At 38.7% G+C, this 144,179-nt stretch overlaps 11 protein-coding genes and 5 pseudogenes across 12 annotated transcripts; 8 read left to right on the forward strand and 8 right to left on the reverse strand.

The window, feature by feature from the left end:
- Positions 1 to 6,191: 6,191 nt before the first annotated feature.
- LOC110768569 (uncharacterized) lies at positions 6,192 to 7,211 on the forward strand. Its single transcript, XM_021972342.2, has one exon. The coding sequence runs from the start codon at positions 6,303 to 6,305 to the stop codon at positions 7,011 to 7,013; it is 711 nt and encodes a 236-aa protein (XP_021828034.2). The 5' UTR covers positions 6,192 to 6,302; the 3' UTR covers positions 7,014 to 7,211.
- An 8,878-nt stretch (positions 7,212 to 16,089) lies between these two features.
- Positions 16,090 to 16,938, forward strand: LOC148294396 (uncharacterized). Its single transcript, XM_088253738.1, has 2 exons — positions 16,090 to 16,386; positions 16,507 to 16,938. The coding sequence occupies exons 1-2, from the start codon at positions 16,090 to 16,092 to the stop codon at positions 16,936 to 16,938; spliced, it is 729 nt and encodes a 242-aa protein (XP_088109864.1).
- Positions 16,939 to 19,373: 2,435 nt separating this feature from the next.
- LOC110768577 (uncharacterized) lies at positions 19,374 to 19,916 on the reverse strand. Its single transcript, XM_021972351.2, has one exon. It carries the CDS (start codon positions 19,914 to 19,916, stop codon positions 19,374 to 19,376), a length of 543 nt encoding a protein of 180 aa, XP_021828043.2.
- Positions 19,917 to 42,158: 22,242 nt separating this feature from the next.
- LOC148294397 (uncharacterized) lies at positions 42,159 to 45,216 on the forward strand. The gene is made up of 2 exons (XM_088253739.1): positions 42,159 to 44,815; positions 45,022 to 45,216. The coding sequence occupies exons 1-2, from the start codon at positions 42,374 to 42,376 to the stop codon at positions 45,214 to 45,216; spliced, it is 2,637 nt and encodes an 878-aa protein (XP_088109865.1). The 5' UTR covers positions 42,159 to 42,373.
- Positions 45,217 to 47,206: 1,990 nt separating this feature from the next.
- On the forward strand, positions 47,207 to 49,511 carry LOC110768571 (putative gamma-glutamylcyclotransferase At3g02910 pseudogene; annotated as a pseudogene). Its single transcript, XR_015835766.1, has 2 exons — positions 47,207 to 47,815; positions 49,257 to 49,511. The product of XR_015835766.1 is annotated as a putative gamma-glutamylcyclotransferase At3g02910 pseudogene (transcript).
- Positions 49,512 to 50,160: 649 nt separating this feature from the next.
- LOC148294398 (uncharacterized) lies at positions 50,161 to 51,816 on the reverse strand (annotated as a pseudogene).
- A 2,856-nt stretch (positions 51,817 to 54,672) lies between these two features.
- LOC148294399 (uncharacterized) lies at positions 54,673 to 60,332 on the reverse strand (annotated as a pseudogene).
- Positions 60,333 to 67,880: 7,548 nt separating this feature from the next.
- LOC110768575 (glycine-rich protein) lies at positions 67,881 to 69,124 on the forward strand. Its single transcript, XM_021972348.2, has one exon. It carries the CDS (start codon positions 67,929 to 67,931, stop codon positions 68,913 to 68,915), a length of 987 nt encoding a protein of 328 aa, XP_021828040.1. The 5' UTR covers positions 67,881 to 67,928; the 3' UTR covers positions 68,916 to 69,124.
- Positions 69,125 to 73,401: 4,277 nt separating this feature from the next.
- LOC110768574 (uncharacterized) lies at positions 73,402 to 76,120 on the forward strand. Its single transcript, XM_021972347.2, has one exon. The coding sequence runs from the start codon at positions 73,425 to 73,427 to the stop codon at positions 75,906 to 75,908; it is 2,484 nt and encodes an 827-aa protein (XP_021828039.1). The 5' UTR covers positions 73,402 to 73,424; the 3' UTR covers positions 75,909 to 76,120.
- Positions 76,121 to 85,155: 9,035 nt separating this feature from the next.
- Positions 85,156 to 86,191, forward strand: LOC110768576 (uncharacterized). The gene has a single exon (XM_021972350.2). It carries the CDS (start codon positions 85,210 to 85,212, stop codon positions 85,921 to 85,923), a length of 714 nt encoding a protein of 237 aa, XP_021828042.2. The 5' UTR covers positions 85,156 to 85,209; the 3' UTR covers positions 85,924 to 86,191.
- Positions 86,191 to 88,335, reverse strand: LOC148294400 (uncharacterized). Its single transcript, XM_088253443.1, has 4 exons — positions 88,006 to 88,335; positions 87,397 to 87,533; positions 87,132 to 87,229; positions 86,191 to 86,757 (listed from the first exon to the last, which is right to left on the reverse strand). The coding sequence occupies exons 1-4, from the start codon at positions 88,256 to 88,258 to the stop codon at positions 86,508 to 86,510; spliced, it is 738 nt and encodes a 245-aa protein (XP_088109569.1). The 5' UTR covers positions 88,259 to 88,335; the 3' UTR covers positions 86,191 to 86,507.
- Positions 88,336 to 90,526: 2,191 nt separating this feature from the next.
- LOC110768583 (uncharacterized) lies at positions 90,527 to 94,369 on the reverse strand. The gene is made up of 8 exons (XM_021972369.2): positions 93,941 to 94,369; positions 93,671 to 93,791; positions 93,417 to 93,527; positions 93,007 to 93,176; positions 92,559 to 92,894; positions 92,021 to 92,143; positions 91,197 to 91,731; positions 90,527 to 91,102 (listed from the first exon to the last, which is right to left on the reverse strand). The coding sequence occupies exons 1-8, from the start codon at positions 94,352 to 94,354 to the stop codon at positions 90,744 to 90,746; spliced, it is 2,169 nt and encodes a 722-aa protein (XP_021828061.1). The 5' UTR covers positions 94,355 to 94,369; the 3' UTR covers positions 90,527 to 90,743.
- A 1,229-nt stretch (positions 94,370 to 95,598) lies between these two features.
- LOC110768579 (putative ADP-ribosylation factor GTPase-activating protein AGD8) lies at positions 95,599 to 101,442 on the reverse strand. Its single transcript, XM_021972354.2, has 7 exons — positions 101,214 to 101,442; positions 100,918 to 101,036; positions 99,116 to 99,548; positions 98,722 to 98,985; positions 96,721 to 96,846; positions 96,189 to 96,290; positions 95,599 to 96,010 (listed from the first exon to the last, which is right to left on the reverse strand). The coding sequence occupies exons 1-7, from the start codon at positions 101,280 to 101,282 to the stop codon at positions 95,903 to 95,905; spliced, it is 1,221 nt and encodes a 406-aa protein (XP_021828046.1). The 5' UTR covers positions 101,283 to 101,442; the 3' UTR covers positions 95,599 to 95,902.
- A 10,387-nt stretch (positions 101,443 to 111,829) lies between these two features.
- Positions 111,830 to 113,203, reverse strand: LOC148294401 (uncharacterized). Its single transcript, XM_088253350.1, has 2 exons — positions 112,661 to 113,203; positions 111,830 to 112,590 (listed from the first exon to the last, which is right to left on the reverse strand). The coding sequence occupies exons 1-2, from the start codon at positions 113,123 to 113,125 to the stop codon at positions 111,940 to 111,942; spliced, it is 1,116 nt and encodes a 371-aa protein (XP_088109476.1). The 5' UTR covers positions 113,126 to 113,203; the 3' UTR covers positions 111,830 to 111,939.
- Positions 113,204 to 137,853: 24,650 nt separating this feature from the next.
- On the forward strand, positions 137,854 to 138,513 carry LOC148294402 (secreted RxLR effector protein 161 pseudogene; annotated as a pseudogene).
- Positions 138,514 to 139,692: 1,179 nt separating this feature from the next.
- LOC110766549 (phospholipase A1-IIgamma pseudogene) lies at positions 139,693 to 141,085 on the reverse strand (annotated as a pseudogene).
- Positions 141,086 to 144,179: the final 3,094 nt, after the last annotated feature.

Genomic DNA, 144,179 nt, shown 5'->3' on the forward strand with positions numbered 1-144,179 from the left:
ATTGTGTAACTTTCACTCGGAGATTTTAACCGGATATTTATTGAGTCTCATAGATATTCAAGGCAATATCAAGTTACTTGCCTATACGGAGCCGCACAAGTATGAAATTGCTTACGCATGAAGGCGGGAGAATGTTGGATCTTGCAAATCTGATTGGGGAATCTACATACCCAAAAGATGAATAATATCTTGAATGATACATGGTTTAAGCTACACCTCCTACATGTGACAAGCACATATCTACAGTGCATCGTGAAGTGGGCTAATTTATAGACAAAGAAATTTTGGCGAATTAAAATTCCACTAAATAAGAAAATAAATAAGGTTTTGTGCATTAAATTGTGGGCCTCATGATTCACTCACATGGCATACGACTCATCAAAATTGGATTAGTTGTCAAAGGTGACATGTGTCGACATCCAGCGAAGTGCATCAAATGGTTCAAATTGAAGACAAAATTAAAGGGAAGAATCTTCTGTGATTGACTTTGATTTAAATCAAATATTAATCAAGTCAATCAATTGAAGATAATTTGGTTAAATTTCCAATATCCAAATTATCGGAATTGATTTTAAATCAAATCAAAATCCCCCAAAGCAAGGTCCTTAAGAAGGAAAGACATTTAGATCAAGAATCCTGCATGAGCCTATAAATAGGAGGCCTCAAGACAAAGGAAAGGGGCTTAGAAAGACAAAGCACTCAGAAGAATAAAAAAACTCTCTGTATTCTTCACCCCACTTTGGAAGAGCCACCAAGCACAACAAATAGGTGTCGGTTCCTCCACCCTAGAAAATTCAATCACTAAACAAGCCTTGTGCTACCCATTTGATCAAGATCAAGTCTCTACGACCCTTGTATCAATCACAAATTTTCTCTAAACACTTTGGAGATCGAATCAAAGGATTTTATACATAGATTGTAACCCTAAATTTCATTAATATAAATACTACTTTGTACACGTGTTCTAGTCTCATTTGTCGTAGGATTTTCGTGTTTACACCCTAATATCTCAATATACCTTCACTCTTTGAGTTAGAGGAAGAAGACTAAAGGTGCTTCCTAAAAAAATAAAAATAAAAACTGCACTTAACGGAGATAACATAATGTCTATAAATTGTAAACTTTGGGAAACATAGTAACCAATTTAGCTAAATTTTTTTCTCAGTGACTAAATTGAATTTTCGTATAAAACCTAGTGACCAAAAGATTATTTAACCCATTTTTTTTATGCTTAAATATATCGCAAGAACATTATAAGAACTAAGAAGTTATTAGTTCTTTTTTTTAAGAAGAAGATTTCATTTATAAGCCAAAACGGCATACAAAGACTGGCATGAATACAATAGCCTCATTAAAACATTCCTAGGAAGACCACTTGGGACAAACCCCATGCCACAAAAGACCGTTACAAGAACATAAAAAAAAACAAAAAAAAAACAACTAAGCACCAACACAATAGACTCATAAAGACAACTGCATCGCATCCCAATTATCAAAAGAAGCCTTCAATGAGAAAAACTCATAGTCCTTTGACAGCCCACGAACTACAAAAACACACTAAGGATAGAAACCTAGGAGACCACATGGAGGAAGAGCACAAAAATAATAACAAGAATGGCCCTTGAAAAGCACCCTAACTCAACTTAGAACCTGACAAAGAAAACTCCTATGACCAAACATAGGTCTTCGAGCGGCGTATAGCAGAGACGAGCTGCAAAGGAGCAAAATAACAACGAAAAAGGACAACAAAATAGGTGCTAGAACTGAAGACAAAACCCTCAGGGCACACCACCACATCCCAACAACTACCACTAGCGTTGCTGTTTCTGTCACCGTTGAAGCAGAGATAAAACATCAACCACCAGGTATCACAACTCTCCTAAAGAAAGACCCAATCCAGCATCACTACTGTCACAGACACTGAGACAGAGACAACACCAGCCACCTAGAACACTGCAAAAATAACCAAACAAAACAAACGTACAAACAAACCTAGATCCAATTAGATCGAGGCTAAAAACCCAAGATCTAAGTAGATCTGGGGAGGAGAAGAGGAAGGGGAGAAATAGGCCAACAAAAGCCCCCAATAAAGTGGAAAGAGAGGGTAGAGAGGATGAGAGGGAGGGAAATGGATTAGAGAAGAGGATAGGAAGGGAGAAGATGGGTGGAGGGGAGGAGAGGCACTGGCCACCTCCGTTAGCTTAGGAAAGGTTGGTTGTCGGCAAGGAGAAAGAGGGAGGGTTTCTGTCGCAACCCTAGAAGAGACTAATAGTTCACAAGAGTATTTATTAGTTCTTAAATATATAAAAACGTCATAAGAACTAATTTTTTTATGCTTAAATATATGGCAAGAACTTTATAAGAACTAATAGCATCTCCAAGGGAGATGTTAAATGCAACATGGCACTTTTAGCATGTAGAAAAAAATAGTTGAGACTCACTCCAACCTAAAATGTTAAATGCGTGGAATAACATTTCTCTCTACTCCTGTGATTTTTGGTTGTTTGACTTTGTGATTATTTTAGTATTTTATTATTATTTCCCAATTATTGTGCCTATAAAGTAATAAACCAATAAACACTATATAATAAAATAATATTTTAATTTGATAAGTCGGGTGGAATGTGTCAAACAAAGTAGGGTAAATATTTAGTTATGCTCAGATACGCTCATATTTTTATTCTTCTCCAATATGGAGGTATTTATATAAGTACAACCCTAAATAAAATAGGAAATAAATCTAAATTATAATAGAAAATAAATCTAAATTACAATATGAAATAAATCTTAATTATAATTAGACTAGACAAATAGGTAAGTAACTAAAATCCTAACATAGTAAGGAACCGAAATCCTAACTAAGTAAGGACTCGCCAACACTCCCCCTCAAGTTGGGCAAAGATATTTCGCATGCCCAACTTGACAAGCAAGTCATAGAACACCATACTTGAGAAGCACCAATTGTAGAGAAGGTCTTTTTGTCAACCACGAGTGAAACAAGTGACAACATAAAGCAAAGTTCGCAGCGGAAACACAAGAGCAAACCCTAAAAAATAGGGCACATAGCATAACACAGAAACCTGTGAGCACGACAGCAGATAAGGCAGAACACAGAAGCCATGTGAGCACGACAATAGATAAGGCAAAACACAGAAGCCCTGTGAGCACGGCAGAAGATAAGGCAGATAGAAAAACACAGAAACCCTGTGAGCACGGCAGCAGATAAGGCAGAACACAGAAGCTCTGTGAGCACGACAATAGATAAGGCAGAACACAGAAGCCCTGTGAGCACGGCAGAAGATAAGGCAGATAACAGAACACAGAAACCCTGTGAGCACGGCAGTAGATAAGACAGAACACAAAAGCCCTGTGAGCACGGCAGAAGATAAGGCAGAAACCAAACCCTAAAAAATAGGGTAAGGCAAGGCAAACACACCAGCAAAGGCATGAGCAACAATACTGGCACCATAACAGGCAGGAGCAACAAGGCAGAGACATAACAGGCATCATCAACAGCGATACAAGGCATTGGCACCAGAAACAACAGAGACAACTTCTCTTCACTCCCTTTCTCCCCCTGAGGAGAAGGGGTCGATGGAGCCTATGATCAATGGTACTTGAGAAACATGCACTGACTAACACTGAGATGTAGCAGAATCAGCCATGGCAGATAGGTGGTTAAATTGCAGCGGAATAGATGAGCAGCGGTGACAATAGCAAGGTAGGCAACGATGACGGTAGCAAGGTAGACAGCAGCGGCGGCAGACTAGGATTATAAGCTAGATGTATAGTGCAACGAAAATAGGTAGTCTCTAGGGTTAGGGTAGAGATAGATCAAAACACATCAACATCATCGGCAATGACCATAGCAACGGAAAGCGAAGCAAACAAAGGCAACATCAATGGCGGTAGTAGAGGCAACGGCAACGGCAACAGCAACAGTTCTTCCATATCAACTTTAGCTAATTCACACAGACACAACTTCTCTTCACTCCTCCTCTCCCCCTGAAGAGAAGAGGTCGTCGAAGTCAAGAAATAAGCAACATCTTCATGGGAATACGTCAAGGTAATGGGGATACGTCAATAAACATATCCTTTTCACTCCCCCTCCCTCCCTTGAAGAGGAGGGAAGGAGAGCACTTAAATTGCAAGGAGAACGCAAAAACAAGTCACAAGAAAACCTAGGCTCTTATACCATGTCAAACAAAGTAGGGTAAATATTTAGTTATGCTCAGATACGCTCATATTTTTATTCTTCTCCAATATGGAGGTATTTATATAAGTACAACCCTAAATAAAATAGGAAATAAATCTAAATTACAATAGAAAATAAATCTAAATTACAATATGAAATAAATCTTAATTATAATTGGACTAGACAAATAGGTAAGTAACTAAAATCCTAACATAGTAAGGAACCAAAATCCTAACTAAGTAAGGACTCACCAACAGAATGTAAATTCAATTATATGTCAAATTGCCACATAAGCCATTAAATTCAAATTTAATGTTTGATATTTGACATCTCCCTTTTAGAGCATCTCCAAGGATATGTCAAATGTAAAATATCAAATTGAAATTTGATGGCTTATGTGGCAATTTGACATGACCATCTCCAAGGTAGTATGCAAATGAAATAGGAAAAATTGTACTATAACAATCTAGGTGGCATGTTGCCTACCAATTTGCGTAATAAAAAAAGTTGGTCCCTCCAGGCAATGCAAGTATACAAATCATTATTATATTATTTATTTATTTTTATATTTTGTATTTATTTTTTTATTTTATAGAAAGTAGGTAAGAGAGTGGAGATGATATTTTATTATAAAAAACAAGTGAGACCCAATATATCTCTTCACTTTGAAGTAGACAATATTGCTTTGTCGAGGAGAGTATGTATATTTTGCCTAACCATTTGTCTTATATTTTGCCTACCCATTTGTCTTTTCCCTTGGAGCATGAAAATGATGATGTGACAAAGCAACTGAAGTTTACCTACTCTTTTGCATCTTCAAGAAAGATGCTTCATTACAACCCATGTGTCTTTTGTATCTAATAAAATAAGCAGTAAATAAAGTGATAGTAACTAAAGAAAGAGCAAATCATAATAAAATAATAATAATAAATGATTGAAAGTGACTTTTTAACAATTAAAAATAAAAAGCAGTGACAGTAACAAAGCCCAAAGATTGTTTGGTGGGTCATTTGGTTTAAAAAGTCATAATGAAAGAAATAACGCCTCAACTTTGTGGCATCAATTTTGACGTTGCAGAGTTGGACGACATTTTTATCTTTTTTTTTCAGTTGATTTGGCCTCGATGTTGAATTTGACATCTCACTTAGAGATACTGTTAGAGATGCGTTTAAGCTAGTGAGATCTTTACTCTATTTATCAATTCTCAATTCTCTCCCCAATTAAAATCAAAAGAAAGATCATAAGATAGTGATTTTTTTCATATAGTTTAATAATAGGGTGGTGCTAGAGGCACCAATTCTGGGCACCAACTCTAATAGAGGTGGAGCTCGCCAATACAATGGGTCCCACGCTCTATTAAAGAGTTGATGTCCAAAATTGATGCCTCTAGCATTTTCCTTAATAATATCTATAAATTAACATGGAAACTTGTACCTCCATGATCTTTTCGCTAAAGCCCTTCTACTCTCTACACGATGATATTCATAGATTAAAGCAGAAATGATGGGATAATTTTGACTTAGTTGTTTTACAAAGTCAATTAGCAATCCCCTTTGGTCAAAAATTCTAGTAACACATACTTTATGAGGAAAAGAATTGCTCAACTCAAAAGGTCAATACACACCAACTACAAAGATACTTACTTTGCAAATAATCAATTCATCTTTTCTACCCAATGGGACCCACAATGCAGTTGTCGGCCTACGACCAGTCCCATTTTACATTTCACTCCCCATATTGCACGTGTGAACTGCCACATGGCGTTTCCGTAAATAAGTCAAGAGTGGAGGGCAGCTTTGACAACATAGAGACTCCCATTCAAGACCTCTACCTCTATGTCTACCGGTTCCATTTAAAGCTCAAAACGCGGGCGTTCCGTCCACCAAGGTTTACTAATCGACGCCATAACACGGAATTACCTTAACCCGGGTTAAAATATTAACCGCGGTTAAGTTGTCTCCCCCAATCAAACCCCACCTTTTATAAACCTCAGCCAAAACGAAGCCACAGAGAGAGGCTCACAGAAGAAGAAGCAAAACAACGCAAACCGGAGAGAGAGAAAGTAGAGAGAGAGAGAGAGAGCAAAGCAAGAATCTCACAACCAGAAATGGCGGCGGTTTACGTGGACGAGGAGGAGGTGTGGAAATGTCTAAAACACCCCTCCAAGCGCCGCAAGAGCGGAATCTGCCCCGTCTGCCTCCGCGAGCGCCTCGTCATCCTCTGCCCCGACTGCGCTAACGTGCGCCCCTGCGGATGCTGCGCTACAGCGACGACTTCGTCTTCTTCCTCCTCGTCGTCCTCTTCCCGGTTTACCGGCGGCGACGGCGTCCGCGTCGCGAAGCTTCTCGAGAGCGAGCCGTCATTCCGGCGGTCCCGATCGGTGGCGATCCCGTTTCTGCGTTCGAGGTCGAGGTTCGTCGGCGGCGGCGGCGGAATCGGCCATGTGGATTTCGACCGGAACGAGCCGCATAGCGGCGGGGGTCGGGCGAAAACGCCGTCGTTTTGGTCGTCGATGTTTCGGTCATCTCAGAGGAGCAAGAGAAGCGAGGCAAATGGAGAACACGAAACGACACCGGAGAAGAAAGTAGTGGGAGAAATAGAGGAAGTAGAAGACGCAGATGCTGCGATGAGGAGGAATATGATGAGGAAATCGAGGTCGGTGGCCGTACCGATGATGTCGTCGAATTCCGGCGCTGCCGCAGGCGAGAGACCGCCGGCGAAGGGTAGGGGCTGGTATTTTCCGAGTCCAATCAAGGCCTTCCGGCATTCCAAAATTTCGAAGATTGTTTCCGAGCGGTCGCCTGTGTACAGAGGTTAATTATATTTCTCTTGTAAAACAAAAAAATAATTAAATTAACACTGAAAAAAAAGCTAATAATTTTATTTTTTTTGCCTTTTTTTAATTTTTGGAATTTGAAAGACCAGATGAGGAATTTTGATCTTGCAATGGTAATAATTCGAATGTAACTTGGGATTATGTATTGCAAAGCTGGCAAATTCAGTGATTTGTAATCAATCTGTGCATCCATTAAATTTGTATGCTAAATTTCTGGTTTGTTTATTTATTTATTTATGTACTTATAAAAATATCGACCTCGGATGCAAAAGGGCCGCCGTAGTCTACATTTACTTAGTTTGATTTACTTATGATCTTTATTTTTTTACCATAAATTATCTCATGCAATTTTTTTCGGCGTTACGTTTAGTTGCGGGTAAATTTAACTAATTGAAGAAAAACGTGGGAAGCGGTTTTGGCGCATGATGAGGCTACTGAGTGGGTTGGATTTTGTTGACAACTTCCAGCCTCGTTGCAAGCCTTGACTGAATTACGGGAACAGTCAAAATTGGAGCTGCTTTGGTACACGTGGCAGGTATGTGGATATTGGAAAATAAATATCAACATGGGAATATTTTTTGGTGAAATCAACATGGGAATCTTTAGTTAACTGAAGGTAATTAAAACTAGAGAAACCGAACCGAACTAAACCGAACTCACATAACCGATAGGCTTCAATATGAGATAAATTGGAATCGTCACTGAATCGCAGGTCCCATTGGAACCGTCACCGAACTGCCGGTCATCGGTTACCGGCTGTATCAGTGTCGGTCAATGATAGTTGGTCGGTTACTGCTACTAATTAAAACGAGTACCAAATTTTAATTACCAAAAGTAAAGGTGTCCAAAAAGAATATTTGCATCTGTAGTGTACTTTCTTTCCAAAACGATAATAGTTGTGTACTTTGTTAGTTGATATGTCTAGTTAGGGAATTTCAGCAAAAATAATAATTTGGGTAAGGGGCCGGAAGGTAGGATTTGGATGAAGGTAGGGCCGGCATATATAGGTGTTATGTGACTTATGTCTCTTCTTAATTCAGTGGTTTAGGGCACATTATGATTTTAGAGGGTGAAAATGTGAGGCTGGCGATTTCCTAGATCTTGGAAGGACTTTGAAAAACAAACAAACAAAGATAGAATGTATCTTTTGGGTTTTTTTTTTTTTTTTTTTTTTTGGGTGGATGTGATTTATAACGGTAATAAATGGTTAAACCCTAATTTGGAGGGAATCTAATTGTGTCATGGATTTGCCGTCGATTTTAATTGATCCTAACCTTATTTTATGACTAAAGTCAACTCTTAACTTGATTTGTTTAATTAATTGTGTCATGGGAATGGAAACTAATCCCACCAAAAATCGTATTAATTTATTAATTATGTCATTTTTGGATCAATTCGAAAATAATATTCTAAACTAGATACTTAAGAAAATATATTTCACCTCCTAGAATAAAAATACAGGTTATCTACATAAACCAAACCAAGAATAAAATCGTATAATTTTATCAAAATTTAAATAATATCATACCAAAAAGAACGGAGGAGAATAAAGAGAGATTCATAAAAATATCCTTTTATCTCATAAATCCTTCATTATTCGAGAATTTTTTTTAACAATGAACCAAAGAAGCCACGAAAAAAGTTTAGTACGAAAAACTGAAATATATGGTTTTTCTTTTAAATAAGGGGGAATCCTTCATTATCCAACGTGTTTTCTTAAAGCGATATTAAAAGAGAGCTGAATCGAACCTAAGACTTCATGTATATGGATAAATGCTCTTGAATATGCTCTTAACCACTTGAACTACAAAACCTTGCACTGAAATAAAGTGTTTAAAGTAACTTTGCATCAATTCCTAAAAAGAAGAACACCAAAAGTATAAAGTAGTGCATGGAATTATTGGCTCATTGGGTCATCATCAATGATCATGTCAAGAGACCTCAAATAATTCAAAGAAATTTTGTGAAAGGACGTTTGAAAGTGGTGTGAAAGTTTAGTAATAATAGAATCATCATCAACAATATTCAACACCCAACAACAGCAACTTACATATATAATTAATCTTAACTTGAAAATAATGTCCATGCCATATCTGTTCTCGTGAATGCAGGATATTCAATGTGCGGCTTACTGTCTGTGACTGATTAGAAAAGTTTGGTAGGTCCGCACAAATGGCCAATGTGACATTTGATTAATCTTTGGAACCATTTCTAATTATTTCTTTAGATTCCTGCAAAGGGTGAGACAATTTTGAAGCAAATGATGAGCCACAAGTTACAATTAATTACAATTAGTTTAAGTTATTCACGTATATTGTGAAGTACAAAGAACAATACAGAAATTAAAATAATTCAAAGTGTATATTTTTCTTCTCGTGATATTTTATATAGAATTAGGGTTTCCCGAAGGCTATTCCCAAATTGAATCCGGATCTATTGTCTTCATTCACCTTAAATAAATTTTAAAAATAAAAATAATCAACTTCCCTCCTCTTTTTCTCTCTCACTCTCCCTCCCTCCCCCTCTTTCTCTCTCCTTGCGAACTGATTGTCCAACAACGAAATGAAGATTACTCATGTGGACACCAATACTCATACTCATTGACATTTTTTTTAGCAGTGAATATTACTTCAAACTCTGGCATTACTAGGCAACCTTGGAAGCAAAATATGAAAATAACAAAATTTCAAAAATACCATCAAACTTAAAACACAGTTTTGACCTAGTAAATGCTAGAATTGGGAAATAAACCCATGTACATGTGTTATAGAAAAGCGGCAAGTTGCTCTTGTCTCGTCATCTTTTTTCGAAAAATTACTTATAAAGAATCTAGAGCTCTGAACCCAAATCTGCAAAAGTTGATTTTTTTTGTTTTGTTTTTGGACTTGCGATTGTCAAATTGCTCTTCAATCCTTTCAGCCATCTAATATTCCACAACAATTAAGACCAAATGGTCTTGAGCAATAAACACTAATGACTTGAGACCAACATGTCATATTCACTACAAGTTTCATGTATCTTGAAATGTTAATCATTGCGTCTCGATTAGTGTAACCAGATGTTTTCATCTGGAAGAACCCAAGATTTTACGGCAAGTCTCCAAGGCAAATACATAAATCCTTCATGTAACCTTAACCACGTGTTTGCAATATTAATTTGGATTTGAGAATCTGCAAGCTCATTCGAACCATTGGATCGACAAAAACAGCACCAATTTTCTATTGAGCCCTGCGAACCATGTCACATGTATCGTAGTTGATCAAATTTAATAAACGAAGTATTTCCAATTTAGAGTTGTGAATACTATATAATGTCTCTCAACATAATTAAATATTCTCAAATTATTTGCCGTATTATAAATATGTACCACACATTCAGACAAAAATAAAACAGCATTTCTCCGACTAGCAAACTAGCAACATAAACCAATCAAACATGCCGGACAAAAAAAAAGTAATAAAATATTGCAAATTAAAAAACTCCTCTCTACCATTCTAATTCTGGTTTAAGAGGCGGATTAGCGTTTTGATTTTGACTAAGTGAGTTGTGGTGTTGGTGGTGAGTGGGACTTGGCCTAGATTGACTTGGTCCTTTTGCTAATTAAATTATTAAGAAATTGATAGAACAACTGTTAAATCTTCTTCCCATGAACTTAAAGCATTGCTTATAATTTTTTTAATATGCCGCTGGTCGGCGCTCAGCAGTAAAGTGATTGTGGTCCTAGCTATCACAGTGCCAGTGTTTTTGGACCAAGTAAAAGTCTAAAAGAGTTGATGTTTTAAACATCAAGTTCTATAAATAAAGAAAAGATTTGAACAGAATTTTTTGACAAATCCTTTGTGGCTAATTAGAATAATACATCAATTCAAAAGGCTTCTGGAAATTGTGTTACTTTAGCGAATGTGACATGTATAGAAAATCTGTAAAGTTCTTTCTCTCTGTCCTATATATACAAAATTCAATGAACTACAAAAATAAAATAGAGTGGCAGATTTCTATGGCAACAAGCAAGATATTGTGGCAAAAACCCCACCAAAAGATATTGTGGTAGATTCTATGTCCTAATTGTTACATCAGATTATATCAGTTGATGCAAGCCACTAATGTTTTATATATATATTTATTTATGAATTTTGGTGAAACTTCTAAAACGTTATTAATATCTAAGATTGCAATATGTACACAATTACATTCATAGTGTCACTAGAAAACGATATGAGAGGAACCTTGAGTGCAAGGCGGCGAAAACACTATGATGAATTAGCCTAACTCACGTAACAGTAATGTCTCGTCTTTTAAAACAATACCATACAGCTATTTTTGACTGTTTGATGATAGCGAGATATCATAATAAAGACAATTTGGATTCCAATAGGGTCCCCCACATGGAAGTTACGTGCACTCTAGGAGATAAATGGCACTTTCTCTTGGTGTTTTTTTTTTTTTTTTTTTTGGGGTTCTTTATTTAGGGCACATGATGATATGTGTAAGTGGAGAGGAAAACTTGTATGGTTTTGGAAGAGAATCTTAGGTTCCGACATGGGGGAGTCAGTTAGTGGCTACAATTTAAATCCAGAAAAAGTCATGAGAAGAGTTTGACAGAATTCGATCACATACCGACCCATTTGTACAGTGCCAATTATAGCCAGCTTCTGAAGAAACAGCCAAACCAAACCAGTGCATGGGATTAATTGTAGATAAGCAGACGCCATGTAAGGCAGCCACAACTTTAGCTTTTGCTGCGGTCAGCTGATGGCAGCTACAGCCTTAGTCTCCATGTGTATGTCCTCTTTCCTCAACCTTATGCATTATCTGTGGGCTATGAGTCTCTTGCATTTTTATTAGGCACATCAATATGAATATTATATGCGTAGGTAAAACAAAAAATTAAAGGTACATTATTAATGTTCTTACAAGTATCAATGTACCTTCAATTTTTCATATATATATATATTCAAAATAATAAGAATTATGGTCATTTTCATTTTACTACTTTGAAGTTATCCTTGTTTCAGCCTTCAATTCATCAAGTTTTTTTCGTCTCATTCGCATATATAATTTTTAATTATGTACCAATTTAACACATCCGTTAATCAATCCATCAAGATCTCTGTTAAAAACTGAAGTCGAACCAACACCTTCGCATTACGTGTCCCAAGTGGGCCCCGTACTAAATGAAATCCCGCAAAATAAGCTGACATGGCAACTTACCCCGCCTCTTAGCTGCCACGTTGCTAACCCTCTAGCCACTATAGAAATTATCGAGAAAAAGCCATGGCCATCAGCTATTTATCCCAATCTAACCCTAAATGCCCAAATAAGAGAGAAGAACATTGGAATTGAGGACGACGAATGTTGATTAAAGGTGAGAGAGAAGAATTCCCTACATATCTTAGCCATGACGTCCATGTCTGGGATATCTGAGTCAAAAAGGAAAATGCTAGTGAACTGCTATTGTGGGTTGAGGGCGAAGAGCTTGACTTCTTGGACTAATTTGAACCTAGGTAGAAGGTTTGATATGTGCGCAAAGGTAATTTGAACTATTTTTCATGTAAAATTGATCTGGGTCTTATATGTTTTTGGGTCAAAGGGAGTAAGTTAAACTCTGTTTGTAGAGAAGTGATGGTTGCTCATTCTGGGTGTGGTATGATGTTGAGGACTCACCACATACGAAGAATTAATATAATCCATCCATGGTCCACATTTGGAGTGTGGAAGCAAGACAAGCATCCAATATATATATTGTCAAATTGTTAGGTAATCTTTAGGTAGCAGCAATTAATCTACATACCCTTCAACTTTTCTAATTTAGACCTTCTTGTTTCTCCTCATGCCAAATGGCATTCCTCTTACACTTAAAGCAACGACCGAATTGCTAAAATACGAATATGATTTGAATGTATTAGGTTAACTTTATTATTCTCCATAATGAGGTATATATAAGAGTTTACATGAGTGCTTTACAAGGAATTAGATACAGTAAATGATTAGGAAAGTATCACCTAATTATACAATGATAACGCTACGGGCACCAACTTATTTACAGAAGCTACCATGTTTGTTCCTAATAAAATAAAAGAAATTGCAAGTGCATAGCTTCTAGGAGGGTTGACAATATGGCACACCATTGATATAGAGTCAGTCCAAGAAAGCGTTCACAGACCAGAGAGAGTTTCTGTGTTGACCACTTAATTAATAATAGAATGACGGTCTTTCTGTAAAGTAAGAGAAAATCACCATCGAAGCCACCTTTAGTTCAACAATCGACCCGCCACCAAGGCTTTATCTTTAAATACAAATTGCTTTATCTTTAAAGTGAAAATGTGAAGAAAAAATAGTAGACAATGACAATGCCAATTTATTTATTTTTATAAATAAATTAAAAAAAAAAAAAACAGAGACAATGAAAAAAGCCTAGTTAGTTCATTTGTGTTTTATACGCGACTATTTTTAATTAATACTTGTGTTTTTCACACACTTCTTAAAGAAATGAAAAAATACGCGTTTTATTTTTTAATGCAAACACATTAAATTGTAACCTTCCTCAAGTTCAATAAAATTGCCTTGTTTTGCATTCAAAGACAAACTAGATTAGCAAAAGCTTTGTATATAATAAGATTATTATCTCATGTTAATTTAGGCTAATGTCGAACTTTTATTGCAAATAGGTTGCAAAATATGAGCCTTAAATTATTTCTATCAACTAGCACTTAGTTTAACGATATTTCTCTTTACAATATTGGAAGATGGGATAAAAGCGCCCACGAATTAAATTTTGAAATTATTGCATAAAATTCCAGGTTAAAAAAGATTCATCAAATTTCAGATATTATTTGGGATTTTGATTTAGGTTTTGAAGTTGAGTAGTAGACAGGAACGTATCCAGGAATCTTACCTCGTAGGGTCATAGTGTAAAAGGTGGTGGATGCGGCAGCAAGATTTTGGCAGTGGCCGCAATGGAAGAGATGGGGGTTAAGGGTTTTGGGGGGAGATTGGGGGGTTTAAGGTTGAGGAGAAATAGAAACGGGGTTTGGAGTATGTGGATCTTGTGATTTTATCAGATAATCCGATTATGTTTCGAATTTGTTAACCCGTTAAGTTAACAGAACAAATTTGGATTTGGCTATATCCGATCCGATAATAATCCAATCCGTTTTGATATAATATAGTATTTATTTAATTTTTATATTAATATATATATTGATAGATTAATTTGTTTACTTTTTATAATTTAAATCCAATGTTTTAATAGCCCAATTGATATTCAAATCCCATTAAACCCAACTTTACCCTTAAGTCTAAAGCCCAACTTCTCATCTAATTAAGCTAAAGCCCAAATAATAACCCTACCTCTCTCCCACTTAACCCTATCATTCTTCTCTCATGCCTCCTTTGTTTCAGCTGCCTCCCTTCTTTTTTATATAAAAAAATAAAATAAAAAAAGACTTCTCTCTCTCTCTCTCTCTCTCTCTCTCTCTCTCTCTCTCAACTTTCTTCTTCTTCATGGCTCCTTATTTCTTTCTTTCTTCTCTATGTCTCTGTCTTTCTTGACAGAGTTTGAAATGAAAAGTAAGAGTGAAGGAACACAAGAAGCGTGCGCTTCTTCTTCTTTCTCTTAGGCAAACCAGTGAGCAGTTGGAGCGCATTCCGTGTGGTCATTCAACCAGCTTAGGTGGACCTCCAAGCCTATTTTCTTGGCTTCCGTGGGGTCGTTCGACCCTGGTGACGCCACTGTGGGTTTGTCATTGGTAGTAGAGATTGTTGTGAAGTGGGAAATGGGCGAGAGGGAATCAAGGAAAGATGAGATGCTGTTAGTTTAGAAAAAGAAAGGATAATAAAAATTAAATTTTATACTAATTGACATGTTATGTTCAAGCCGTCAGATTATTCTAACAGTTGAGATGAGGTGAAATGCGGATAAATGTGTGGAGTCTAAATGCAAAGACTCAAAATCTTGGAAGATGATCTATTGTTCAAATCTTTCCTACAATTAACTTGTTTGTACCATATCTGATCCTCTACTCATACAACGACACGTGGATCATGGGGACTCACCCAAGTACCCAAGGCCTTGAACAATCGGTATCGGCTACCGATGGCATTGTCTCAAAGCTACCAACAGCTGCTACAGGCCCATCCCGTCTACAATCGGTGCCCCCTACCGATTCTGCACAATCAACCTCGAAGCACCCGCCCGAAATATCTAAGGACTCGTGTCAACCTCACAGGGCCCTCCCACGAGTCCCACATCGAAAGAAAGTACTAAGAGCATACAAAATGCCCTCTATAAATACACCCCATCACCACAGTACAGGGGTAAGACTTTTCAGCTTGACTTATATACTGATATATTGTCAATAGCAAGAGCTCTTAGAAACCAAACTTACTTCGGCATCGGAGGGTCTTAGGCTGGTTCCACACCGGTTCCATAGACCTTACGAGTCTCGACTTCTTTCTATTCAGGATCAGCATCCAAGGACAGGAAGAATCGGCATCCAACACTCAATCGATCTCTCGATCGTCCATCTCGCTTGTAAGTTGCACTCATCTCTATCTGTTCAGTTTTAGTGCCAACATAACTAGACTTATAATTAATAGCTTTACAATTGGAACTGTTGGCATCAATCATGTAATTGATTTATATTAAGAATTGTAATCTCGTATAATTATAGGATTCCCGTCTTAGATGAGATTGTAATTACTTTCAATACCCCCTAGAGAGAAGAATAAACTACTCTGAATTATTCTACCATAATACGCATATCTTAAGTTGGTATCAGAGCTGCAATCCTAGGATTATGGCAGCTCTCTCACAACCCAATGACCGCCACAGCGCTGTTGCCATATTGCAGCTCCACCGACCCCAACACATCTCCATAGCATTGCAGCCATAATGCAGCGCCGACCTTAACAACCACCACTCCAGCACTACGCCGATCCCAATAGCCCTTGCTGATCCCAACAATGTTGCGTCAATTCTGACATTTCCTCTTACTGCTAGCTTTTTGCATTCTTATTTTTCTCCTATATCTCTCTCTCTCTCTTACCTACAGTTATCATGGGTGATGAATTTGTGGTTAGTGTTGCCTCCCGAAATACGGCAACACCATCTCTATTGACTTCACCAATCAATCTTCCATCTGAACCTACTGCCATACCTGTTGGTGTCATGCTTAATGGCATCAACTACTCCCTGTGGTCTCAGCTTATGGAGGCGTTTGTTGCTAGTCGTGGCAAATGTGGCTATCTGACAAGGAATACTAAACAACCCGCTCGTGGAGACCCCAGTTATGACAAGTGGGTGGTGGATAATGCTATTGTTAAAGGATGGTTGATTTCTGCCATGGAACCTGATGTGATGAATTTATTTATCTGTTTGCCTACTACTAAGGGTATTTGGGATGCAGTCCTGAAGCCTTATTTTGATAGTGTCAATAGATCTCATGTGTATGACTTGTCTTGAAGGGCCATGCAGATGAGACAAGCCAGACGAGTGCTTGTTGCCTATTATGCTGATCTGAGTGCTCTCTGGCAAGAGTTGGATTATAGGAAGCCTATTCCTTTTACCCAAGAAGATGTGATTCTAGCCAGACAACAGGTGATTGCAGAGGAGCGTGTCTACATGTTTTTGCCCGGGCTTGATGATATCTATGATAGCATTCGCAGTGAAATCCTTCAGACCGAGCCATTCCCCAATCCTGAATCCGCTTTGGCAACTGTTCGCCCTGAGGAGCAACTCAGACACATTATGCTTAGTCTAGGCTCTAATGCCAGCATGGCTATGGCGACATTTACTACTAGGTCGTCTGATTTAATTAGAATAGGACACCCCCAAAGCCAAGCTTTGTCACTCGACCTCCTACCGACGGTGGTTGCACTTACTGTCATAGTTTTAAACTTGTTGTGAAACAGTGTTTTAAGAAGTATGGCTATCATGACTGGTGGGAAGCTTTTTAAGAGAAGAAAACACGTGATGGTGAGGCTTGGGAGCGCAGTGCAAAGAAGGATGGCAAGGCCGCCATGGTGATTGGGTATGTCGCCCCACCGCCGCCGGTTGCTGATATGAGTGGTGCCTTACCCATGCCGTCCTCAACCCTTATCTTTCCTCAATTTTTTTTTTTTGACATTCCCTCTAATCCCTAAAATTTCAACCAACAAAAAAAAACCTTAAATTTTCAACCAATAAAAAATCCCTCAAATTTCGTCCCAATAAAATATAATAGGTAAATTATTATCAATAGAATATAATGTACCTACAAATTTACCTATATATCTTGTATATATCCAATACGGGTAGGTAAATTATTTTCACAATATACCTATGAATGTATTGGCTTTAATATACCTACAATATACCCATAATAGGTAAATTACAAGTTATATTATTGCATAATAGGAAATTATTAGGTAAATTATATCCGAAATGCATCTATAATAGTTGGGTATATTATTTGAATAATAAGTAAGTTACCTACTAGGTACATTATTTTTCGTAGAATACGTAATAGGTACGTTATTTATCGTAAAAAAAGTCATAGGTACCTTTTTTTCTTCAACATAAAATTATATGTACACTATTATATTTATAAAACAATAATATAATAGATAATTAATCACATATACTTCATAAATAAATAAATTTTTTTATTAAATAAACCGATTAAGTATGTTAAATATGAATTTATTATTAAATCTAAAAACGTTTCCAAATTAATTCCTACATCAATTTGGAGATCTTTCCAAATTCAACTTGTGTCATTAGTTACAATCCAATTAAAAATTGGTTCTATATGGGTTCTTATATTAATAAAAAAAAAAATACAATAATGGCTTAGTTGGGAGTATTTTAGGAATAAAAAAGTACAATAAAATTCGATTTTGTGCTTGATTAAATAATTTACCGAGTTAAATCCTAGTCAACGAGTTTTATTTAGAAAAAAAACAGGAATTTATTCAAACAAAAATAAAGAGGCAGATTTTAGTTGAGAAAAAATTACGTTGAAGGGGTTAAGCTAAATTTATTATATAAAGTAAATTACAGCATAGATATTATGGTAATAACAAAACATTTATAAACTTATATTTATCACGAAAAAAGTTTGGTGAAAACATCTTTTCCTATCCACACACATGTTTTCTTCCTTACCAACACTTGTCATATTCTCATCACTTAGTGTGGTCAAGATGTAACAATTCATAAGATTTTGTTTTTTCTTTTGTCCATAACAATATATTTATTAAACTCCAAAGTATATTAAGATAAGAAAAGAAAACAGAGGAACATGTTGTTTCTTTTCACAACAAAATAAATACATTTTCTGTTAATTAAACATATTTTTTATTATCTTAAAAAAAAATCATCCAATTTAACCTTTTTTGTTAAAAAAGAGGATGAGATGTTTGTCGGGTGCAATGCACAGAGAAGGAAAACAAAAAGAACACAGCTTTTTGCATGCATCTGACACAGTGTACCCTCGCTCTATTCGAAACGTCACTTTGTCCAATGGGCCCCACAAGTCCTCTCGCAACTAACCATCATGTCATGATCAATCCACGTGTACGGCCATTACGTGAGAACAAAGCTTCCGTTCCAATTCATCTCAGATCCGAGCGTCCGTGGCCCCACACGTCTTGCGCGGGACCCCAGGCCTGGGAGAGGAACAACTCATGTGGTTGCTGCCCCACCCTACACGAGAGGGCGTCGCTTTCTGATTTGGTCTCGCGTTTTACACAAAGTTATTTGATTGGCTGTCGCGACGTCTGGGTCAACTTTATTTTTCGAAACTCGTTTATGGGACCTGCAATTCTGTGCCCTGAAGAACGCGACAGACATACCCACACGGGTGCAAAACTTTTTTTTTTTTTTTTCGTCGAAATTGGGGGAGATAGGTGGGGGGTTGATGATCTGGTGCAACGGTAGGGAAAAGGAATCTTCGAGTTCCGAGGCTGTTGTTCCTTCCTGCCTTTTCTAGAAGAAAGAGGGACGACTTTTGATTAATCCTGGTCTAAATTCTGAAACAGAAAGCGAGGTTAATTCAATAAAAACGACAACGGCTTAGGCCAATTGGCTGGACTCTATCCAAGTCTACCAGTTTCTTGGGAGGAAATTGCGGGTGCAACATTTAGGGACATTTTCTTTATGGGACTAATGGTGATGATAATTAAATCGAATTGCATAGTATAGTACTTTAAATCGAATTACAACATGAGTTTGAAATTTTATTTTATTTTATTGTTGAACAAAAGTAAATTTCATTAACCGGAAGCATTGGTTACAATAAGGTCATCAAGAATACAATTCATTAGCCACACAGGGCCTTCTTCTAACAAATAATAAGGACCTTATTCGTGTAAAGCAAAATAGGCAATAGCATGAGCCACTTTATTACACTCCCTAAGTCGAAATTGGACTTCCTTTAAAGAAAATTGCACGAACAAGTCTCTTACATCATCCACAATGTTACCGATAGTAGCCCAAATAGTCTCCCATGAATTAATCATCATAACAGCCTCAGAAGAGTCGGTTTCAATGAAGAGAGGGAAAAAACCAGCAACTGTAGCAAATAAAACTCCTCTATAGATCGCTTGCAATTCTGTAGCTAGAATGGAAACCCCGTGAGGGCTTTGCATGGCTAGGGAACCCATAAAAACTCCATACTCATTACGAACAATTGCACCAATACTATGCAAGCCTATTGCATTGTCAGTAGCTCCATTAACATTGAGCTTATAGAAACCTTCAGGGGGGACAACTCCAAATCTTATTCTGATTAAACCCACAACCACGTGATTGGTTTTGAGATTTATGAAATTCTTCAAAGAGCTCAAAACTCCTCTCAAGAAGATGGGTGGGATTATGTACACCTTGACCATGAAGATTATCATTTCTAGCTTTCCACAACATCTAACAAATGCAAGCAAATTGCTCCAACTCAATAAAAGACAAAACTGTTTTAGCTTTCTTAAAGAAATCAATGAAGCTCAACATATGCCACTGCTCAACAGCAAATCCCAACATAGAAGGCCTCCATACTTTCTTGCTTAGTTTGCACTCCCATAAAGTATGGATAAGAGATTCATTGGACTTGCTACAACAGAAACAAATACCTTTTGGGATTACTTTCCTACTCACCAAATTGACGCAAGTGGGGAGGATATCATGAGAGGCACGCCACAAGAAATGCTTAATTTTATTTGGAACGTGGAGGCTCCAAATCAATTTCCAATACAACGCCGTTTGAGCGCCGTTGGAACCACCCACACCACTATTAAGATTACTGGTTTTCTTCTGCACAACAACTTGATAACCAGATCAAACATAATATTTTCCATTTTTAGTAAAGAACCAAATCTGCTGATCTATACGTGGATTGCAACTCAAAGGGATGCTTTGAATTAACTCCACCTCCTCTGGAAAACAAACACGACAATAAAAGACTTAACATTCCAAGCAGAAGAAGAGGAAATAAAATCACAAACCTTAGAATTCGCTAGCAGAGAAGGAGGTGAATATAGTTTAAAAGTAGACGGTCTGGGTATCCATTTATCATTGTAAACATTAATCATCTTAACATCACCCACACGCCAATAAAGGCCTGCATCTAATAAATCTCTTCCCCACAAAATAGAACTCCAAACAAAAGAAGGAGCTAAACCAAGAATAACATGCATGAAATCTGAGTTAGGGAAGTAACGCGCCTTAAGCATATGAAAAACAAAGGAATCTTGGGTTTGGAGCAGCCGCCAAGCCTATTAACAAACCATAGCTTGATTGAAGCATTCAAAATCCTTGAAACCAAGGCCACCATCCACCTTGTGCCTACAGATGCTTTGCCATTTTTTTTTCCAATAGATCCGTTTTTTATTTCCTTTACTCCACCAATATTTTGCAACAAAAGAATTAAGATCTTTCCAAACACCGACAGGAAAACGAAAAACACTCATGGAATAAGTTGGAACAGCTTGAGCAACAACCTTAATAAGAATTTCCTTGTCCACAGTAGAAAGCAATTTTCCTTGCCAAGATTGAAGACACTTCCAAACCTTATCCCTTATACCACGAAACAACGCCCTCCTACTCCTTCCAGCTATGGTAGGGAGTCCCAAATAACGCTCATGACAAATCACTGCAGGAACTCCAAGTAGAGATGAGATAGCTTGCTAGTCAATGACATCTACAGAAGGGCTAAATGAGATTGCAGATTTAGCAAAATTAATTTTTTGCCTTGAGGACTTCTCATATACGTCAAAAATGTGTTTCAGATTCTGACATTCAGACATATTAGCATCACAAAATAATTAACTATCGTCAGCAAAAAGCAAATGAGTTATAGAAGGTGCTCCCCTAGCTATAGCCACTCCATGAATCGAACTCATCAATTGTGCCCTCCTTATGAGTGCTTAGAAACCTTCGACACAAATAAGAAACAAATATGGCGAGAGCGGATCACCTTGGCGAAGACCACATTGAGGAACAATATGACCAAATGGGGAACCATTGCATAAAACCTAGTAGGATACTGACGAAATACAATCCAAAATCATAGAGACCCAACTAGCATGAAAACCCATTCTAGCCATCATAATAGCAAGATAATTCCATTCAACTCGGTCATAAGCTTTTGACATATCTAATTTTAAAGCAATCTTCTTCCTTCCCCTTCGCCCTCTTCTCTTAATGGTAGGGCTGGGCACGGTACGAGACGACACGGGATGGAGGTTATCCGTGCCCAGCCAATGAAATCTGAGTTTGGTGTTACATAGTGTAGAGAATGAAAGAAAATGTTGATAGATTTTGGGCATGATATGGAGATTTTATTTGGGAATTATTACTAAGCATAAAATGTTGTAGTTCTAGCTGAGTAAAATCAGTGTTAAATATGGAAAGTTGTGTTGATGATTAAAGAGTAAATGAGTTGTGTGAAATAATTAGGCTATGAAGAGGAAGTCTGATTAATACTTGTGGAGATGTATTTGTGTAAACAGATGATTTTATGATTGTAAGAATAGTATTGGAAAGAAGTGTATAAATTGGAGGATGCCTGTAATGAAATCATTAAGATAACTTGGATGCCATGGAGAAAAGTTTGTAAGTTTTGGTGATTGGTTACTTAGGAATATGATTTCAAATTTGGTTGATTAAGTGACTTGAGTTTTTAGTTCGGTGTGGGTGGTATTGTTATGATTCTTCATAAAGGATTGAAATTATTTTAGATTTGGAGATGATCCATAAACAAAGATGCATGTGGAAAAGAAAATTCTTGGAGTTAATAATGCTAAGTTGAAATTTCTTGTAGATACTTAAGAAAGAAATATTGATATTGATGACATTATGATTGGAAGATTCTAGTTTATTAAAGTTACGAAATGGATCTTATATATATATAGGAAAGGATTATAAGCTTTGTGGTAAAAGGAATGCCTACAAATTTCTTTTAAGAGACTACAAAATGGGATTACAAGGTAACTTTGGAGGAACTGCGCATGATTTTTAGAGATACGGAAACAACTTAATGTGGGCATTGTAATCAAATCATTTTGAAAACATTGGTGATCACTTATAAGATATTTTGTATCAAAGTTGAAAGTTTAGCTCTTGAGGTATAAGAACATGTTAATGGTATTTATAAATTAAATAGGCTTTGAAATATGTATGATGATCCTAGTGATGAATATTGGACATACAAATATGCATGAATGTAATTAGTTCTTCCGGTTAGGTTGGGCATGACTAAGTCCTTGCAGTTTAAGGTTCTTGAAGATCAATAGGTGCTAGGAATGGATTTGAAACTTGCCGAGGATTATAGTGTACATTCTTGTTTCTTAAGATAAAGAGTATGTTATATCCAAAATATAAGTTGTACGTTAAGTGATCGGATTAAAAAGATAATGTGATCGGATTCAGGATATAGATGGAGGATTTGGGGGATATAATGATTCAGAGGAAAATAATGCTTGTGGAATTGGGAGTTTGAAATGAGAACCAGACAACTCAATTCGTACGAGGGGTGTTGTACTTAAATTTGAGGATGAATTTTCTTTTAAGGAGGGTAGGATGTAATACCCCGAAAAATTCAAGGTGGATTTTCATATTTTAGTAAAAATAATAATATAATGGTGGAGAATGATTATGGGTATTTTTATCAAGAGATTTTGGATTGATATTATTAAATCAACTATGTTTAATTTGAAGTTGGACAAAAATGACCAAAACACCCCTATGTGTGATAGATTACCAAAATACCCTTGTAGGCAAAGAAAAGAAAAGAAGAGAAAGCAACGTGTAAGCCAAAGCTTTCTTCCCTCCTTCATTCTTTCCCCCTTGCCTCAAGCTTTCCTATCCAGCATTTATGAAGGGATGAGTCACCTAGTCTAACTTGATGACTCACCTAGCCTAATTAAGCTCTTCCTCCCCATTCATTGTATCAACACTCTCTTCTAACTTGATAACTCACCTATCCTAAGGATTTTCAATCATAAATTCACTCTTATCCTCATCATTCATTGTATCATCCTTTCTTCCTCATTCACTTATCTTCATCCTCATTTTTCTTTTGTTCCTCTTCAAAAATCCAAAATTCGTCACTTCCTTGGAGCAGCCGAGAACTCAAATTTCGGAAGCTCAAATGAGAAAACGTTCTTCATAAAAGTTGTTCATTTACGTGATTCCTATAATATACTCAAATTTCAGCTCAATCTGACTAGTATAGGCTCTGAAACGTTGGTATGATCACAATAAGTTTACCATTTCCTGATTTCACAGCAGTATGCTCGGTTTCAGTTGGTTTCTGTGATTTCCTGTACTCAAATGACTTTGGTTCCTTCATCAAAGTTGTTTGAAATGCTGTCTATTATAACATATCAAAATTTCAGATTGATCGGACTTCTATAGCCACCTTGGGAATGTTTAGAGTGGAACTTGTTTATAGTCTTCAACCTTAGGTCCTTCCCTCGTTTTCAGTCCAAAACACTCATTTCAAAAGCTCAAAACACTATGGTTTCTTCATGATAGTTACTCCAAATTCTCCTCTTTATAACATATCCAAAGATCATCCAAACGCAATCATTATAACTCTCTAAAAATTGGTGTGAACAAAACTTGTTATTATGTTGAATTTCTTGTTATAGATATGTACTTTCTCTCAAATGGCTTATCATTCAATTGCTCAAATTAGCCACTATCATCTCAAGTAAATGATTCTTTGAAGGCTTGAAGCTCATCTTTTTATTGTCTCTTTGAGTACTAATTTTAAACCAAGTGTTGGTTAGAATGCCCTCAAGTATATATATATCTTTCAAAGGGTGTTTTTGTGAAGTTCTAGATTATTTCGATGTGATTTTTGTTCCAATTTCATTTTGGGGTTTTGTTACATCAAAATGAATATCTCAAGGGTTATTTCAAAGTTGGTTTTCTGCCATTTGAATTTAAATTGATTTTTTTGTGAAATTTCAAAGTAGAGACTATCCTGCTGGAATTGTTTTGATTCTGCTGCATACCATGTTTTGAAGTAAGTGTTTGAAAACTTCCTAAACTTGGATTTTCATGAAATTTTAGTATGTTTTACTTTCTCGTATTTTCTTCAGATCTGGAAAGTTTTATCCAGTTTGGTTGTAAATTGTAATTTTGGTGATTTTTCAAAATAAAGTGTACAAACCTTAAAAAAAAGAACGTTATGCAGCCTAGTCTGTTTTGGTTTCTATTTTGACATGCTTCTTTAACCCTAATTTTTATCAAATTTTGACATCTTTAATGTTTCTATGTCTAGTTGTGATATGGAAAGTTTTACATTATTTTGATTTGAACTCAATATGTAGTGAATTTTCAAAGTTAACGTGTTCCAACCCAAATGTTTAGCAAAACTGAAATTTTAGTTTTAAATTGATGTTTTAAATTTTCTTTATGAGTCTAGAGCCGAACCACCTGATTTTAAACATCCCAAAGAGTAGAACTATTATAGGAGGGGAATAGATTAGTTTTTCCTTAACGCTTGGTTCTATGCTTGCTTGGATGTGAGGTTGAGGGAGTAACAATCGGGTCAAACAACTTGTCAATTGTATTTTGGGATTTTAGGTCTACATGTGCTAGTAGGACACTCAAATTTGTTTCCTTATTTTTCAATAAATTTTAATCAGTAAATTATCTTAACTAGGTGTTCTACTCTGCGTACTTTCGAGGACGAAACCGCACAAGGTTAAGCTAACTGAACTTGAGGTAGGGTCAGGGCCGGCCCTGGGGGTAGGCAAGAAGGGCCTTGGCCATGGGCCTCCAATTAAGGGGGCCCCAAAATTTTTTATATTATATATATATTTTATTGTCCAACTAAAAATTAAAAAAAAAGAAAAAAAAAAAAGAAAGTCAGCGTTGTAATTGAACGAGGAAGGCTCTTCCTCTTCCCATTCAGAAACTCTTTGTTTCCTACGCCACACAGCCAGCCAAGAGCAACAGTCCCTTTCCTAATTATTTCTCCATGGAGCTCTATTTAATCCATCGATCTCTTAATAATCCACCATTATATTTTTCTCTGTTATTCCCATCTCCCTTCAATCCATTATCCATATCCTTTATTTTCATTTTCTATCATCTTTCTCATATCAGATTCATATTATAACCCTAAGTTTCAATCTCACCCAAAAAGCTCACAAATTGTCTTTGAGATTGATGGTGACCAAGAGGGAAGGAGCATGAGAAACTGAAAAGGTAATCAGATTTATAATTTTTTCTTTATATTTGTTCCTACCCAGCAAACTATTGTTTCAATTCAATTTCCAATAGGAACAAAACACAGAGAGATACAGAGTGGTAATCAGATTATTGTTCAGATTTTATTCTTGTCTAACTTGTTTTTTGTCTCTACGAAACTCTGCAAAGGATAATTATAGATTCATACTGGCACTCTAATTTGACTTTTCTAGATACCAAGCCGCTAACTTACAGCATACAGCTAGCTCACTTAATTTGGATTTGTTTCTAAGGCAAAACATCCTCTGCCTGGTGGAGATAATCTCCCAAGTCTCCTTATATAAGTCGCTATAAAACTGCACAATGACATCTACTAAACTTTTCTTAACAAAAGCTTGCATATATCTTATCATTGCAGATGTACATGAATCAGGTGGAGGTACGGAGTGGAGTTTCTCAAAGTGCTAGAAGATCAAGGATTTTTCAGTGTTTGATTGTACTTTTAATGTTACAGTTTTTACTTTTTTGATTGTAAATGGTGCAGAGGAAATCAAGCAGCTATTTGATAAAGGGAAAGCTTCATATATTTGCACATTGTAATGGGATGGATCTCTTATTGGATGCCTGTTTGGGAGGAAGAAGGCTACAGGAAGATTTTGTACCCATCTAAATTTGTTGCAACCATTTCATATGTTGTTTTTAAAGCTGATTTTGCTAAACTCATGTGATGAAGCTTGAAGCCAGAAGCTAATCTTAAGGGAAAGGGTTTAGTATTTTGAACAAACACTTAGTTTTAATGTATCTTGACATGTTCCCATTATTGGTTGTTGGAATGTTGGTTTGTAAATTTTTAATTTCCTTCATGATATTAAATACGTAATCAGAATTTTTTTGTTTTATATGGAGATATGGCTACACTCTACATAAAATCATTTTATTTGTTGTTTTTTTTGCAATTTTATATATACTAAGGGAAGGGGCCTCATTTAGTTTATTGCCTAGGGCCACCGAAAAGTCAGGGCCGGCCCTGGGTAGGGTTTCTTGATTTCCCAATGACTGGGCTATGTCACTTTTAATCTTGGTGCTTATATATAGTATTATAAATATGAATATTATTGTTGGTTTGCTCGATGAATATTATTTGATGTTATGTGAATGTTATTATTGATGTTTTTCTGTGAATATTATTGTTGCTTTGCTCGATGAATATTATTTGATGTTATGTGAACATTATTATTGATGTTTTTTCGTGAATATTATTTGATGTTATGTAAATATTATTATTGATGTTTTTCCATGGATATTATTTAATTTTTTTGTGAATATTATTATTCATGTGATTAAGCCTGATATATTATTGTTATTATCGGTGGCATTATTCAGCAGAAATAAATGATGGTTGTGCTGCACTACATATGCATCAGAAATACAGTGGTGTTTGGAGTGTGTGTGTGTCGTTTGAGATATATCTAAGGAGTGGGAGAAGGCTTTAGATATATCTGAATAAAATGTGGAATATATTCAGGTGACGGGAGCAGAGCTTGAATATATTGAGGTGATGGGAGCAGGGCCTCTAATTATAAGTGAAAGTTGAGAAATTCGTAAACAAAAGAAAAATGGGTTAAGGGACGGATGGGTGCTAGTTCATATTTTAGGGTATTCGGAGCCACAGTGGTAAAACGCATGGTATGGGACATGCAGGCTTGTTGCCCTAGAATATGAATTAGTGGGATTAGAAGGGAGTGAGTTCATGACATCATCGCATATGCAAATATATTTATCTGGTCTGAATACATTATTATCATATACCTTGTGTTGCTTGATGCAAGACACTTTGATTAATTGTGATAGCTGACTTTGAGGGGTTTGACGGTACTCTATTGGGCATTAGAATGCTCATACCCTAATAGATTGTGCAGGATTCAAGAAGAAGTTTGAGGAAGCGGGTTCAACTAAGTTGCTGGGTTTTTATTGTTGATTTGTGTAATTAATATTTGTAAGGAGTCAACCGTTTGTTAAAGATCTTAGTGTGTAGTTAATTACAAGCTACTGCGACTCTAATTTTGTAATGTTAAGTAAATTTGTATTTTTGTGGCTCTATTTCTCGTCATATCATGGTTGTAGGATTTTATTCTTATAACTATGGTATGACTCACACCATGATTCGGGAATATTCTTTATTTTCGAATGGGGTCGTGACAAGATCGTTGCCACCAAAGAGTTTCCTCCTTCAATAAAAGGCAATCAATATCACGTTGCAACAAAGCCTTTTGTTGGATGATATGTTTAGAAGGAAACACATGATGTAGTTCAGCGAGTTGACTTCGAAGCCTTCACAATTTTTCTAGTACATGCCCAAAATTGGATTTATTCCAATCCAATTAACGTTGAGCACATTCATTCAATTTCTTACAGACATCACTTCGAGTATGATCATCACTCTACACATTTTAAATTGTTTCTGCACAACCTTCTTCTTCTATCCACATCTCCTGAAAAAAGAAACGTTTCTTCCGAACCCATCTCCTTTGAGAGTTGTTGTCAGTCACAACTAACAAAGGAAGTTGATCAGACTCCAAGTAATCCAAATGATAAGCGATCATATTGGCACAAGCTTGCCATAATCCCTTATTTGCCATAGCACGATCAAGCTGGGCTTTAACGTTCTCAACTCCAGCTCATCCATTATCCCAAGTGAACTTGTAACCCTTGAATGGAATAGCCCCCAAATCACAGTCCTCCAAAGCATGTCGAAAGTCCACCATTTGAGACAAAGCTCTGAAACGACGACCAGCTACTCTTTATCTTCCAAAATTTCATTAAAATCACCATAGCAAGTCCAGGGACCCGACCCCACCTAAGATAGACGTCGAAGTAGCTCCCAAGAATGATGCCACTGATTCGTCACAAGATTTCCATAAAAACCTGTCACTCTAGAAGAAAAACCATCTGGAGCCTTCACAATAGAATGGATATGAGCCAAAGAGTGAGATAAGATAGTTATTGTCCAATTTTTATTCCATAGAAGGGCTAAACCTCCACCTAACCCACGCCTGTTTCCGACAAGAAAACCAAACTGAGTCGCTTTGCTCTGAGGATTTCCTGCGGAGCACGGAATGTCCATTGGTTCCCAAGCCCCTGAACATTCCAACTCAATAGTATGAGGACTCGTGAGCCCACCACAGATCGAGAATTTTGTGAATTCGTCATTTTTTCGGGAACCACTTTGGACCACTTCTGTTTCTTTGATTCAATAAATTGAGCCATACTGCCATGCTTTTCCCTTCATTTTGAAGACTCGCGCGCTCCCTGGACTTGGAATGAGGAAGCTCCACTGGAAATATTTTTTGTAGCTAGATCACGGGCCCGTCTGTTCCATTTAGTCACTGAGATTGGGCCTAAGAAGTCAAACTCAACACGTGTTGCTCCAGCATTCAGCCCATGACTACCACCCACAAAACTTCCATATGAATTAATTGTGTTCAATTGCGATACGGAACCGCCCAGCAAACTCACCATTTAAATTTCCAATCATACCAGCAGAATTGATGTTGGAAATTGAATCATGAGGCAACTGAACATGCGTAACGTCCACACCGTCCCTAATAATTCCCTCATTAACTCGCAAAATCTTCTTTAGTGTGGAAGAGGCAAAGTCGCGTGATTCATGGTTTCAGTTTTCTGAAATGGTCACCATTTTAGCTGCATTCACGGATTTGCCAGTTCTGTTCACCGTCACTGCTTCCTCCGTGTCAACCCCAGTCTCAGCCACACGTGGTGGTAACTTAGCCTTGTCGTGAGTTTCATTTAGCAAAAGGGTTTTGTGTGAAAAAGTCCTTCCTCTGCATCCTTGCAAATTGGGACCTTCCAATTCTGCCCTTAGCCAAGAGCCATACGGCCTTAGTTCAGCTTCCCCCAACGTTGCACGTACCCCACAGTTTTTCTCTGTATGATCAAGCAGTCCCCAAATATAACAAAACATCGATAAACGTTCATACTGCAGTCTCACTTCTGTTAGGCCCTTCTCAGGAAGTCAAATTTTTAACACCCGTCTTAAAGCCTTGGTGACATCCAAACGAACTCTGATGCATAAAAAAGAACCCACGCAAAGTTCAGTACGACTCTGTTCAGTTTCAATATGACCACCTAACGATCGACCAATCAGCTCTCCAACAACCAGATTCATGTAGAGGACAGGTAAATCATGGGGTTGGACCCAGAAGTCCTGAGTTGTGAGAGGAACCGTTGCCGGATTACAGAGACCATCGTAGTCTGCGAGCAGCAATAAATCCTTATCAAAAGTCCAGGGACTTCCATGGAGAACTCGTCGTTTATCAAATTCACATGAATAAGTAAAAAGGAAACGATTAGCATCTGAACATGAGATGGATACACCGTCCTTCAGACGCCATATTTTCTTCATGGTACCAATAAACGCTGCCTTGTTAACATTCTCAGTAAGCAGTTTGCCTACCAAAAAGTACAAATCAGAAGCCCCTCCATCAAACAAACTCCCACCAAGATCCAATTCTATTTCTTCATCTTCAGATAGCGCAAACTTAGTGGCAAAACGATTAAGAACCTCATCCATGATTGCTGCCAACAGATAGAAAGAGAAAAGGACTCTCAGAAGACTTCCTGACCTATCAAAACTTCACTCTAGGTTTGACAATTATAACAGTATTTAGCTTTGGCTCGTATTATTGTGGACGACATGACTAAGGAATTGTATTTATATATAAATATATGTGTGCATCATATTAGGGGATTAGTAACACTAAATTGCGATGTGACTATCATATGGAAGAATAAATACAAAATACAACATGAAATTTGGGGTGATTTTTAAAAATGGAGACGACCTTTCTTTCTTTCTTTCTTTTTCACATTATGAACTACAATTTTAAAATGTTATCAATTTCAACATTTCGTGTGCGTGACTGTATATCTCTCCGTTCACTTCCTACATGACAAGTGGAATTCCCAGTTTAAAATGACGATAAGACCACACCCTAGCATCTCATTAAGGAAATCTTTGGAGGAAATATTTTCTAGTGTACTTTTGATATGGTAGAGTGATGTAAGGTTGTCTTTTTTAGGGTTAGGATGAGGTGAGCTTGTGTAAGACCAAAATTAGACCGGGCAAAAATTTCTTCTGAAAATGCCCTTAACGAGATGATGGTGTCATTGTCTTTTAGAAGGCCCCCAAATTTCCATGTAGGCAATTAATGGAGCAACAAGCAATGAGACACACGAAAGGTTAAATTTGATAACATTGTAAACTTTGAACAACAATGTGAAAAAATTGAAAGATTGTGGCCCTCTTCAAAGTTACCCAACCTTTTTTATTATTATTTTTAATAGACCCAACCTTTATTATTCATAAATAAATAAAAACGACAATTCATTATCTTCCACAACTTTTCAAGTGATAAAATTATCAATTTTGTTTTATTAACCCTCAAATATTTAATTTTGTACAATCACGTAAAAAAAAAAAAAAAAACCAAATTCATCACTTGCTTTAGATGAACTTCCCTAGGCATGCATGTATTCAAAGGGCAGCACACGCCTAAATAGGAGAGAAAAAGAAACATGGTAATATTATTGAATTCTTTTCCTGCTTTTGATGTTACTTGATTTCTAATTCAAGTTTTAGATTTTTGTTTTTTAAATTCAAGTCATGTATTAAAGTTTCATGAGTTTTCTATATGTTTTAAGGTGTAACATAAAATCGAAGATTTAGAGTAAATTGGATTTTGTTATAGGATTCAAACTCATATTTTAATTTTATAATGGTCGTGTTTGTGTAGTTGGAACACGATTTGAAATTGTTAGTATGAAAATTATATTGACATTTCCTAAACTCTAGCATAGGTCGGGAATTAGGGTGTGAATATGTTTTACTGGAAGTTTTGGCACAACACATTGAATTCCAGATGTTCAAAGCATGACTTGATTGATATGAGAAACTTGATTTTAGATAAATCATGACAAACTCACGCATTCATTATAGGATTCCTATCTGGAGTAATTTTCACTCAAATGCTTTTATATTAAACCTCTTTTTAATAGGATTAGATTTTATCTCTTGAGATTGTTTTCCTATTTGAACCTTACTTTGGTTTAAAGTTAAAATATCCTTTTTCATCTTTAACTTGGAGAGCATGTCCTATTTGGTTTCATTGTTTTCATCTTGGTTTATATTGTTATTGAGGCCCAAAAAATCCAGGGTTGGATCCAAATATATTTCTAGCCTAGTACAACACCTAACTTGGGAAGAAACCCAACTTGGGTATGCAAGAGTTCGTCATATACGCTTGCACACGTGCCACGCCAAGCAAATAAGCAACACGCCACGCTACAAGCTTAAGTGGGCCCAAGCCACGCGAATGCCTAGGGCTTGCTGAGCGGGTTGTGGTATGGATGGTTACGAGTTTTCATGAGGCACATTGATGAGCCGAGAAATGGAAGTTTTGGGCTGCTTGGGAGCCCTGAAACTCAAGCCCATTTCTTGAGCCCAAATATGTGGGTAAGCATAAAGGAGAGAAAAAAGCCCAATACTCTAAAAAAGCTAGCCCATTACCTTAGAAAGTTGGCCCATCCCCTTAGTAAACTAGCTCATTATCTTAGGAAATGGCCCAAGTGGCTTAGAAATATCTAAAAAATCTCCGGCACATGGTTTGAAATGAAACCACGATAGAAAACCAAGAGATGCTTGTATGCTCAGGCTATTGGGAGACTTCAGCACATGGGCAAAGACAAACCCAATGCAAGCTATCCGAAAAACCAAGGGATACTTGAGCAAAATACCATTCAGACCAACACCATTACCCACTTCTTTCTCCTACCAGCTCTTGTCATGAAAAAGAGGAGGAAAGAAGGTGAGATGGTAGCCAAAAATAGGAAATCACCACTGAAGCAGCTGCGGGAAAAGCCTTAAAGCTCCCAAAAAACCTTGTCTTTGTGTGTTTGGACAGAAAAGGATTTCACAAAATAGGATGAGTCAAAGGGAGAGAAGATAAATGAAGGAGGAGACTTGGCAAAATTGGAGAAAAGCCATTAGGGTTTCTTGGGAAGGAGGAGCTTCCAGCGGCTATTAAAGGGGGTGTCTCCTACCCATTGAAAACAACTTAATCAACGGCAAGCAAACCAAACCCAGAGAGCAAGCATCATCTCTCACTTCTGGAACCCTTCAATTTTGAGCCATATTCCTCAATCTCCTCTGATTTTCTCTTTTGGCAAGCTATTTCAGATCTTGACAGAGTTTTCGTCAAGCTGCCGAAAACTGCTCAACACACCCATTATACCCCCCATCTCTCTCTCTTCAACAAACCTTCTTAGAATTCCTTCCCCCTTTTCTTAGAACCCCTGTTTCTCATAGGAATTCACAACCCTCTCTCTCTTTAATGCTAAACTCATGATCGCTTTGCTCCCATGCCACAAGCGTCTCATGCCAAGCTAAGAATTAACTGTAAGCGATTGTTGGTTTCATTGGTGAAGAAGACCAAGGTGTTTCCTAAGGCTCAGTGTTGAGGCCCAAAAAAGTCACGGTTCGGCCCAAATAAATTCTCGGCCCAATGCAATACCTTACTGAGAAGAAACCCGATTTGGGCATGCGAAAGTTCGTAATATGCGCTTGCACGCACGCCACGCCAAGCAAATAAACAACACGCCACGCTACAAGCTTAAGTGGGCCCAAGCCACGCAAGATGCCTGGGGCTTGCTTGAGTGGGTTGTGGTATGGATGGTAATAAGTTGACATGAGGCCCATTAATGGGCCAAGAAATGAAAGTCTCGGGGTTGCTTGGGAGCCTCGGAACTCATGCCCATTTCTTAGGCCCAAACATGTGGGTGAGCACAAAGAGAAAATATCCCAACCAAAAAGCCCAACCGAAATAGCCCATTAGCTTAACCAAATTAGCCCAACACCTCAACAAAGAATAGGCCAACACTTGTTGAGGTTAGCCCATTTATTTTGATAAACTAACCCATCACCTTAGAGAGGCCCAAGTAACCAAGGAAAATATCTGCCATCTCTCCAGCACTTAGCTGGAAACAAAAACAACGAGAAAACCAAAGCTACCCATGTGAGTGGACTGCTGGGAGCCTCCAGCACATGGCCAAAGACAAATCCCAACACAAGCCATCCAAAAAACCAAAAGATGCTTGAGCAAAACACCCTTCAAACCAGTGTACATACCCATTTCTTTCCCCCCATCAGACCTGGCCATAAAAAAAGGAAGAAAGGAAAGGAAGGAGATGGTTGAAAATGGGAGTTCTGAGGCAGCTGCGGGAAAGGGTCTTGAGCTCCCAAAAATCCCTGATTTTGTGCAAATAGACTGAGGAAATTTCACCAAGATGGGAAAAGTCAAGGGAGGAGAGAAGAAAGGAAGGGAGAGATTTGGCTAAATTGATAGGAACCATTAGGGTTTCTTGGAAAATGGTAGCTTCCAGCGCCTATAAAAAGAGGCATTTCCTACCCATTACGACAACCCACATCTAGAGAGCAAGCTTCATCTCTCATCTCTGAAACTCTGCAATTTCGTGCCCTATGCCTTCATTTTCTCCCATTTTCTCTTATGGCAAGCCATTCCAGAGTCTGACATAGCTTTTGTCAGGCTGCTGGAAAATTACCCAAAACACCCAATACTTCACCACTAGCCACAACACACATCCAGAGAGCAAGCTTCCTCTCTTGCATGCAAAACCCAGCAATTTCGTGCTCCAGTCTTCCTTCTCTCCCATTTTCCCTCTTCTGGCAGACTGTTCTCACATTTGACAGAACCTCTGTCAAGCTGTCGGAAGAACACTTAAGACACCCATTTCTTTCTCCCCCCCTTTTCTCAGCCAAACCTCTTTGCAAACTCTCCATCTCCTACCTTAATACTCATTTTCCCTCCAAGAACACTCAATTTTCTCTTCGGTGCTAAACTCATGCCGATTTTGCTTCCATGCCACAAGCTTCTCATGCCAAGCCTAAATATTTATCTGCAAGCAATTGTCTTTTTGTTGGTGAAGATAACCAGGGTGTTTCCTAAGGCTCCGCTACCCTTTCGAAGCACACTTGGGGTTTGATTCTCGAACTCAGACACAAGGGGCGATTCCAGCCATTTGCTTTTTACAGCAGCCCAGGCCCATTCGTCAAGCTGCTGGAACGAAAAAGCCCCTACACTCAGCTACCCTTTCGAAGCACTCTTGGGGTCTGATCCTTGAACTCAGACTCAAGGGGCAATTTCATACATTTGGCTCTTTACAGCAGCCCAGGCCCATAAGTAGCTGCCGGAACGAAAAAGCCCCTACAATTGTTTCCTTATATAAATTGATGGGATTGGAAGTTATTGAAATGCATGCATAAGCTAGCGCAATTGTATAAAGAATCAAATCTGTTTAGGCGATATTTGATCTCTTGGCTTTATGCAATTCCCTTGGAAAGACAAGACATGACATGACATGACATGACTTCTTGGTTTTGAACACAGCTTTCACATATTTTGGTTGATCATCTAAATTTCCTAAGAAAAGCTACTGTACATATAGTGGAGATAAGTCATCAAGTTTTCCATGTTTACTTGGTGATTTACCAAATACTTTCATCATTCATATTGCATTCATTTGCATGTTCGGTCACTCATACAGTTGAGGGCACCAAAACCGTGGTGGCGGTTTCTTTTCGGCAAGCTTGAAGCAATCGTGACCAGTATAGCGTTCAACATAAGAAGTTTCAAAAAATCATCCAGTGACAGAAGATGAGTTACAAAGAAGTCGGTAAACATTATCTAGAATGTGTTTAGGATAAGTGTGTGGGTACTTCTTGTAATCATCGTTCTATAGTGGATTTGTTTTGGACTGAGGAGTCTCAATGATTTTTCCCAGAGGTGGGGTTTTACCACGAAAAATAATTCTCTATGTGTTCCTTTATTTTATACTAAGCACGTTTCAGGATTGATAAGCCATATCAATCATGTTACAGAAGTTTATTTTTATTTATTGATTATAATTTTAAATTGGCCAACCCCCCCCCCCCCCCCCTTTTCCCTCTAGGCATTCTTAGGCCCCATTTGGTATTGCTTTTTTTGCCCAAAAACCTGCTTCACTTTAAAGTGTTTGGTAAAAATAAAATATCTCGATTATTTTAAAAACAGTGGCATTTTGATAGCAGCTTTTAAAAGCAGGCTCTGGGTTGCTTTTCAAAGCTGCTTTCAAAAGAAGCTAAGATGAACCTTTAATGAATTTTTTTAATTCCCAAAATACCATCATTCATTTTTAAAAAATGCCACGACCTCCACTTCCACATCCAACTCCACCACTTGCACCACTACATTCACTACCTCCACTGTAATAATCCAAACCTTAATTAATTATTAATTATTAATTTATTAGAGTAAAAGACAATTATACCCATAGAATATTTTATTCAGTTTAAAGTTGACTTTTTGATTAGGAAAGAATTTGGAAATTTCGCTTGTACCATTGTGTAGAGCACGACGAAATGAGTCCGTAGACACGTAATGGGCTCAATTCCGAGTCATATTGAAGAAAATACGATCAAGAATACGTCAGGTGCAAAATGGTAATTTTCATAATCAGTTTTTAAAAAAAAACTCTCTTCTCTCTCTAGCCTCCGCCACAAGCCACCCCAACCCACGAGACCGGTCCCATCTGGACCGCCACCGCACCCCTTCCCTTCCCGACTGATCTCCACCTTGGAATCGCCGGATTATGGCCGGAAAAAGCTCCGAATCACGCCGGTTTTGACAGAAACTTTACGGCCGTCGTTCTCTCTCCTCCGGCCACCAAATCGGACGTACGAGGTATGAATTTCCACCCATTTTTCATGTTTTAGCTGATGGTTGGGTAGGACTGGATCAATTTCTAGCGTAGATAACTTGATTTTCGAAATGAAGTTTGGCCGGATTTCCGGTTGAAATTCCGTCCACTTTCGACGAGTGGTATCGCTTTGGGCACCCACGCGATGCCGGTGCTTGGGCCTGGGTTTGGACTGGCTTAGGGTTCCAGAATGATTCCCTGGTCCTTACGAGTGGGTAGGTACTTTTAGATGTCAATTCGGACAACGTTTCAACCCTGAACAGATCTCGCCTAGTATGCGATTTCTGGGTTCAATACATTTGAACTGTTGGATCTTAGTCAATTTCATACATGTTGATCTGGATAATTCTAGGATCATATAGGATTCAACGGATCGTAAATCGGAGTCCCGGATACTCCAAAATCCAGAACCCTAGGGTTAGGTTTACAGGAACCATCCGACCGTCCGATTGAGACCAAACTCTCAGGACATGTGTCCTAGGCATATTGGAACCTCTAGGAACTTTCGGATCGGAATTTTGAGGTTGTGGACCCCACAGGGTCTCGGGTTGACTTTTTGAGACTATCGCTTTTTGAGTCTCGGGTCTCTTTTAGGCTATCCTAAACATGGGAAAAGCTTATGTGGGCAGATGTTCATTGGATTGTAATAGCATCACTTCTATGGATTTATATGATTATGGAATGTTTAATGATAGTTATGTATAGATCGCTATATGGTGGATATTCTTAGTATTTAATTATTTGAGATTGTATTATAGTATTTGATGGTATACTAAAACGTTATTCTCGATAATTGGAGGTTCTATATTATTGGAACTGACGGAGTTCCTAGGGGTAGTGATTTCTTAATTATTTACTTATCCATTTGTTATTTATTCATTTGGTTATTTATTTGCGATTGAGATTACTATTATAGAATCGGAATGGTTTGCTAATCAAGTTCGACGTGATTAGTAAACTAACTAAATAATATATTGGGTTCTGTATTTGATGAATATATTCAGTACTTGGAAATGATGGATCTCGAATCTTGGTTTTATTTGAATGTGGTATAAATATATGTATATATATTCTAAGTACTGCTGATAATCAAATTGTTGGAAAGATGATATAAAGGTCTTAAAAAGGGATTTGTGAGATTAAGAGAAAATTTGGGATAAGCTTCGGATATGGTTTTTCAAACCCACCACAAGGGTAACCCCTAGTTGCTTGAAACAGTGTCATCTATAAATGATGCCCCACGTGTTTTAGGAACTCCTGAACCGTGTGGTGCGAGGATTGCGGCTTGGATCGAAGTGGTATCCCCGAGGCCTGCGAGGATTACGGCTTGGATCGAAGTGGTATCTCCGAGGCCTGTGAGGATTGTGGCTTGGATAGAAGTGGTATCTCCGAGGCCTGCGAGGATTGCGGCTCGAGTGGGCTTGGTGTCTCCGAGGCTTGCGAGGATGGAATTGATGGATCAGGAATGGGGATACTCCTAGGTGGAGAGAATTTAAGTTTTGAGATGCTTTTAAACTAAAATGGGGGATTTTATACAGTACCATTATTTTCGTAATTGATAAATTGTTTTACAAATGAAGATGAGAATATATATACCTTAAGTAAGTTTCGAAGCAAGGATAAAAGGGTCTTCGGAGCTTGTTGATTTTATTTTTACCTTAATTTATCTTTATCTTCATCTTTATTTATTATGTATATATAATTTAAGCCAATAACGTATAAATTATATATATTGGTGTATGAACTAGAGGAAATTCAATAAGTGACTTATATATGTTTGAATATGAACTACTTCGAGGAATGCGGATCAGGTCGACTAAACATCCCCTGAATCCTGTGAGGATTGCGGCTCGGCAACCTGGTGTTACCGAGACCTGCGAGGGCGTGTCACGAACCGAGACACGAGGAAATGACAGATAATGATAGACACGCCTAGGTGGAGAGAATCTCGGTTTTGAGATGTTCTTAAACTAAAATAGAGGGAGATCAGTATATGGCTTATTTATAATCAGTATATGACTGTTACGTGCATTAGGAAGTTGCAAAGTATTGTTTTAGAATTATGAATATGACTGAGTACATCAGGCACATGAGAATTCAGTTTGATTTGCAAAACACATGGCAATATGATGAATGAATAATATATTCAATTACATTATTAAATGGAAGAACTATGTGTGGCTTGATCCCTTGTTAAGGGTATGTAGGCAGCCTAGAGTTAATAGGTGCAGCCGTGAGGTCAAATGTTGAAAGGTAGTCCAGCTAAGTTATTCTGAAATCTAATATTGTTCTGAGGATGTTCTAAGAATTTGAATTAGATTTGGTTGGCAGAATATTTTATTTGAACTATTGAGGCCTAATGCCATAGTGATTTGATGCTTGATTTTCTTGGATATAATCTATTACATGTTGGCAGTTGAGTTAGATATATATGTATATACATATAATTGTTTTACAGGTGGAAATTTTTGTGAAATGTTCAACTCGGATTCCAAAGTGGAATTCGGGTCGGGTCCTGTCATCCACAACCACCGCCACCGCCATCGCCACCGCCACCGCCACCACCACCACCACCACATCCTCCACCTCCACCACCACCACCACCACCACAACCACCACCTCCTCCAAAACCTCCACATCCACCACCACCTCCACAACCGCCATCCCAACCACCACCACTACCACTACCACAACAACCAACTCCACCTTCATCACCACCACCACCTCCACTCCATCACTACCACTACCACCACATGATTAGTACATAACACTTTTAACATCCTGTCTATTTTAGTCATTATTCACAGTTACAACAATTTTATATTAAAATTTACCAAACGGTTTTGATAGTTCTTTTTGTACTAACAGCACTTTAAAAATATTGTTTACCAAGCATGGAGCAACTTTTTTTAAAAGTGACAGGAATCCCAAACTGGACCTTAGTCATCCTACATGTAATTTCAGAAATAACAAATAAAAGTAGGATGTTGTGTAACTTCGACATCTTTTAAATACATTTTCTCCCTCTTTGCCTAATCTACCAATCTCTTCGTTTTTGTCCCTCTCTCCCTCAACACTCGCCATGATGTTGTTGGTGACTACCAATTTCCACCGTCGAATCTTTCTTCGCCATAATTTTGTCTTAGTAGAAAAGATTTCATGTATTCTTCATTGGCCTACTCGTTGACTTGGATTAAATCTCAAAGCTAGATTTGTGGCTTGGTTGAACTAATCTTCTTCGTGCTTATATTTGGATTTCTTTCTTGTTTAGGTGATAAAAAATGGAGGAAAAGAAAAGATTTTATGGAAAGTCTGGATTAAGGGCTAGTTTGGGATTGCTGTCACTTTTAAAAAAAGTTGTTTCTGCTGTGCTTTGAAAATAATTAGCTGTAAAGTAAAGCAGCTCCATGTTTGGTAAATAATTCTTTTAAAGTATTGTTAGTACAAAAAGAAGTGTCAAAACCACTCGGTAAATTTTAATATAAAACTGTTGTAACTGTGAATAATGACTAAAATAGATATGATGTTGAAAGTGTTATGCGCTAATTATGTGGTGGTAGTGGAGGTGGTAAAAGAAATGGAGGTGAAGATGGTGGTGAAAGATGTGGTGGTGGAGGTGGTGGTTATGGTGGTGGTGGTGGAGGTGGTGGAGGTTGAGGAGGAGGTGGTGGTGGGGATGACGGTTGTGGATGTGGATGTGGAGGTGGTGTCATTTTTAAAAATGAATGATGGTATTTTGGGAATTTAAAAAATTTATTAAAGATTTATCTCTGCTTCTTTTGAAAGTAGCTTTGAAAAGCAATTCAGAGCCTGCTTTTAAAAGTTATTATGAAAAAACCATTGCTTTTAAAATAATCGAGATATTTTATTTTTACCAAACACCTTAAACTACTTAACTTTAAAGTGAAGCAGGTTTTTGGCCAAAAAAAGCAATTCCAAACGGGGCCTAAGCGTCCACACATATTGTAATCGGAAGAGAAATTGTAGGGTGTGGAGAGAGAAATATGGGTGACTAGAAGTGGAGTTTAATTACTAAATTACCCTTAAGTTTTGAATTTACTATTAGGCTTAATTAATATAAAAAGGCATAGTTTAGACGTGAATTAGATAAGTTGGTCAGAACAATGAGTCTACCCCTTTTTATCCAAATTTGAATCCCCTTCACACAAGTGTTTCTCACTAACATTAACAATAGTAAGAGGGACAAAATTAATAAGTAAATTTCTTTTACACTCTCGCACTAATATTATTATTATTTTAAATTAAAAAATTGTGAAAATTGAGATTAAATACTAAATGCAACAATGTAAAAATCAAAATGAAGTTGTGACCTAATCCAAAATGTTTGTGACTTGAATGAAAGTAAATACTTGAACCCACAATTGGAAAAAAAAAATCCAATTATTTAGTTAGAAAAAAAGGATTAAATATCAAAATGGCCCCTGTGTTTTACCACGTTGGCCAATTTAATCCTTGTGTTTTGAATTTGGCCAATTTCGTCCATGTGTTTAGGACCATTAGCCAATGTTGTCCATTCTGTTAAATTTGCTGTTAAATAAACATGATAAACTTTTTTTTTTGTGTATTTTAAAAACCCAGAAAACTTTTTTGAAATTAATAAAAAAAAATTGAATTAATCTAAGAATATTAAATTTCATTAAAAAGTAAAGGGAAATTTGCATAAATACCACCTGAACTTTCAGGTATGTGCGTCATTACCACCTGAACTTTTAATTTTTATTTTTAACCACCTAAACTTTGTAAAGTGTTGCAATCCACCACTTACGTCTAACTCCGTTAAAATTTCCGTTAAGTTTAAGGGTATTTTTGTCAATTAACTATAACAAAGAATAATTATATTAAAAAACAGATTTTAAAAAAAAGTTAACCTAATTACAGCGCCTTCACCCTAACCCTACTCCTACTTTTCCAACTTTTCCAACGTCAATTCGCTCCACTGCAAAAAAAAAACCTACGTTCCCAAAACCCACCCTCTGCATACACCATACTCTATATTCATCTTTGTCTCTTGGCATCTCTTGTGTGGGTTGTTGAAATTGAGTAGCAAACTAAGGATTGAAGTAACTGATATGGATAATAACTTTAGATACGCCGGGGACCCACCAAATTATGGTAAGCTTCGACAATTACGTATTTATACTTTTTAGATTGTGAGTAATTGTTTGGTAAGGGGTGTGGTGATTGATACGTTTGAGTTTGTAACGTTTTATGGTCAATAGTGGTTCTAAATTTATGTGTTTTTCTGAATTTCTTGATAGTTTTTGACTTTACTGTAACTTTAAAAAAATTTATTGTTGTTTAATCTTGTAGTTTGCTTTGTCTATTATGATATTTTGCTTAACAATTAGATTGCATCGAATGTCTGTGGGGCTATGTCGAATATGTCAAATTTTCACATTTATATTTTATGCTGTGACTCACACATCACATATATATGTACTTCAATAAAATAAAAAAACGTTGCCTTGTTAGTTCAACAAAAAGGAGCAGCTCCTAATATTTGTTATTTGGTTTATGAAGATGGTTCTGAAAAATTATATGTTTTGTTTGTTATTTGCATGTATAAAACTAAATTCACATGAGAATTACGATCATGTATAGTGTATTACTGTGGATATATATGTTAAATTTTTGAAATTTTAAAAATAGTGGTAACTTTTGTTTGTTCAATGTTCTATACACAGAGGGTTTAGATCCAGCATTGTGGACTGCTGAAATACACCATGGTGGTCAACTTCAAGACATAGGTAATGGATACAACTTTTATTTTGGTGGTAGTGTGGTTTGGGTAGACAACTTAAATCGAGACTACATGTCACCTTTCGATTTTGATGATTTTGCAAAGAAATTGGGGTATCAAGAACGTGTTGGATACTACTATAGAGTGCCAGAGGGAGTAAATGGGGTGGAAAGTAAGTTGGTTTGTATTACAAATGATGAGGTGTTTAATAACATGTTTGATAACTTGCTTCACAGTAGAGTTGTTGTCATTTATTTCTCTCATGGAATTTCTTGTGGGCTTCTAGAGAGTCAGGCATCTATTAATAACCATTATGTGCAGCAAATAGATATATTTCAAACTGAGAGGCAGCAAAGTAACTCACGTCAGCCAGAGAAGTCTCCTCAATCAGATGTGCTAGAATTTAATTGGGTGGATGTGGATGTACAAGAAAAGGAAGCAACCACTGAATCTGATGATGAATTTATTGATTCTGATTATGAGCAAGAGGAAGAAGGGCTTGGTGTATCATTTGAGCAAAATGAAGATGATGTCATATATGACCAAAATGTAGAAGGTTCTAACAAGGAAGATATACAAAATGAGATTGGACCAGAAGAGCAAGAGTTTGATGAATACAATTCAGAAGATCTTAAAAGCCTAGATGGGAACTCATCTAGTGATGAAGAACCAAATACAGTGAATAGGAGAAGGATGAAGAAGAAATTGCCAAAATTTAAACAATTCAGGAGAGAAACTGATATTAGAACCATAGAGTTTCATTTGGGGATGGTTTTTGCAAATGCCAAGGAATTCAAAGAAGCTGTGAAATGGCATTTCGTTAACCATTGTAGGTCTTACAAGTTCAAAATAAATGATTGGTATAAGGTTAAGGCTGTTTGTAAAGCCGAGCCATGCCCTTGGTCTGTGTATGCTTCTTCTAATGACTTGTCTGACAGACATTCCCCTTTACATGTTAAAACATTAGTTCCAAATCACACATGTGGAACTGATGAAAACAATACAAGTGTGACTAGTACTTGGTTGGCTGATAGATATGCTGACGATTTATCCATTAATCCAAAAATGGATGTCAAGACAATGAAAGCTATGGTGAGGAAAGATTATATGGCACAAATCTCAAGGTGGAAAGCATATAGAGCAAGATCAATAGTAAATGAGAAGCTTGAGGGTTCCTACCAAGAGCAGTATTCCATACTTAGAGATTACTGTGAAGAGCTTAAGAGGTCCAATCCTGGAAGTACAATTATGTTGAAAACAGAATTGGAAGGTGAGAAAGTCAGATTTCATAGGCTATACATATGTTTTGCAGCCTTGAAAACGGGATTTATTGAGGGTTGTAGACCTATTGTGGGTTTAGACGGGTGTCACATAAAAGGTCCACATCCAGGGCAACTTCTAGCTGCTGTGGGAATTGATGGGAATAATGGAATGTATCCCATAGCCTATGCTATTGTTGAGATTGAGAATAAGAGCACGTGGACTTGGTTCTTGGATTTATTTAAGAATGATGTTGGGATCAACAATGGGTTGAGTTGGGTGTTTATCACTGACAAACAGAAAGGTTTAATACCTTCTGTAGAGACATTGTTTCCTAGTGCAGAACATAGGCATTGTGTTAGGCACCTTTACAACAACTTCAAAGTACTACACAAGGGTTTAGAATTGAAGCAAAGGTTGTGGGCAGCAGCAAGGGCAACAACAGTGCCTTGGTTTGATGTTGAGATGAGTAGTTTACAAAAGTTGGATGATGAAGCATATAAGTGGCTTAAAAAGGAAAATGCACACTACTGGAGCAGATCACATTTCTCTGAGCACCCAAAATGTGACATTTTGCTAAATAACTTGTGTGAGGCATTCAATAGTGCCATACTGGATGCAAGGGATAAACCTATTTTGACTATGTTGGAAACTCTGAGAATGTATATGATGTTGAGGATGGCTAAACAGAGGGAAGCATGTGACAAATGGCATGGTGATATTGGGCCAAGGATCCATACGATCGTTGAGAAGAATAAGGTAGAAAGCAGTAAGTGCATTGCTCATTTGGCAGGACAAAAAATGTATCAAGTGGTGCATATGAGTGGGGTTCAATTTGCAGTTGATCTGGCTAAGCACACTTGCACATGTAGAGGGTGGAATTTGACTGGAATTCCTTGTGGACATGCAATAGCTTGCATTTGTAGAAGGCATGAAGATCCTGTCAAGTATATACATTCATGTTATAAGAAGGCATCATGGAAAAGGGCTTATGGACCTTTTATTCACCCTATAGCCAATGAAGAGCTGTGGGAACACACTAACTTTCCTCCCATCTTGCCCCCTGTGTATCATAAGCAACCTGGGAGACCCAAAAAAGTGAGGGCAAGAGAGAAAGATGAGAAACCAGCAGCACCTACTGGATCTAAGCTATCAAGATCCTTCCATGTCAAAATAAAATGCTCCATTTGTGGGGAGCATGGCCACAACAAGAGAAAGTGCGATAAAAGAGGTGGTGCCAACAATATCAATAAGGTATTTAGCTTGATTGGTTTTCAAACATATCATTTGCAAGCACATGATATATGTTTATAATTACTGAATTTATTTGTAGGCAAAAAGACCAAGTGCATCAAGAGGCCAACCAAGCACTATCAATAAGGTATTTAGCTTGATTGGTTTTCAAACATATCATTTGCAAGCACATTATATATGTTTATAATTACTGAATTTATTTGTAGGCAAAAAGACCAAGTGCATCAAGAGGCCAAGCAGGCACTATCAGTGAAAGAACAATTCAACCAAATTTAGCAAGTACATCAACATACCAACCAAGCTCTAGCTTGCCAATGGAATCACAACCCGTTTCTTCTGTGACAACCAACACAACAAGGAAATTTAGGCTCAAGTCTCCTGCTAAGAAGACAAAGATTTAGAAATCATAGAGGACTTAATTTCTTGGTTATATTTCTGTTTTCTAATTAATTTGTAGTTTATTATATAGGCATGTCCTGTATAAGGACTGCATGCACTGGTGTTTTGGTACTTGAATTTAGACATTCCTAGAACTTGTTTGTCAATTGCAGATGTTTAGTACCTTTTTGGGATATTTATATATACTAGGAATGCAATTGATTCCTTCCCAAAACCCATGATGAAGTTACAAAATTTAAATTCTAGTTTTGATGTTAAATTTTTTGAATTTGCTGGATTGAGGGTGAGAGAGAGAGTAACTGCAGTCTGAATTTTTATTTTTTGGATATGCGAACTTCCATTGAAATGAAGGACAAGCCTTTGAACAAATAGTGCAAGCCATGAAATGAATGCAAGAAGGCTTTGGCAAAAAAAAAAAGGAAATATAGGAAGGCAACAAAATCAATGGGCCATTGCAATTTGATATGATATTTGGTGGAATAAAGACGATGGAGTAGAGAGAAGAGAGAGAGATATGGAGGTTAGCTTTATTTTTTTGTATTTTTAATTCTATTTTTTAATATAATTATTCTTTGTTATAGTTAATTGACAAAAATACCCTTAAACTTAACGGAAATTTTAACGGAGTTAGACGTAGGTGGTGGATTGCAACACTTTACAAAGTTCAGGTGGTTAAAAATAAAAATTAAAAGTTCAGGTGGTAATGACGCACATGCTTAAAAGTTCAGGTGGTATTTATGCAAATTTCCCAAAAGTAAAATATAACATTAGAAGAAAAAACTTGAAAAAAAAGGATTTGGGTTGTCGGGGATGGGAGGTGGAGAAGTGGGAAGGGGGGGTGATAAGTAGAGGGGTACGAGGGAAGGGGAGAGATGGAGAAGGGGGAGTGGGGCAACGACCTGTTAGGCAAATATGGGGTGGAGATCAGGCAGAATATTTGGGGAGTGGCTGGGGATGAGGAAAATGGCTTGGGAATGGTGAGGGTAGGGGTTGTTATTGAGATAGAGATAGAGAGAAAGAGACTAAGGCCTCGTTTGGTGGGCCAGATAGAATCAGACTGGATTGGGCTTTTATTATGAACTGGACTGGTTGAGACTAGACCAAACTTTTAATCCTATCTATTGTTTGATGTCATCCTTTTTGGGACTAGACTGGAAAATTTTATATTTTAAAAAATTCTATTTTTTCAGCAGGACTTGCTGAGGGAGACGACACGAGAGAAGAGAAGATGATAGTTGGTTTCCACATCAATCTTCGAAACTCATGTCTAGAAAGCCAACGTATACTAGACTGTTATCCGAAAAAAAAAAATTGAATCCTAACCGGTCCATGATCCACTTAAGCCCACCAAACAGCGGACTGGACTCATATCTACTTTAATTGGATATATCCAATCCTGTCCAGTACACCAAACATGGCCTAGAGTTGGGTGGGTCAGACATGGGGTTGCCAAACGGGTGGTGGGTGGTTGTTAGGAAGAAAGAGAGAAGGGTGGCGGTGGCTGCATGGTGGTGTCTTTCCCTTCTTTTTTTTTTGTTTTAGTTCTTATCTTATGTTTTTATTTTTAAATTGTATTGAAACAATTATGTTTTTTTATATTAATATTTAAATAGTTTTTGAGTTATTCTAACAGAAAATAAACGGAATTGGCAATATTGGCTAACGATCCTAAACACAAAGATCAAATTGGCCAAATTGAAAACACATGGACTACATTGACCAACGTGGTAAAACACATGGATCATTTTTGCATTTAAGCCAAAAAAAAAAAAAAAAAAAACCCCTTGTTAATATTGAATCTAAATTTTCTATAAAAAAATCTCAATAATGTTGGAATTGGACCATCTCTTTTGCCAGGGCTTAGTTAGTTAGACGAGGAGGCCCAGTCTGGTGGGTTTTTTTTGTGATATTGGATTTGAACTGGGCCTTACTCTGAAATCCCTTTTCTTGCTCGAACAATTCTGAATTCTAATAAAACAAATAAAATAGAACAAAAGTCGTTCCCATAAATTGATTCATTTTGCAGTTTTTCCTCTCTCTGCGCTCCAATGGCTGAAGGTTTGAAGGACGACGCCAAACCCCATCTAATCTTCGCCTACGGCACACTCAAACAAGGCTTCCCCAACCACAAGCTAACGCAGGACCTCATCAATCACGACGACGCCGTTTTATTAGGCCCCTACATCACCCGCCATTCTTACCCGCTCGTCTGTGGACCCTACGGAATCCCCTACCTGATCAACCTCCCCGGGTCGGGTCACCGGATCAAGGGCGAGCTCTACTCCGTCTCGACCCGAGGACTCGCCCGATTCGACGAGTTGGAGGGCACGAGCATCGAGCACTACGAGCGCCTCCCTGTTGACGTGCTCCAGGCCGACGGCGACGAGGTCGTTTTGGTGGAGGCTCAGGCGTATTACGCGCACAGAAGCTTTGGGCCTGCGATGTGGGAGAGAAATGGGAAGGCGGGTTTGAGTGAGTACACGGAGAAGGAGGCCAAAGGGTACGTGAAAATACAAGATAGTCCTTGCCAGGGTCGCGACATTCTTGAGGACATCCGGCATTTTGTGTCCGGAATGTGAGGAAAAAGGCAGTTTCGGAAAGGTCAATGTGTTCTTGCTCTGTTACATTAAATACGTAATCTTTGATTAATTTTAAACTTGGTGATTATGAATTCTTATTGTTTAGCAAGAGAGGCTCTGTGTTAGTGAGTTGCTCATTTATCTATTTATTTGATCAATTCAGGTTTCATTTTTTATTTTTATTATTTTTGAATTAGAGAATTCAAGTGTGATTAAGTGAAAAAAAAAAAGAAAAAAAAAAACCAAATTATAGAATCTTGTTCATCTGCATAAGTAGGCACAGCTAAGAAACCAATCTGAATTTGAAGCAAACAATCAGACCTTGCATTAGGACAATTCCAGTCATAAACACTGTGTCAACTTTTGTGAATTAAATTTCCATAGAGGGTGGCAGTTCTGAAGCCAATAGCAATGTGTTAGAATTTTCACCAATCTTCATTTTCATTAGGGTTGTAGGCTACAGAAGCAATTGCATGTAAATAAGTTATCTTTCACCCAAGAGACATAACGAGCCCACCGCATTGAGGGAAAGATAGGCCATATATACCTCATCTGAGTCTTCAACTTTCTTGAGACCTAGTTTTGTGTTGCCGAGATAGGTATGTGAGTTGCTTGTAAGCGACGTCCATTAGGGCAACACACTCCCCTGGGACACGTGGCATGCTCCCAAGCGACGTCCACAGTCCCACATCGAAATTATCAACAAAGTGCACATCTCCCAAGGCCTATAAAAGAGGCCAATTACCCCGAAACAGAGGTAATCAGAACTTACGGTATACAAGCCTATTGATCTGTCAGTTGAACTTTCTAATCCCGAACTTACTTAAGCATCGGAGAGCCTTCGGCCGGTACCATACCGGTGCCCAAGGTCTTACCGAGCGTTTGCTACTTTTGCAGATTGCTCTCCATACCGAGACCACAAGGATACCGAAGGCATAAAATTACTAAGTTGGCCCTTAAAGCTTGTGAACCAGTTTTTGGCTTCAACAATCAGAAAAAGAAGATTTTAATCGAGCATCACCGATGATGATGGCTATTCTTCAGTGCCTCATCAGTCCTTAGCAGAGATTAGTGTCTTTGGTGCATCAAGTAGTAGTAGTTGTCGTGGAGTAAGAACTGTGCCTGAAAGGCTAAAAGCGCACAAAGCAGAATAAAACATGCATTTCATGATACATAATAAAACACACAATTTTTATTTTTGGACGAATAAAACTAGGGGTGGGCATAAAGCTCTAATAATTCCTCTAGTGCCTATGTTTACTTTTATAAAGCTCTAATATGAGGTTATGTAATTTAGTTGTTTATCTATTTCTTATTCAAGAGTAGTAGTTCATGATTTTTGACATGTTCGTTTGTTAAACTTTGAAAGGTTTTGAAGATGAGCAAACAATTTATTTCTATTTTTACTGAAATTATATGTTTGGTGATTGATTGTTGACTGATACAAGTGTATTTTTTGACAGATGAATGCGGGTTGCTTTGTCAAGGCTTTTGGATGGATGGATGCAGATGTCTTGGAAGGATATTTGTTATAATTTTGTGATGGGTTGTAATCATTATAATTTGGATTTCTTGCTTTATTTGTGTGTATTTTTTTGTGATGGTTTGTAAGTCGTTCTACTTCCTTGGTTGGTTGATGATTGTGTGAATTTGTGATTGATTTAATTGTTTAGAAACTTAGCTTTGAATAATGAATATTTTTATGGATTATACTTGAATTTGCATGATTTCAGCATTTGAAAGAGTAGAAAAAATTGATTTGGGCCTATTAATACTGATTAGGTTTTGGCAATTTGACAGAAGGAAAAAAAAAAAAGATTTTGACCAAAAAGTGATTTGGGCTCAAAAAACTAGTATTGGGCAAAAGCTCAAAACTGACCGAAAAACCAAAACCGAACCAGAGCCTATAGGGTCGGCTCATTTTCAGCTTTGAGTTTAGACCCGACTCGACCCAAGAACCGATGTCTTACTTGGTTCGGCCCATGGGTCACACAAAATTTGACCCGACCTGAACCGTGCCCGGCCTAAATAAAACAAACAATACCAATACCATCCGATTGGATGAAAGAATTGCAAATTACATAGAATTCTAAAATGACGAAATTTAGATTTCCGTCATTTCAATTTATGGCAATTGAAGATTTCAGTGTTTGGATTTATGTATGCCGGATTTTGTAAATGACAGAAATTGAAAATTTCAATGTTTGGATAGCTCATGTAAATTATAAATGACAGAAATTAAATATTTCAAAAGAACAAAAAAACTGATAACCGACATAGAAGGTATTCCTCGAAGTATAAAATAACATATTGTTTGATGAACTAAATAACTCAACTTAAACAAACAGAGCATATTACCAAACCAAATCACTCCCCACGTGCAATAAACATCAGCAACATACTCTTTTTTTTCTCAGTTGGGAGTGCCTTCAGCATCTGAAATTGTTTGTCATTTTCTATCAGCCAAGCACATGCTTTGAGTTGTTCATTTTCACTAAGACCTGGTACTGCTTGTACTTCATCATATACATCTGTTGGATCAAGGTTCTTAGTATCAGCACGGATAAACTCTTCAAATGATAAAGCCATTCTAGCAATTGAATCAGCAATAACATCTTTGACAGCACCTCTTTTCTTTGTAGGAAGAATACCAAAAGAATTTGATGCATGATTTTTTCTCTTTTAACCATTTGTTGAGGTTGGTGAAATATCATCAATAACATGAATATCTTCTAAATCTTGTGTATCACCATCCAAATCAACATGATCAACTTCATTAGTAGGAGTCATAACCTCAGTTGCATCTGCACCTGTTTCAGCGCCCTCTCCAGTGGCTCTATCTTTGCCACACAAATCTACTATATCATCCCAATTTTCTATAACTTTAAATCGAAAACCTCTAGCATCGTCATGAGACTACCAAACAAATAATCAAAGTCAAATAAGAATCTTATAAGTACTCTTTAACAACAAAAAGAAAAAAAAAGCACATGATTTTAAAAAAAATAATAACTTTTAATATATTTACCTTCACGTATTCTTCCCGGTACATCCACAAGATAGCACTTATCTACAATAAGAAATTTTAAAAAGCAAATTAGATATAAAGAGCTAGCTTGTATTGAAAAAAAAGGAGGAAAGAATATCAATCTAATTTAAAACTAGTATTATAACTTACCTCTTGCAACATGAAATCGGTTGTTCCTACGTAAAGCATCTCGCAATATATGAGCATCAGATGCGGAGCCCTCCCATCCAGGTAATACATAAATAAATCTTAAATCTGGAGCACAAACGCCTAAAACATTAGTGGAGAGATCGCCCTTCCTATTTCGATATCTTGGTCTTTCTTCTGCCGACACTGTTACCGGAATGTGAGTTCTATCAAGTGCCCCAAGACAATTCTAAACATGAAATATACAAAAGTATAAGTATGAAACTTAAGATAACTAGTTGAAAAATAAAATAAAAAAGTATAAGTATGAAACTTTAGATAAGTACCTCAAACCATTGCCATTTGCTTCTTTTAGAACTCCCAACAGTACTTGGCTGGAATTTTATGTATTCTTCACTAATTCTCATCACGGCATATAAGACTCTGTTAAATTGCCGACTAATTGTTTCGATTGAACGGTAATAGTCAAAACCAATGACTCTGTATTTCAAGTTGTGAGCAATTATTTTCAAAAATATTGCTACAGATTCTTCAATTGAAATATTTCTTGTTCGAACCAACCCACCATTTTCTTCTAAAATTCTGCATAACTTTTTGAACGTACTTTTGCTAATTCGAAATTGATCAATACAATAAACTTCTTTTCCATTATACATACGGTTCAAATAAGATTGCCTTTCTTCATCCCAATCATGTGAAGGCTCTTTAACACGAAAATTATCATAATACCATTGTACTAGCGTAACCATAAAAGAGATCATTGTACAGACAATAATTTTCCGTCTCTTCACTATAGCACGCTTCAGTCTTAACCTCTTTAACATGTTATCAATATTAACAGTAGCCATACCTGTTTATATGTGTGAATTAAATAACTACGGAGTAGGAAATGATATAGACAACAGAGAAGACAAAAACACAAAAACACAAAACAACTACAGAGTAAATCACGACTTCCTTTGCTGGTTTAAATGGATACCATTAAAAAGGGAATAGTCTAGTTAAATCCCACATCCTCAAATTGACGAGTTTGAAACTTAACTATGGTACTAAAGTATCTCCTGAAAGCAAACTCATGGTTCAAGCTTAAAGAAACATCATTAGTACTTATTACATGCTTTGCTTTGCTGCTCACTTAAGAATGCTCTTACCACAGAAGGATTATTACAGCAGTTGAAGTAAAACGTAGATAAGAATTAAGACATCACTATGACAAAAGCGACTTTAGGCATCAGTAAATGCAAAGATCACAAAACCCATTCAACACATTCATAAATTTATTCAGAAACACCCAATTTTGATAGTCATTCAGAAACCATGGTAACCCTAAAATAGAAATATAAATTGAAGGAGAGAAAGGCTTGAAGACTAACCTTCAAACTTGATCCAGAGAGACGTGTAACCCAAGAAGAACTCCTTCTCCTTCTCTGGCTCACAGCTTTTTTATGATGCTTCTTACTTCTCTGGCTCGCAGCTTTTTTTTATAAAGCGACAAGGGAATCTGTTGTTCAGGGTTTCATAGGTTTATAAAGCGACAAGGCAGTCAGCTCCAAACTTGGTGCTGTTTTTAAGTTTGGCGTTTTTTTTTTTTTCATGAAAATTTTGGTGTTTTTTATTTATTTAAATTTTGGCACAACGGAAAATATGAATTCCCGCACTATGGAAATTAAACTCGGGAATTTGATGTCTCAATTTCCACGATTTTTTCCGGGCGTCATTTAATAAATTCCGCGCTTAAATTGCCAAACAAGGGAATTGTCAATTTCTCATCTTAAATTCCCGACTTTTAGCTAAATTCCGAGTTATTTTCCCTCATCCAAACAGAGGGTTAAGGGCTAAAAACGCACAGTAGAGTACAACATGCATTTCATAATGCAGCAATTGCTAATCCTAGTACATGAGGAAGCAAGCTTCTACCGGCCCTTTATTTTTATCTGTAATTCGTGTGGGGGTCTTTTTGTTCCAGCAGCCAGACGAATGGGCTTGGGCTGCTGTAAAGGATGAGCAGATATGTGAAATTGCCCCTTTGTGTCTGAGTTCGAAAATTAAGCCCCAAAATGCTTCGAAAGGGCAGCAAGGCCTTAGGAAGTATTTTGGTTATCTTCACCAATAAAAATAACAACAAATTACAGATAAATCTTCTAGCTTTGCATGAGAAGATTATGGCATGGGAGAAAACTGAGTATTCTTAGGGGAAAATAGGTATTGAGGTAGGAAATGAAGAATTAGCAGAGAGGTTTGGCTGAGAATGAGGGAAAAGAGAGAAATGGGTGGCTTGAGTATATCTTCCGGCAGCTTGGCAGTGACTCTGAGCAGCCTGCCAGAAGGGAAAAATGGGGGAAATAAGAGTAATAGACCCAAAAAGCACGAAAATTACTAAGTTTGCAGGTGAGGGAGAGGAAGCTTGCTCTCTGAAGTGTCCCTTGTGTTGGGTAGAAGAGGCCCTATTTATAGTTGCTGGGGTTTGTTCTTCTCCAAGAAACCCTAATGGTTTCTTCCCAATCTAGCTAAGCTTTCCTCCTTCTTTCTTCTCCTCTTTCCTGACTTACTTCATGGTGGCAAGGCCAGCTCTTGTCCAATCCCACAAAATCAGAGGTTTTGGGTGCTTCAAGCTTCTTCCAGCGGCTGCCTCAGAAGGGAGCTTCCCCTTTTCACCCATCTTCTTTCTCCTCTTTCTTCCCCCTTCCATGGCCAAATCTGATGAAGGAAAGAAAGTGGGTGCGCCTGCTGGTTTAAGAGATTGCATCCCTCCTTGCGTGCTAATATCCTTTGGTTCCTTGAAGGATTTTTGCTTGGAACTTGCTCCCAAGCCTCCCAGCAACCCCTTCATGTGTGGACTTCCAACGTTCCTTTGTGGTTTTGTCTTCAAACTGAGTGCTAGGTCTGATTCTGCCTTTTTATTCTAATTTCATAGGCTTTTTAAGTCCACCACATGATTCATCCAATGGATGTGATATTTTGATCAAGTGTTGGGCCTTTTAGTTGGTTTATTCTAATTGGGGCAATGGGCTTATTTTGGTTGGGCTATTCTAGTTGGAGCAATGGGGCTATTTTGGTTGGGCTATTCTAGTTGAGGCAATGGGTTACTTTCTCTCTTGTGCTTACCCACGTTTGGGCCTAAGAAATGGGCTTGAGTCCCGAGGCCCCCAAGCGACCCAAGACTTCCATTTCTCGACCCAATCGATGGGCCCCATGATAACTTGTTACCATCCATACCACAACCCACTCAAGCAAGCCCCGGGCATTTGAGTGGCTTGGGCCCACTTAAGCTTGTAGTGCGATTGGGTGTGAAATAATAATTTCCCCACTTGGCATGGCATGTTGCTTGGCATGCTTTTAATTATGATGCTTGATAAGATAGTAAGCATGGATTCGCAAAGCCAAATACGTTTTTATAATTTTAATCTCAGTTCCTAGCATGATGGATTTTATTTGGCATGGCATGCGAAGTATAACTCGTGCATGGCAGATTTTTGCACGCTCCAAATTGAGTCTTTTCCCAATAATATATCGCTTTGGGCTAGGAATTTATCCGGGCCCAACCATGGATTTTTTGGGCCTCAACACCATGTTTTACAGAACCATATTAAATGAGTTGCCGAAGCAAACTATGGCCACCATTTGTGGTCACACACAATCCTCTAGGGGACTGCTTTCTACAAACAATAGCACCAAGTTCTACATATGCACTTTCTCAACAGCCTTCAAGCATCAGTCACATAGGTGCAACCATTAGAACATTTAGAGAAGCCCGTGCTAGCATCAGGCCCTTCAACCTTGGAGATGACACATTTCCAGCCTTCACCACACTCACTGTATGCTTCGCTTGCACCAACTTTTCTACCTCCTGCGACACAACGTCCTTAGTCATTGTCCCATCTGCATATCTGTAGAAAGAACTGGGCATTAGTCTCAATTCACTTTGTAGTTTGTACAAGTGAAACTCAGTAAACAAGCAATTGGTGAGAGCAACGCTTATAATAACTTAGACTGGTTTATTTGTGTGCTGATTGACATACATAACACAGGTGCAATTGTCACCACAGTTGAAGAAGGCCTTGCCGGCATCCGGTCCTTCGGTCCTAGTGATGACACATTTCCACCCTTCGCCACACCTACAAAATACCTTGCTGATGCTAGAGTTGCCTCCGGCTGTTGCAATAGACCTGCACAAATTTGAGGTAGTTAATGTTAAGTATGATCAATGGAATTGAATGGCACAGTGCATCTAAAACAACCATTGAATTTGTCAGTACAACATAAACACAACTTTAGCATATTCTTCTTCTCTTATTATTCATGTAGTGAGAGGAATGAATGTTAGAATTCATAGCTTTTGGTATTTAGTTTTTATGGAGATTTGAGTGTTTTGGAGAGAAGGAGAGTTGCAGAGAAAATGCGATTATGGAGCTGCAATATTGCTGAAGGTACAACTATTCATTTCATTCCACTATTCAAGTATATCGTATATGAGAGAGAGAAGTGTGATGCTTCTCTAACAGATTTACACAGAGATTAAATCCTAGCCTTTGATCCTATCATCCTATGAGATGATTCCACTTGTCATAATCTGACACTTAGATCCTAGGCTAGATAAGAGACCACTTGGACTGTGATCCAATGGCTCAGATTACATCAGGAAATTAAAAACTTATAAAATGAAATTCAAAGAATTTGTAACTTTGCCTTCAAGATATCAGCTCAAGGGTTACACAACAACACTCCCTTCTAACCCTCTAGCAGATTTCACACCAAGTAGTCCTCTTAGACAGGCAAATCGATCTTTTGGCAAAGCCTTGGTCAATATATCTGCGATATGATCTTCTATTTTGCAGTAAACAAGTTCGATCTCTTTTGGGTGAATAGCTTCTCTGATGAAATGAAACTTTCGACTGATGTGCTTAGTTTTCTGATGAAGAACTGGATTCTTTGCCATTGCTATGGCAGAGGTGTTATCACACAAAATTGGTGTGCCTTCCACTTGCTCCTCTCCAAAGTCTTCAAGCACAAACCTTAGCCATTTAGCCTGTGATGTTGCTTCTGCAGCACTGACATACTCTGCTTTTGCAGTGGACAGTGCCACTGTGTTCTGTTTGATCGATGCCCATGAAAACATACCAGATCCTAGTGTAAAAGCAGACCCTGAAGTGCTTCTCATGTCATCCTCACTTCCTGCCCAGTCACTGTCACAGTACCCTATTAGAGAGTTGTTTTTCCTTTTACAAATTCAATTCCAAAGTCAAGAGTGCCCTGAATGTATCTCAACACTCTCTTGGCTGTTCCCATATGCTTCTTTGTGGGGTTGTGCATAAATCTAGCAAGTAAGCTAGAAGCAAACATTATATCCGGCCTTGTAGCAGTCAAGTATAGTAAGCTGCCTACAACCTGTCTATATTCACTCTCATTTGCTGCTTCACTGCCATCTACCTTGCATAACTTCTCATTCACAGCTAGTGGTGTTGCCACAGATTTGCAATCTTTCATTCCAAACTTCTCAATGAGCTTCATTGCATATTTCTTTTGGTGAATAAAAATCGTTTTATCTGTTTGTACTACCCCCATGCCAAGAAAATGATGAAGTAACCCCAGATCAGTCATCTCATAATGCTGCATCATATCATTCTTGAACTCTTCAAGTAGTTTTGGACAACTTCCAGTATATACAATATCATCCACATAGAGTGAGACAATGATGATACCTAAGGCTTTTCTGGGTTTGACATAAAGTGTTGCTTCACTAGAGCTCTTCTTGAACCCTGCCTTACTGATATAGGAATCTATCTCATCATACCAAGCTCTTGGAGCTTGCTTCAGCCCATACAAAGCCTTGTTCAACTTATACAGCTTGGTTTGTTCGTTTTCCTTCACAAATCCTTGTGGTTGCTCAACATAAACTTCTTCCTTTAGAACTCCATTCAGAAAAGCGGATTTTACATCCAATTGATACAAGTTCCATTCCTTCTGTGCAGCAAGTGCTATCAAGATCCTAATAGTATCCAACCTTGCTACTGGAGCAAATGTTTCATTGTAGTCTATTCCAGGTTTTTGAGAATAGCCTTTTGCCACCAGTCTGGCCTTGTTCTTTTGCACAGATCCATCAAGGTTCAGCTTGGTTTTATAGACCCACTTAACACCAATGATTGGCTTGTCAAATGGTCTGTCAACTAGCTTCCATGTGTTGTTTTTCTCAATCATTTCCAGCTCAGATTTCATTGCATTTTTCCATGACTCATCTAGAGCAGCTTCTTCATAGCTCTCAGGCTCTACAATGCACATGTTACACCGAGCCATAATCTCATTTATGCTTCTCCATTTCTGTGGTGTATGGTCTATTGCTTGAGAGCTTTCAAACACATCCTCACTCTGTGGTGTAATAACTTCATCCACTTGAGTTGATGTATCCAAGGTTTGACTTGGTTCACAGACTTCAACTTGCTTCTGTCCTTCACTACAATCTGCCATTTGACTATCAGCAACCATTGGGACTCTAATTTCACTTTTATCAGTGTTATCCCACTTCCATGAAGCATTCTCATCAAAGATTACATCTCTGGACAAGATGATCTTTCTAAAACTTGGATCAAATACCCTGTACCCTTTTTCATAGAGTCCATAACCCACAAAGATACATTTGTGACTGTTTTCTTCAAGCTTATGCCTTAGTGCTGAAGGAACATGCACATAGCATAGTGATCCAAAAATCTTCATAAGTGAAATACCTGGTTTTCTGCCAGTGTATGCTTCAAATGGAGTTATCTTCTTGAGAGACTTAGAGGGACATCTATTAAGTATGTATACTGCTGTGTTCACAGCTTCTGCCCAAAACTCGTAAGGAAGGCCCTTTTCATGCAGCATGGACTTTGCCATTTCCACCACGGTTCTATTCTTCCTCTCAGCCACTTCGTTCTGTTGAGGAGAATATGCCATAGTTAACTGTCTTTGAATCCCAAGTTCATTGCAATACTTGTTAAATTCATTTGACAGAAATTCTCCACCCCTATCACTCCTTAAGCCTTTCACCTTATGTCCACATTGTAGTTCAGTCATAGCTTTGAACTTCTTGAAGCATTCAAATGCATTTGACTTGTTCCTGATAAAATATACCCATGTCATTCTGGTACAATCGTCTGTGAACAGCAGAAAGTACCTATTTCCTGAGATGGATTCAGTTTGCATTGGTCCACAGATATCTGTGTGAACCAATTCCAATGGAAATTTAGCTCTCCAAGTAGTTTCTGATGGAAAAGAATCCCTGTGTTGCTTTCCTAGCATGCAACCTTCACACACAACAAAAGTTTTCTCCAAATGAGGCAACCCATGAACCATTTCTTGATCTTCCAGCAGCTTGATGATTCTGTCATTTAGATGCCCCAGTCTCTTGTGCCATGTCTGCAGACAGTGTGTCACACTTGCTTTCAAGGCCAACTGATTTGCAGGCATCATTATAAGAGGAAAGCACCTGTTGTTTGTCATCTGAACTCTAGCAACAAGATTGTCTAGTGACCAACCATCGAAGATGTTTACTACATTTCCTCCAAACACCAGATAGTAACCATGTTCCAACATCTGTCCAACACTAAGCAGATTCTCTTCAAGTCCAGGAACAAGCATCACTTCTTGAATGTGCTTCCTTCCCAATTTGGTCTCTATCACAAGAGTTCCCTTTCTTGCAACCTGCACAATTTCTCCAGTTCCCATATTCACCTTGGAAGTCAGATTCCTTTGAATGTTAACTAGCAACCTTTCATCACCTGTCATGTGGTTACTATAACCACTATCAATGTACCATGAATGGTTCACCTTCACATTTGTCACAACATTACATGCATAGAACAAAGTACCAGTTTCTTCAACCTGGTTTGCATAGTTCACCTTCTGTACAGGTTTATTTCCATTGCAATCTCTGAGCACATGCCCAAACATCCCACAACATGTGCATTTAGGCGTCCCTTCAAACCAACACTTGCCATAATACAGTTTATCACAGTGTTTACAGGCTGTCTTGTTTCCATCATTAGAGGCATTTGGTTTGGAAGTAGAATTAGGCTTATTATCCCATTTCTTCCCTTTGGATTTCCAGTTTTTCTGAGACTTTTGATTTCTAGAATTACCTCCACTCGCAGGATTTTTTCCTCCAACGTTTAGACTAGCAAAAGCCTTTTCTGTAGAGTCTTCAGTATGTCTATCCAATCTGAGCTCAAAGATTTTCGAAGAAGCAACGACCTCTTGAACCTCAAGAGTTTCAAGATCCTTAGAGTATTCAATCACAGAGCAAATAGGGTCATATGATCTAGGCAAGCTAATCAACAATTTTTGCACAACTCTCTCCCTAGACAGATCCTCACCATAACTCTTCATTTGATTCATTATATCAAACGGTCTAGTAAGGTATACATATAATGACTCACTATCTTTCATACGAGTGTATTCAAATTCACGACGCAAACCTTGTAATTTTACGCTCCTTACTTGCTGATCTCCTCTGAACTCTTGCTTCAGAATGTCCCAAGCACCCTTTGAGGTCTCCTCGTTCAAAATTCTGGGGAAGATTTGGTCTGAGACGGCACCTTGGATTAACCCAAGTGCGCGAGTATCCTTCATCAGAATTTCTGTCATCATAGGCTTCTCCACTTCAGCGACCTCAATCTCTTCTACCTTCTTCTTCTCCTTCTTTGGATCTGAAGCATCGAAACCATTTTCAACAAAATCCCATAACCCATGAGATTTCAGAATGGTTTTCATCTGAATACTCCAGAACTCATAGTTTTCTCCGTTGAAGATTGGCGTGCGAAGCTCAGCGGTGCCCGATCCTGCCATATGAGACATTGGATTCAAGAACCCACAGCTCAGCTCGAATCAATTCCAATTCGTTGTTCACAGATTCACGCCCAGTTTAGGCAATTGAACCTGGCTCTGATACATGTTAGAATTCATAGCTTTTGGTATTTAGTTTTTATGGAGATTTGAGTGTTTTGGAGAGAAGGAGAGTTGCAGAGAAAATGCGATTATGGAGCTGCAATATTGCTGAAGGTACAACTATTCATTTCATTCCACTATTCAAGTATATCGTATATGAGAGAGAGAAGTGAGATGCTTCTCTAACAGATTTACACAAAGATTAAATCCTAGCCTTTGATCCTATTATCCTATGAGATGATTCCACTTGTCATAATCTGACACTTAGATTAGGCTAGATAAGAGACCACTTGGACTATGATCCAATGGCTCAGATTACATCAGGAAATTAAAAACTTATAAAATGAAATTCAAAGAATTTGTAACTTCGCCTTCAAGATATCAGCTCAAGGGTTACACATCAACAATGAAACCTGGCTGATTGCTCGCCACTGCTCTAAGTCTCCATTTTCCTGAATTTGTTGGACTTCTTTGAACTTCTTGTTCGTCTTGATGAGCTATGGACCTTTCTATCTATGTAAGGTCAGTTGAAATGTCAAGAAACCATTGATTGTGAAAACAAAACAATTTTTTTTAGGGATACAACTGTTGATACACATGAAATTGTCATCTTCCTACAATAATTGAGTCCCCAATTTGTGTGGCTCATAATTGAATTTTTTTTATTTTTAAAAATGTAGATAGAGATAAGGAAATGGAGACTTTTAAAAAGGATGCAAAACTTTCCCAATCCTTCATCAATACGAACCAAGAAGACGAAGGCAGTAGGAATTCCCACAATCGATCTATCAAATTACAATAGGTCAAGGCTATCGGAACAAATTGTGGAAGCCTGTGAAGAGCATGGCTTCTTCAAGGTGGTGAACCATGGCGTCCCAAAAGATGTCATTGAGAGAATGGAAGCACAAAGGTCTGGTTTTTTGGGTCAAACACACCATGGAGAAGCAACGAGCTGGCCTGGCTCGTCCTTTTGGTTATGGTGACATGGGAGAGCTTGAATACCTTATCTTTCAAAAAAAATTTGCAGCCCTCTAATTTCCCAATTTTGTATCCCTAATTTTTTATTATTACAAACTTAACCCATATCGATATATTGAGGGGTTTTGACTGGGCTGTGGTGAAAGGGCGATCATGCCCTGAATGCATGTAATAGGTAATTGGACTTGATTTGTTGACGACTTCAAGTGTGATAACGAAATTGAGAAAACTGAAATTTCGATGATCAAATTTATTTTCGGGCCTAATCCCAGTGAGCACAAATGTGCAATGTATCAAATCATAATTTTTAACCAAGGCATAATACATAATTCATCTTATAAGAAAAAATAAAATAAAAACTTAATTCATGAGGAGCTCATCAAAACTATCTAGAAAACAAGGTTTTCTTCCCTATATTATATGTATAGGGTTATCTACTATAGTCGTCCCTGAACTTGGCCCCCAGTTGCAATTGGGTCCGTGAACTTTTTTTTTTAGGCAATTACATTCGTTAACTCGATAAATAGTTCAAATTGGGTCCTACCGTCCAACTCTGTCAATTTATCTGTCAAAGTGAGAGGGTAAAAGCGTCCTTTCGGGTTCTTCATCCATCGTTGACCCCAACTCCACCTTCTTCATCCATCATCAACCCTAACAACCCCACCTCCATCTTCACAAGTTTACAATACAAATCCATATCAATAGTTTGTGATTGGTAGAAACCACATAGAATTTACTTGGCTCTATTTACAGATGCACAACAGGGGATTAATAAGATCAAATCTTAGAGCCAGTATCAAGGGTTATTAAAATTCTTAATCATTACTAGGCAAACTAAGCTGACACCATTTTCTCTCACTTTTTCCCCAACTTTATAGCTCCCTGAATCGGTCATAGAGCCAGGCAACGAAGGTGTAACCTAGGCAACGAAAAAGGGGCCCGATACTTCAACTAGAGGAGCGACCCCAACCCACCCGCAACCCCTGCTTTTTCTAGCATGACAACAAGCTTGGACTGATAGCAAGAAGTCAACTGAATGACCAAAGCATCGGTTGCTTCCACTTGCAGCCTTCTTCGACCGCCTTGCTGAGCGCAAGCACCAAGCAAGACCTATTTCATTCGACGTTCCGAGGAGGGGAGATGGGTTGCAGGTTGGGAGATGGGGGGTGGGATAAGGAGGAAGGAAATGGGTTGCGAGAGAGAGGGAGAGACAGAGCGAAAGAAAGAGGGATTTAGATTTAGATTTTTTATTTTTAAGTTTATTTATTTAATTTAATTTAATTTAATTTTTTTTCACTTTTTTCACTTTTTTTCTTTAATTTTTAAAATTTAAAATATTTTAATTGAAATGGATGATTTTAGTTCTAAAATTAACAGCCAAATTGACGAAATGACTCAATTGGAACGGATAAGAGAGTTGGATGACCTAATTGCCTCAAAAAAAAGTTCAGGGAACCAATTGCAATTGCGGAGCCAAGTTGAAGGACGTATACAATAGATAACCTTATAATATATCTATATTGTTGGAAAATGATTTGGTTGGAGTCTCATGGTTTCCTCCATGATATGACAAAAGATTTTTGGCACGGCCTTTCAGTTTAGTGGTTGCCCGATGTATAACTTTTCTTTCGAACTAAGATAATAGCTCTTACAAATGACCTTAAACTGCAGAACATATATCGCAGTTTTGATGTCAGATGACTCTTTTCTTTGGATTCTATTGAAATTGAAATTGCGGATTTTGGGCCTTCCTTCCGAAGGTCGTTTTTAAATCAGACGATGCGGGCTCTGTCTAAGATTTCAAATTTATTTGATTATCATCGGTCATCCCAAAAGTTGATGCTGCTGACTCTGTTACCTAGAAGCTAACTACGAGGGGAGAAGGTTGCAATAAAAACTTATTTTTCGTAGGCGCCCAATATAACAAACTTATTATTTTTCCTCAAAAAATAATAAAATAAAAACTTATTTTTCATACGTCAGAATGATGTGGAAGAAGGTTGCAACCAGCATAGGCGCCTAGAAGCATATGTTTTTTTTTGGTTTTTTTTTAAATTTTATAATATATTTATAATAGTACAAGAGATAGTCTAAACTAGAGGGAAGGGAGATTTCTCACACACACATACAAATGATGCAAGTCAATGCCCATTTCTACTAGGCTTATCCCTTGGCGCCTATAAGTAGATCTTGGTTAGGGGTACTAATACCTAGAAGCACATGTCCATTAGTCCAGTTGAGCAGGGCAGAGAGTTCGCCCCTTTGCACTCAAGTTCGAATCTTAACTCTATAAGTTAGATTAATTTAAAGTAATTTAGGGGTGTATTCAATTAGGATCCTAGAGCGTTTGAAAAGATTTTAAAAATTCCGGTGTACTCAATTTGGATTTATACCATCGATTATACAAAAAGCTAACTAGGAGGGAGGATCCCAGCATAGGAGCCTAATAAAACAAACTTTTTTTTTTCATATATTAATTAATTATAGAAGATATATAGAAGATTTTGATGTGTCACAATGATGTTGAAGAAGGTTGCAACCAGCATAGGCGTCTAGAAGCATATGTGGGTTAGGTTAGTTGATCAGGACAGTGAATTCGTCCCCTTTGCACTCAAGTTCAAATTCCATCTCTATAATTTAGAGTAATTTAGAGTAATTTAGACTATCGATTGTACAAAAATCTAACTAGAGGGAGGATCCCAGCATAGGCCCCTAATAAACAAGCTTTTTTTTTTTTCATATATTAATAAATTATAGAAGATATATAGAAGATTTTGATGCGTCAAAATGATGCTGTACACAGAAGAAGGTTGCAACCAGCCAACCAAACCACAAGAGCAACAAGCGTGAAGAATAAAAGGCTCTCTCCACTAGGGAAGCAAAGTGAGATGGATTGGTCCCATCTACAGTAAGCGGCTTAGGTAGAGAAGGTTGCCCTAGCGTCATAGCATGTGATCGCCCACTATATATACCTACTAACAAATGCGGCACAGCTTGTGTCATTGAAGCTTTAATTAGATATAAATTGGAGCTTCTCTCAATGAGGTCTTCGATCTGAAGAACATGGGACGGCAATGATCCTCATATGCATTGTAAACCATTACATTGGGTCACTAGGTTTCATCATTGTTGGTGGTAGATCTGCCAGCACTCAGCTAATAAACATTATACTTTAGCTTTAAAATCACATCAAAGTATATACACCGACAAAAATTGTCAAACAAAATTTCATGGAATAATCTATAGGAGTAGGGTTAGGAACACCAAATCTTTTCACCAAAAAACGAGGCAATGTTTGAATCCACTTCACATTATCTAGCGAATTTCTAATTAATTAATTTTGTCACCGGATTCTAGCCCAGTGAAAAATGGCCTTGATTTGAAGACTAGTGGTGTAAGGTTCGAAACGCCATGGTCATGGCACCTTGGTAGTGTGTGTGAGAAATCCCCCTCTCCATATAGTTTAAACTATAACGTTTGTTTTAAAATAAAATAAAAACACACATATCTGGCGAATGGATTTGGTGACCTTAGTATTATTGCATGAAATATTGATAGTCTGAAAATTAAACGAATGGGAACGTGGCCCCAGCTCAAAACCTAGAACGAATAGTCGACACTCATACTATTTTTTTGATCTACAGTGATCCCCACAACGATAAAATGCAAGCTGTTGAGATTTTTTTCTTCACTTTTCCCTCAATGAAAGTCGTATGCTAGTCAGTGCTGGTAGGGTTTTCTAACTTCCCAAAAGAATGCTTTCTTTGTTTCTTTCTATGGTATCCTAAGATTGGACGTCGCATCGAAAAATGGCATGTACATGGTCATCATGTAAAAGTAATAACAATCGCTTCATGCTGCTCGTTGCTTGGTTGAACGGTGACCAAACGATGAAGACGTGTGAGGGAGGGGGGACGAAATCATTACAGGCACTTGGGAAGGTGGTGGCTAGCCAGCTTGTGCACTGACATAATGGCATTCATATAAATCTGAATCTTTCATCACTTTTAGCTTCAGCTCTTTATAATTGATCACCTTTTGGAACTTCTAGAATAAAACTAGCTAGGAGGCCATTTCAAGGTCCGCAGTGTTTGAATGATTAACATGCATATACATAATAATCAATCAACTGCTAAGATAATACTTAATTTAACCCACTCCACATTTATGATATAATGGTTTCATAGAGGCTTAAATAAATGGTTCAGATTATGGACTAGAATGTAAAGTGTGACCCGAACCCCTCATTATTTTTTTGAATACAATCGATAGTTTAAATTACTCTAAATTATTCTAATCTACAGAGGAAGGGACTCAAACTTGGATGCAATCCGACGGGCTCACGGCCCATGCCAACTAGCCTAACCTACATATGCATGCTCATTTTTAATAAAGTTATTTTGGGGTCCTGCCAATGAAGCAATTGTGATGAAGATTGAGAGTGAGTTAATGGGGGAGTGTTTTTATGGATTAAGTACATTGGCTTTATTTTTCTAGATACATATGCACAAATGTAAGGGCAAGATGTAAGTAATTTATAAAATAATTATGGTCATTAAATAAGCATGTAGAACCATAGGCATCGAATTATTTGATTACCTCGCTACTATAGAAGTCTTATGTTCTCTCTCTCTCTCTCTCTCTCTCTCTCTCTCTCTCTCTCTCTCTCTCTCTCTCTCTCTCTCTCTCTCTCTCTATATATATATATATATATATATATATATATATATATATATATATATATATATATATATATATATATATATATATATATATATATATATATATATATATATATATAGTCCCCTTTTATTGAGGGACACCCTTTAGGGTACCCTACGAATATTTTTTTTTAATGATCCAAACCATCTATTTTTTAGGTCTTCATTCATAGATCATCCTTGTAAAAAATTAGACAAATCGGAAACTATTTTGACATCCAATTGTGTCCTACAAAATCAATGAACATGGAACTTCAAGAAAGTACTTAAATTTCAATAATTCAATTGAGTGGTCAAATAATATCGGATTCAAGGGATTTTTTTTAGAATGATTTTTGAATGAGTATCTACAAAATAGACAGTTTGAATTAGTGAAATACAATACGAAGTGGGCCCTATAAGGGTGTCCCTCAAAAAAATATATTTGACGGATCTTTCAACTAAAGCTCCCTATATTTATATCAAGTGTAATTGGAAGATTTAAATAAGTGATAGGTCACAGTGGGAGTAGGGACCTCCCAATTAACTACATTTTAATGTAAATCCTGTCGCATAATCTATAGTCCATAACCATATCCTATATAACGAAGTAAAGACAAGGTACATCAAGCCCATATATAAAAATATAACAGGCTAAATGGTCAACTCTAAGTGCAATTACTTTTCCAATCACTTCAGTTTTTCACAAATACAAAATATAATATTTGTACTGCACCCGAGTTCCTATGTTCGAATCTCCCATCTCCTAATATCACCTATATCAAGAGTATAACTAAAATACATCAAGCCCATAACGAGGACAATATAACATAATAGACGGTTTGGATTAGTAAAATACAATACGAAGTGGGCCCTATAAGGGTGTCCCTCGAAAAAGTATATTTGACGGATCTCTCAACTAAAGCCCCATATATATATATATATATATATATATATATATATATATATATATATATATATATATATATATATATATATATATATATATATATATATATATATATATATATATATATATATCAAGTGTAATTGGAAGGTTTAAATAAGTGATAGGTCACAGTGGGAGTAGGGACCTCCCAATTAACTACAATGGTATATTTATACGTGCAGGTCCATTTTAATGTAAATCCTGTCGCATAATCTATAGTCCATAACCATATCCTATATAACGAAGTAAAGATAAGGTACATCAAGCCCATATATAAAAATATTACAGGCTAAATGGTCAACTCTAAGTGCAATCCAATCACTTCAGTTTTTCACAAATACAAAATATAATAATTGTACTGCACCTGAGTTCCTATGTTCGAATCTCTCATCTCCTAATTAATATCACCTATATCAAAAGTATAACTAAAACACATCAAGCCCATAATGAGGACAATATAACAGACGAACCGATTAATTAACTCTAAACCCAAAATAGCATTACAGTTAGTTTGGTTTTAACAAACATAAAACGTAAAAGATTACGACCTTATATTGTTACCAAGGTAATATGATTGAAGCATGCATTTTATATTGTTCCCTTACTAGTAATAGAATCGTGTTTTCTGGTCAGAAATTATGGTATGTTTTAGGATTTCCGTTTAGATTCAATTTGCAATGTTTTTTTTTTCTTTCAGTTCCCTTTTCCTCTATGTTTTCTCTTCTAACCTGCTCGATCTGTCTTTTTCCCATCAATGTATAGCCTTATAGGTCACCAAGAAGCAAATCTAAATGCCGATCGAGAATGAAAATGTAGCTTCTCATTATCTACTAATTATTCCTTTTAAAATCCGTATCCACTAATACTTTGAAAGAAGAATAAAAACAGCATGACGACCAAACACAAGTTCTCCTACTTTCTATATCTTACAAGAAATGAACATTAACATATCATCATCCCCATGGATAAATTTCTTTTAGCATTCAACCACTTTTTTTGGCGAACATTAGTAATCCATTATTTGAATATATATATATATGGCTTGCTTTTTCTTTTTAATAAAAAATAACGCATAAAAAATTTGAGTGACACTTATAGCCAACTTTATGCCATATTTGATGAGTTTAATATGCCATATAACAACACATAGCTAAATAGCTTAACAAAATGGCTTGATTGCGTAACGATATCATATCAATGTATGTGGGAGACAGCAAAAACACACTAGTGGATATGTACACTAGTGTAGTAAGTGAGTGTATAGTTTTTACTGGACCACCTTCTTTGGAACACCTCAAATTCTCTTCTGCATGTGCTTCAACCACCTTGTGCTCGGTCCACCTTTTCCCATTCCTATATATACCTTCATCTCTCTTGCATTCTACTCCATTGTCGTGGATTCAACTGCATTACTTCAATGACTATTCAAAACACTCACAGTTTTGTCTTCTTTGTGTTATTGGGTATAGGGATATGTTCTGCAGCCAGAACACTCCTACATTATGAAGAGCCCGTCCATGTTCCTGCTGTCGGCTATGGCACAGGCCATGGTGGCGGTGGCGGTGGCGGTGGTGGATCAGGGTATGGAGGTGGTGGTGCTGGGGGATATGGTGGCGGAGGAGGTGCAGGAAGTGGTGGAGGTTATGGAGCTGTAGGAGAACATGGTGGTGCTGGCTATGGAGGTGGTAGTGGTGGTGGAGAAGGCGGTGGCGTTGCCTATGGAGGTGCTGGTGGACATGGTGGTGGCGGCGGCGGTGGTACTGGTGGTGGAGAAGGCGGTGGTGTTGCCTATGGAGGTGCTGGTGGACATGGTGGTGGTGGCGGCAGTGGTAGTGGTGGTGGAGAAGGCGGTGGAGGTGCTGGTGGATATGGTGGTGGTGGTGGCGGTGGTAGTGGTGGCGGTGGTGCTTATGGCGGTGGAGGTGCTTATGGTGCAGGGGGTGCTGGAGGATATGGAAGTGGGGGTGGTGAAGGAGGTGGTGCCGGCTATGGTGCTGGTGGGGAACATGGAGTGGGCGGTGGTGGAGGTGGTGGTACTGGTGGTGGTGGTGGCTCTGGATATGCTGGAGAGCATGGTAGTGGTTATGGAGGTGGAGCAGGTGGTGGAGCCGGTGGTGGCTATGGTGCTGGTGGTGAACATGGCGGAGGCTATGGAGGAGGTGGCGGACATGGTGGGGGTGCCGGAGGAGGTTATGCTGCTGGAGGAGCAAGTGGAGGAGGATATGGTAGTGGGGGAGGAGCTGGTGGTGGAGCTGGAGGTGGAGCTAGTGGTGGCTATGCGGGTGGTGCTGGTGGAGGAGGAGGTTCTGGTGGTGGCAGCGGCTATGGAGGAGCACATGGAGGTGCATACGGAGGAGGTGGTGGGGCCGGTGAAGGCGGTGGCCATGGGGGTTATGTTCCTTGAGATTCCCCTTACTACTTGTTTGTCACTAAAAGCTTTACCTCTTCTTACCTATATTAAATTATTAATAGTATTAAAAAGGGAAAAAAAAAATAAGATAAATGTGGGTATAAGAGGATTATTATAATTTTGAGTATATGAAGAATCCCAATTGTATGCTCCCAAAGATTGTATCTATTGATGATTAATATGGATTCTTGTTCTTCATGATATATTTATAAATGTTACGTACCAAAGAGAATTCTAGAAGTGCTGCGGGCATTCGAATGACAATGATTGAATTCTAGAAGTGCAACCAAAGAGAGACTAAAACAAAAACGAAAACAAAAAAAGAGAGGAAAAAAAAGAAAGAAAAGAAAGCTTGGTAAACCATTGAATTGAAAGAAAAAAAAATCATAATACCAAAGCGTAACAGTTCAATGTTTACCATTATTTTCTTGTGGATTTTGTGGGTTGAGAGAGGTGATCCGTGCTAATGCTAGTAATGACTTTGAATTGAGTCAGAGAGCCTAACAATTATCTTTCTACTGTCACCTACAAAATTGGCCTTTTTCTGTGGCTATCTGTTCCTCGTGGAGAAAAAGAAATGATAGTGTTTTTAGGGTTGACAGCAACCCTCTCCAATTAAACTATCAAATGCAAGTTGGTAGCCGCAAATCCCAAGCCTTCTCTCCTTCTAAACCTTTTTTGGAGTGGAGACAGCCTGATGTAGATTGATGTTTCTTTATTTCTTTGTTTGGCCGGCCTGCATGGCTCCTTGACTTTGCTTTGTTTTGGCCTTACTGTGACCTGATTCTTGTTTCTTCTTGGGCGGTCTTTTTTTTTTTTTTTTTTTTTTTAATTTCAGGCTTCTTAGATTTAGGTCCAAAACGATTAGTTGTCATTAGGCTAAGTCCTCGTCGTTTTGGTTTTAGATGCATGTCCTTTGACTTTAATTGCTTTTTTTTGTTATGTCGATTTTACCCTTTGAGGTAAATAAGGAAACACATTGACAATCCAAATTTAATGCATTATTTCATTGTAATTGAATTTCATAATTTAAAATTTGAATTCTTTCCTTGTGAACATTTACCTAATATATGTATAAAATACAATTTAATCAATAAATGTAAAGACCCACATATTATACTAATCGATGAAGCAAGCACCTACATGAAATTATATACCTATGCATCAGATAAACACCCAAATATTGAAAACACAATATGTTAACTACTTATCAAGTTGATTCGTGGTGTTTAAGAGCATAGCATAGCAACAAATAAAAAAACTTGAGAAAAACAATATAAACAAGAGAACTATTGATGACGTTTTTATGTACCTAATATATAGGTACTATGAGCTCATGTGCTTTATTTTAATATATGTATATATAGGTAGAATTTTCTAATGTACCTGGTTACTAGGTAATATAAGATTATGTATCCAATTACTAGGTAAATGTGAGATTATGAACATAACTTACTAGGTAAATATAGGATTGTACCTGATTATTGGGAAACTATGAGATAATATATAATCTACCTGACATATATGTATTTTGTTATTTTCAATATACCTTTTTTTTGGTTTCTTCAATTTACCTAATAAAGAGGTCGTAAACAATAAGAAAAGAAAGCCAAAGATTTTTTTGGGTTAAAAGAAGGAAAAACAAAGACAACGTTAATATACAAAATCTAGATGCAATTAATAGAATTCATGGATGCAATTAAAAGAAGAAGAAAAAAAAGGCAACATAATTAATATACCAAAATCATTATGGTCATAAGCACTTAATTTGTTATTAATTATGGTCATAAACAGTTCTTTCCCGTAATTATCACATAAATTACAGTTATCCGATTCAAGGCATAAGGGGCAACATTGGAACAAAAAATGATTTTAAAAAATAAAGACAAAAAGATTACATCAAAAAATATTTAAAAAGGAATGTAATCCTATGTGGCACAAAGTTAAAGGACTTGTATCAAAGTCACCAACTTCGAGGATTAAAACCAACTTCTCAATTGGAATTTGGATCTATATAAACCTTTTTTTTTTTTTTGGTTTTTTGTTGAAAAGAAACAGAAAAAGTAAATTTGACTTTAGAAAAACTAAAAGAAAAAGAAAAAAAGGACTGGTAGAAATACGAAGTGTTGTTTTATTGTCACAGTAAAGTTTGCTGAAAACTTGATGAATTATACCAAGAGTGCTACTATTTTCACCCACATGTCCTATTTTCCCACCCACTTTATCTTCAAAATTTTAAAGACAAATTTATCCATTTGTAAAATAACTTCTAAGGACTTATGAAAAAACCTTAACCTAGCCAAAAAAAAGAAGAAACTTTTCTCCTCAACTCAACCCCAAAACCCCTCAACTCATTTTCGATCACATCATCATTTTCTCTTTCTTTTGGATTGAATCTCACAGATGAAGCATTAGAATTCTATTTGGGCAGTCCTCCTCCTACTCATATTACTCATCGCCAGCTCCGTCAGCTCAAACGGTGGCGTTTCGAGCTCAGAGAGCATGGAGTTGCATATTATAAGTGATTATTATAACGTTTTGAACTCAGAGTGCAAGGAGTTGCAGCTTCTGGTTTTGCATCAGAAACCAAACAATGACGTTTTAAATTGGGAGAGCAGGGAGTTCCAGCCACTAGGTTCACATCAGAATCAACTCAAAGTCTTCTCTCGCTCTCACTCTCACACCTGAAGACTTCATTCCCATACACTGTCAATTCCTTTTTTTTAATTTAAATTTTAATAAATTGGTATTCAATTAATATTTTAAAGAGATATTTAGTATACCCATTATAAGCACTAATGATATAGATAAACCCTACGCCATTTAATTCATGTAAACAAATTCAAAAAATGACAGTTGGCCTTGTTGAATTTAATTTTGATTATTAAATTACTTTGATGCCTATTGAGTGTTTTGGGTTTTTTTATGAGGTCTTGGGGTTGGGCTTGTTTTAAGAAATAATGGCAGTTTTGTAATTTATAAGAAGTTAAAAGTCTCTTTGTTATGTTGTAAATGGGCTTTGGGTGTGTTTTCAAAGTCCATTTCATATAGGTTTTTTAAAATAATTTTGGCCCCTATATTGGGTATAATAGTAAACCTCCCTATTTTAAATTGCATTAAATTGGTATTCAAAGCTTCTGGTTCACAAAATAGTCCATGCCTTCATCGATTGTGATGATGACTGGAACTTGTATCTGCACATAAGGCAATTTTGTCGAATGGTTTGTCATAAAAATGCCATTGTGTTTGTTGTTCCATTTTTTCTTATGATAATAATTAAAGGGTATTTTAGAAATAATGGTGAGTGAAAAAATATGATTGTGTTTTTTCAAATTTACATGGTGGGTGGGAAGATAAGGTGGATGAGGAAAAAGGACAGGTGGGTGGAAATAGTAGCACTCATACCAAGATATCGCGTAGAAGATAATGGCACCATTGAAGTTCACAAGTAAAAGTCATGATTGTATATTCGATTACAATTCCACAAAGTTTTTTAAATACTAAACTCAAAATCCTAAATAAAGGTTCCAAAATATTCCTAAACTTTACTAATATAATGGATTTTACTATTCGGTTTATTAATTTGATCATGGGATGTGTTATATTTGTATTTTACGGCACGACACACACGGACAAATACATATGATTACTGTGCTAAGAAAAATTATTATTATTTTCACCAAATGGCCAGGTAATATTTGGATACACAATAACAAGATAAATAATTGTCACTAAACAAACGAGTAAATAGTTGACATAAACTGACACATTATTTGGTGAACGAATTAAAGGAAACGCAACAGGCACCAGGCTCAACATCAAACCTAGAACGCATAGTCCACTCTTACTATTTTGCCTGATAGTGCCAACAACAATAGAATGCAAGCTATTGAGTGTTTTTTGTGTCATTCTTTGGATTGCTAAAATTGAACGTTACATCTAAAGAATTTTCTAAACCAAAAGACCAATATATATATATATATATATATATATATGTGTGTGTGTGTGTGAGGAGAGGAGGAGAGACGAATCATAACAGGCACTTGGGAAGGTGGCATTATGGCATTCTCATTCTTAAACATGACTTTACATAATAATGAATCAACTGCTAATTAAGATAATACTTAATTTAACCCACTCCACATATATACATATAATGCTAATTAAGTCAATGATTCGGATTATGGATGATGGTGATTATCTAAAAATTAAATTAGCATGCAGCTTCTTATTATCTATATTAATTGTTTCACGTAAATTCGTACCCACTAATAATTTGAAAGAACCGTAAAAATAGTCTGAAACCAACACGTTGTAGCAAGACTACCAAACACAAGCTCTCCTCTATTTCTATATATGATTTGTTCTAGCATTCAGCCACTTTTTTTGAAACACCTCAAATTCTCTTCTGCATGTGCTTCAACCACCCTTTCCCACTCCTATATATACCTTCACCTCTCTTGCATTCTACTCCATTGTTGTGGATTCAACGACATTATTTCAATGACTACTCAAAACACTCATAGTTTTGTCTTCTTTATGTTATTAGGTATAGGGATATGTTCTGCAGCCAGAACAATCCTACACTATAAAGAGCCTGCCCATGCTCCTACTGTCAGCTATGGTGCAGGCTATGTCGTCGGTGGTGATGGTGGATCGGGGTATAGAGTTAGTGGTGCTACAAGTTATGGTGGTGTTTGGGGATATGGTGGCGTAGGAGGTGCAGGAAGTGGTGGGGGTTATGGAGTGATAGGAGAACATGGCGCTCCTAGCTATGGAGGTGGTAGTGGTGGTGGAAAAGGCGGTGGCGTTGCCTATGGAGGTGCTAGTGGACATGGTGGCGGTGGCGGTGGTAGTGGTGCTGCAAGACATGGAAGTGGGAGTGGTGAAGAAGGTGGTGCCAGTCATGGTGTTGGTGGTGAACATGGAGCGAGCGGCGATGGTCGAGGTACTGGCAGTGGCAGTGGCGGTGGCTTTGGATATGCTGGAAAGCATGGCAGTGGTTACAGAGGTGGAAAAGGTGGTGGTGCCGGTGGCAGTCAGGGTGCTGGTGGCAAACATGATAAAGGCCATGGAGGAGGAGGCGGACATGGTGCTGGTGCCGGAGGAGGCAACGGACATGGTGTTGGTGCCGAAGGAGGTTATGTTGTTGGAGGAGCTGGAGGTGGAGCTAGTGGTGGCTATGTAGGTGGTGCAGGAGGAGGTGGCGAACATGGTGGTGGTGCTGGAGGAGGCAGCGGACATAGTGTTGGTGGCAAACATGGTGCTGGTGCCATTGAAGGCGGCGAACAAGGTGGTGGTGCCGGTGGCAAACATGGTGCTAGTGGAAAACATGGCGAAGGCAATGGAGGAGGCAGTGGACATGGTGGTGCTGCCGGAGGAGGTTATGTTGCTGGAGGAGCAAGTGGTGGAGGAGCTAGAGGTGAAGCTAGTGGTGGCTATGCAGGTGGTGTAAAAGGAGGCGGCGGAGATGGTGATGGTGCCGGAGGAGGCGGCGGACATGCTGATGGTGGCAAACATGGTACTGGTGCCATTGGAAGCGATGAACATAATAGTAGTGCCAATGGCAAACATGGTGCTGGTGGCGAACATGGTGTTGGTGCCATTGGAGGCGGCAAACATGGTGGTGGTGTCGGTGGTAAACATGGTGCTAGTGGAAAACATGGCAAAGGCCATGGAGGAGGCGGCGGACATGGTGGTGGTGCCGAAGGAGGCGACGCACATGGTGTTGGTGGCAAACATGGTGCTAGTGCCATTGGAAGCAACAAACATGGTGGTGGTACTGATGGCAAACATGGTGTTGGTGGCAAACATGGTGCTGGTGCCATTGGAGGCGGCGAACATAGTGGTGGTGCCGGTGGCAAACATGGTGCTAGTGGAAAACATGGCGAGGGCTATGGAGGAGGTGGACATGGTGGTGGTGTCGGAGGAGGTTATGCTGTTGGAGGAGCAAGTGGTGGAGGAGCTGGAGGTGGAGCTAGTGGTGGCCATGCAGGCGGTGCAGGAGGAGGCGGCGGACATGGTGGTGGTGCCGGAGGAGGTGACGCATATGGTGCTGGTGGCAAACATAGTGCTAGTGCCATTGGAAGCGACAAACATGGTGGTGGTGCCGATGGCAAACATGGTGCTGGTGCCATTGGAGGTGGCGAACATGGTGCTGGTGCCGATGGCAAACATGGTGCTAGTGGAAAACATGGCGAAGGCTATAGAGGAGGCGGCAGACATGGTGGTGGTGCCGGAGGAGGTTATGCTGCTGGAGGAGTAAGTGGTGGAGGAGCTGGAGGTGGAGCTAGTGGTGGCTATGCAGGTGGTGCAGGAGGAGGCGGCGGACATGGTGGTGGTGCTAGAGGAGGTGACGGACATGGTGGTGCCGATGGCAAACATGGTGCTGGTGTCATTGGAGGCGGTGAACATGGTGGTGGTGCCGATGGCAAACAAGGTGCTGGTGGAAAACATGGCAAAGGCTATGGAGGAGGCGGCGGACATGGTGGTGGTGCCGGAGGAGGTTATGCTGTTGGAGGAGCAAGTGGTGGAGGAGTTGGAGGTGGAGCCAGTGGAGGCTATGCAGGTGGAGGAGGAGGTTTCGGTGGTGGCAACGGCTATGGAGGTGCATATGGAGGACGAGGTGGTGGTGATGGTGGTGGCCATGGTGCTGGTGGCAAACATGGTGCTAGTACCATTGGAGAAGACAAACATGGTGGTGGTGCCGATGGCAAACATGGTGCTGGTGGCAAACATGGTGCTGGTGCCATTGGAGGTGGCGAACATGGTGGTGGTGCCGGAGGAGGCGGCGAACATGGTGGTGGTGCCATTGGAGGTTATTCTGCTGGAGGAGCAAGTGGTGGTGGGGTTGGTGGTGGAACTAGTGGTGGCTATGCAAGTGGTGCAGGCGGAGGAGTTTTCGGTGGTGGCAGCACCTATGGAGGAGCTTATGGAGCTGCATATTGGAGACAAGGTGGTGGTGAGAGCGGTGGTTATGTTCCTTGAAATTACCTTTACTACTTCTTTGTCACCAAAAGCTTCACCTCTTCTTACCTATATTAAATTATTATTAGTATTAATAAGGTGAAAAAAGCTAGGTAAAAAGTCGCTTTTGGTCCCTGTAGTTTGGCACTTCAACCATTTTTGACCTTATAGTTTCAATTCCGTCAACTTTGTCATTGTAGTTACATAATTGTAGTAATTTAAGGACCATTCTAATTTCCATCAAATTATTCTAACTTTTGTTATCTGTTGAGGCCCAAAAAATCCAGGGCTAGGCCCAAATATAATCTCGGCCCAATGCTATACCTTATCGAGAAGAAACTCGATTTGGGCACGCGAAAGTTCGTCATATGCGCTTGCACACATGCCACGCCAAGCAAATAAGCAACATGCCACACTACAAGCTTAAGTGGGCCCAAGCCACGCGAATGCCTGGGGCTTGCTGAGCGAGTTGTGGTATGGATGGTTACGAGTATTCACGAGGCCCATTGATGGTCCAAGGAGTGGAAGTTTTGGGCTACTTGGGAGCACCAAAACTCAAGCCCATTCCTTGAGCCCAAACATATGGGTAAGCATGAGAGAGAAAACCCAATAGCTTAGGAAAATATCCAATGGCCTGCAAACACTTGGAAAAGTCCCACATCAGCCAAAATATCCAACACCTTGATCAAATAGGTTGTTTTCCAGCAGCTTGAGCAAACTCACAGGCCGCTGGAAATAAAATACCAATAGCCCAACCCAGCATCGTGGAAAATATCCAACATATTTGTTAAAACCAGATCAAAGCCAAACCATCAAAACCAAGCAAACCCATGTGCTGATGAAAGTAAATCACTTTTTGACCAACACCCTTACCCATTCTTTCCTCTTCAAGCTTTGGTGAGAGAACAAGAAGAAAAAGTGGGTGGCTCCCCACCCACATGGAGAAGTCCTGCTGCTTGAGGACCTTGGAACCCCAAAAAGCTGCGTGCCTATGGTTTCAGGCTAAGGAAGTTTCACCAAACAAGATTAAATGGAAGAAAGTGAAGAGAAAGGGGAGGGAAGCTTGACAAAATTAAGGGTTTCCAGCGCCTATAAAAGGAGGCACTTTCTACCCAGCAAAACAACTCACCTTGGTTGCTGCAAGCCTCCCAGCAACCATGAGAATCGATCGAAGGCAAGCATCCCCTTTGGAATCCTTCAATTTCATGCTTCGTTCTTCCATCTTCTTCCCCTCTCTCTCTCTCTCTCTCTCTCTCTCTCTCTCTCTCTCTCATAACACACATCCAGAGAGCAAGCTTCCCTCTCATCTTCAAAACCTAGCAATTTCGTGCACCATTCATCCTTCTTCCCCATTTTCCCTCCTGGCAGAACTGTTCCAGTGCTTGACAGAGCTTTCGTCAAGCTGCCGGAAAATCACTTAAGCCACCCATTGCCCTCTCCTTGTCTCCTTCTCCCTCTTTTCAGCCAAACCCTCGTCAGGTCCTCTCTTCCCTTGCCTTAAAAACTCTGTTTCTCATAGGAAATCACAGCTCTTTCTCTCTCTCATGCTAAACTCACGAATGCTCAGCTCCCATGCCACAAGCCTCTCATGCCAAGCCACAATATTTACATGCAAGCAACTATTAGTCTCGTTGGTGAAGAAGACCAAGATGTTTCCTAAGGCTCAGCTACCCTTTCGAAGCACACTTGGGGTTTGATTCTCGAACTCAGACACAAGGGGCGATTCCAGCCATTTGCTCTTTACAGTAGCCCAGGCCCATTCATCAAGCTGCTGGAACGAAAAAGACCCCTACATTATCTATTTAGGGGTATTTTGTGATAACCCAATCCTAAATTAATATTTAATTATTAAAATATTCAAGTAAAAGACAATTTTACCCCGGAAATATTTTAATGGGTTTAAAGTTGACTTTTTGTTTGGGAAAGAATTTTGGGATTTGAGTAGTACCGTTGCGTAGATCGCGTCAAGATGAGTCCGTAGACACGTAGTGGGCTCAAATCGAGTTATAACGAAGAAGTTATGATCAACGGAAGTGCAGTGGCACAACAGTAAATATTGCGAAGTCAAAACACCCAGAATTTCTTCTCTCTCTCTCTCTCTCTCTCTCTCTCTCTCTCTCTCTCTCTCTCTCTCTCTCCCCCCTTCCCGTAGCCTTTCTCCTCGCGACCAACACAGTCTGATTTTTGGTCGGCGATATCTCCTATGTCCGGCCACCTCCGGCCACGAGACCACTTGCGTTAGAACTGTCTCGACTTACTCTTTCCGACCCATCCCGTCTCCAACGAGCTTAGCCGCTCCTTCGCCAGCGATAGCTCGACAAAGTTCTAATTTTGTCAAAACATTACGTCGTCGTTTCTAGGTATGCTTTCTCATCCTCTCAACGTGTTCTATCTGATGGTTGGGTTGATTATGATTGATTTTTGCGTTTTGGAACTCGTTTTATGGTTAAAAGTTTCAGCCGGTTTTCAGCTTGATTTTCGTGCAAGTTTCGGCCACTTTTTGGCCATGGTCCAAGAACAAAAGTTGCTCCACTCATTGTTCTGATCATGTAGGTATAGGTCTTGACCGGCAATTTGGAGATTTTCTTATCGTTGAAATTACTCTGGGCACCCACGCATTGCCGGCGCGTGTGGCAGTGTGTGGGCCACTTTGTGGCAGGCCATTGGGTCCTAAAATGATCCTCATGTCATCCCGAGCACAACGATATGCTCGGATTTGAATTTGGTTATCGTTTGACTATCGATCGGATATTGCATATTAGACGTTATCCGGGTTCGATATGTTCGGACCGTTGGATTAATTCCATTTTCATATATGTTGATCTAGGAATCACTAGGATCGTGTAGGAATTCGCGGATCGTGAATCGGAGTCCCAAATACTTCGATTCAATGATTCAAAGATTAGGTTAAACGATGACCATCCGATCTTGCGATCGCGAGCGATCTTATCATTCGATTCAGACCAAACTTGCAGGACATGTATATTAAACCTTATTGAACCCGTAGGAACTTTCCGATCGGGAATCGGATTTGTGGGCCCCACGGGCCCAGTTGACCAATATGGGAAGTTTGACTCCTCAGTTGACTGAGAGTCTTCCTAGGCAGTTTCATCCTTTGAGAAGTACTATAACGATCTTATAAATGAGGGTTGACTGTTATGTGAGTTAGTTTGATTATGTTGGGATTATGAGATTATTTTATAGTATTTTATGGTATTCTTGGATATTATTTTGATATTTGAAGTTTATGCAATATTAGAAGTAATGGGATATATGAGTATGGGATACTTGATTGATGGGTTGTGGAAGTAAGTCTTGGGACTCGGCTTTGATTATTGGGAAATTAGTGGATATTTGTTTTTAAGTGTACTTCGTTCTTCAAATATGGAATTTCTTGCATAAATGGGTTTTGATTGAAAATTAATTTAATTTGGGTCAATAAGGATATGGGATCTCTAAGGGTTAATATTTTACATTATTTATTATTATTATAATTATTAAAGTATATGACTAGGTGATATTGGGTTGTTTATGAAAGTTTATTGTTTTAATTGTAGAATATAATATTTTATGGAAATTATATGTAAACAAGTTTTGATTATTATTTGAATTATTTTGGGGTCTTGACAGGATTATAAGATTATGTTATGGGATTAACGGACTTTAATTTTATATTGAGGTTTGTGAATATTTTTGGGTCTTTACGAACTTTATGCTTGAGAAGGGATCTTGGCTACCCGTTTAAAAACTGATTTTTGGAAAGTTGAGAAAAGATTTGGAAAATAGATTTATGGAATAAGGGAAATTTTATGATAAATTTCGGAATATGGTTTTCAAACCCACCACAAGAGTACCCCCCCCCCCCCCTTCCCCCCCCCCTAGTTGCCTTTGGAACAGTTTAGTCATTTATGATAATGCCTCACAAGTCTCGAAGACGCTTGAACCGTGTGGTGCGAGGATATGCGTTCTCGGGTTGACTACATGTCCCCCGAGTTCAGCGAGGATGTGCGTTCTCGGGCACACTACACGTCCCCTGAGTTCTGCGAGGATGTGCGCTCTCAGGCTGACCATATGTCCCTCGAGTTCTGCAAGGTTGTAACATACATGGTACCTGGAATTGACAGAATATTATCGGAATTGACGGAATATGAATGGGGGTACGCCTAGGTGGAGAGTATTTGGGTTTTAAGAAGTTTAAACTAAAATTGATAATTTTATCTTGGTATTTTTGGGTAAAAGTTTTAATACCTATTTTCTGATTTTATGAGACAATGATTGAAGGTTTCCAAGTTTTAAGGATTTTATACAATTCATAACTATTCTCTTAAGTGATGAGTTTGTTATTATATATAGAAGATCGAAGCATGTTTATTCAAACTGTTGGCAGCGATATTAAGGTTTCAAATGACCAAAAGTTATTTTAGTAACTTTCTCATTTTCATACATATCTGTAACAAGCTATTATATATTTGTGTTGTATATGCACATATGTGATTGGGTGGAAGATTGTTCTTAAATCAAAAATCTTTTGTATGATTTCAAAGGATTAACTAGAGTTTAAACTTTTGGTTAGGGAAGTATGAAAAAACTACGTGTGGCTTGATCCCTCGTTAAGGGTACATAGGCAACCTAGGTTAACCTAGGTGCAACCGCAAAATAACTGTTGAATTATGCTTTGAATTGGTTTAGTTGAAATCCATTGTAATTGAGCAAATTTTGAATCTACCGTTAATTCTCGTTTATAACAAGGTGAATGTCAGTGTTTTGATTATGTTGTACGGGCCTGAGTTCCATTTGAGTCACTGTTGAATTGTGTATGGACGAAATTCTTCTATGCTGAACGATTGGGATTATAGAATTGTATTTTCTACAGGTGCAAATAATTTGGTAAATGTTCGTTTTTCAAGGAAGACTTGGCCAGTTTTTCGGTAGAAGTCAAACCCTAAATTAGTTTTTGAATTAGGGCAAAAAGGGTAGTTTAGTCATTCGTCTCGACACCTTCCAGGTGTTAGACTCACATGGGATTCGACACGGATTCCAAAGTGGAATTTGGGTTGGGTCCTGTCATATTTTGGTCCAAACTTGCATCCCATCCCCCAACCTGCCAACAGTCATGAGCAGTCCCCACCCAACCCCAGCTAGCCACCATACCGTGTAATTGAACACCAACACAACCTCCCAAGGTTGCCCTAACCCCAACAAATGCACAAGACATAAGCTAGCAAGCCGAGAGCTATGTTCCAATAGTTGCCCCAAGACTGACTCACGTCTCCAAGCAATACGTACGAGATCAAGTTGGGAGAGATAAGGCAAAATGAGGAGAGATTGGAAGTGGGACTTTGGGTGGGGGGCTGTGGAGACCGGTTGCCCCTATGATTTTAGCCCAATTATGTTTTGGACCAAAATACCCCTGAATAGATAACATAAGTTAAGAATAATTTGACAGAAATTATGATTGTCCTTAAATTGCTACAGAAATGAAATTACAAGGGCAAAATTGACAAAATTGAAACTACAAGGTCAAAAGTGATTGAAATGTCAAACTACAGGGGACCAAAAATGACTTTGACAAAAAAAAACTAAGATAAATGTAGGTACAAGAGGATTAATATAATTTTGAGTATATTATGAATCCCGATTTATGCTCCCGAAGGTTGTATATATTGACAATTAATTAATATGAATTCTTCTTCTTCATAATAATATTTATGAATGTTACCAATACTAATTGTTATCGTTATAAATTCCGCATCGGGTGCATTTGGATGACAATGATTGTTGTTTTTAAAATGGCTATGATTGTTTGGCTGAATTCTAGAAATGCAACCAAAGAGAGACTAGTTGAAGCGGTAAAACAATGAAATGAAAAAAAAGCTTAACAGCCAATATTTACCGTTGTTTTCTTGTGGTCATATCTAGTTTCTTGTGGATTGTGTATTGTGGACAATGATATAGTAAATAAAAATGTAAAATCCCATGACCCCTTTGTAGAAAGACTTGTACTTGAGGTCCTTAATTTAAATATCACGAAAAACAATTATTAAATAAAACTAAGAATGGAATGAGGATTTCAAAATGGACTGGACTGGATTTACTTTACAAAGAAACTCGATGATACGAGTAAATTTTAATGACAAAAAAAATGATACACCTAGTCAGGGGGATGTAATGATTCGTACCTCTCAAAATGCATGTAATATACAAGATAGAAACTAGTAAAAAATAAATACAAAAATAAATAAACATGCAATACAAATACAAAATAAAGCTATTTAAGTTTTACTCTTCGAGACTTCAAATAATTAAAATCACTAATTATTATTTCAAGTGGCTATTTGATTACATGATTTATATATATATAGTCCTCTTCTATTGAGGGATCCCTCAAATAAATTTATTTGAGGGACACCCTTTAGGGTCCCCTATAAATATTTTTCCTACGATCCAAACCATCTATTTTTTAAGTCTACATTCATAGATAATCCTTGCAAAAAATTAGACAAATCAGAAACCGTTTAGACATCCAATTGTATCCTACAAAATCAATGAACACGGTGCTTCAAGAAAGTACTAAAATTTCAATAACACAATTAAGTGGTCAAACAATATCGATCGGATTCAAGTGATTTTTTGTAGAGATGATCTTTGAATGATTATCTATAAAATAGACAGTTTGGATTTGTTGAAATACAATCCAAAGTGGGCCCTACAAAGAATGTCCCTCAAATAAGCTTATTTGTCAAGACTACATGATATTTAAAAGTCAAAACTATTTCCATATGGGAGCCCAATACATGCCTCCGTCCCTGAATAAAACAATGAAAAAAAAAAAAAAAAAAGAGTAAAATTGTGTGGGTTGAGAGAGGTGATCAGACTTTGAATTGAATGAGCCTAACCTGAGTGGTCTTCTGCCCATATAGGCAATTATCTCTCTACTGTCACCCACAATCAATAGTGTTTTTAGGGTTTGACAACAAAGCCTCTCCAATGATGCTTCTCTCACTTTGGTTATCCCAAGCCCTTCTCTCCTTCGAACCATTTGTGGAGTGGGACTCCCGGATGTAGATTGATGTTACTTTGTTGTTCGGCCTGCACATGCCTCCTTGGTTTTGCTTTGTTTTGTCCTTGTGACTTGTTTCTTGTTTCCCCTCTTAGGTGTTTTTTGTTTGGTTAAGAAAAGAAACAGAAAAACTAAATTTGACATTCGAAAAAATTAAAAAACGGTTGCCAGAAATATCAAGTGTTGATTTAATGTCACAGTAAAGTTAATGGATTATACCAAGATATCATAATGAGACCATTGAAGTTCATAAGTAATAGCCATGGACTTCCGCTGAAGGAGACACTTGGAAGAATTTCAATTGAAAAGTTTTATATAAAAAAAGTTAATTATATTCAATTAGCAAAACCTAAACATTATCACATTAAAGTTATGTAATATGTTTCAATTGGTACATGAAATAAGAAAAGTAATAACAACTTAATTAGCTGGCTCGACAATTCCTTAACTTTCATTCCCTTTCTCAGTAACCAAAAACAGAAATGAGAGGAGAAGAGAAAGTTAGGAGAGAAATTATTAATATTCTCAAATACCTAGTTTTAGAAGTCATTTGACATTCTTATTTTGGGGCTTAGTTAGGTTTGGGTTAAATTCAAATCCACCACCAAATCCTCCGATCTCTACCGTACGTAGGTGCCAAAGAAGAATGAGAAGAAGCCTGGAAAAAAAAAAAAAAAAAAAAAAAAAAAAAAGCAAAAAGAAACGTAACCTCTAATACGATGAGCAGAATAAAACCATATCAAAGTCCTGATTTTACACACAAAAAATAAGATAGTTGGCCCAAAAAAATATTAATAGACTTTTGTATTGCCATACCCAAACCCGAACCAGCCCATTGCCATCCCTATATTTGACAGCAACTAGGCCAGATATAATGTATGCTACAAGCTTGTTGTTCAGATTTATGCACAAGCCAACTAGTATTCACTATGGAGCTGCAAAAAGCATCCGAAGATACATTCAAGGTACAATTGACTTTGGTATAATGTACGAAAGGAATGTTGAGCTAAAATTGATTGGGTTCTGTGATAGTTTATTGAGGAAGAAGTGTGGATGACTTGAAGAGCATATCTGGTTGTACATTTACACTAGGAACTGGTGTATTTTCATGGACCTCTAACAAGCATAAATCAGATGCACTATCAACTGCAAAAGCTAAGTTTGATATCGGCTTCAATTGCAACTCTCAAGCAGTATGGATGAGAAGAATTATGGAGGATTTCGGTGAGAAACAAGAATTGGCAACTCTGATTCCTTGTGAAAACATATATGTTATTGCTATGAGCAAGAATCCTGTTTATCACAACAGAGCAAAACACATTGCCCTAAAATTTCACTACATCAAAGATGTTGTGGAAGAAAATCAAGTATATATGGTTTATTGCATTACTAGAAGATCCTCTATTGTCACCATGTCGAATCAAGGTTAGTGTTAGGGTTTGAAAGCTTAGTTAGGAGTTACAGTTCCTTGTTATCCTCTTCTCTAATCTCTGCATCAAATCCAACACTCCACATCTCCCAATATGTGTTGTCCACATTTTAGGCTTTAAATGTCGCCACACATGCGGAGGCGTGTGAGAATATGAAGGTGAAAATATCCTACATTATCATTTCCCACCTAGAAAAATAAAGATGGATGAAGATGAGTCTGGATGAGGATTTGTCTGGACTCATCGCTAACTATAATCCAATAGTCTGAGAAGTAAATAAATAATGATAAATATGTACCTGCATGTTTTTATCATTAACGAACCTTTTTGTGACCAATTATCATAAACAAAACTAAAAACTATACAAATGATAATGGATCTTACCAAACCAACTGCACTAATAGAGAAGCTGACGACAATGCAGGCATCATATGGAAAATAAGGAAATATTATATAGCAAATGATTGAAGAATATTATACTCAAAACACTAGTAATTACACAGGAAAATAAAATTAACATTTCACGTTCTTTTGTCTAATGTGAAAGAGATCGAGTTTGCAGCAGGCCGCTTTCCAGAAGTAAATTATTATCATATGTGGAAGACAGCATGAACACACTAGTATAAGAGTGATATTAGTAGACGGAGTGGGTGCTTTTGGAGAATGTGTCGGTGCCCACAATTATCCTTAGTTTGCATGTCCTTTCAATATCCACGTTCTCTCTTAGTGGACGATGTTTTGGGACCCCATCACAATTTTTTTCTATATATACCTACTTTCTGTTGCATTCTACACATAAGCTTGCGGGACTCAAGTAGCTAGAACTACTCCCATGGCTCCCCAAAAGATTGGTAGCGTTATTTTCTTTGTGATATTAAGTTTAGGCATTTGTTCTGCCACTAGAGCCCTCTTCACTAGTGAAGAATTATTAGGAGGCAGGATTAATGTTGCTATAGGGGGGTATGGTGGTGGTAGTGGAGAAGGCGGTGGTGCCGGATATGGAACTGCTGGTGGAGGACTTGGCGGCGGCGGCGGCGGAGGTAGCGGTGGTGGCGGTGGTGCTGCTGCTGGGGGTGCTGGGTATGGAAGTGGGGCGGGTGAAGGAGGAGGTGCAGGGTATGGTGCTGGTGGAGAACATGGGGGTGGATATGGTGCTGGTGGCGGTGGAGGTAGTGGCGGCGGAGGTGGTGGCGGTATAGGTTCTGGAGCAGGTGGTGGTGAAGGAGGGGGTTCTGGCAGTGGGTATGGTGCTGGGGGAGGAGCAGCAGGTGGTGGCCACGGAGGAGGAGGAGGTGGTGGGAGTGGTGGCGGCGGAGGTGGTGGAGAAGGTGCTGGGGGAGCACATGGAGGCGGATATGGCAGCGGTGGAGGAGCCGGTAGTGGAGCTGGTGGAGGTTACGGTGGTGCTGGTGCTGGTGGCGGGGGCGGTGGAGGCTCTGGTGGTGGAGGCGGATCAGGTGGTGGGGGTGCACATGGTGGTGGGGCCGGCTATGGAGGCGGTTCTGGGGGTGGTGAAGGTGGTGGTCACGGTGGCTATGCGCCTTGAAAACACCTTTCCCACTGTTTCAGTCTATGGGACACTTCTTTTTACCAAAAATATTATGAAAAATAAATTTGACTGCGGTATGAAGATGGGTTATATTATAAATACAACGAATGTAAAAAAAGCCAAAGGCATGCTATCCGAGTCTGTATCAATTGAAACAGATCGAATGCTATAATTGCATCAGTTCATAAATGGACATGCAATAATATTGATCTTCCATATTAATATGGATATGAAAATTGCTTAAAAGACCTCAGCATTGCTCAAATTTTATATGCTCATCACCCTTTTTTTTATATGTTGTTTGTTCCATTTAATAGAAACTGATACCAAGTCCAGAAGATCATGTATGAAATATTATAAGAAGCATGGCGAGCAAATTCTTATTACATCAGAAAATCTTGGGAGAATACGCATTTGCCAAACAAAAGGTGATTAATTTAATAGCTTGACTCAAGTGAAAACAAATAAAACCCATGGCCAAGTTACTCCCCCAAGGAGTTATTGCATCTCTATTTAAGCTCCTCAGCCTCTCCTGTTCTGCCAAGATCCTCTCTTTGTTTCTGCATTCCTTCCCTTGTTGATCATGGCACGTCCTTCCGAACTTGATCCTCGGGGTCTTGATGAAGATCTTGTGCTCTTTTCTTAAGAATTCCCTTCAAGGGGTCACAGATCATCGGAGTTGGTAGCAAAGAGGGCGGTGACTCTCCAACGGCGCTGTCACTATCTATCATGGGCCGTCCCTTTATCATATCAACTTCCCCATCTTCTTTCATCATCACCATGTTACATGGAAGCTTCCCGGCATAAAATTTTCTATCATTCTTTTGATGCCTGTAGAGAGATCTCATTAAAGTATTAGATATAAATTTGACAAATAGTATATACTTTTGATTAACTCTCTTATCAGTCGTTTTGATTTTCGTACTTTGATATTTATGCCTAGTAAGGACATAACGTAACTTCTATTAAGATTTTTTTTGTTACAATTGGTTCATTATTGACGTAAATTAGTCTAATTAACAAAGTAGTCTTTCCGGTAAAAGTGTGTTCAAAAGAAAGCCTAACTTCTGTTAACCCTAATCCATCACCTTTTACGAAAATCTTAACAGAAGTTAGGCTCCGTCCTTATTGGACACACTTCTCAAAATATAAAGAACAAAATAACTGAATAAAGTCGAAATCTTTCACTGTAATGCATGGTATACCTATCGAAGACCACCCATGTTGCATGAAGGGTTGTAATTTGCTCAAGAACCAGCAGCCGTGAGGGATAACCCATTATAACTTTCTTCTGTGGAAAAACCTGCAATTAACATTCCATACACATGCAGAACGTTAGACGAGCATAAATATATATATATATATATATATATATATATATATATATGTATGTATGTATGTATGCATGTATACATGGTTGTGTTATGAATTTTTTTATATATATATATAGAGCTCCATCGTTAAATATACCCCATATTTGTTGCAAAGGTCCACCACTTTCTGAAGCTTTAGATATTTGAGATCGCTTTTCCACTCATTTTTCTCTTTGACAAATGACAATTCTTCTAGTCCCACCGGCCAAACATCCAGCCACGTCTTGGAAGAGACTGCACATTTACATTCAGCACCCAGGTATTCCATTTTATATACGAAGCAAAACCTTGTTTGGATTAAAGTAAATAGCCAGCTATAGAAGCGTGACATGTAAATAAAATCAAGGAAAATTCTAAAGAACTTCTTTTTATGACTATATGTGTGTAATTCCATGAAATATTGAATAATCAATTGTAAATTAACACATCAACACCTACACTACGTGGTCTAATTAAAAATCCAATACTTAAGCTCTTGGGTTAGCCGAAGTACTAGAGAGGCTGAGTAGGGAAATGAGTTAGGATTAGGCTAGGTCAATGGTTCGATTTCCTTCCACAATATAGCGTTATGCGATTTTTGCGGTGTTGGCTTGTTTTATTACATACTCAACTAGAATTAAAAGCTCAAGATTGCCATGCATTTAGATCACTCATATGCATATACTAAAGATTAAGGGATTGAGGAGACTAGAATCACAGTACTCACGGGGAATGTTAAGCCACGGCATGACACCAAGAAGAGTGATAGTAGAGCCAGCGTTGATTACATTCTCAAGGGCCCATTCAAGCGGCTCCGTCGTGAACTCTTTCATCCCATCCATGACGATGAGCACATGTTTCGTAATGTTCATCGACTCTGGTGACCCACGATAGGTTGCCAGTGCTCTGTTGTTCCAGCTGAGAACCGATTGTCGCATTATTTTCTGCTTCTCCCCTCCTCTTTTGAAGAAAACAACCATATTATATGAAAGTGAACAATTTTTTTAAAACTTTACTAAGCCGGCATAGTTCTTGTGCCAATCTTCAACATAGAGAGAAGAAGAAAAAAATTGATCAAGAACCGAAATCGGAATTGTTACAAGGGCTCAACATTCCTTAAATAAGCTGCCAACTTTGTCATGAGGGCAAAACTAAACTCAGGGCTCGATGAAACCAAGGAGTACATAGTTATAGTACTTTGACACAAACAAAGATACGTTGGCAATCTACAGTCATGCCAAGGAGTATAGAATTTCACAAATTTTGGTTTTCCCTAGATTAATATAAGATGCTCATTCCTAAATCTTATCTCCAACCTCTAACCTAATTGACTAATTTATGAGCCGGGGACAATTATTACTAGGAAATTGTAGGCTCACCAACAATTATTCTAGTGATCATGTCAAAGTCTTTGTCCTGTTCCTTTTCATGTTTCGAGCATACGCATGCACCTTCTCCTTTGTGGATTTTATGTTGAAAACAGATGACAACTTTCATTGGTTGGCAAAGCACCAATAGTTTTCCTTTTTATCCAAATATTGCAACATAACTCCAAAAGAAGTAACGTCAAGCCCATTTATCTAGTTTTTTTTTTTTCTTTTTTCCCTTTGCATGCTCAACCTAAGCATTTTGTATTAGTAATAATGCTAAAGCATTATATTTTGTTTTAGAAATTGCACCTGAATTAATGAGTGCAGATGATAACTTTTTTGGTGTGTTAATAACAGCTCCTTAGTTTAAACGGTTAGCATTAAGGCTTTATGGGTGAAACAAGAAACCAATATAATGGATGCTAAGAAGCTAGAACTGGTGTATGATTGGCACGAACATGGGTATGTAACACAAGCAGATTCATATCGAGAGTTTTTTGCTTCTTTTATTAGAAAATTTGAGCGCATATCGAGAGTTGTTTTTGACCTTCTTTAAACAACAATAATAAGAGTGCTAGTATAATACTGCAATTGCAAAAACTACGTTGACATTCTCTAAGACCAAAACCTTTGTGTGTAAGCATTAAAGTGGTTTTGAGTCCGATAATGGTGAGTGTTGAGTGTTGAGTTCGCGTGCCGTTTGAGAATGAACGAGTTACCTTATGGAAAATACTTCCTTCTTTCCTTTATAAGTAGGAACTCCTACATTCTTGCTAATAGCAGTATGACATGTGTATAGAAATCTTTATTTTTGTGTTCTTGATGAATTATTTTTGCACATGTGTCAAACCGTGATTTGCAAGAAGGAGAACTCTAGGGAAGGAGGCAAGCAGTATCCTTATCTTATAACGATGTTAAAGTTTCAATGGCTATCCGAGTCACAATTGCCTTTAGGAAAGGTAAGTGGTTAGTTCCATATAACATGTTACTTATTCATATATGACTTTAGGTTTAAGCGTGTTCTGTCTCTTGGCGCTGGAGGATATAGTCTTTCTCGCTTGAGCAATTGGAATAATCTAGCCTCTTGTATGCATGCATGAAAAGAAATATCATATCTTGGAGCTAGGGGTTTTTTTTCTTATGTCATCCCTCTTATTCTTTGAGAGTTCTTGTGAGATTTCTATGCGTTTGAATCTATATCTCTTCCATACACTGGGGATCCGTCTGAATATATTCAATTCTCCAAACCTCCAATCATATTCACGTTGTGACTTGGAAACAAGTGGTTGGTGAACTTCTGCCTCAAGGCTATTGATAAACATGGCTTAGTTAGCTTCGTGCCGCGATTGAGAAGAGGGGATCAAGTCTGCAGGTGGATAAGTAGCAAGAGTGTGGACTAGGTCCCGCAATAGTTTGATTGATTAATTTCTTGTTTGTTTGAAACCCTATATGAAACTTGTGATTGGTTGGTAAATTGATGAAATTAGAGGTCAATATAATTGTTTATTTGATAGATGGCTTTTGGCCCCTTTTAAGGAAATCCTTTCACTGAATAAAACAAAAGAAATTTGGATTGCTGGCTTTCTGTTCATGTGACCCAAGAATTTCGCTATTTTGATTTTGCTAGTCCTTGGGTACAACGTAGCAACGGAAAATTCGAAATCAAAATAGGTCCAGTCCAGGGGCAAATCAATAGGAAATGCTATTTGTTTTGTAAGAATAAGAATAAACTTCTATGAAATGAAAGAGTTTCGCGGGAATTGTCTTAATCATCGGATATCATTGAGAAATAGTAAGTGTTATCGAACGATTTCCTGCAATTCTTCCCAGTATGGAACCGATAACAGAAAATATTGCAAGGTCACTCGTGCAAGCAAAACCATATATACTCCAAAAGAGGTTGTCGCAAATGAAACAGTAATTCATTCCACAAGAAACCAGACAAAACTTTGGCAAAAAAATTATGAAAAAGCCAGATAAAATATATGAACAAACTCTTCTATTTTTCTGTTCAAATGAAATATTTGAACAAACTCATCTTTTACATTTGCGGCTGAGCTAGAGAAAGCTTTAGCAAGCAGAAGCCTGGAACAGCTCACCGTAATGCAGCTGCCACAGGACGGATAGATTTATGACTACCACCAGGAGGGCTGACCTTTTTGCATGGTGATGATCCCACTCTCTTCCTTCTCTTGTTCGAAGAACCTTCACTTTGAGGCCCGACCATGGCAGCAAGAAGTTGGCTTCCCCTGTCCCTTGTCAAACTCTTTTTTGAAAGATATCTGAAAGCTTCAATTCTCTTTGAATCATCTACATCATTGTTGGAAGGTCTTTTACAGAGCGCATTGTCTGCTGACTTCAAATGATCACTTCGAATAATATTGTTCAATGATCTTTTGCAGGCCACATTGTCCGCTGACTTCGAACGATCGCGCGGAACAGAATATATCGGTTCTGAAAAATTCAATTCCACCTCATTAAGTTAGTTGCATTCATAAATTTCAAGGGAAATGTAATAAAATCTTTTGATAAGAGCATATTTGCTTACCTGGAGACTCAAAAGAAGGCAGATCGGGACTCGGAGATCTGGGTGGTGTCATAGGATGAAGATAAACTTTAGCAGACCTTTTATGGCACCTATTTCCACCAAGAGAGGATGTACTACATATATTCTCATTGTTGTGTGACTTTCCATCAAAGAAGTTACTTGCCCTGCCTGGAGTTGAAGCATCAATCACAGCAGCACTATTTTTAGTCTCCTTGGAACAACCATCAGCTGCATCTCTAGTGTCAATGACCTCAACCACTTCACATCTTGCTCGAGGCAACGAAAGAGTAATTCTCTCATGAGCATCTCCGGGTTCATTGGCAGCACAACAATCAACATTGTTTACACTAGGAGATAAAATACTGGCACTCTCGACATTCTCTAGGACCGACTTAGGTGATGTATTTGTCATAGCTGGATCCAAGCACGGCTTTAGTGATTCCACTATGCTAGAAAACCAAGGAGTACCCTGCCTTGCATAGAACAGAATGTAGGCCTCCTGAGACAGAACAAATTCTTCTTGAACCCTAGTGACCTACAAAAATAACAGTGGAACTTTTAGTGTTAATACTACTATATTTGAGGGTAAAACCTGATGGAAACAATCCAACTACCATAGATCATCATTACCGTTTACTGCATGTAAACATACAACAAGAACAAAAATCATGTCATAAAGATCGTTTATACAAAAACAAATGAAAGAAGCCATGAATGGCAAGACAATCACTTCCACACACCAGCTTCACAAGAATTACAAAGTCATGCAGGTAAAACAGTTACAATGAATTGTTTATTACGGACTGTATAAAGAAAATAATTACCTTTGAGTCATCCAACCTATGCCATGTATCTGGAGATGACCGAATGAAGCAAAAGTAATGTCCAGAAGTAGATGAGAACCCAACATGCTCCACAATTGCATAAAGTTCATATTTCAATTCCACCTATTGCCAAGAAACAGGAAATTAGAACTAGAGAGACCACACCAGTTTTCTTTTTCTTGGTTAAAATTGGGGGGAATCGAACCTTGGATCTACCCTAATCCTAACCCATTACCCCACCATTTACGGATAACCCCCAAGGACTTGAGAAACAACAGCCATTTAAACATAGCTAAAACACAAACATAACATTCAGCCAACCTTTATTTTTAGATCATTTAACCATTATCATGTGTTTAAAAAAACCTTGCATTTCTTATAAGTTATAACTGATACCAATTTGATTATGAAGAAACTAAAGGCAGCAATCACATTACTGTTGGTCCCACTGGTTGACTAATAGTCCAAATCCTAAGGAAAATCAACATATTCTGCATATAAAAAAAATTATTAATAATAATAATAAGCAGCAACTCACATTACTGTCACTGCCACTGGTGTAGGGCTTCAAGTCCAACTCCAAAGGAAATTCTACATGTTTTTCAATCTTCTCAACATGAGATCCATCAGTCTTAAATCTCTTCAGATGAAATGCAGCAACTGGAGGGGCCTGGTCCACCACAAGCTGCTTCTCCACTGACACTTCTTCCTTGCAGTTCTCACATGTAAACTTTGTCTCCAAGTCATTGATAGTTTCTATCTTAGTGAAGGACTCCAGGGCCCTTGGGAGAGTCTCTGCATCTTCAATCTCCAAACTCAGATCAATCAGAGGTTCGTAAGTGTCAGAACAGTGACCACAATTGCAACATCGAAGCTGAAAGTAATTCATACACACAAAAATCAATAAGAATTATAATAAAATATTGATTTTCCATCAAATTTAACCATAGCACAAAGAATCATGGCAATCAGATATGGAGTCATACTTTGCTTAGGAGACGACCACCAAAAACCCTTTCCACAAGGTTATTATCTTGGGCAGATGGACTCTCCTTTTCTAAAGAATCCAAACAAGATTTCTCAAGTTTGTCTAAGAAGCATTGCAAGAACTCATGGGCATCTTCTTGTTGGTATCTTTGGAAGAAAGATGAGAAATCTAGTAGCATGAGGGTTAAGAATCACTTTCGGATGTAAACTTCTCAGGGTAAAACTACAGAATTTTCAAAGCTTCAGGTAGAATTACATATTTCACAACAAAAATTAGTGTAACTGCTCAATCAAAATCAATCACTTTTAGGGACTTCATAAGTTACTCCTTTTTTTTCATTCAAAAGAAAGAAAGGAACAATCAAAATTTTATGCACAGAAATCTCAATAAGTATGATCAAAAGGATACGATTCAAATTCTCGACAAGTTTCCATGGTGAAATAACTCTTCCTGAAGAAGCTACTGAAAGATCAACATGGTCGTGAAGAGCACAAAGAACACAGAATCCTTCACTACCACCTGCATAATCCCAATTTCAGATTTTAAATTAGTAAATTGAATAAGAAATCAGCATAAACTAACTAGCTGCATAAAGCTTCCAACAATGAAGAAAAATATCAGATAAGAACATAAAGTAAATGCAATAGAAACCAAGGCCTTACGATCACAGGGCATGGAATGATTGCAAGAACGAAGACCCTCCACGAGTGGCACAGTGTGCGTGAAGCATTGCAGAATTGCATTCATAAAGCATGTGTTGCCTAGATTTGCAAGCCCTGCACCCTGCAACACCAAAACGACAACAAAACTTAACATCCCAAATTTACTTAGACTAAAATTAAACGCAAAATGAATAATAATTATAATCATTGTATTTTTAATAGTAAAAATAAATACAAAGTTTCAAATAGGTTCAAAGCAAAGGAGCATACCACCATAGAGGGCTTTGTTTCACATATTGAAAACTGGGAATCCGAGGCAATTACTGATTCCTTGGTAGAATTCAACGACCACCGAGAAGACCAAGAAGGCGCGGAAGACGACCACCGCGATGGTCCTGAAGACTCCGAATGTGGATCCGATTCATAATTTGATAAATCGTTACCAACAATTTTGAGAGGCGAAGGTGATGATGGTTCATCTTCTTGGCCTTCTTCAACAGACGGTGAAGACCCAGTTGGGTTTGGCAAAGAAGAATCCGAAGACATATCATCTAGGGCTTTGAGAGGTGAAGATGGCGAAGACCCATTTGTATTTTCTGCGATAGACACCAAAGCATGGTCATCTACGGCTTCCTTTTGCGAAAATGGCAAAGACCCATCTAGGGTTTCTGCAAGAGCAGGCATTAAAGCTGGAGAGGCTGAATTTCCCACTTAGGTCTTTGTGAGAAGTGAGTCTGGAGGCAAAAGGTTGGCTTCTGAGAGATGAATTTTCCACTGAAGCTCTTGGAGACTCAAGAAATGGGCTTTTCAGCGAACTGAAAATTATATCTGAAATTGGAATTTGGGGTTGGCTCCACGAATTAGGAGGGAAATGGGGATTTGGGTTTTGAGAATTTTGCTTTTTAAATATTTTTGGGGGTTTCCGGAAGTTGAAGCTGTCGGTTGGAAGGAGGGAAAGGCTAAAAAAAGTGTTTCGAAAATTTTTGGGGTTTGGAAAAGGAGGGAAAACTCCAAAGTCTCCTCCATTTTGGGACCAAAGTTGAGAAAAGAGAGGGAAAAGAGAGAGAGACGGGAAAGATGTCGTTTTTCTTTATTTTCAGAAGTTGCATGTTTTTTTTTTCTTTGGTTGAAAAAATAAGTTTTTTTTTTTTTATGCGAAAAAAGAAGTTGCATGTTAATTGGTAACAGAAGGGCTCATTTGTAGGATTTTCGTAAGTTTTGGTCTTACAAGTTCATGTATGAATTTGAAATGATACCTAAAGTTTGGGGGTTCTATGTAGTTGATCCTAGAAGATAATAAGAAATGAAGGGTAATATAGTAAATTAACACTTTTTAATATTAAAAATATTAAAAATTAAAAACAAAACAAAACAAAATGAGAACATGGGTCCTATTTTCATGGACAAAAGTAGATCATTTTATCTTTCTTAATTTTAAGTTAAAACAATAAGTATAAATAATAAACATGGAGTGTATTAAACATGGAGATTTTAAATCTTGGGTATATACATTGCCATATTTTTTAGAAGTGCATGGAAAAATGAAGTATTTTTTTAGCAATACATGAATTCACTAAATACCTTTTCGGAAAGATGGAAAAAATGCCTAGGCGTGTTTGGGAATGTTTCTGTAGAAAATGTTATAGTCATAACCACTTTTTTTTTTTTTTTTGCTAGGACATAAGCAATTTTACTATAAGCACTTTTATTAGAAGCATATCCTTTATTAAAAAAAATATCGAAGCTCTTCTATAACTTACTTGAGTTTACATTCCCGAAGATGAATGTGAACCCCATTGTGGATTGACAACCACATATGCATCTCTAAAAATTATTGCAAAAGCTGGCCTAAGGAATTTTGAGAACCAAAATTAAACGACTATATCTATCAAATTGTATTGGATTGAATGATTTTAACAAAATGAAAATGAATAAGCGATCAAAAACTCAAGGACAAATCAAAGTTTTAACAGAATACAAGTATCCTTTTGCCTTGCTGTCTTGACACAAAGCAGTAATGTTATGGTGGTTTACAGAAACAAGAACGCATATGATCAAATCTCAGAACATTACCTGTGCTACAAAATAAAACACCAGCCACTCTTCTTAACCCTGGGGAATTTTGATAAGTCTTATTTGTCTTTAAAAGAATTTTATGAACTCTTCTTTACAATCACTACATATGATAATGGCTGGTGTACTTTTAACAAATAAACACAAAGCATATCAACATTAGAGGATTCTGTCCTGAAGATCCGTCATTAAATTGGATGCCAAGGAGCTAAGCTTCTTCCCGGTCTCTCCCGCAATGTTTTTTAGGGAAGAGATATCCTGTTGTGCCTGGAAAGGAGAATACACAAAGATTAAACCAAAATTAGTTAAACAAAATGCTGGAAACTCAAAAAGGGAAAGAAGACTAATTTCTGATCAGACATGGCCAAAATATGATAAACATACGACAAAAATTGAATTCCAACGCCTCAAAAACAACTGGAAATTTCTTATCTGCAAGGCATACCTGAAAAGACAGTCGGTTGATAAGGTCACTTGCAGTAAGATCAAGGGGCGAATTATCATCCCTGTCACCAAATAGATCAGCACTAGAGATGGCAGCGGAACCCTGGAAGTAGCAAGAAATTTGTGTTAGTTTTTTTTTTTGTGGGGTCAAAGTTTCACATTTTAGTCTAATAACTTCAAGCACCCACCACGATTCAGCTGAGATAGTTTAATGAAAGTCGAAGAAAATAAAAAGAAGCAGCATTCATGTTCCCAGGTTATCATGGTAATGTCCAGAATCAGAAAACAACAAACACAATTGTATAAACTGATTTGTATGTCAAAGATGTGTTGATGTTGCAAAAGACAATTTTCTTTGATTTTAATTATTTCCTCGGCATATACTTCGACAAATATGAGGTCTAACTGAATGAAAGCAGTAACAGGGCAGAACTTCAATAAATAAAAAATACCAAGGGCAAAAGGGAATTAAAATTCAAAAGAAATTCCCAGTTGAACTGGGTTTAGTTGATTATGATAGTAATGATGTATACCGAGAACTTCTGCAAGGAGGCGTGAGCATCAACATCAGCAGATTTGTTCTGATCACCAAAAAATTGTGCGGAAGAGATAGATTTTGCATTTGTGAATTTCTTCCTTGCTTCATCAGTTTCCTGAATCTGAAAAACAATAAAACATCAATATAAAGAAACACACACAAAATAACATGAACAGAAATGCAAACTCGTTATCAGTGTGCTGAACCATGACATAAAGCAACTCTTGTATATGTCACAAGTTGGTGTCTCCATGAGCCAATATGCAAGTGCAAAAAGACAATTGCAAAAATAACCAAAAGAGCAAACACTATAAGACAGATTTTTTAGATCGAGGAAACCACCAGCAGCATACGTCTTCCTGAAAAAGGGCTAAACATTCCCACAGTATACATCTTCATAAGAAAAATTTTATTTCCACACCTGAAATTATATGTCCAGAACAACATCATGCAGGACTGGATATCATGCATGAGAAGGATTGTACATTCCCATTGTCATAATAATTTTTCCTCTTTAAATAATGCTACCATTTGATAAAACAAGGCCTTACCATTTGAGGCATATGGTCATTGCCACTTAAAAACAACATAAAATTGGAATGGAGCAAACAAAAGTACTCCTCGCCAAGCATGCATGAACCATTTAAAGGATAATGTAACTCAGTCAACAATCTCATGTTCTTTTGTTTATTTTTTAAGACAATAATCTGCCTATTGGATTACGATTATAAAAACTTCAAATTGTAGTGACTGTCTGAAAAGGTATGTTTTTACTCCAGAACTTACATAACCAAATACATGTAGTATGTTAGAATGCTTTCTCACCCATGAGGGAAAATTTGCCTACTCCTTTACTTCTGAGTACAATTTCTGGACCTTACAGATTATAGGTATATGAAAACCATAAAACACTACAAAAATTCCATTTGGTTGCTTCCCATATTCCTAATATAAAGCAAACGGACTTGAGCCTCTTTAGGATAAACATAATGCACTTCAATTAATTAGTGGTGACCTTAAAAACAATGAATGGCCGGAAAATAATGAAAAAGAACAAACACGCAGAAACTACAAATGTGTAAATTTCTCCTTTTAATGAACATACAGGAAGCAAAAACATCACTTCAATTAATTAGTGGTGACCTTAAAACTTGAATTTCACGGCACAATATTAAATTAAATGCCGGAGTAATAACTCCAGACAGTTCAAAGGCATGTTTGAAAAGTTCAAGACAAGAAAATTCATAATATACGAGCAGATTTGTTATAGACACAGCCCCAATTTCACAAAGTTTTGGTAAAATGATTCCTTCCTCATCCTCATCTAGGAATTCAGGTACTCTGAGTTTGATTAGAAACATAAAAATGCATTACCCTTCTGACACCAATGGAGGCTTTTGCAAATACAATTAAAACGTTAAGAGTAAAATAAAACTAAACATTTAAACTATGAAAAACAAACAAGTAGACAGTTTTCACCCCACCATTGTGTAAACTATGGCAGCTTTTTATTTCCTTCTAAACTCAGTTTTGCACTTTACTATTTTCCCCTCTTTAGATAAATTTGTTTGTTTGAACAGTTTCTTTTAGCAATGGGGATTTCAGGGTCTTCAAAACTTAAACAAAATCCTGAAACTTCTCCCTTTTATGATAGAATTGATTTCATGTCTGACCATTGTTTCTCATCATAGTAATATAGTGTCTATTTTCTTCTTTCTTCCTTGACCAGATGACAGGAAAAGCTTAGCCTTTTTGGTTCTCTTAAATTTGTCACCCTAACACTTCTAAATCATGTCAAGCCTTAAATCCTGGTGTGAAAAGTGCAATATAGATTAGGGAATTGGAGCCAGAAATTTTTTTCACATTGCAGCAGGTCCTAAATTAACAATTTATTTCTAAAGAATTAATATTTATTACTGGGCAAATAACAAAAAGCTAATTAGTTCCCTTGGGAAAACTACTTATATGTGAATGTCATTGGTCGAAGATAACTTACTTGAACTTTGGAGGAATTTGAACTAGTTCTCTTGGGAAAACTACTGTCCATTCCAAAATCAGCAAAGAAATTTGACGACTTTGGTGGAGCAATATGACTAATTACATGAGCGCCATTGGGATTCGTCTCAGGATTTTGGACAATTTCTACATACTCAAAACGAGACGCAAAGGACGAGCCAGCTGTTGTTGGAGTGCTGTTATTTGAGGAAGGCACTGGTATAACAGGTTCTTCAGGTTTCTGATCATACAGGCTTTCACTTGACTGCATTTGATAAAGTTATCTCACTAAGAAAAAGGCATTTTCCCTAAAAATATAATAAAATAGGAAACAGAACTCAAAGATACCATTGCTGATAAATAATTTATTCTAAGCGATAATAAGAAATCACAACCTTTGTAGTAAGTTTGCGAGCACCAAGCCCCCCAGTCTTTCCAGTTTTCTTAGCACCAAGAGGCTTCTTGACAGTACTGGTAACAAATGTATGGGGGGCTTTCGGGGGAGCAGAGACTTCAGGGGTTTCTTTCCTTGCTATAGATGTTTCTTTTGGAGCTTCACTGGTCTTGACATCAGGAAGCCCATTAGATGCTTGTCCTGACTGAGATGCAACAGGTGATGACGGAAGACCTGCCTCTTCTGCCATACTTTTGGCAACTTCTTTAGAAAGTATCTGCCTGTATAAATCGGCAGCTCTTGATGTATACTTTGCCTCAATTTTGCCTCCATCCGTCCATCCATGCTGCTTAAAGAAAACCTGTGCGCGGTTGTTTCCACCAAAGCTCATCGTTTTAAGCTGTTCAGGAGTCCATGAGTCTAAATTTGTGGATCTGCACAAATAAAACAAATCAATTATAAGATTTTCATTGTCGCGATTTTGCATTTGCACTTATTTCTAAAGATTAAACCCAAATGTGAATTTCAAATAGGATGCATTATTACAATACACTGTTGTTTAAATCCAAATGATCTGACAATCATATTCAACTCAACCTCAAAAATTTTGAAAAATACACTTGATTTTACTTGTACAATCCATTAAAAGACAAATTATTTATCAAGAAAGTATCTTTTATGTAAACTTAGAATCATTACATGGAGAATAAAATTTAACAATGAGAATAAATCTAGGTACAATTTCGATAAAACTATAAACGAACTTTGAAGTGAAATCTGAATTCAAACTATCAGATCCACCCCTGATGCTAAAATAATCTCAACCATCGAAGGTGGGGAAAGATGACGGGGGATGGAGGGGAGGGCCAAGGGGTGTGGAGACAGGAAGATTCTGAGTGAGTGGGGGATTGGGGTAGGGAGGGGGGAGAGTGGATTGTTTGGTAAGACCACATTGAGGAGGGGAAATGGTTGGTAGGCAAGATCGTGCAGGGGGGGGGTGGGGGAAGGTCATCATCTGGAGGAAAGGGATGTCCTCTGAGTACATCCTCGGAAAGGGCTCGTCTAGGAAGATCGGGGGAAGGACGAGGGGAAAGTAACAGGAAAGCTTTTCCATTAAGTGGAAAGTAACAACGAATAAAAGCATAAGTCATTATGGAAAGAACTGCTAATAATTCTGAATCACATAAAACTAATGGCTTCATTGCATTCGTATGGGTGTGTGTGTGTGTATGTGTGCAACTTCTTATTTATCTTTGCAGTCTTCCTAAGAATGCATGCAACAGTTCCCGTGTTTACCTTTTAGTTTCAGTTGTACTTCAGATATTAAGTTTGGGTCAAATTGTAGGACTTATACTCCATCTATCTCAAACAGATACAAAGAACCACAAGAGGTGCTTTCCACAAATCTACTTTCTATTAAAAGAACAAAATAGATCACGGTTCCTGGAATAAAGCATAACCTTTCGCACTTCTGGCACAAGTTTCTTGCTGCACCCTCAATCCAATCCCATCAAACGTCTACCTATTTACCAAATTCCTAAGCTTTAATTAATGACACAAACTATGACTCGGATCCCCAACATGTAAAGGCACATCAACCCTTCAACATGATTTCAGTTCCATCTTATTTAAAACAGAACTTTGAGTTCTCGTAACATAAATTAGATAACATCACAAAATGCACCAATAGTTAAAGCAATAAACATTCAATCATATGTACTCAAAACAGCTACTCCAACACCCAAACTATAACAAATTGAAGATTGAGAGAATTAAAGATCCTTACTGCCACATGAAACATACCTAACAAAGCTGATGTGAACCCCGAGACTGCGGTGAGCGGCCGAGCAATCGATGCAGAGAAAGATCCCATATGTAACCGAGGCCCAAGTTGGGTTCTTTGCATTGCAATCGAAACACATCTGGAGCAAGAACCCACAAAATGAAAAACAAAACTCAAGATCCAAGAACAGAACACAGATCTGAATCAGATCTAACAGACCCATATCGAATTTTGCACCAAAATCAAAAACCCATATAAAAGTTTTAAGAATAACCCAAACAAAAAAGGCCAAATGATATTAGAGAAACAAAAGAACCTTGTTTTCTGACTTTGCTTTCAGTTTTCTGAAGACAGCGTTCTTGTCATTGAAGATTTCGGACGCCATTGAAGAGACAAATCCTAGAGAAATTAGCGAGAACAAATGAATCCGAAGAGGTGCTTGAACACCTCCTCAGGCAAAAGAGAGAGGTAGAGATGTGTGGAAATGAAACCCCAAATTGATTTCAGGTTATGTTTTTTGGTTTTGGTTTTTCGTTTTGTGAAATTTTAAACGGAACCATTTTATTAGAAGCTGTGGGGATGATACAATGTTGTTTCAAATGACGAAACTACCCTTGAGGTTTTAAGGGTATTTCGGTGCTGGTGGTTCGTTGTTGTCTAGTAGTGTAATTATTTATCTGAATGAAGGGCAAACGTAATTTGTCATGTTACGTCCATGCCTTTTTGGTGGCAACTGGCGGTTTCTACCAATCGCTAACGGCTGGGCTTGTATAGATTGGTCAAGCTGAACCACCCAGTTCCGCATTTCTTCAACCTTAAAACTTTTTATTTTTTTAATCGTGCTAAATTTAGTTCAATCTTTCTAATTTTAAAAGCCAGAAAAAGAAAAGAGAGAAAAATCGATATTTTATCTATTTATACTATTATATCAAATACATAATCGACAATCCATCATAAAATAAAAAAGAAACTTTATGGGCCGTTTACTTATCATGAATGGAGGAAGTAAGGAATTGGGGAATTTATGAAGTAATGAATCGGTATGGGAAAAATCATTTCTCATTAAGTTGTTTACTAACCATATAGAATCAGCATAGGAATTGAGTTGATTCCCATTGTTATTGTTTACTAAGTCTCATGAATCGGAACCTATACTAATTTGAATACTAAGATGCCCTGCGCTGCACATATAAATATATATTTTTCACCTAAATAACTTGTAAAAAAGAAAATTGAATAATATAAGATACTTATATAACGAGTGATGAAAAAACAAGTATATAAAAATATAAGGAATATAATATAATAAAAAATAAATATGACATAGTGATAAGAAGCATAATAAGACAAGTAGAGGCTAGCAACCAAGGTGAAAAGGGAAAACTTTTGTTTTTTCCAACTGTGATTAATAAACAACCATTGAAATTTTTTTAGACAAAAAAGACTTCAAAGTTTGGTTTCTTCATTTTATAGGATGGAAGAATACAACAAGTGTCAATTGTTTTTGTTTTATGTCCATGTTCCTCTAGATTGTGGTGCTAAACTAACCAATTTCAAATAACAAAATCAAATAATAATAACCTAAGCATAATCTTGATAATATTAAAGTGGCGTGAGTTTTTATTTTTCTAGGGTTTGGGGTGTTTTATAATTATCTTAAAATGGTAAGGGTATTTTTGGAAGGTAGTAAGGGAAAAATGGAATGGGAATCAGATCAACTACCCCTCCCTAGTTGATATGATTCCTCTTTTTGAAGGGATGTGATTACGGATTTTGAGGTGGGACCCATGCATTTTTTCATTCATAATTGCAAGTAAAAGCGAGAGAAGTCACGAATGAAAATCATTCCATTTCTTCACAAAACCATTATTGATACGTAAACATGCACATTTACTTATCAGGAATGGCCGTTGGAATGATTATGATTTCTTCTCCTCCTATGTTTACTAACACATAGATATTGGAATTATTCTAATCATGACTTCCCATGTGTTTACGTTACATAAAGAACCAAAATTTATGCGGATTCCATGTCAAAATTTGCAATCGAATACCGTCAAATTAGGAATGGGATCAAGTAGGGGTAGTTGATTTTTTTTTTTTAATTTTTTTTCCTTTTGGGTATGAGTTGATTTGATTCTCATTCCCTGATTATCCCATATAAATTCCTAGTGTCATGACTTCTCCTATTCCTTATAAGTAAATTGGAAAATATGAATAATAACCTTAAAAGCAAAATGAAATTTTGTTAACACCCATCAATATGTTGGAACCACCCCTTTAATTTTCCCCCCTCAATATTCCACTTTTGCCCCTCATAAATAAAAAATATTAGAAAAGAAATAGCTAGCAACCCTCACCGTTTCAATCCCTACGTAAGCTACTGACCCCTCCACGGCATCCATTCCCTCTTCACACTTCCATTCCCAACTAGCAATATTAAGACTGAGTGAGTTTTTGGTTTAATACTTTGTACTAGAGATGGAAAAAATGTACATTTTTTTTTCTTTATATTGAGCGTGCATTTAATTAGGTGTGGGCAGGACTTGGGGTGTGTAATGTGAGCGATTTCACAAAGGTCTAATTTTAGAAGGGCCCCCAAATTATAATCTTGTTCAACATTTATATACATATATATAAATGTGAATATGTATTTGCTTTTAGTTAATATATTCACATCCAAATAAAAAAATATATTCGCGATATCAATTCCTTTCACTCATATTCCCACATAATATGTAACGAACCATCCCAAAATTTTTATTGATTTACTTAAATCCAAACATACTTCAAGTATTATGCCTATTCAACCCTTAGGGACGAAACGTGACTAGATAGGGCATGGGTTAAAAAATATATTTGATGAGCTGTTTCCTCCTTCCCAACATAAAAAGGAGTACTTTTCACCAAAATAGTAACTTGAAATCTCTCTAGACTTAAGTACAGTACTTTTCACTCCATATTTGGGGAAAGATCTGATAGGCATCGGAGGGTGATTGGTGGCCCCACCACCACCTCAAGGCCCCGTTTGGTTCACGGAATGAATTTGAGGGGAAATCAATTCCCATGTCATTTCCCAAGGAATGGGAATGAAAGATTCATTTCCCACGTTTGATAATGTTGGGAAAGTAACTGGGAGATTTCATTTTGTTTCCTTTCCCATGTTTGTTTTGAGTAGGAATGGAAAACAAAGTTTTTATAATTTTCCAATTATATCCATATTAATCAAATAAAAAAAGAATGCATTTAATGATACGTTGTAATTATAAATTGTTCATAGGGGCAAAATAGTCATGAAAATTGTGCATTGAATGTTGGCTCATTTTCCCAAACTTTCCCATGAGGAGGGAAAACGAAACCCAAGTTAAGAGGAGGGCATCATGTTCGCACCACTTTGCAAAACCCAAGGGAGGTGTCGTATAGCAGTGTAGCTCGGAAGTCCGAGTGTCGTATCCACAGAGAGCGGTGTAAAGATAGCAGAGCTGAAAAAGAACAATTATGATTGAAAAGTAGATTTATGCAAGATTTGATTTAGAGAAAATTTAATTGATTAAAACACTAAGGCATTGGGTTTCCACTTTTAACATAAGCATGCAACTCTTAATAATTTGATCCACAAAATATTTTCCTTTGTAGTTGTTCAAAATAATTAAAGCCCTTTTTAATTTCCTTTAGAAGTATTCTAAGCATAACTTGTACCATTGGCAACAAACTATCAAAAAATAATCTTCATCAAAATTCTATTAATCTTTAGTAATTCTCTTCTCTTTTAAAAGCATGAAAGTTTTTACTACACAATGGGAAAAACATGATTGAACCCATGAAATAGATTATCAAACATTCATCAATTAATTAAAAAGCAAACTACAAATTCCATTTGAACAAAAACTACAAATTCACATTAAAGCTTAAGTTTGGATCAAACTAATAAAAATTACACACTTATATTAAAAGCTTTCTCCCTAGCCTTAGCTAGGGAGTTAGTTCCCCATAATAAAATAAAACTAAAAACAGAAATTAAAACTTAGAAAGATGGAGGGAAGAGAGAAAGCTCAAGAGTTGTGGAGCTTGGTGTCGGTTTTCCATCTGCAGCAATGCTCTATTTATAGGAATGGGAGCTGCTCTTTGTTGCATCAATTGTATTTTGCCATGAATAAACAAATTATCATTGCTTGCCGCCAACCCACAATCAGATAGCCATACATTTGTTTATTATCTTCCAATTGCCTTTGTCTATACAATTCCCTCTATAGTGTTGCAGACTCCTCTCCTTTATTGGCTACTGTTTGTACCATATCTGACCCTCCACTCGTACAACGACACGTGGATCTCATAAACTCGCCCAAGCACCCAAGGCCTCGGACAATCGGCATAGGCTACTGATGATATTGTCTCAAAGCAGCAAAAGATCATTACAGGGCCCAACACAGCCTACAATCGGTATCCCCTACCGATTCTGCAGAATCAACCTCGAAGCACCCGCCTGAAATATCTAAGGACTCGTGTCAACCTCATAGGGCCCTCCCACGAGTCCCACATCGAAAATGAGCGCTAAGAGCATACTAAATGCCCTCTATAAGTATGCCCCTCCCACTACAATACAGGGGTAAGACTTTTCAGCTTGACTTTTATACTTCTATATGGTCAACAGCAAGAGCTCTTAAAAACAATCTTACTTGAGCATCGGAGGGTCTTAGGCTGGTTCCACACCGGTTCCATAGACCTCACGAGCTTCGCTTATCTTCTATTCAGGATCAGCATCCAAGGACAGGAAGAATCGGCATCCAACACCCAATCGATCTCTTGATCGTCCATCCCACTTGTAAGTTGCACTCATCTCTATCTATTCAAGATTTAGCGCCAACAGATTGGCGCCGTCTGTGGGAATCGCTTATCGATCAACCCATATCTCAAAACAAAGAACTCTGAGACCAAAAAATGAATCCATCTTCGGCCCTCCCTACCGATGGCCCCATCCTCGGCCTCGTTGGCGAGCCGAATCCAACTCCCTTGCTTCAGACACCTGCTCGACCGACCACCCTGGAGGCTCGGATGGAGACCCTACAGCAGGATATGGCAAGAATGCAGGAGCACAACAATGTTCTCGCCTCCAAACTGGATGACACCCAGAGGCAACTGCATCAACAACAAACACTCTCCGCCCAGTTGCAGAACGATCGGGAACCAGCCACACAGCTTCGGCAGGAGAAATCGTTTAAAAGCGTACGAAAGCCCACTTTCCAGGATAGAGGGAAGCAGCAGGCCGCGAACGGACCAACTGTCTCCCGAAGACTGTTCGTGCCCACTCCGAAGGAACGCCATCCCGAATATCGCGTTTATTCTGATTGCCGCGAGAGGATCAACGATCGGCGCAGGGAACGGCAGTCATCACCCATCCAGGTCCGGGCGAAGCTAGACGATCCACGCCTGGAGGTACTTGGACCAAAATCCCCCTTACGCCAGAGGTACGGCGCGATCGGCCTGGAAGAGACGGACGAATCAGATTATGTTCCAACATCCCCAGGAACCACAATCTCATCGGCAGGGCCCTCTGCACGACGCCACAGCCACCGATCAAACCAAGACAACGATCGGCGAAAAGGAAATTACGAGAGAAGCCCCAGCCGAACGGCAGACCAAGGAAGGCGAGGTCACAATACTGACCAACGCACAGGGAACCGAGCGATCGAACCCTTTGGTGACGATCTTCCATCTACCGATCCGACTATTCGTCTCCTCCTACAGAAGATGACTCGCATCGAGAAGGAACAAGACCAGGCTCGGACACCAACATGGGGAACGGTACAGCCAGGGCCGTTCACCAATCGAATCCGGACATTCAGACACGAGAAGGAGGTCCAAGCACTCCGCATATCGTTTTATTCGGGGGTCGAAGATCCCGTTACCCACATTCATACCTTCCAATCAGCTCTGGGTTGCAAAGGACTGACGGACGAAGGCCAATGTTTGCTATTCCCCTCCACCCTGACCGGAGCCGCTCTGAATTGGTTCTATCGGATGGAGCCAGACACGGTCGACAATTTCAATCAGTTGAAGCAAACCTTCCTCAACCATTTTATGATTCAGACCGATCGCCTATATTCCGCCGATGATCTATATACCGTTCGGCAGCAAGACGATGAGCCGTTGAGGGAATATGCGGCTAGGTTCAGCCATGAGTACTCCAGATGTCCGGAAACTGACGACAGGGCGGCCTTCGGTGCCTTCAAAAGCGGCCTTCGGTCGTCTCAGTTTCGTTATTTGGTCCACAGCAGCAACTGGACCACCTACTCCGAATTAATGAAACAGGCGGCTATCCACGCCAAGGCTGAGCATTTCAACTCCAAGGGATCGGCTTCGACCCCAATAAACAAAACGGCGTTGACCGATCAGCCTCCAACGCAGAACTACGACCGATTCCCGGTCGACCGATCGGCAAACCAGGCCCCCTACCGAACGGCACCCCCTGTCCCTGCTTTTTCCACTCAGCGAAACAAGCGGAAGGACAACTTCCGGGAACGGCAGGACAACAACAAGAAGGGCAACCACAAGGGGAATCGGCCAGACGAAATCTTCACTTTGCTCAACACCACTTATGAGCAAGTTCTCCTGACCGAAGGGGATATGATACCGAAGCCGAACAATCGGAAACTCCCTCGCCAGAGCGAAAAAGACACCGGTGTCTTCTGCCGGTACCACCAATACAACGGCCATGATACGGAATCATGCATCGCGCTGCGCAAAATCGTTGAACGCCTCATCAATGACGGAAAGCTGGATCAGTATTTAAACACCAAGCCAGCAACGGATAACTCATTGAATCGGCAGATCAATATGATCAGTGGAGGGGCGCCTATTGCCGAAGCCAGCAACCGATCCGTTAAAAACTACGTTCGTGCCGTACGGCATCCACAAATCCTCAGCGTGGCGGGAGGACGCAATGACAAAATTCAACGCAACGGTTGGGAACCTATCACCTTTTCTGAAGAAGAAGAGCGAGGCATCATCTTCCCCCACTCTGATCCTATGATCATACGGGCTGATATATCGGATTTCGACGTAGGCCGAATCCTCATCGACACCGGCAGTTCGGTCAACGTGCTATTCGCCGACGCTTTCAACGCCCTCGGCGTGGACCCTCGGCATCTGAACAAGGATATCACCCCTCTCCTGAGCTTCTCTGGCGACGTGGTTGAACCAATCGGCAGTGTCCAGCTCCCGTTCGCTGTCGGTACCATCCCCAGACGAACGGTCCTCTACACCCATTTTCTAGTGGTCGACTGCCCAACGGCATACAACGCTATCATCGGCAGGACGGCGCTCACAAAAATGAAGGCCATGCTGTCACCACACATGCTCCTCCTCAAGTTCCCCACACACGCTGGCGTCGGCCAAGTGCGAGGGGACCAATTGAGTGCACGGACGTGTTACGTTTCGGCAACCAAGGAATCGGCAAGGGCTGCGCTTCGCGAAACATACTCGGTCGCCACCAGCTTGGGCGTACCGAACGGCAGGGGGACGGACAAACCAGATGACCCCCGAGATGAGACTGTAACCCCGCAAGCGCAACCCGCCGAAGATTTAGAACCAGTCACCCTCTCCGAAGCACAACCGGACAGACAAGTTCGAATCGGTACAACCTTGAGTCCGGCACTCAGGGCCGATTTTATCACCTTCCTGCAAACCAATGCAGAAGTCTTCGCCTGGTCATACGACGATATGCCCGGCATCGCCCCGAGTGTCATCAGCCACAAGCTCAGCATCTGCTCCACTTTCAAACCCATCAGGCAGAAACGGCGGGCCTACGATGCCGAACGGTATGAGGCAATGAGGCTCGAAGTAGACAAACTGAAGACCATCGGCTTCATCCAGGAAGTAACCTACCCAATTTGGCTGGCAAATTCGGTTTTAGTCAAAAAATCAAACGGCGCCTGGAGAATGTGTCAAGACTATACCGATTTAAACAGGGCTTGCCCAAAGGACAGCTTTCCTCTGCCACGGATCGATCAGATGGTGGATGCCACGGCAGGCCATGAACTTCTCAGCTTCATGGATGCATACTCAGGCTACAACCAAATATTCATGAGCCCTACCGATCGCGAACACACGGCATTCATCACCGACAAGGGACTTTACTGCTACAACGTCATGCCGTTCGGCCTGAAGAACGCTGGGGCGACATACCAGCGATTGGTCAACAAAATTTTTTCCGACCTCATTGGCACCTCGATGGAAGTCTATGTGGACGACATGCTGGTCAAGAGCAGAACGGCCGATTCTCATCTCCACAACCTTTCGCTCATGTTCGGCGTCTTAAAAAAGTACAACATGCGCCTCAACCCGAGCAAGTGTGCCTTCGGCGTTTCCTCGGGCAAATTTCTCGGCTTCATGATCAGCCAACGAGGAATCGAGGCCAACCCTGAAAAAATCAAGGCATTACTCGACATGCAGGTCCCGAAGACACAAAAGGACATTCAGAGTCTGACTGGGCGTGTCGCCGCTCTAGCCCGGTTCATCTCCAAGGCTACCGATCGGTGCGCTCCATTCTTCAAAGCCCTCAAAGGAAGCAAACGGCAGATTGTCTGGACTGCCGAATGCGATCGCGCCTTCCAAGATCTTAAGGCCTACATGAGCAGAGCACCCCTATTATCCACTCCTCTCCCCGGCGAAGAACTCATCCTCTACCTCTCGGTTTCGGCAACGGCACTTAGCTCTGTGCTCATTCGCAAGCCGAACGGCATCGAACTCCCCATTTTCTACATTAGCCATGCTTTGCAAGACGCTGAGATTCGGTACCCCGAGCTCGAAAAACTCGCCTACGCTCTCGTCCTTTCAGCACGCAAGCTTCGGCCATACTTTCAGGCTCACAGTGTTACCGTCCTCACCAATCAGCCTCTGCGCCAGATACTCCAGAGACCGGAGACATCCGGACGGCTAGTCAAATGGGCCATCGAGCTCGGCGAATTCGACATCCGCTACCACCCTCGTCCTGCCGAGAAGGGACAGGCTGTAGCCGATTTCATCTCTGAGTTAACCGCGTCCGAGGGGCCAGTTTCGAAGGACGCCGCATCCGATTCATCTTCGACGGTACCAGTCGCCCACCCGACCGAAGGAATCTTTAATCCGTCAATTCCACTTTGGACTCTCTACGTGGACGGTTCGTCCAACCGACAGGGCAGCGGAGCCGGCTTGGTACTCAAGGCCCCTGACCAGACAACCATCGAATATGCCATCCGATTCCAATTCCGGACTTCCAACAACGAAGCCGAATATGAAGCTCTGTTGGCCGGCCTTCGGCTCGCTAAAGAAATGGGCGCTCAGCAACTCAGGATCTGTAGCGACTCACAACTTGTCGTGAACCAGATACTGACTGAATTTGAAGCCAAGGACACTTCGATGGTTGCCTACTTGACACACGCTCGCCGATTGCTGCACCACTTCACTGCGTACCAAGTTCAACAGATCCCCAGATCCGAGAACAGCCACGCCGATGCTCTATCACGCCTTGCATCAGCGATCGACGACAACATAGGGCGCCGTGTGCCGATCGAGGTCCTCACTCGGCGCAGTACCACCGACCTCGAAGTACATGCCGTTCGGCAGGATCCAAGTTGGATGGATCCTATCCACGCCTACCTCGCCAACGGCACGTTGCCTGGCCCCAAACCTGAAGCAACGACTATCCGCCGCCGATCGGCACGATACCTCCTTCTGAATCAGATTCTCTATCGGCGTGGTCACTCCTTACCATTGCTTCGGTGCATGACCCCGCAGCAGGGAAACTACGTCCTACGAGAGATTCACGAGGGGGCCTGTGGGGACCATTCTGGGGCTAGATCATTGGCTTTCAAGACCATTCGGCAAGGGTACTACTGGCCGACTCTCCATGCCGATGCCACCACCCTGGTCCAGAAGTGCGATCAATGCCAGCGTTTCGGCTCCGTTCCAAAGCTGCCTGCCGAACCACTCTCTCCGATTGTTAGCCCATGGCCCTTTGCCCAATGGGGTTTAGACCTCATCGGCCCTATGCCCCAGGGCAAGGGACAGGTCAAATTCGCCATCGTCGCCGTCGACTACTTTACCAAGTGGACCGAAGCCGAAGCTTTGGCAACAATCACTGCAGCCAGGGTTGAACATTTCGTATGGAAGAATATCATTTGTCGATTCGGCCTCCCGAACGGAAAACAATTCGACTCCTCTCAGTTCCGGCACCTATGCCACCGATTTGGCATCAACCTGTTCTTCGCCTCCCCAGCACATCCGCAGTCGAACGGCCAAGTCGAAGCAATCAACAAGATCATCAAGAAGACGCTGAAGAAAAAGCTTGGGACAGCTAAAGGAGCTTGGCCCGATCTCCTTCCGGAAGCGCTATGGGCCATTAATACCTCCTATCGACGGTCGACTGGCGAGACGCCATTTTCCCTTGCCTTCGGTTCCGAAGCCGTTGTTCCAGTCGAGATCAACGCACCATCGTGCCGAACGGCATCTTACGAGCCAGAGCAAAACGAAGCCCAGCTCACTCTCAACCTGGACCTCATTGAGGAACACCGTTCCCAGGCTCAGCTTCGGAATGCCGCCTACAAACAACGGACTTCCCGCTACTACGACTCGCGCGTCAGACGCCGATCGTTTAAAGTAGGGGACTGGGTACTACGCAAAATCTCCCTCGCCACCAAGGACTCCAACGACGGCACCCTTGGTCCATCTTGGGAAGGTCCTTACGAAGTTGTCACCATCTGCCGCCCAGGCACTTACCGTTTGCGTGGTACCGATGGTCAAACCCTCGGCCACCCTTGGAATATAGAACATCTCAAATATTACTACAAGTGAACGCCCCTTCGGTCATCAACTTTTGTAATCGGTTTAATTTGGAACTCCCTATTCTATACATACTCTACATACGACATGCGCACATACAGAATTAAGGGACATGGCACATTAACCCGAAACAAACTGAACATTGATAAATAAGGGGCCACAGAAGGGCCATCTGTCTTTACAATACGCCGTTCGGCACGCTCAAAAATGTTAAAAACAAAAGTCTACGAGGTGGGTGGATCGGCTTCGGTCGCTACAACATCGACATCAGCTGACGCAGGCACAGGATCAGTCGACGGCTCGGCAGTAGACGTAACGGCAGCCCTCGGCCCGGGATGACCTTCCTCCCCACTGCTTGAATCGGTGTCGTCGGTTTCCTCGGCCTCGGCATCCTCGCCCTTGTAGGCCTCCACCATCTCTTCGGTCACCCCTTCCGGCAGCGGTGGTGGATCCCGGAGGAAGTTCAGGTTCAGCTTCTTGTCAGCATTATACCGTTTGACTCGATAGAGAAAGTCGTCACATTGCTCCATGACCTCTCTATCCACCAAACGTGTAAACTCCTCCGACGATCGGTAGTCCGCAACGGCCTTCGCCTTCTCCTCTACTAGCTCCCTGGCATGCGACCGCTCGGCCGCATCCATCGCCACCTCTACCGCTGCCTTCGCCTCATGGGCAGCCATCACGTCCAGCTCGGCCGCCGCCAGCTTCGACGCCAGCTCAGCAATTTTCGCCGCATTCTCCTCGGCACGCTGGTCCGCCTCCTGCAGCATCTTTCCGGCATCAGCGATCTTCGAACGGCCCTCTTCAAATCTCTTTTGGTACCGTTCGGCAGCATTCACAGCTCGCTTCGCGCAGAGCCACATGTCCATATTAGCCTGCCACACCAACGGACACATTCATACATGCCGAATCAAAGTATCCTTAAGCTACAAATCCTACACTTACCGCTGCTTGGAGACGGAAGGCCCGACCGGTTTGTTCACGCAACGTCTTCGTTGACAGTTGCTCCAGCTCAGCCAGCTCCATCTGAGCACCGTCAATCATACAGTTGATGAACGGCACAGCCTTCCGAGGACACGCGATGTTAACCGGTCCCTCCTCTCCCTCCACCTCATCATCAGGGATCAACACCGATGTCCCCTCGTTCGGGCCCCTTGGCCGTTTCGGCAACGGCGTCACATCGATGGGACCCTCGATCTGCCGTTTGCCCGTCATTTGGAGGTGAGCCTCCCGAACGACCTCTGCCTCCGCCGCCCTCTTCTCCCTCCGGCGGTCAGCCACCGTCTGCTCATCAGCCGACGTCCCTCCCGCTGGCCCTGCCGTCTTTCTCTTCTTCGGCCCGGGGGACTGAACCTTCTTCGTCTTTGGCGCCCCTTGCCCCTCCAGACGCCTCCTCGTCGCCTCGCTCATAGGCCTCCCTCCTGCCACTGCAAAACAGGAAAAGCACGATGTCAAAAAGGAAACGGCAGCATAGAAAAAAACACCGACCCTGCCGAACGGCATCTCTTACTTTGCCTTTTTTCTTCTTCCTCTTCCTCCTTCACCCTCCGATCGTGTTCGGCCCTACCGATCAGGCCTGCCTTGAACAGATTCCGGAAGTAGAGCAGCTCCTTACAAAACCGATCTTCTTCGGCAATCTTCGCTCTCACCCTCTCGATTGCTTCAATCTCTCTGATCGGTGCGGCCGGCCGTTTCAAGGACACTGAAACCAAAATACCAACGGTCAGTACCCAAAAAAAAAAAAAAAAAAAAAAAAAAAAAAAAACAACACTATTAACCCTGCCGAACGGCAGGTTCTACCCTACCGACTGTCTGGAAGGACGTAGGAATCCTCCTCTCAACGATAACTCCGGGTGCCGATTCCCAATCACCGGAGACAATCACTCGACGCTTGCGCCACGTCTTTTGAGAGCTCGGCACCCCCACCACAAAGTGCCCACGCTGCCCTGCCGAGAGACAGTTGGACTGAACCCACCCTCCATGATCGGCACTCTTCGCCCTCGTCACACTGTACAGCTGGGCGAACTGTTCGTAGCTTGGCTCCCCCTCACCGGCCAAGCTGAACGCCGTGATCGTCCCGAGCAGCGTAATCCAAAAATTTGGGTTATACTGCCCTGGCGCATAACCGATCGCCGCCAGGATCTTCTGCACCGAATGCTTTAACGGCAGCCGAAGGCCATGCTTAAACACATCTGTGAAGAAGACCACCCCCTTGTCATTGTCACTTAGCGACTCTAAGGGCTCCGGAATTCGCATCCCTACCGATTCCGGAATGTTGTACTCCGACCGAATCTTCGCCAACTCGGATTCGGTCAGTGTGTTCGGCTCTAAGTCATCTACTCCGAACACAGGTTCCGTGGGCTTCGCCATCGGGATCCGTTGCCTACCCCTGACGACCCTCAGCACCCCTTCCCCGGGAACGGCAACAGAGACACCACCCCCATCGGCCTCACGACCCGAGGTCGAAGGCTCATCACCCCCAGGCACCCTCGTTGAAGTACCCCCAGCCTCGGCACGCCCTCCTGCCCCCTCCACTATCTCACAGCTCGAAGAGCTCACAGATTCAGAACTCCCACTCTCTTCGGCAGAACTCCCCGAGGACGACTCATCCTCGAATGCCCTCGGACTACGCCTACGCTCGGATTCGGTATCTGACATCTACAAACAACACACGAACGTACACTAAGGGCTGTGCTAGAATCCAAATCCTACTCTACCTCCTAAAAACACTACGTTCATACGTGTTCATGCGTGTTCATGCTTGTTCATACATTGTTCAAACATAAATTCTTGCAATTCAACACTTTGATCCATGGGAATACGAAAACACGGCAACATACCTTGTTTGCACGGTGGCTCAAGTTCGTCGGAAATCGCCTCCGCCTTGTTCAAACTTGCCGGAAATCGCCTGCTCAGCCTCAGCACGGTTGCCGGAAATCGCCTCTCACAAGCTCTCTTTGCTCTCAAAATTTCCAAGTATTTGTACTCTCGTCTTCTCCTCACATTTATAAGGCCGATTTAGCATCGGGAAGCGAAGCGACGCATCGGGATACGAAACGACGCGGCTCTTCACAGCCATGCCGACACGTGTCACGCATGCATGGGAGAGACCAAACGTCAGTTGCAACGCTTCCAATCCTCGGAGACGCTTCAACTTCCCGAACGTGGCAGATCTAGCCACCTTCGAGCACAACTCCACTAACTAACGGCAGGCGCACATTGATGAGTTCTCACTCACCTCTCGTGCCGAACGGCAGGCGCACATTGATGAGTTCTCACTCACCTCTCGTGCCGAACGGCAGGCGCACATTGATGAGTTCTCACTCACCTCTCGTGCCGAACGGCAGCCGCATATTCATGAGTTTTCACTCGCCCCTTTGCAACAACCGGCACATCATGCCGTCTCCTATCCAAGCTCACTCCCTTGGGCACTTGGGGGACTACATACCACCATCGGCAATTATGGGACCATTGTGTCCGGGTCAGAATGCCGAATACACATTCAAGTCCCCAACCGAGAAGCTTCTCAATCGGCAACTTGGGGGACTACTGTTTGTACCATATCTGACCCTCCACTCGTACAACGACACGTGGATCTCATAAACTCGCCCAAGCACCCAAGGCCTCGGACAATCGGCATAGGCTACTGATGATATTGTCTCAAAGCAGCAAAAGATCATTACAGGGCCCAACACAGCCTACAATCGGTATCCCCTACCGATTCTGCAGAATCAACCTCGAAGCACCCGCCTGAAATATCTAAGGACTCGTGTCAACCTCATAGGGCCCTCCCACGAGTCCCACATCGAAAATGAGCGCTAAGAGCATACTAAATGCCCTCTATAAGTATGCCCCTCCCACTACAATACAGGGGTAAGACTTTTCAGCTTGACTTTTATACTTCTATATGGTCAACAGCAAGAGCTCTTAAAAACAATCTTACTTGAGCATCGGAGGGTCTTAGGCTGGTTCCACACCGGTTCCATAGACCTCACGAGCTTCGCTTATCTTCTATTCAGGATCAGCATCCAAGGACAGGAAGAATCGGCATCCAACACCCAATCGATCTCTTGATCGTCCATCCCACTTGTAAGTTGCACTCATCTCTATCTATTCAAGATTTAGCGCCAACAGCTACGTCCCATTTTCTTATTCATTTGTTCAATCCATTAGCTTGCTTTAAAAGCTTGGTGCGGCACTCCAAACTTTATTTTCAATATCTATTGGTTATTGCTTCTTCTTTTCTAAGTTGGGCAACACCTCAAGCAAGAATTTGCTTATTTTTCTCTGGTGATGGCTGCACTTATGAAAGATGTACCTAAAAAAAGAAATCTCATCAATTATGTAATGGGTATGTAAGCAAGTGAATAAGTGAAAAACATACCTAATTAACTAAAATTGTAAGAAAATCAATTACTAACAAATATATTTAGGGATAATAAATGTGATAGTTTATGTGCTCATCACATCACTTTCCCCCCTACTTTCCCATGTGCAAGGCATCCATTTCCCATGCCCGAACTTACCAAACATGGGAAATGAATTGAATTCACATTCCCAAGTCTCATTTCCCATGAACCAAACGGGGCCCAAGTAACACCTTTTGTCTTCTCATTCATGAAGTTTGAAGCCCATTACCCGTAGTACTGCGTTGCTCCTGAAGTGTAAAGGAAAGAAAGTTCTACAAAAGTGTGTTTTTTAAACCCAAGAGGATCACCTTTGAGAAAGGTTTGGCCAAAAAGGGTTTGCACGTACTCTGAATTGGTGGTGCGAAAACAAGCATCAACACAACCGTTAGGAGATTCTTTGATGATGTATCCAACTTGAATAAAAGAAGATTAGTGACACATGGATTAAAAAATATGATCAATTGTGAAATTAAAAATCAGAAAATTGCACAAATACGGACTATTCATGGTTTGTGCAACTATCACTTGAAGAATTTTTTGTTTATTTTTTACAATCTGAAACCCAAGGAAAAGTGGACGGAATCTACAATTTTCCCATTAGTCAAGGGTCGTATTTTTGCAATTTTTTGACTAGTCATTTTTGTGTGGGGGTGGGGGGGAAAGGGCCCAGGATAAAATCACAAGACGTGAAGGTTGATCTTTAAGGCTGCTGATTGTTCCTTCTAGAAATCAAAAAGGAGATAAGGTCAGTTTTCAAAAGAAATATAAAATAAACAAATTGGTGTTCCCTCTAATATAGAGGTCGTCAATAGGCCAGGCCGGGCTAGCCTTACCTAAATTTTATGAACTTGGACTGGATCAAGCCGATAGAGAGAGAAAATAACGGATTGAGTCGGGTTGGGCATTTATAAAATTAGATATTTATAAAAATACCCAATCCTAGACATGTATTTATAAAAATACCCAAGCACTATTTAAACATAGAAACATACCCAAAATGGGTTTTGGGTATGTGTGTAATGATGGGTTTTGGGTATGTTTATAAATGGGTTTTGAGTGTGTGTAATGATGAGTTTTGGGTATGTTTATAAAGTGTTTTGGGTGTTGGGTATTTTTATAATTTCAGCCCCCAATTTGGGTATTTTAGTGAAACTCCCTTATAAAATTTCAAAGCCCAGGCCCATCCTATGGGTGAAGCATGGAAAGGCCCAGCCAAAAGAGGATCTAGTTCCCCACCATTTGTCGTGGAATAGGCAAAGGGGCCTGTTAAAATCTGGACCCTAGAAATGAAGTCCATCTCAAGCATATCAAACTCTATGGTGGACAACTTAGCTGAAATTGGACACTCAATGAAAAACTATACAAGATTAGATTAGATTTTTCTTCTGACCAAAAAAAAGAAGATTATTTTCTCAGTTCTCCAAAGTAAAAAAGTTCAAAAAGAAACTAAGATCCCAAATAACTTTTCATGAGCTATACATCTCCTCAAAGAATTGCTTTCCGCAATAATATGCCTCAAATCTTCCCCTATGATTTATGGGGTCCATTATATTTTAGACATGCATTGGATCTAATTAATTAAGGTCTAGTCAATGAAATCATTGAAAGGGAATAAAACATAGTTGCTCTGCAGCCTACTTGGTTCCCTGGTTTTTCTTTTCTTTTTTCATTGGTACAAGAAAGGTCAAATGGGAGCTTAGGGTTTAAGTAAATGTACTCAATTACTGTATCTACGATCATTCACTAGTCTCTTTTTCTTTTTCTTATTTATAAACCTTTTTTTAAGCCAAAAAGTCTCAATTGGTTCAGCTTTTTCACCTCTACCCATGTGGGCAGAGGTTACGCTAACAAAACCATAGGAAACTTACAATTCTATAAGAATTTATACAATATCATTTAAAATATGAAAAAAGTTGTTCATGTTGTGAAAGCTAAGTTATTCATTTTTTTTAATATTAAATCAACTTTGTTTTTTAATTATTTTTAGCAGACCGGGTTATTTAAATGTTTGTATCAAATAATGATGAACCCTAATGCTTAATGTGGAGTTAATTAAATAGAAATTTAGTTATATACCCAATCTTAGACATAGTCTTATAAAGAAACCATATACCATTTAAAAACTATAAACACACCCAAAAAAATCCAAAAATCGACAGCTGTCAATTTTTTCAATTTAATAGCCATTTTTAGTTTATTTGTGTGTTAAATACCTATATTGCCCTTGTACTATGGATTTGAGAGAGAAAAATCAGATCTGCCAAAAAACAAAATCTGCCAAAAAACCAAATCTGATTTATTTTCTCATTTCTCGCTGGTGCTTTCTCTGGTGTTGGAGCAAGAGGAGCTTCCATTAAAGCTCAATCTCATGTCCAACTATATTCTTCATCTTTAATCTACAATTTTCAATATTTCACCTTCAATTTCTTATTCTAAAATTGTGCTTCTGTTGATATATATTTTTTTCCGGATTGTTCAAGACCTCGAACGAACCTAGATCAGATGCTCTTAGCTCTACTCCTCTTTCGCCACGTTGTCGTCATCGTTATCGTCATCATCATCGTTGTCGTCATTGTCGTTTGGTTTGGACTTGAGATTTTTGATCTTTTGCTTCAATTATGTATTTCTCTTCATATTTTAGTTGATTTTCGAAATGTATTTTAAGCTTTGATGATCGATTTATCTTTGTTACTATTTCAGTTATGGATCTCATTTTTGTTTAATGATGTACTTCTATGACAAAGTATTAACAATGTACTTCTATAACAGAGTATTAACAATGTACTTCTATGACATAATAGTATTAACAATCTAGGCTCGGCTTGTTTTGAGTTGGTCTGTTTTGTTCTTTCTTCATCTTTTCTTTGGTGGACATATATTAGAAATAGTAACCTGACAAGCATTAATCAAGATGACAGTAAACTAGCAGTGTTATTACCCTAGACTGGAACATTACAGGGGTAGACATGCATTAGAAATAGGATGTCATAGGAAACTAGCAGTGTTATTACCCTAGACTGGAACATTATAGGGGTAGATACGCATTAGAAATAGGATGTCATTGGAAACTAGCAGTGTTATTACCCTAAACTGGAACATTACAGGGCTACACATGCATTAGAAATAGGATGTCATAGGAAACTTGTATTGTTATTACCCTAGACTGGAACATTATAGCCATGAATCAACATGACAGTAAACTAGAAGTGTTATTACCCTAGACTGGAACATTACAACCATTAATCAACATGACATTAAACTAGCAATGTTATTACCCTAGACTGGAACATTACAGGGGTAGACATGTATTAGAAATAGGATGTCATAGGAAACTAGTAGTGTTATTACCCTAGACTGGAACATTACAAGGGTAGACATGCATTAAAAATAGGATGTCATGGAAACTAGCAGTGTTATTACCCTAGACTGGAACATTACAGGGGTAGAGATGCATTAGAAATAGGATGTAATAGGAAACTAGCAATGTTATTACCCAATACTGGAACATCACAACCATTAATCAACATGATAGTAAACTAGCAGTGTTATTACCATAGATTGGAACATTATAGCCATTAATCAACATGACAGTAAATGTGTGGAACATTATAGTCATTAATCAACATGACACATAAATGAAGCTATGGTTTTCAAGACGTTTTGTTTGTAATGAATTGTTTGGGTTTTTTTTTATTTATAAAATTGGGCTAGGCTTGTTTTGGGTGCTATTTAAGTTTTATTGTGTTGGGCTTCTTTTTTAAGTTGATCAATGGCAGTCATGTAATTTGTAGGAACTTAAACATCAATTTCTTATGTAGTAAATAAGTTTTGTGTGTGTTTCTAAAGTGCATTCCATGTGGGCCTTTTTTTTTTTTTTTTTTTATAATTTCAACTCCTATTTTGGGTATATTAGTGAAGCTCCCTTAATTAAATTCGAATAAGGTTAAATTTTCACCACTATTAGGTGGGAAAATGATTTAAGAATTATGAAGAATTCATATTTTATTATTTCTTATATCTTTAAAAAAAAATCCACCCTTTACAACCCAAAATTACAAGTGGTGGGTCCTGAATCAAAGCATTTGGTATCATATGTCAACGTGTCCATAATTCAGTAGTAAGAGTATTTGCATGCATATTAGTGGTCTCGGCTCCAATGATACATCTAACTCAAGGTGTACCCTCATACTGTGCAACACAACACCCAATTGAGTGACCTCTACAACTAAGATTTGAGTTGAGTGACCAAAATGTAACTTCGAGTATAGTTGGGGGACCATTACCACGAATAACCCAAAATAATAAATACTAAAAACCCATTGCCTTCCGGCAAAAGGTGAAGGAAGGGGTAGGGGGCTGTGAAGATTCGGGTAGGAGGAAGTCGGTCAACAAAACATTTTACATATCATCACAGCCATTGATGTGGTGAAATTGCTTGAATTTTCCTTCATATCTATATATGCAAATGGGGTTGAGAAACCATTAATTGAACCCATGATTTTCCTCCAACTCTGTTTATGCAGAAGCATATCCTCCACAATATAATTTAGGTGAAAAATGGCACAATTTTGGAAGGCATTGGGGTGGGAAGGGATGGTGAGAGAGTGAGAGAGTGAGATAGAGAGATGACATTTGGTATGGCAGCTTAGGTGGTGTTGGGGTGGGTAAGGATGGTCATGGCGGGGATGGGGTGAGGCGGGGGAGTCCACTTTCTGGATTTTTTCACTCTGGATTTTTGTATTTTTTTTATTTTAAATTGAACTTTCTATTTTTTGAAGTTATTTAATTTTGTTTTAAATTTTGTTAAAGTTTATTGATGTGTCATGTCTTAAACTATTATTCAAATGGGCTAGATGTTGCGAAAATACGAGTAAATGCACAATCTCTAAATATAGAGGCTTGGAATCCGTTCTAAGACCACGACTAGAACCTTTATGGTAACATATGACCCAAATCAGCAAGAAAGTGAGCTGCAAAGTCAGCTTCACAAAATACACGACCAAAGCAGCATGCTACTTACTTGAGGTAAAAGGCATATATGACATAGCGATATCATTTTTCTTTTTCTTTTTTTTTCTTTTCTTAGTGATTAAGCTCAATTACCGTATAAAGTCATCATATCACTCTTTTTAGGATTATATTTTCCGTAAATTGCATTGGCTTACTTTTCAAATGTAACATAGTCATGTGAAATGAAATACAACAATTTTATAATTGAAAGCTAAAACGAATTCATCGGGCTGGCAAAAAAAAAAAACTAATACATTGATTTTTATTTATTTATTGAAATAACTAAATTTCATTATCCGGAAGCATTGGTTACAATAAGGTCATCAAGAATACAATTCATTAGCCACACAGGGTCTTCTTCTAACTAATAATAAGGACCTTTCTCATGTCAAGCAAAACGAGTAATAGCATGAACCACTTTGTTACACTCCCTAGGTCAAAATTGGACTTCCTTTAAAGAAAACAGCATGAGCAAGTCTCTCACATCATCCACAATGTTGCCAACAGTAGCCCAAATAGTTTCCCCTAAATTAATCATCATAACAGCCCCAGAAGAGTCAGTTTCTATGATGAGAGGGAAAAAAAACCAACAGCTGTAGCAAATAAAACTCCTCTATAGATGACTTGCAATTCTGTAGCTAGAATGGAAACCCTGCAACGGATTTGCATGGCTAGGGCACCCATAAAAACTCCAGAATCATTACGAACAACTGCACCTATACTATGCAAGCCTGTTGCATTGTCAGTAGCTCCATCAACATTGAGCTTATAGAAACCTTCAGGGCGACAACTCCAAATCTCATTCTGATTAACCCTACAAGCACTCACAACACTTCTGTTGATATATTTCTTACTTATAATATTATGAAGCGAAAGCCCATATATATATGAAGCCGAAGTATCAACCTAATATTAATATAAAGCCAACATTGCAATCACCATTCTAATTTCTAAATTGCTGACATGAGCATCAGTCTTTTCAAAGGCTTTTAAATAAGAGATATTTAGTCATATACTCATTCTTAGCACTAATGATATAAATAAATTCTACACCATTTAATTTCTATATACAAACCCAAAAAAAAAAAACTCAAAAAAATGACAGATGACCCTATTGAATTTAATTTTAATTATTAAATTACTTTAATGCCCTATTGAGTGTTTTGGGGGTTTTTTTTTTTTTTTTTTTATTTTTATAATGAGGTTTTGGGGTTGGACTTGTTTTAAGAAACCGATGACAATTTTGTAATTTATAGGACATTCGAAGCCTTTTTGTTATGTTGTAAATGGGCTTTAGGTGTGTTTCTAAAATTCATTTCATGTTAGATTTTTTTTATAATTTGAGCCTCTATATTGAATATAATAATGAACCTTCCTTTGAAGAATTGATTTGGTGAGTCACCTAGGCAAAAAAAGTTTCGATAGAAGTTCAAATCTATGACCACCTTCTCACTCTACAAATTTGGTCTCCACTTTCTAACTCTTCAACTTAGCTTTCTCTATTAAAAAAATTTAACATATTGTTATGCATTGGGAGAAGATAAAGAACTATCAAGAGTTCGTTGGAAGGCAAACTTTTATAGGTGACGAAACGGGGCTAACGCCCAACAAAGAAATTAAACAATGGCTCGAGGCCTACAAACTCCAAGTAAATCTTCACTAAGAAAAGACCTAATACTATCAAGAGGATCATGGAAGGTTGACAGACCCAACTCAAGACATGAACCCAATTCAGCTAATCTATCCACCACCATATTGCACTCACGATATACATGATGGATAGAACAAACCCAGTTTTTGTTTATATAGTCTTGACATCCCCACAACATAGCAGCAAGAGGATGAAGGTCTTCCACATTTTTGTTAAGCAGGTGTACCGCGATCGCTGAGTCAGACTCAAGCACAACTGCCCTACAACCTATATCCCAAGAAATTTTCAATCCAAGATAGATGCCCCATAACTCAGCTTCCAAGACTTGTCCTACACCAATATTAACAACAAAGCCTCTCATCCACTGCCCAGAACTATCTCTTAGTACACCCCCAGCAACAATGCGTCCATCCTCACCTTTTCTGCACCCATCGGTATTGATTTTAATCACTCATTCATTTGGATATTTCCAAGAGAGCGCAGCGAGAGAGCGGGTGGGTTTTCTACTTTTTTCAATATTGGCCTATGTCCAATCTGCAGCAGCCATAAGAATGACCTGTCTGGGGTTGTTAGGAAACACAAACCCATGATAAAAAAAAAATTTGTTCCTCCATTTCCAAAGAAACCAGCACGTGAAAGCAAACATGGTTAACCACTCCACTCCATAAGCCAAAATTGTATAGTTGTGTAAATTTTGTGCAACCCAAGTATGAAGATCAATAGCCTGCAGCAAACTCAGATTCATAGGCATAAGGGACTGATGCCAAATTGAAATTGCCACTGGGCAATTCCGTACAATATGAGCCGCATTCTCCATTGGGGCACCACAAATATCACAATTGGCAGTCATGGTTATCTTCCTTTTAACTCTTTGATAATTTGTTAAGAGTTTATCTTGGTGCAGCAACCAAAGGAAATATTTAATTTTGGGGGGAGCCTTAATGTTCCATATAAAAGCCCAGCAAACATCCAAACTCGAAGATTCCCGACAATTAGCCATATATGCTGATTTAACACTAAAAGAGCCATTGGTAGTATGCTTCCAAATAGGAGTATCTAGTTTACAACTTAATCCAGCAGGTAGGTCTCCCTTTAGCTTTTCCAGGTCTCAAGTTCCATGAGACAGATAGTCATAAACTTTCAACTGTAATTTATCTTGAGGCACCCTCCCTAACCGACTTATCAAAGGCCCGTCACCAACCCAATTATCTATCCAAAAGTAAGTGTGCAGCCCCTCTCCCACTCTAATTTTTATCCATTTTTTCAAAATATCTGCACCATGTTCAATAGCACGCCATGTAGGAGAAGGATGCGAGTGCTTTGACCTTTCATTGCAAATAATATTAGAAACATTACCTTGTAGGTATTTCTGAATTAGAGCATTTGACCAGAGGCTCTCCTTGTGTTGCAATAATCTCCATCCTACCTTGGCCAACATTGATTGGTTCACAAGATCAGTTTGCTTAAGACCAAGACCGCCTTTCTTCTTACCTTTACAAACTGTGTCCCACTTCACAAGGTGGGCCTTCGAAACATCATCTCTACTCCCCCACAAAAAATTCCTATTTATTTTATCCAACTCCTCACAGGTACTAGCAGGGAGCCGAACAGTTTGCATAGTGTACAAAGGAATGGAAGCAGTCACTGATTGAATTAAAGTTGCTCTGCCAGGCAAACTAAGCAACTTGCCTTTCCAAGCAGTAAGCTTTTGCTGCACTTTATCCACCACACTTCGATACTTCGATAAGTAGCCTTAGTTACTCTTGTATGAATTAATGGGACCCCTAGATATTTCCCAAGGTTTGAAGTCAAAGGAGATTCACAAATACTACTAATCTATGCAGCCAAACTATTTCGAACATTTGGGGAACAGAAGATTTGGGACTTCTCAAAACTCATGACCTGACCAAAAGCTCGGCAAAATTTATCAAGACATCTCTTCATCACTCTTGCCTGTCGCGTGCTAGCTTCAGCAAAAACGAGTAAATCATCCGCAAAACAAAGGTGGGAAATCTTAGGACCAGTTCTAGAGATATTGACTACTCGCCACTTCTTGTTTACAACAGCCTCGCTAATAAGATGGGATAATTTCTCAAGACACAACACAAACAAATAAGGGGAAAGGGGGTCACCTTGTCTCAGTCCTCTTTCAGGAGCAAAGGAAGGAGTAGCTTCACCATTCAGATTTAATTGAAAGTGGACCGTGGTAACACATTGCATAATAATCTTAATTGTAGCCGCTGGGAGTTTGATTTCACTAAGCACAAATTCCAGAAAACCCCAGTTGACTCTGTCATAAGCCTTAGAAAGATCAATTTTCCAAGCAACAAACCATTTCTTCCCTTTGGAGTGTCTAAATTTATGAAGGAGCTCTTGAGCTAGAACGATGTTGTCGGAGATTAGTCTTCCAGGGATGAAACTAGCCTGATTAGGACTTATCAAGGTTTTAAGTAGAGGTCTTAGCCTACTTACCAAGATCTTCAAAATGGTCTTGTAGAGGGTGTTACACAAACTAATTGGCCTCATTTGCGCCATTGACAGAGGGCTAGTCACCTTTGGGACTAGGACAATTAAAGTCCTAGTGAGATCATATGGAATTTCCCCAGTAATAAAAACTTGCTTTACCAAATCACACACCTCAGCACCACAAATTTCCCAGCACTGTTGGTAAAAGCACGCAGCAAAGCCATCTGAACCAGGAGCTTTATAAGGTCCAATTGTAAACATACTATGTTTAATCTCACTATTACTCATAGGGACCAACAAGTTATCCAAAAAATTCTGATCAGCAATGGGAAAAAAATTATGGAGAGTAGTAGTAACTGTGCAAGTCATATCATCAGAGAACAACTTTTGAAAATAATGGATTGCAATATTTTTTAGGCCCTCTTTATCAGTCACCCAGTTTCCATTGTCATCTTTGAGACCAAGAATTTTGTTTCTTCTGCGTCGAACCACCATCGTCATGTGAAAAAATTTAGTATTTCTATCCCCATCTTTGTGCCAATTGGCTCTTGAATTTTGTTGGAATAAACAAATCAAGTGCCTCATGCACTGTGATAGTGTCAGAGTAAATAAACCAAAGTGCTTATGGCACAATGGTAGTGAGCAGCCCTTTCGTATTTTATTTTGGTTGCCTTCTATAGTGGTTTTAATTTAATAATAGTATGTGGTTCTTGCTGGACCACAATGTCTGTCTGTAAACTCTATAAAGAGAGTTGTCAGTGTGTTGTTTTCGACAGAGAAATGCTAAGGAATTATAAGAGAATAACAATCATTCTCAAAATACGCTTTCTTTATTCTTGTCTTTGAATGTGTGTGAGTGTGATATAGTTTGTAAACTAATCACCCAGTCAAAGAAGTTTGGTATCAAGTGTTTGTATACCAACAAACTGGTATCAGAGCTCTCTGTTCAATTCAGTTTTGCATGGCTTCTAGTATGGCGCAAATGCAAGTCCCTGTATTGAAGAAGGAGAACTATGAAAAATGGTGTATTCAGTTCAAAGCTCTCTTTGGATCCCAAGACCTTTGGGATGTGATCTGTAATGGGTATACTGAACCCACTGCAGAGGAGGAGGCCGCCTACACCGCTGATCAAAAAACTACTCTACGAGAACAAAGGAAAAAAGACAAGAAGGCGTTGTTTCTAATCTATCAAGGAGTAGAAGATTCAACGTTCGAGAAGATCGCCGAAGCGATGACGAGCAAGCAAGCGTGGGATATTCTCAAAACCATTTTCAAAGGTGTTGATCGTGTTATGAGAATACGCCTTCAATCATTAAGGGCCGACTTCGAATCCGCCCATATGAATGAAGGAGAAAATGTCTCGGACTACTATTCACGATTGGTTTCGATTGTGAATCAAATGAAGAGAAATGGAGAGAAAGTTGATGATGTTAGAGTCATGGAGAAAATTCTCCGGTCTCTCACACACAGCTTTGAGCATGTGGTGACAGCGATTGAAGAATCAAAAGACTTGGCGAAGATAAGTGCAGAGGAGCTGCTAGGATCTCTCCGAGTTCATGAGCAACGTATGCAGAAGCATGTGACATCCACACCACCTAATCAAGCTTTGGAGTCAAAGCTAAATCTTGATAAACCACGAGGAAGTAGTGGTGCATCAAGTTCACGACGCGGAGGTTCTCACGGAAGAGGTCGAGGCCAAGGACGAGGGCGTGGCAACGCAGAAAGTCGTGAGGAAAAGAAAAAGAAGATCAAGTGTTATAATTGCAACCAGCTTGGACATTATGCCTCAGAGTGTTCAAAAGAGAAAAAGAAGGACCAAGTCAACTTTTCAGAAGCAACTAACAATGAGAGTAATGAACCTACTCTTTTGTTAGTACACAATGAAGCTGGTGGTCAAGGTGATGTTTGGTACCTTGACTCTGGTGCAAGCAACCATATGTGTGGAAGAAGAGAGTTCTTTGTTGAACTCAACGGAGAAGTTCGTGGAGATGTGAGCCTTGGAGATTCTTCAAAGCTATCTGTTGAAGGAAAGGGAAGAATAAAAATCTTCCAGAAAAATGGCAAAGAAGAATACATCTCTGATGTTTACTATATTCCAAGTATGAAAAGCAATATTCTCAGCATTGGACAATTACTCCAAAAGGGGTACGTTGTTCTCATGGAAAATAATTCTCTCTTCCTCAAAGATGCAAGTGGAATATTAATTGCAAAAGTTCCAATGACGAAGAATCGCATGTTCCTGTTGAACCTAAATACCAAGAAGGAAAAGTGCTTCCTTGGTCTCATGGAGAAAGAGTCATGGAAGTGGCATTTCCGATTTGGCCATCTTCACTTCAATGGCCTAAAGCTTTTGTCAACGGGAGGAATGGTGCATGGTCTACCACTAATTGAGGCACCGAACCATGTTTGTGAAAGGTGTGTACTAGGAAAGCAATCAAGAACTTCTTTCCCTAGAGGCACGGCATGGAGAGCAAAGGAGCCACTACAATTGGTACACACGGATATTTGTGGACCATTGGAGCCTATTTCATTTGGAGGTAATAAGTATTTTATTACTTTCATAGATGATTTTAGTAGAAAGGTGTGGGTTTACTTTCTCAAAGAAAAATCTTCAGCCTTTACTGTATTCAAGAATTTTAAGGCTCGCACTGAAGTAGAAAGTAAGTGTAAATTGGTGACTCTTAGATCTGATCGAGGGGGTGAGTACACTTCAAATGCATTTCAAGAATTTTGCAGAGAACAGGGGATAAAGCATCAGTTGACGGCTGCCTATACCCCACAGCAAAATGGGATAGCCGAACGAAAAAATCGCACTATCCTTGAAATGACGAGGTCCATGCTAAAAGAGAAAAGTTTGCCGAAGCAATTCTGGGCAGAAGCTGTTCAATGTTCAGTATATTTGCTGAATAGATGTCCAACCAAGAGTGTCAAGAACAAGACACCTCAGGAGGCTTGGAGTGGCTACAAACCTAATGTTGCACATCTACGTATCTTTGGATGTGTTGCATATGCTCAAGTACCTGAAGCCAAAAGAAGGAAGCTTGATGATCGTGGAGAAAAATGTATCTTTGTAGGATATAGTGAGGAGTCAAAAGCCTACAAACTCTACAATCCATTAACAAATAAGTTGGTGATCAGTAGAGATGTTATATTCAGTGAAGAAGAAGCATGGAATTATAGCAGCAAAAAGAACATTGAAAATCTGGTGGCGGATGAACCTAGGCAACTTCCAGAAGTTGCAACACCAATCACTCACCAAGCTCCACCAAGCCCTTTACAGTCCACTGAACACACACCGACCCCACTGAGTGCTCGACAGAACTCTGAGCTCTCAGCATCTCCACCAAGTCTTCCCTCCTCAAATCACAGATCTGCTACATCATCTAGTCGCAGCAGCAGCAGCTCTCTGACTCCCATCAAAATGAGAGATCTCACGGACATCTATGAGCATGAAGAAGGTAATACAAACCTGTTTTGTTTGTATGCAGATCATGAGCCATTATCGTTTCAGGAAGCTGTACAAGAAGATTGTTGGAAATCAGCAATGGAAGAAGAAATCCATGCAATTCAGAAGAATGACACATGGAAACTAACAAATTTGCCACCACAACAGAAGGCTATTGGTGTCAAATGGGTGTACAAAATCAAGCGCACTGCAGATGGTAGTGTTAATCGGTACAAGGCAAGGCTTGTAGCTAAAGGCTACAAACAAAAATATGGAATAGACTATGAAGAAGTCTTTGCACCTGTTGCTCGACTTGATACCGTGAGGTTGTTAATCTCACTTGCAGCACATCACAATTGGAAGATTTACCAACTTGATGTCAAGTCAGCTTTTCTCAATGGTGTTCTTGATGAGGAAGTTTATGTTGACCAACCTGAAGGATTCAAAATAAAAGGTGAAGAACAGAAGGTGTATCGTTTGAAGAAGGCCTTGTACGGTCTAAAGCAAGCCCCAAGAGCTTGGAATTCACGTATCGACAGTTATCTTCAAGAAAATGGATTTGTTCAATGTCCATATGAACATTCTGTTTACATGAAGAATGGTGGTGAAGAAGTCAAGCAAGAAAATGGTGGAATATTCATCTCTCAGAAAAAATACATGAGAGAGATCTTGGAGAAATTCCAGATGAACAGTTGTAATTCTGTCAACACTCCAGTTGCTACAGGTCTCAAGTTAACAAAAGAGGGAGAAGGGAAAATTGTTAACTCTACTTTATACAAAAGTCTAGTTGGAAGCTTGAGGTACTTAACAATGACGAGACCTGACATTGTTTATGGAGTTGGACTTGTAAGTCGTTACATGGAGACACCAAGAGAATCTCACTGGTTAGCTGCTAAAAGAATACTAAGGTATATTAAAGGTTCTCTTAATTTTGGCCTTTTTTATGCTTATGGAGAAGATGCAAATCTAGTTGGCTACTCAGATAGTGACTGGGGAGGTGATCGAGATGGAGGAAAAAGCACTACAGGGTATGTGTTCTATCTTGGTTCAACAGCTTTCTCTTGGACATCCAAGAAGCAGGCAATTGTAGCTTTGTCATCATGTGAAGCCGAGTACGTGGCACTTTCTTCAACTGTATGCGAGGGCATTTGGTTGAGAAATTTGTTGAAGTCTTTGAATCACTCACAAGAAGAATCTACTGTGATTCATGTGGACAACAAGTCTGCAATCAAGCTTGCAAAGAATCCAATACAGCATGGAAGGAGCAAGCATATTAATATAAGGTTCCATTTTCTAAGAGAGCACGTAAAGAAGAAGACAATTGAACTTGAATATTGTCACACCATGGAACAGGTGGCAGATATCTTCACGAAACCACTTCCATTTGATTCCTTCAGAGAGCTACGTGGAATGCTTGGGATGAAGGACTCTTGATTTGAGGAGGTGAATGTTGGAATAAACAAATCAAGTGCCTCATGCACTGTGATAGTGTCAGAGTAAATAAACCAAAGTGCTTATGGCACAATGATAGTGAGCAGCCCTTTCGTATTTTATTTTGGTTGCCTTCTATAGTGGTTTTAATTTAATAATAGTATGTGGTTCTTGCTGGACCAAAATGTCTGTTTGTAAACTCTATAAAGAGAGTTGTCAGTGTGTTGTTTTCGACAGAGAAATGCTAAGGAATTATAAGAGAATAACAATCATTCTCAAAATACGCTTTCTTTATTCTTGTCTTTGAATGTGTGTGAGTGTGATATAGTTTGTAAACTAATCACCCAGTCAAAGAAGTTTGGTATCAAGTGTTTGTATACCAACAAATTTTGCATCCACAACAACTCTTCCTGATCAAGAATTTGTGAATATTCCTTTTGCAACTCAAATTCTAAATTAACAAGGAAGGGATTTTGTTGTACGCATAATGCTTTTTGAACTCCAGCGATTCTAGCCAAGACGCTCTTTTTTCTAAGTTTAAGATGGCCAAAAACTTGGGAGTTCCAAATTTTCAGCTGCTTCGATAGCTCCCTTGTTTTATTCAGTAAATTTCCATTTTCTTGGCCCCAAAAGTCAGCCACAAATTGCTGGAACCCTTCAGGCTTAAGCCACATGGCTTCAAAACGGAAGGGCTTAAGATGTGGATGGGACCTAAAACTTGGGTCAAGCTGGAGGAGCAACGGGCAATGGTCTGATTTTGCCCTAGCGAGATGTCTAACACAAGTTTCAGGAAAAAGAAGTCTCCATTGAAAGTTGCGAAGTCCTATGTCATGTCTCACCATAATTAGGGCCCTGGTATCCCGTTTATTAGACCAAGTGAATTTGGCCCCAATATAACCCAAATCAACAAGATTATTTATTTCCACCCATAATTTCATGCCACCAGCCTTAAACGACGACCGAGGACTATGTTTCTCATGGGCAAATAAATATTCGTTAAAATCTCCCATAATGAGCCAGGGATATTGATGAGCCTTTGCCACAGAATCTAAATGTTACCAGAGAGCCTCACGCTTTGTATTACACGGACTTCCATACACCATAGTGAAAAGCCAGCCTTGACCAGAAGGTAGAAAGATCAAAGCTGAAATAGCCTGTTCAAAGAAATCCACCACTTCCATCTTGCATCTCATATCATCCCAAAGAACCCATATACCTCCAGAAAAACCCATAGCATCCACACGCTCAAATTTTGGAAAGCCCAAGCTTTTAAGGACTTTTAATGAATTGACCCCACTAATCCTGGGCTCAACCATCACACATATAATAATATCATGGACCCTACAAAATGGTCCTTAACTGCATTTTGCAAAGGCTTTCTACCTACACCCCTTACGTTCCAATAGAGAATGTTTAACATAATGATTGCAATTATGGGTATGGTAGGACCAACAGAATGGTCAATTCAAACCCACAACCTCCCCCCATTGAGAGAGGCATGGCAAGAAGTTTCATCCCCATTTCGAATATAATCAATTGGCCTTGACTCATCGCAAGTTTCTGGGACCATGGAACATATATCCCCTGCGGAAGAAGCCCTCCCCACATTGGCGACATTATTTGTTGATCGAACACCTTCGCCTTCTTTAGGATCCCTTAACTTAGCACTCAAAGAGATGTTGGGAGGTTGATGCCCAAATGTAAGACTCGATTCCACATTAGGCACCACTACCTGCACATTCATCAAACTACAAGGCAAACTTTTTTAAGTAATTAACAAACTTTACTCTTCAAATTTGTAGGTCAATAAAATACAATTCGAAAATGAAATTTGTTTCTTCTCTTGATGCTACATTCAACATTCATATAAAGTAACACACTAATAATCTAATTATATTAAAAGTTAATGTGTGTGATAAAGCATAATAATAAATGGTGATAACCAATAATAAAATATCAAGTAGAAAAAAATTATGAAATAATATAGGTCGTTTGATTCAGTCTTTTTTCAAATAAACCAAACCAAACCACACCACTCAAATTAATTTAAGTTAACCGATTTAAATAGTTCATACCCTTTTTTGCTAGAAATCTGAAGTATAAAGTTAGCAAAGAAATTAAGAATAAAGTTAAAATGAAGACATTCGACACCAAAAAAAAAAATTAAAATGAATACAAAGAAAATTCTACAAATTGGCAGATTTATCAGCAGGAGAAATTATAGAATGATACTGTATCACCACATCAACTAGTGATACTCCCACTCAAAATCTGCCACATGTACTTTTTAAAACAAAATTAAAATTTATTTTACAACTGGACTTTGGCTTACAACTTTACCCTTCAACTTTAACTAGTCTCTCTGCATGCGCTTCCGTGCCTGCGAAAGGCTTTTTTTAAAAAAATTTAAATTTATTTTAGAATTAAAAAAGATAATAGGTAGTTGTATTCCATAAAAATAGGATCCATTATCTGATTTTTCTTTTAATTTTAATTTTTTTAAAATATGAAAAGTGTGAATTTACCATTTACTTAAGTTTACAATGTAAATAAGGAAGTACCCCCCATTTGGATTCAAATAAAAATACTAGAAAATCAAATTCCCACCAAATCAAAATATGAAAAATCGGTTTTAGTGCAAAATACGATTTAGGCTAAAAATGATGGCTCATTAAGTCAATATATACTTCATACTAAAATCCCATAAAATCAAGTTTTCTTATTTGATGTGTAAGGAACAAAAACCACCAAAAATTATCTTGAGAAAATGATTATTCCAAAAAATCATTTTTCATACTTAGTCAATATTGCACCTTCGCTAAAAAATTTCTGGGTCCGCCAGTGCGTAGGAACCCAAAAATCTTATCCGAAAATATTGTCCAAATTAATTATTTAGGTAAACAAATTTGTGGAAAAAACAAAAAAATGAATAGTATTTGCCCTTTGCCATGGCAACTGCTGGAAACCAACATTGCTTTTTGCAAGGGCAGCCACTATTCACGTGAATAGTGGCTACCCTAGCCCCCCCCCCCTCCTCTTGCCATGGCAAGGGTTTCCCTGCTGAAAGTGCCCTAAAGGGGGACCTTCACAAAATTTTAAAAAGTAATTCGAATAGGAGCGCTCAGGTGCTAACCGGTTTATAAGTTAATACGATACTAACTACTCGGTTTAGCCCACTTCATAATATCATTTCATATTGATTAATAATTTATCGATTCATTGCAATTATAATTGTCCTGAATTTTATATTTTAAAATTGTTGAATATTAATCTCATCATCTACACTATTAAAGACTCAAAAGTTAATAATTTATATTCCAACAGAGAGAAGAAATAATAATAAAAATTCATAAATCCTAATATTACGGTATCCTTACTTAGACATGTAAAAAGAGAGGGGAAAAAATTTACAAAGCTTAAGTTAAACAAAAGAGGAAGAGAAAGAGAAAAATAAAATTTAGGAATTTTTAGTGTAAATATCATAACCTAACCTAGAAGATTTAAGGGAAAGTAGAAAAATGATTAAGAAGTTTTATGGTTAATTTGGAGACAAAAAGAACATAACATATTAGCCCATGTAATACACATGCATTATAGGCTTTATCATATGATAATATATAAATTATAATATATAATTTACATTGGAGCTACATGCAAATCAAGTGAAAACAAACTTGATATATTGTCCAAGGCCATATGATCATGTCATTTGATGTTAATTTTGTACTTATGTCAGAAACAACGTCGTTTTAGGGTTTGATGTTGATTTTGTACTTGTGTCCAAAACAATTAATGTCTTTTTAGGAGCGTTTGAGTTTAGGATTTAGAATTCATAAGAAAAATTAATTACATGGATGTGAAAAACAAGATGGTTGTACGCACAGGCACAAGACCAACACCTAAAAGATTAGGAGAGGATATGGATCTAGTGTCCATTCCGCAAAAATCCTGACCCATACTTGCAACATGAGACTCAAAATCTGCAACAGGACATGAGTATAGAGACGCAAGTCCTGGGTCTCAAGTTCTGGGTTTGAGTCTTGGATTCTAAATATATCTGTTAAAAAGTAATACACATTTGTACTAGAATAATATAGAAAAATCAAGAAAGATTGAGAGAAAGTAGAAGTTAGAAATATCTATTAACTATAACTGAGAAATCTAGAATCATGTGAAAAATTATGGCTAAAGACAAATATCAATGGAGGAATTCTCTAGAGCAAGACTACATTAACTAGATATTATATTAGAATAATATAGTTAAGTCTAGAAAGTTATATAATCTAGTGGCTGTAAATGTACAAGCCAAGTCGGTGGAACTTGTGCTATGTCGGTTGTAATCTCCTATATATAGGCTTGAAGCCTATACAAAATTGTAATCAAGTGAAAACTGAAGCTACAGCTTGTCTAACTCCCAGCCAACTCTTGTATCCAATTCTAAAGCCTTGTACCCTTCTTAATAAAATAAAATTATCTTGTTACCCTTTCAAAAGCTTTCTATTCCACATAAACAATATTGTCCTAAATAGTAAACTAACTATTCTCTAAGCCTCTCTTCTCCCTTCAACTAACAGTGGTATCAGAGCTTGTTCCGATCAACCTTGGGCGTTGGTTCACTCTAGTCCTCCATCATGTCTACCACTAGCCAAAACTTTGACCCTCTTCCTATTTTCACGGGAGAAAACTATGACTTCTGGAGTATTAAAATGAAGACCTATTTTATGTCTCAGGATTTATGGGACATAGTTGATAGTGGCTTCAATAATCCAGAAAATCCAACGGTGGAGCAGTTGAGGCAACTGAAGAAGGATCAACAAAAAGATGCAAAGGCCTTATATGCCCTGCAACAAGCCTTGCATGATACGATTTTTCCAAGGATCATGGGAGCCACAACTGCAAGGGAAGCATGGAATACCTTAAAGGAGGAATTTCAAGGCAATGCCAAGGTACGTGCTGTTAAACTACAAACTTTGAGAAGAGAGTTTGAAAACATTAAAATGAAGGATTCTGAGACCACACAAGACTATTATGCTAAAATAAAAATAATAATCAATCAATTGAGAGCCTATGGAGAAAATATTAATGATTCAAGAATTGTAGAAAAAATACTTATAAGTCTTCCTGATAAGTATGATCCGATAGTTACTGCCATTGAACAGACAAAAGATTTAACTAGTCTGTCAGTGACAGAACTAATGGGCTCTCTTGAAGCTTATGAGAAAAGACTGAGTAGGTGAAATGAAAATTCAGTTGAAAGTGCCTTTCAGTCAAAACTAAATTTAAGGTCTCAGAAAACTAAAGAAGGGGAAAGGAAATTTGGAGAAAGTTCTAGAAGAGAAAATTATAAATCCAATAAGAATTGGGAAAATAAAAATGAAATAAAGGAAAGAAAAATCTATCCTCCCTGCGGGGTGTGTAAAAACACAAACAATCTAGAAAAATATTGTTGGTTCCGTGGCAAGCCCAAATGTCGAAATTGTAAAAAATTTGGGCACATAGAAAAAGACTGTCGGATCAAGAACTATCAAGCCAATTACTCAGAGAATAGTGAGAAGAATGAGCATGTGTTTTATGCTCATCAAGCCACACCAGAAGGAACCAACAAGAAATGGTATATTGACAGCGGCTGTAGTAACCACATGACTGGAGATGAAAGCATCTTCTCCAACATAGACAAGTTCGTAAAATCCCACGTAAAACTGGGAAATGGAACACTGGGGGAGACAAAAGGAAAAGGTACAATCTCTATCCAAACTAATAAAGGAACTAAATATATAAAAGATGTTCTACTAGTACCTAGCATGGAGCATAATCTATTAAGTGTTGGACAAATGATTGAAAATGGATACTCTCTGCACTTCTCTGGAGACTCCTGCACAATATTCGATAAAAGAAATAAAAATCACATAATAACAAAAGTAAGGATGGAAAATAGAAATTTTCCTATCCACTGGCAATTTGTAAAAGCCACAGCCATGAAAGCAGAAATAGAAGATTCATGGTTATGGCATAAAAGATTTGGCCACTTTAATTTTTATGCACTAAAAACTCTTTATCAAAAGAATATGATGAGAGATCTTCCAAACATAAAAAAGATCCATGATGTCTGTGAAAGTTGCCAACTTGGCAAACAACATCGACAAGCATTTCCATCTGGAAAGGCTTGGAGAGCTAAGGCCTTGTTGGAGCTTATTCACACAGACGTTTGTGGACCCATGAGGACTCCATCTCTTGATAATAACAGGTACTTTATCCTGTTCATAGATGACTATACTAGAATGACGTGGGTTTATTTTCTACGAGAAAGATCGGAAGTATTTAATATCTTCAAAAAATTCAAAACCCATGTTGAAAAACAAAGTGGCCACTATATTAAAGCTCTAAGAAGTGATAGAGGAAAAGAATATACCTCTAAAGAATTCAACAAATTTTGTGAAGATGAAGGAGTAGAGCATCAACTAACAGTTGGCTATGCTCCTGAACAAAATGGAGTCTCAGAAAGAAAAAATAGAACTATCATGGAGATGGCAAGATCCATGATATTTGAAAAAGGCTTGCCAAACACATTCTGGGCAGAAGCTGTGTATACAGCAGTATACTTGCTAAATAGATGCCCAACAAAAGCTTTACAAAATAAGACTCCTATTGAAGCTTGGAGCAATATAAAGCCATCAACAAAGCATCTCAAAGTATTTGGATGCATTTGCTATGTGCACATTCCTAAGGAGAAAAGACACAAGCTAGAAGAAAAATCTGAAGTTGGCATATTCCTGGGATACAGTTCCCAATCTAAAGGCTATAGAGTCTACAATCCCAAAACAAAGAAGTTCATGATAAGCCGAGATGTTGAGTTCGATGAATCGGCGTCATGGAATTGGGAGGAAGAAAAAGTTGAAAAGAAAAGTGTTACTATAACACAACCGTGCATAGAGGAAATTGAAGAAACTCCAGGTACGACTCCACCACCTACAACTCCTCCATTTATACAACATGAAGGCACTCCAGAACCAGAACAAAGAACTAGATCACTCCAAGATATATATGAAACTTGCAACTTCATAACTATAGAAGTTTTGAAGTTGCAGAAAAAGAAGAAATCTGGAGAAAAGCTATGGAAGAAGAAATTAAAACAATTGAGAAAAACGAAACATGGGAACTCGTTGATCGCCCACAAGACAAAGAGATCATTGGGGTTAAATGGGTCTATAAGACCAAATTTAATCCTAATGGATCGATACAAAAGCATAAAGCAAGGCTAGTAGCTAAAGGCTACTCGCAGCAGCCAGGCATAGATTATAACGAGACATTTGCACCAGTTGCAAGACTTGATACTATAAGAGCACTGGTAGCATTAGCAGCTCAAAAGAAATGGAGAATTTATCAGCTAGACGTAAAGTCTGCATTTCTAAATGGAGAGCTCGAAGAAGAAATATATGTGGAGCAACCACAAGGATTTATTGAGCAAGGAGGAGAAGATAAAGCACTCAAGCTAAAGAAAGCCTTGTACGGACTCAAGCAAGCACCACGAGCATGAAATAGCCGCATTGACAAATACTTCATCAACGCAGGCTTCAGGAGGAGCAAAAGCGAGCCTACTCTCTACACCAAAACTCAAGGTAAGTCCGATATCTTGATCGTCTCTCTATATGTGGATGACCTAATCTACACTGGAAACAATGAAGAAATAATTCAAGAGTTCAAAAAAGATATGATGAAAACATTTGAGATGAGTGACCTTGGGTTGATGCACTATTTTTTGGGCATCGAAATAAACCAAGAAAAAGATGGAATCTTCATATGCCAGAAAAAGTACACTGAAAATCTTTTGAAAAAGTTCAAAATGTACGGGTGCAAGACTGTAGCTACTCCACTTATCACCAATGAGAAATTCAGAAAGGAAGATGGATCAAGAAAAGCTAATGAATCAGTTTATAGAAGTCTCATTGGGAGCTTACTATACTTAACAACAACAAGACCTGACATCATGTACGCGACAAGCCTACTATCAAGATTTATGCAAAATCCAAGTCAAATACACTATGGAGCAGCAAAAAGAATATTAAGATACTTGCAAGGCACAATTGACTATGGCATATTGTATAAGCCTACTACAGATCCAAGACTATTTGGCTACACAGACAGTGATTGGGCTGGATTAGTGGATGACATGAAAAGCACATCAGGCTATGCATTTACAATTGGATCAGGAATATTTTCATGGTCATCAAAGAAACAAGAGACTGTGGCTCAATCATCAGCAGAAGTCGAGTACGTAGCAGCAGCAAGTTCAGCATGCCAAGCTATTTGGCTCAGAAGAATATTTAAAGACATGGGAGAGTGCCAACAAAAGCTACTGAAATACTTTGCGACAACAAGTCTGCTATAGCAATGGCGAAGAATCCAGTATTCCACAGCAAGACAAAGCATATCGCCATCAAGCATCACTTCTTACGAGAAGTCTCAGCAAACAAAGAAGTTGAGCTCAAGTACTGCAAGACAGAGGAGCAAATTGCAGACATCTTCACTAAGTCACTTCCAAGACCAAAATTCGAACTGCTACGAAGCATGCTCGGAGTAACACAAATGTGCATTAAGGAGGAGTGTTAAAAAGTAATACACATTTGTACTAGAATAATATAGAAAAATCAAGAAAGATTGAGAGAAAGTAGAAGTTAGAAATATCTATTAACTATAACTTGAGAAATCTAGAATCATGTGAAATATTATGGCTAAAGACAAATATCAATGGAGGAATTCTCTAGAGCAAGACTACATTAACTAGATATTATATTAGAATAATATAGTTAAGTCTAGAAAGTTATATAATCTAGTGGCTGTAAATGTACAAGCCAAGTCAGTGGAACTTGTGCTATGTCGGTTGTAATCTCCTATATATAGGCTTGATGCCTATACAAAATTGTAATCAAGTGAAAACTGAAGCTACAGCTTGTCTAACTCCCAGCCAACTCTTGTATCCAATTCTAAAGCCTTGTACCCTTCTTAATAAAATAAAATTATCTTGTTACCCTTTCAAAAGCTTTCTATTTCACATAAACAATTATCCTAAATAGTAAACTAACTATTCTCTAAGCCTCTCTTCTCCCTTCAACTAACAATATCCAGGGTCACAAGTCCCAAAGGATATTTTTGACCAAATTCAGTATCATTCTCGTATTGTATTCCCATTCTAATTTCTGATTTCATCCCACTTCTCCAAGCCTAAAGCAAGGGCTTACTTGGCACTGAAATTCTTAAGTTGCATGAAAATTAAACTTGGATGTGCATTTACCCCATCACCCATAAACAAGAAAAAACAAATAAAACAAAATATAAGTATAAGATCGACATTCAACATATCCAAAAGAAGATTTTATTGACCAGAAAGACTTACAAACAAGACAACAGAGGCTCCCACCGGAGACCCTTATTCACATACAAAGATACAAAGCAGTTAAATAGTAGAAAAGGGACTTGATATCATGACGTTCAAAGACATTATAAAGAACATATATAGAGTGAACTAATTTCCTTGCGCCATGATTAATTATTCGTTAATTAAAGACGATTAAGCTCTTTCATCATCATCTTCATCATCCTCCTCATGATCATCCAACACCCAGGAGCCATCTTCCCTTTGAGCCATAGAATAGTTCCTCTCAGTCATCCATTTAGGAAGTACATTAAGTTCATCCTTCAATCCGTCCAACGTTTTGTTGACTAAAGCAAGATCACGATTCACTTCCAACTTGAAATCATTGTTTTTCCCTTGAGTTCCTGCAACTCCATGCAAGTAAACCTCCAATTCATGCACGGTATCGTTAGGTTTCTCCAAATAAGGCGATTTGAGAGTGTCGATTATCAACTCTTGTCCAACATGGACAAAGTTTTCAAAGGGTGGTGTTTTTGGGATAAGATCCTGATCATTTGAGACACGCAAGACGTGAAGATTTTTGAGACCTGAGACGACGTCTTGGAAGCCTGAATCTCCAATACGAGGGCTGGCAAACACGATGGCTGTGACAAGGCCAACCTTGTTGGACTGGTTGTTTGTGGGCTTATTGTATCCGTTATAAGCAATATCCGTTGCGTTTAGAATTGCAATTGCAGCACCCATGCTATGGCCAGTGACAGTAATGCTAATCTCCTCGTCCTCGTATTGGTCTACTAGTTCTCTAACTGCATCTAGAACCTGTACAGAAACTTAGTGTTACGGATCCACTCAAATTATAACTCCCATTGGATTTTTGGTTCACAATTTATTTTTTAGTATCACGTGTCTGTGTGGATTCGTAACATCTCATTAGCAACTAGCAGTTTTAAAATTGTGTTGGACGCAAAATAAACTTCTAGTTGGTTTTATCAAGTCGGAAATTGATTAATAAATTTAGAAAGAAAAGTGAAAGAAATATGTATACCTGTTCTCTTACGCTAGCAGTTTTATTGTGCGGGGACGTAGCATCCACATCAGTATAATAGCCAAGCCAACCCAAGTGGACCTTAGGGTTATGGTCCTTGCCCAGTATATCAGAAGCTGAGACTAAATATGCCAGAAGGTCAAGAAGCCCTTCAGTATCCGACTTGGTTCCTCTCCAGGAAATCAGAATGTCCCTCCTCCCCAACACCTTGCTTCCTTCGTCAGTCGACACCGCAACAAAAGCCAGCCAGAATGATTTCCCATTGGCTAATTTTGTTGCTGCATAGCAATACTTCTTCACTGCGTACTTGTAGGGATTTCCAATCTACAAGCCCACCTTAGAGAATAAATTTTTCTTTGCATATCGGGAAAGTCCGAGGTTTTTTGAAAATGTGGGCTTGTCAATGAAGGCATCAGAAATAGCAGCGGCCCTTTCACCGTAGTGAATGATATAGCGGCGGAGATCGATGTTGAGAGGGTCCAATAAACCCTCCCACTCATTCTCGCCGCTCAAAACTCTCCACTTCTCTGCAAAACTAGCCATGATATGAATCAGCTAAAAAAATGTCTTTTGCTTAATAACAAGTTAACAACCAACCAGAAATGATTAACTTGTGTAATAATCTTGATGCATGCTCCTCTATTTATAGGTGGTGCGTGGTACTAGTTCCTGAATGTTTAAAATGATTGTACATTAATTTATTTTCAAAAACTACAACGTGAAGAAGATGTGGGTTTTCACACAACTTTATCTCTTTCTCTTGACCCAAAAAAAACAAAAAGAAAAATAAATTAAGAGACATATTTTTTATTATATTTTTTGTTGTTGTTGAAGTTCTCTAATCTAATAATAAACCTTTTTTTTTAACAACAAACTAACTTTTATATAATAAAAAAACTAATTTAATATATGTAAAAATAACCATGTTTTATATGTTTAATTATTACTTCCTAGTATATCTAAATATATAGAATTAAGACCAACAGGAGTTGGTCCAAGTGGAAGGGGCTTGGATCCTTTAAACAAGAGGTCCTGGGTTCGATCCCAAGCGCTTGCGAATAGAGCAGACTTTGTTGGGAGAGGTCCCCGCTTTGCGCCCGACAGTACCTCGAGGGTTAGTCCCCGCAATCACGCGGGGGATACCTTGGTTTTCACCAAAAAAAATATATATATAGAATTAAGTTAAACATATTTATGTTTAGAGAAAATGGCATCAACTTTTTTTGTTGTTGGTTTTTTTGGTGTTTTCACAAAATATATGAGGGCAATTTGGATAGAAAAATGTCCATTCCGATTCATCTATGCCCAATCCCACTTCCCCCATCTAAAATGCCATTGCCCCTATATTAAGAATTAGGGAAATGCTAGGCTTACCACATTTTTATACCATATTATGTACCACATCTCTAATAGAGATAGAGCTCACCAATACAATGAGGCCCATCTCTATTAGAGAGGTGGTATACAATGTGGTATAAAAATGTGGTAAGCCTAGCATTTTCCTACGAATTAAGGTCATGATTACATGTGGGCTCACATCACTTTTCATTCCCAACATGTAAATAAACAAAGGAGTGGTCAGGAATGGAAATGACTCTCATTCCTCTCAATCACTTTTCTTCTACTATTGCTTCCATAACATTCTCATGAACAAACAAAAAAAGGCTAACAACTTCTTAAGTATTATGTTCTCTCTTTTTACCCATCAGTTCTCCTGCTCGACAGTACGATAATTCCATAAAATTTTACTTCTGATTGATTCCTATTTTAACTCTCATTTTCTTTTTCAATCAATCCTCTCACTTTACATGCCTCACTCATTTTCTCTACACATGCACATGCACATGCATAAGTATATGAAATCCTTCAAGTTATAATTTTTTTTTTGTTGAGAAAATGGATTTCATTAACACATCAAGAATAATGTAGAAGATGTGATGGCGTGCAGACAATGTGGCATCATTAAAACCTTTTTAAGGAAAACCCAAAGGGATAAAACCTCTGAGCAAATTCTAAGGACTCAAAATGTAAGTTTGACCTCTGATAAAACCACTTTAGCTTGGTCATATTCATACTAGTCTGCTAACACAAAGAATGAGAATTCTTACTAAGCTCATTGATGGCTTGATTATTCCCTTGAATTTTCTTTTACCCCCAAATGAAATATGAAGTAAGTTTTATAGAGGAAGAAGGAGGGGGTTTTCTGAAAAGGGTGGTGGTGACTCTGGATTGAAGGAAGGGGTGTAGCTGGAGATGGTGCTTAAGGGTATGGGCCGAGGAAGAGGTGCAACTGGGGATGGTTGCTAGATATTGGTCGGATTCCCCATGGACGGGTTGCTTTCAAAGAAGATGATAGGGACATCGTCATCGTGGTTGGTGATGTCGCTCAATAGGGTCTTGAAGATGTTGGGTTGAGCTGAAACGACTTCATTGTTTTGGCTCTTTAATTGTGTTTCTTCCTTCTCATTATTTGGTGTTTCAAATTTTTAATTAAGAATTCTAATCTTATCTCTTAATTTTGAATGTAATTTTTAACTTTATCGTAACAACGAAATTATATCATCACCAAGTCCATATGTCACATCATTTTTTGACAGTTATCTTTAACAATGAAATTATCATTATTTCGTAAATGTGCCAACACTAAAATGTTCAAATTGAAGAACACAATTTAACCATGCAATTTGATGAAAGATTCAATGTACTAAGCAGAAATTAACCTTATAATATATTACTTCGTTTTCCACTCTTCTTTTTCTGCTGAATATTGAAAGATGTACAAGACCAGCCTTGGTGGAAAACCATGTCCTCGTTCATGGCCCTCATTAGAAATTATTATCTTTACATAAAGTGTGATGTAATCGATAGTGACAACATCTACATTCGCACCATGTGATTATCTAATTAACGACTCTATTTTCTAACACATTGAAATTATGGAGTTTTCTACATTTTTAAATTTCTAACTTGGTGAGTTCCTCTAAAATATAAATATATCACTTCAATTCAATAAATTTTTTTCAAGAAAAATTGCATTTCTTTGCTCAACTCAAGAATAACATTTCTAACATAAGTGGGTTAAATCAGTTGGTCAAAATAGTGTGTTGGTCCTTTGCACTTTAATTCGATCTCGCACTCTGAATATAAAATTAAAATCTTTATAAAATAAAAAATAAATAAAAAACTGTTTACCCGTTTTGATATAGTTCCTGTGGAGGTAGGGTAAAGTTCCTCATTGACCCCAAAATCATTGATGGTCAACAAGTCAACTTTTTTTCGTGTGCGAGCGTGCCACTATTAACGGTTTAAAAAACCCTAACACACTTATGAAAAATAATAACTTGCACCCCAAGCTATTGACTTTGATCAAGTGATTGTGAATTTGGGTGAGGAATATCTCTCAAGTAAGTTCTTTTCTTGCCTCAAACGGGTGATGACTTTATAATTTCCCACAGTAAAATTGGTAAGTCTAGCCAAAAATGAATGTTCAAAATAAATCAAACTAGTTCAAAGAGAACTGTCTATTACACAATTTAAACAAAAGAGAACTACCAAGGTCTAGAAGGGCATCAGAACGTTGGACTTCGATTTCTGCTTGGATTGTCATCTGTGACTCAGGCTGGACTGGATATATATA

The sequence above is a fragment of the Prunus avium genome, chromosome 5 (genome assembly GCF_965620075.1).
Source record: "Prunus avium chromosome 5, drPruAviu1.hap1.1, whole genome shotgun sequence".
NCBI classification, from domain to species: Eukaryota; Viridiplantae; Streptophyta; class Magnoliopsida; order Rosales; family Rosaceae; genus Prunus; species Prunus avium.

Coding starts and splice junctions, on each gene's coding strand:
- LOC110768583 (XM_021972369.2), bottom strand. CDS start 94,354: ATGCCTGCTCTTGCAGAAACCCTAGATGGGTCTTTGCCATTTTCGCAA. Junction 93,792..93,940: donor AAACAAAGCCCTCTATGGTG/GTATGCTCCTTT, acceptor TTGGTGTTGCAG/GGTGCAGGGCTTGCAAATCT. Junction 91,732..92,020: donor ATAGGTTGGATGACTCAAAG/GTAATTATTTTC, acceptor TTATTTTTGTAG/GTCACTAGGGTTCAAGAAGA.
- LOC110768577 (XM_021972351.2), bottom strand. CDS start 19,916: ATGATAATCTTCATGGTCAAGGTGTACATAATCCCACCCATCTTCTTG.
- LOC110768569 (XM_021972342.2), top strand. CDS start 6,303: ATGGCGGCGGTTTACGTGGACGAGGAGGAGGTGTGGAAATGTCTAAAA.
- LOC148294400 (XM_088253443.1), bottom strand. CDS start 88,258: ATGGTTGTTTTCTTCAAAAGAGGAGGGGAGAAGCAGAAAATAATGCGA. Junction 87,230..87,396: donor ACCTTTGCAACAAATATGGG/GTATATTTAACG, acceptor TGTTAATTGCAG/GTTTTTCCACAGAAGAAAGT. Junction 86,758..87,131: donor ACATGGGTGGTCTTCGATAG/GTATACCATGCA, acceptor ATCTCTCTACAG/GCATCAAAAGAATGATAGAA.
- LOC148294397 (XM_088253739.1), top strand. CDS start 42,374: ATGTCACCTTTCGATTTTGATGATTTTGCAAAGAAATTGGGGTATCAA. Junction 44,816..45,021: donor GTGCCAACAATATCAATAAG/GTATTTAGCTTG, acceptor ATTTATTTGTAG/GCAAAAAGACCAAGTGCATC.
- LOC110768576 (XM_021972350.2), top strand. CDS start 85,210: ATGGCTCCCCAAAAGATTGGTAGCGTTATTTTCTTTGTGATATTAAGT.
- LOC110768575 (XM_021972348.2), top strand. CDS start 67,929: ATGACTATTCAAAACACTCACAGTTTTGTCTTCTTTGTGTTATTGGGT.
- LOC110768574 (XM_021972347.2), top strand. CDS start 73,425: ATGACTACTCAAAACACTCATAGTTTTGTCTTCTTTATGTTATTAGGT.
- LOC148294396 (XM_088253738.1), top strand. CDS start 16,090: ATGGGTGATGAATTTGTGGTTAGTGTTGCCTCCCGAAATACGGCAACA. Junction 16,387..16,506: donor TTTCTGCCATGGAACCTGAT/GTGATGAATTTA, acceptor AGGGCCATGCAG/ATGAGACAAGCCAGACGAGT.
- LOC110768579 (XM_021972354.2), bottom strand. CDS start 101,282: ATGGCGTCCGAAATCTTCAATGACAAGAACGCTGTCTTCAGAAAACTG. Junction 96,291..96,720: donor CCTCCTTGCAGAAGTTCTCG/GTATACATCATT, acceptor TGCTACTTCCAG/GGTTCCGCTGCCATCTCTAG. Junction 96,011..96,188: donor TCAACCGACTGTCTTTTCAG/GTATGCCTTGCA, acceptor TCTCCTTTCCAG/GCACAACAGGATATCTCTTC.
- LOC148294401 (XM_088253350.1), bottom strand. CDS start 113,125: ATGAGCGAGGCGACGAGGAGGCGTCTGGAGGGGCAAGGGGCGCCAAAG. Junction 112,591..112,660: donor CCTTCCGTCTCCAAGCAGCG/GTAAGTGTAGGA, acceptor TTGGTGTGGCAG/GCTAATATGGACATGTGGCT.